Source organism: Pan troglodytes, chromosome 22 (assembly GCF_028858775.2).
Source record: "Pan troglodytes isolate AG18354 chromosome 22, NHGRI_mPanTro3-v2.0_pri, whole genome shotgun sequence".
In the NCBI taxonomy this organism is placed as follows: Eukaryota; Metazoa; Chordata; class Mammalia; order Primates; family Hominidae; genus Pan; species Pan troglodytes.
In genome coordinates, this window is record NC_072420.2 from 25,197,064 (window position 1) to 25,341,242 (window position 144,179).

General features: G+C 34.7%; 1 long non-coding RNA gene across 1 annotated transcript; it reads left to right on the forward strand.

Annotated features, from left to right (window-relative positions):
• The first annotated feature begins 40,428 nt into the window (after positions 1 to 40,428).
• Positions 40,429 to 101,912, forward strand: LOC104005773 (uncharacterized). The gene is made up of 6 exons (XR_679230.3): positions 40,429 to 40,593; positions 49,900 to 50,080; positions 52,812 to 52,996; positions 53,438 to 53,556; positions 97,217 to 97,279; positions 99,703 to 101,912. It is a non-coding gene; the product is annotated as an uncharacterized LOC104005773 (long non-coding RNA).
• Positions 101,913 to 144,179: the final 42,267 nt, after the last annotated feature.

A 144,179-nucleotide genomic window follows, 5' to 3' on the forward strand; every position in this document is an offset into this window, starting at 1 on the left:
ATAGTGGCTGGCACAATAACATAAAATTAGTTCTATGAAATAACATACTTTTATTTATTTTTCCTGATTTTTAAAAATGAACAAAACAAGTTGTTAGTCCATTTCTATAGAATTAGCTTCCCAAATGAAGAATTCATTCAAAATTGTTTGAAGGAGTTGAATAATTATTGATTCACTGAACACAATGACATATAATATCTATGCACAAATGCAAGTTTCACACATAGGCAATGGGAAAACCATTAGTTTTAAAAATGTTTCTGTATTTTCTCCACAGAGCTAGAGATTGTATTACTTTCATTCATTCTTCATTTTCTTTCAAATAAACATTATACCATGTGGTTAGCTGGAAATGTACTTAAAATATCTATAAAGCCTGAGACAAATTTCATTTCAGAAATAAAAGCATATATGGAGGAAATAGGATGGGATTATTTGGGAAGTAACTCATTGAATCACTAATTAACTCTACCATAGAAACACTGATGTTAGAAAAAGGAAGAAGAAGGAAAGAAACATGTTCGTAAGATCTATTGTAGAGTTTCCTTTGTAATTAAAGAATCAATTCACAAATATAAAATACATTATCTTTGAACTTATTAATAATGAACTTTCTGGCCCACAGATTTAATAGTTAAATTTTTCTAATAATGGCAGGTGGAAGATAAATGAATAACAATCTTAGTTCTTTGCTGGAGTTCAATACAATAGTCAGATATACCACACATGTATAAGTATAATCACATGCATATTTGCAAGTTTACCCAATAATATAAAATTATATATGTTTGACTCTATGTGTCAGTATTTATATAACTTCTAGCACCATAGAACTGTGCATTTTCATAAAGATACAGTTTTCTTCTGGAAACAAATCCTAGTATTTTAATTTTGGCTATCATATTAAAAATTAAACAATACAGAGGCAATAATTCTCAAGATGTTTTAGTTCCTGTATAAGCAATCATCTTCACTTTATATGTTTGGGATAGCAAAGATAAAATTTTCATGAATGCTATACATCTTACACTTCTTTCTACTTTATACCTGCTCTGCAAAAAGGCAAGCTTTTCTATAAAGGCACCCCTGTGACAGATATTTGAATTACTAAATAAATTACATACCCAATAAAATTAGTCTATATATACACCCTCAATAACTATGAAACAGAATTTGAAATAGACCTTCTTTTACCCTGATTTAATTTATTTATTCGTTTAATTTTTGGTCTTCCAGAATATTGGCTACATTCTTAAAACAGGTGGAATGGGGAATGGAGACAAGTGTCAGGAGGGCGGATCACAAAGTCAGAAGTTCAAGACCAGCCTGGCCAATATGGTGAAATCTCCATCTCTACTAAAAATACACACACACACACAAAAATTAGCCGGGTGTGGTGGTGGGTGCCTGTAATCCCAGCTACTTGGGAGGCTGAGGCAGGAGAATTGCTTGAACCTGGGAGGCGGAGGTTGCCCTGAGCCAAGATCACGCCACTGCACTCCAGCCTGGGCGATACAGTGAGCCTCTGTCTCAGAAAGAAAGGGTTAATATCTTATTAAGAAATAACTGCATGACTTTCTCATTTTAGCCTTTGTAAAAAGAAAGCTGAACATTCATTAGAATGAAGGACTGTAAAGAATGCTGTCAGTTTTAGCCCTCAAGACATATTTTGAAGATATTTGTAAGAAAATGGGAAAAGCATCTCTCTCCCTCTTTATCTGAATACTGCTGAGTTAAACATCATGTGGGTTGTATGTACTGTTACAAGAACCTAGACACTTGGTAGGGCACTCAAGAGCTTTGGGAAACCCTCACAAGTCCTCAGGAATTTGGGAAGAATAGAGACTTCCGTCTGCTTTTCACCTACTTCTCAAAAACGTACACAGCAGGAGATCCTAATTTTGATTATGTTCCCTGACGAAGCTGTGCTCAGAGAGCACAAAACCAGTGAAGTGATGTTTTCACTTTCCTCTCCTGCCTTCTCTCTCCTCCTCTGAGCCTGAAGTGTCCATAGCCAGCAGGATCGAAAGGTGACGGGGTGGAAGGTGAGTAATGAGAACATCTCATTGCCCAACTCCCCATCCAAATTGTGCACCAGGCCTGACCTGCAGGATGGGAGAACATATAATCGAGTGCAAATTAGTTTTGGTTTAGATTGGATTGGTCTTTCATACTGAACATGAAGCCAAACCTAAGCTAAAAGGTTACAGAAAACTATTTATTATGTAAGATATGTACACCAAGGATGGGAAATGGAATTCTGACAAAACATTTGTAAAGACCATGGTGGGATAAAAATGGTAAAAAGCATAATTATCAGATTGTTTATTAGTGATCCCCACACATTAAGTAAATTGCCTCTGCCTAAAAGTAGTTAGGTTTCAGGAAAACTCTTCTACTCAGAATACAGAGAGGCAAGAGCAGAGACTCAATGCTGTTCGTATGAAGAATATGGGACTTTTCCCCAACAGCAATCATTTACCTATCATTTTTTTCTTGTTGCCAAAAATCTAATAATTGAATATTGTTTGGGGGAAGTATTTCATAGAAAATCTTCATGAAGACACAAATGTAGATGTGTACACTACTATTACTATGTAGTCCTAAATTATTAACTATGACAGGTGCCTTAAAATTACTAGCTTTCTCCAAAAAATACTTTACACTGTCAAGGAAGGTTTTTGAATAACAAGTTCTATAAATCTGAAAACCAAAGACAATTATCATTACATCACGGAATGCCAGATGTAATAGGCTAATCAGAAGAAGGCTAATGCTCCTAAGAAATTTCCAGTTCCTCCCAATTAAGCCACACACCTAGATGAACATATGTGATGTAGAGTGGCTGAAGGAGGGGAGATTTTTAGAAGAGAAAAAACTGGGCAACAATATTTAAGGTTAATAAAGATTTGATTATATTCTATTATATTTTATATTTGTAGTGACTCATATGAGCATAAAAACACATGTAAAAAATTGATTGACTTGGCCGGGCACGGTAGCTCACACCTGTAATCTCTGCACTTTGGGAGGCCGAGGCGGGCTCAGATCATGAGGTCAAGAGATCGAAACCATCCTGGCTAACATGGTGAAACCCCGTCTCTACTAAAAATACAAAAAAAAATTAACCGGGCATGGTGGCAGGCGCCTGTGGTCCCAGCTACTCAGGAGACTGAGGCAGGAGAATGGCATGGACCCAGGAGGCGGAGCTTGCAGTGAGCCGAGTTCGTGCCACTGCACTCCAGCCTGGGTGACAGAGCAAGAATCCGTCTCAGAAAAAAAAAAAATTGATTGACTTAATAGACACATACAATTCAAATGCCTATGAAATAAGAGAAAGGAATTTCCTTAATCTATTGAACATTAAAACAAATGAACCAAAAGCATTAAAAACATCATACTCAGTGGTATGGTGCCAATTGCTATGAATTCAGTTCCACCCTGAACTAAATAGCAACCAGTACATAATTATCAGAAAATTTAAAATGACACATAATTTGCAGAAAAGACAAAAAGGTTGCCAATATTTTAAGATAATATACCAAAATATCTATATTTTTATTCATTTATTAAAGTAAAAATGTTTGTCAATGTGCAGAAATCAAAGGCACATTATAGATTAGCAATGTAGCTATGTACTTTTAAGAATATTCCATTTAAACTCTCATCAAAGTATGACATCTATAGGAATAAATACAACTAAAGTTGTCTAAAATCTTAACGGTAAAAATTTTAAGACTTCGAAGAAATTTATAAGATATATTTTTAATAACAATGATACCTATAAATTTAATTTAATGTTCAGAATACGTAAGAATTACAATGAGCCACCAAGAAAAAACAACATTTGCAAAAAAAGAGCAAAATATATCAACTAGAATCTCATTCGTGAAGAAGCATGTTATTATGTAGAAGAATACAAATTAAATTGCAGAGATACAATTTTATAATCATCACCAAAAGGACGGAGAAGTAGAAGAGAAGGAGGAAGAGGAAGAGGAAGAGGAGGGCAGGAAGATGAGGAAGAGAAGGAAGAGAAGGTAGAAAATAAAAGAAAAAAAGGATATTACCAGTATTTGTTATCATGAAGAAGTATTACTCAGTAGAACCACTTATAACTGGTTGGCATCACCTATTAAAGTATAACATGACTGAGTGCATCCTACAACCGAGAAAATGTCTTGCTAAGTATATATTCTAGAGAAACTCATCTTCATTTATAAAGAAGGGTTTTTTTAATTAAAAATATTCAAGTTTCAACCTTGCATCAGAAACTGATCAAGATATTAAAAATGCAACAGTGAGCAAAATGCAGTTCTCTGGTTTCTTGGAGTTTTAATTCCATTGGGAGAAATAAATATTAACATACCTATATAAAATACTTCAGACCAGGCACAGTGGTTCATGCCTGTAATCCCAGCACTTCGGGAGGCCGAGGCGGGCAGATCACGAGTTCAGGATTGAGACCAGCCTGACCAACATGGTGAAACCTCGTCTCTACTAAAAATACAAAAATTAGCTGGGCGTGGTGGTGGGTGCCTGTAATCCCAGCTACTCGAGAGGCTGAGGCAGGAGAATTGCTTAAACCCGGAGATGGAGGTTGCAGTGAGCGAAGATCGTGCCACTGCACTCCAGCCTGGGCGACAGAGCCAGACTGTGTTTCAAACAAACAAACCAAAAAACCCACAAAATACTTCAGATGTTGATAAGAAAAGGAAAGCAGTCAGGGCAGGCAATAAGTAGTGGAAATTGACCTGAGACATTTTCCCCAGAAATGACAATTTGGGAAAAAGGTTTAAATGAGGTAAAGGAGACAGCTCTGCATATTTAAGGATGAGGATTTCAGGCATAGGAAACAGCATGTGCAAAGAACAGGCGACATGAATGCCTGAAAATTTTGAGGAACAGCATGTCCGGAATTTTGACAGTAGCTGGTTTTTCTGAAAGAAAAATATGAAAACATCTCTCATTTACATTACTAGTGAAATGAATAAATTATGCTACATTTGTGAAAAATAATATTCTTTTTTTATCATACTTTAAGTTTTAGGGTACATGTGCACAACATGCAGGTTTGTTACATATGTATACATGTGCCATGTTGGTGTGCTGCACCCATTAACTCATCATTTAATGTTAGGTATATCTCCTAATGCTGTCCCTCCCCCCTCCCCCCACCCCACAACAGGCCCCGGTGTGTGATGTTCCCCTTCCTGTGTCCATGGGTTCTCATTGTTCAATTCCCACCTATCAGTGAGAACATACAGTGTTCAGGTTTTGTCCTTGCGATAGTTTGCTGAGAATGATGGTTTCCAGCTTCATCCATGTCCCTACAAAGGACATGAACTCATCATTTTTTATGGCTGCATAGTATTCCATGGTGTATATGTGCCACATTTTCTTAATCCAGTCTATCATTGTTGGACATTTGGCTAGGTTCCAAGTCTTTGCTATTGTGAGTAGTGCTGCAATAAACATATGTGTGCATGTGTCTTTATAGCAGCATGATTTATAATCCTTTGGGTATATACCCTGTAATGGGATGGCTGGGTCAAATGGTATTTCTAGTTCTAGATCCCTGAGGAATTGCCACACTGTCTTCCACAATGGTTGAACTAGTTTACAGTCCACCAACAGTGTAAAAGTGTTCCTATTTCTCCACATCCTCTCCAGCACCTGCTGTTTCCTGACTTTTTAATGATTGCCATTCTAACTGGTGTGAGATGGTATCTCATTGTGGTTTGGATTTGCATGATCAGGAATGTAATGTTCTGATTCCATTTTTAAAATCTGACAGCTGACAGCTTTTAATTCCCACTCTTTTCTCTTCTCTGCTTTCTATAACTGTGAAAACCAATAAGAAAACCTGATTACTTTCTTCTTTGGTGCCAATTAGAATCTCTGTCCTATGCAGACACCAGATCAGCCATGGGAACCCTCACTGTGCTCTCATCCTCCAACCACAACAACAGACAATGCCAATTCTTGTCTTTCAACCCAGTTTTAGACCTTGCTCTTTCAACCCAGTTTTAGACCTGCTTGTTAGCTCTCTTGCTCTTCTAGAAAGCCTTATTATGTGAGCGTAAACATTTACATACCCTGTTGGCATATGTGTGGCACCTCAGCAACTGCGGTGGATTTTATATGGGGAATCCCATCTTGCCTCCATATAGAGACCACAAGACAACTGCCACAAAGCAGTGTGTGCAGGTGATGATGATCAGTACTGATAGGGTGTTTGTCTTATCTTGCTTTGGCTTCCTAAATGGTGTGTAACCTTCTGTCTGCATACCTTTTTTTTTTTCTTTTTTAAGTTGGAGTCTCGCTCTGTCACCCATGCTGGAGTGCAATGGTGCAATCTTGGCTCACTGCAACCATCGCCTCCCGGGTTCAAGCGATTCTCATGTCTCAGCCTCCTGAGTAGCTGGGACTACAGCCATGTGCCAACACTCCCAGCTAATCTTTGTATTTTTAGTAGAGATGGGGTTTCACCATGTTGGCCAGGCTGGTGTTGAACTCCTAGCCTCAGGTGATCTGCCCACCTTGGCCACCCAAAGTGCTGGGATTACAGGCGTGAGCCACCGTGCCTGTCTCCTGCATAATCTTTGAGTTGTGTTGCTGCCTACAGGCAAAGTTGCACTTTGAGTTGAGCTTCTTTGTGCTGCATTTGCTGAGTTCTGCCATGCTTCTGTTATAGACTTAACTGACCAATATCAGAAGTATCCTTACTGGCATCTGAAGAAAGGATTAAGAAATTGAGACCTTCCTTAAAGGGGCCTTGGCTCATGCATCATAACCTGCATTTATCTGTATTTCAGATTAAGGCATGTGTCTTGATTCTGTCTAGTTTTTTCAGCCTTCTATAAAAAATACCAAAAACTGAGAAGGTTATAAACAAAAGAAATTTCCTTCTCATAGTTCTGAAGTCTGGGAAGTTCATGAACAAGTTGCTGGCAGATTCAATGCCTGGTGAGGGCCTGCTTTCTTGTTCACTGATGGTCATCTTCACCTTGTGTTCTCACATGATGGACAGGGCTAGCTAGCTCTCTGGGGCCTCTTTTATGTGGGCACTAGTACCATTCATGAGAGCTCTGCCCTCACAATCTAATCATCTCTCAAATGCCCTCATCTCCTAATATTATCACCTTGGGAATTAATATTTTAACAGATGAATTTTGGGGGAACACGTATATTCAGACCATAACATCACTATATGTAGTAAGCTTAGGATAAAGATTTGCCCGGGGACTGTCGGTTTTATGTCTTAATCAGGCTATGATTTCCATCCTATAGAGCACTTCTGGGAAAGACTGATGCCCTGTGTAATATATGGGTTCACCAGGTGGCCACTCCTGTGGAGAAAGAATAGTCACCATTTGCTATATTGGGCCCACATTCATAAAAGCAAAGGGCTCACTAGTACCTCACAAATGCCTTTGCTGCTGTTGTTGCCTGTGTCCCTTCATTAAAGAAGGTAGTGATTCTTGGAGCTACAGGAAAAACGTCCAAGACACCTCCCTGGCACAGGCAAGGTATTAATTTTAAACTGTGTTAAGCCCAAGTCCTTAATCTCAATAAAGCTACCATCACCACGGAAGAGGCCTCTAACTAACTCCTGTGAGGCTTATTTGAAATTCTAGGCAAAAGGTAGTGTATAAATATAAGAAAGGTAGAGGAAACTCAGTCAAACCCCTATTGCATATCCAGCAACCATCAAAAAACAAAAACAATGAAAAACTTGAATAAAGGAGAAGACAAACAAATAAACAAAAACTAAATCAGACATCTGCAATTTGGCACAATTAGAAATCCAGAATTTACTAAAATAATTTATGTAAGAAGAAAAATAAAAGGACTTTGATGATTTTTGTACTGCTACAAGAGAGGAAACTTGATTAACTTTAGCAGATGCTAAAATGTACCAATCAGAAAAATTTAATGACCTTTATCAACACTAGGTCTCAAATTACAGTTGCATCTGGGAATCAAAATAATTTTAAACAAGATATCCTGTTTAATCTAGGGGGAATTACCAATGAAAACAGAAGAAAACAAGTACACCTCACCGGAGCTACTGCACTGCCCAAGTTCCCCATAGTCACAGCACCCATTGCCCTAAAATATTCCATCAAAGACAGAAACTCTTACCATACAAGCCAAAACTTAAATATTCATAAACAGTAACTAAATAAAATTAGTTAGTAATGAAATTAAGTTAAATTAAATTGCATTTAAATCTCTAGTCCTTAAAATGCTATTGACATAATGAGACTTATTCCGTCCCCACCAGTTAAAATAGTTAATACCGCTTAGTAAAAATAAAAACATGACCTTTAAGAATAGAACCCAGCCTCTCTAGCATATCCCATATACAAGAAATGTTGGCCTCTTCCTCTCCCCATTCCTTTGCCAGATGCCATGGTGCTGGATGAAGTTATCCCTCTCCCAGACCCCTTGGCTACCTGGGCAGCTCCTTGTGATGAAGTGAGTAAATAGCACAGAGCATTTCTAAATTGTATAGGTGGAAGCACCACATTACATATGATGAAGTCCCCAGGAGCGTTCTTGCCATCTACCTTTCAATCATGATATCACAGATCAAAGACACACAAAAAGTCAGCACAAATGGCCTGGCTTTGGGCATTCATTCCTAGCACTGGATGCCCTGGCCAACAACAGCCCCATCTGCACATTTTTACAGATTATTGAGCTATTGCCACTATTCTGGTCATCTGATCCAGCCAATGGCCAAAGCAACAATTCTTTATCCAAGGTTTCTCTATTTGTGGTAAAGAACATATGGGGTAAACAATATAAACCACAGTTCTCTATGTCTCTGTACATAGTAAAGCCACAATACAAGTTCTTATCAAGGCATTTATACCCTTTGGATTTCAAGATAGCTTTCATAGTGGCCAAGGTACATCTCACTTCTCAAAAATGCGCAGTGCTGGGATCTTGGACAAAGCATTCAGTGAAACTAAACTTTCTTACTGGCCTAGGCTACAGCTCTCATAGAATGTCAGACATATAGCTTACAAAGACAAATTTTAATGTTTCAAGTCCCACTCCTCCTTCTTCACCTGTATCTAAGCAAGACCAAAATAGAGCCCAGCTGCCTCCTCCTTTGGTACCAGCAAGAAGTTTAAATAATGCAAGTCACTGGCCCAAACAGGAACTCTCACCCTGGTCCCACCTCTAATCATAATACTAATAATTAAAGCCAGTTTCTACTCTTTTCTCTCTCAAGTCATTTTCAGACCTTCAGGGAAGCCTCACTTGCTCTTTCCCAAAAAACTCATTTTAAGTGTAGTAAAACCTTCCATGCTATTTTGGGGAATGTGTATATATATAAATTATGAATTAATGCAATTAAAATTAATATAAACTCAAAAAAGTGGTCACATGGGCAGTGAGGACTGCATATTATCAGAAAATGGCATGCAGAAGGTATTGAGAACGTTGGAAATGTTGTATTTCTTAATCCATGGTGCTCACATTTGTAACCATCATTTTTTCCTTTAAGCTTTCTCATAGGTTTTAACATTTATATTCAATTGCAGAATACCAAATAGAGTAATATAATCAATAGTGTAGTTATTGAAAAATAGAAATGAAAAACTGAGTTTGAAGCAAAGGCAGGTATCAAACATTTGAAAAAAAGTTTTAAATATTTAAACCGGTAGCGATTTTTCATAAAAATTAAGTCTCTACTGTAATAAAAATAATAACTAATAGAAAATTGTTATCATGTGATCTAAAATTATTTCTCATCTTATTTTTATCTTATGGCAATATTAACTTAGGCACTGAAAAATTCAAAAACTAAAGCAAACCAAAATATGTTCATGTACTTGGGAGAACAATTTAAATCAAATACTAGTGGCCTGTTTTTTATTGTAATCAATTCAGATGATAATTTTTATATACTTCAAATTTATGGTTAAATGTCACTAACATATTATGGATTTAATATCTTTAAAAATTCGTTTTAAAGTCAGAGGTCATAGGTAATATTCCTGCTGTTAAATAATATCTATGACCCTCAGTTTTCCCACAGATAAAAGAAGGATAATAGAACTGTTGAAAGAGGGTTGCTATAAGGAATAAAAGAGGTAATAAAAGTGAAAATGACATTCGCAGGGTCTAACTTACATAAGATACTCAATAATTTTTGGCATAATTTAAGAATCCTCTGAGAATAAGAAAATATTTCACTTCTCAATGAAACATTAGAAGAATGGCTTTTGTCTCTTGAACACTGACATAAAATCATACTGCTAATTAATTGGCCATCGAAACTAATCAGAAGGAACAGTATGATAAGTTTGGTCAGTGAATGCTCAGGAAGCAATCACATCAGAATGATAAATGCATCTATAGTTCTCGGGAACATAAATTTATTTTCAGGAGTGGCTCAGTGACAAAGGATTGACTCCTAGTTCTGATAAAATTGTTAACTCAAGTTACCATACTATTTTTATTTAAGAAATACTGATTTCAGCCCTCTTGATACACTGATTTTTCCAATGTCATTGCTGATTCATGTTTGATTATACTACCCCTCCCTTTTTTTTTGCACCTTTCCATATCCATTTATATGATTTGCCTGATTTCTATAAAACAGATCAGGATATGAAGAAGAAAACAATAAAAAAATCATGTCTAGCAAGGACAGAGGTCACCTCCAATGGAGACACTTCAGGAATTGCTCGGGAAAGAACATCAAGTGGTCAAACAGGAGGAGATATGTGGTTCAAGCTACAGAAACAGCAACAGGCTGAGCAGCCAACATAAGGTAAGAACTGATTCCAGGATGGGTGACTCTGCTATGTGTTGCCTGATCCGGATACATTTTAAATTGAACTCCATCATTTTTTGAGGCCCTCTGGGAAATGTATCCATTGAAAACAGTCGACACCAGGGTCTACTTGAATGGGGCTGGGGGAGGTGGGATGAGGGAGAGGAGCAGAAAAGACAACTACTGGGTACTGCGCTTAATAACTGGGTGATGAAATAATATGTACAACAAATCTCATGACACATACTTTCCCATTTAACAAACCTGCACATGCACCTCCAAATCAAAAATAAAAATAAAAATAAATGAATAACAACACCACAAAGATCAGCAGGATCCCAGCCTGATACTGTAATGTATTTTGGATTCTCAACTCGATCCTAAAATAGGAAATTTGTGCATTGCTAGTGACAGAAAGAATATTATTTGCAAGATTTATTGGCAACTTTGCATTTATTCTCGAAGGCAGTGGTTCCCAACCTTTTTGGCACCAGGGACCAGTTTCATGGAAGACAATTTTTCACAGATGGGGGAAGGTGGGAGGATGGTTTTGGTATTATTCAAGCTATTACATTTATCATTAAATTCTCATAAGGACAACACAGCCTAGATCCCTCCCATGCACAGTTCACGGTGGGGTTGGCATTCCTATGAGAACCTAATGCTACGGCTGATCTGACAGGAGGCAGAGCTCAGGTGGCCATGCTTGCTTGCCCCTGGCTCACTTTCTGTTGTGCAGCCAGTGCCTCAAATGCCATGGGCCAGTATAAACACAGAAGATGGGAACCCCTGCTCTAAGGCCTAACTTAGAATATTTTTTGTAATTTCTATCCCTCTAGTATAGCCACAATTCCCAAATGGGCTTTCAAAAGCGTGTAAAAAAATATGATTTGGAAGTTTTAATGGGGAAAAATAACTGAATACAGATGAATCTGCAAAAGAAAAACTATGAATGTTATGGAACCTCCTTTATTAAATCTATCTATCTATGTATCTATCTATCAACTGTCTATCATCTGTCTATTTATCATCTATCTATCTCAGCTGTCTTTCACTTGGATGATGCTAATTATTGTTTATTTAGCTATTTTCCAGTTCTACTTGTGAAAAGAAATAGGAAGAGACAATACTAATCTAGAATGGTCTATGAAAGTTAACTTTGGATGAAAGTACACTTACAATAAATGCTTTAAGTCAAAAGGAACTAATAAATTGCCCATCTTTAAAAAGTGTCTAATATCACGGGACAATTCCATGAAAATTTCTCTGAAAATTTGTTAAGATCTTTACATTTGTTTCATTGCAATGCCCAGTGTTATGAGAGAGATTACTAATAAACTAGATATAAAGAGGGAAACAGCCTAATGCCTCTAAAAATGATAGTGCTACTATACATACATTTTAATGTCTTCTTTTTGTGTACGAAATGAGTGTTTTAGTGAGAAATAAAGTTATTAAATGCTGGAACTGGCCTCTGGAAAATTGGCTGCTGAAGTCTCTTATTGTTCATTTTCATCTAATCAGCGATTTTGAATTATTTTAACTATGAGTAGGATGATTAATTCACATATTTCAATGAAGTTATATAATGCAATGCATTTATATATGATATTGATTTAAATAGCTATAATTGATAATTGTAAAATAAACATTGGTGATAACTTCAGGTCTTGCTTTATATCAAAATATATAGTTTATTAGGTACATAGTATTTGTCTGAATCAAAATATAATTAATCGTACATTATTGAAAACTTTAAACTCTTTTTTCTAAAGGATATAACTTAACCAAAAATTCAGATTTTGAATGATGTTATTGGATAATACAAAAATTAAGGTTTCTGTAACTCATGAGTAGCAAAATTAGTGACTCTGGGCATGTCTAATTCTAGCAAATATCTTCTCTCTACACAATAAAGAACGATTAAAGCAACAAGAGAAAAGAAATGTACCAAAATGGTTCTAAAATTACTGATTATAATTAAATCAACTCTGTCATCATTTTCTGTGACAAAGAGCTTGAAGTTATGCACATTGCCTCACTTAGCATAGTGTTTCCATTCGTATTCAGTTTTATGTATGCTTAAGCATGATATCTGTGTTAGGTAATAAAATATGGTTATTTAGCCATGCCATGCAAATTACAAATGAATGCATATTTTAAATAAAGATTGGTGTTAGCTGCAATGCCTTAGCAAATTAATGTTTTCTCTTTAGTAATTAAACACACAAAGCATATTTCTTTTAGCCTCCAGGTTTTCTTATTATTGGCCATTTTATGACATTTTCAAAGTAGTCTACCAAATAGAAAAGATCCGTGCTGCCCTTTATAAAACAATACAGAGAAATGTTTATACTTTCAAGCCTGAAAAAGTGACTTGAAATTAATAAATTTTTTTCTAAAAGAAGTCAATAGATTATAAGTCATGGAAGTTAATATAATTTATTTTTGGAATTTGTTGTCAGTGAGACTACTAATGCACTACTCTGCCATCTCCCTAACCCTCCCCAATCAATAATACTTTTTAAAAGATATGTGGTTTAATATCCATATGCTTAAAATATATGCTTTAAATACAAATTTCTTAAGGAATTGGAGCTTTGTGTGACACTGATGCAAGATGTTATCTTTGCTTCAAAGAGTCAGACTTTATGGCAGTTCCCTGTAGTGTGCACAATTTGTGAGTGTGTGTGCGTGTGTGTGTGCGTGTGTGTGTGTTAAGAACACTTAATATGAGATCTACCCTCTTAGCAAATTTTCTAGGGACATAATACAATATTGTTAACTATAGCATAGTGTGATACAGCAGTTCTCTAGAATATACTAGTCTTGCATAACTAAAACTTTGTACCTGTTGATTAATAACTTCCCATTTTCCCTTCTTCCAGCTCCTGGCAAACACTATTCTGTTTCTGTTTCTAGGAGTTTCACTGTTTTAAATATCCAATATAAGAGAAAACCTGAAGTATTTTCCTTCTATGACTGGCTTAATTCACTTAGTACAATGTCGTCCAGGTTCATCTACATCATCACATATGGCAGGATTTCCTTCTTTTGTGACAAACAATATTATATTGTATACACATACGACATTTTCTTTATCCAATCATCCACTGATAGACATTTAGGTTGCTTCCACATCTTGTTTACTACGAATGATGCTGCAGTGAACCTAAGTGTGCAGAGAGCTCTTCCAGAACCCAATTTCATTTTTTTCGATATATACTTGGTAGTGGAATTGCTGGATCATATGGTAATTCTATTTTTAATTTTTTGAGAAACCTCTGTAGCATTTTTCATAGTGATTGCACCATTTTACCTTCCCACTGACAATGTATATAAGTATTACAATTTCTCAATATCCTCAGCAATAAATTGTTTTTTTAAATTGTTGTTTGTTGTTTTTAATATTGGTCATTCTAATAGGTGTGAGGTGACATCTCATTATGGTTTTGATTTGCATTTCTCTGATGATTAGTGATGTTGAGCACGTTTTCATACACCTGTTTGCCGTTGGTATGTCTTTTTTGGAAAAACATCTATTGAAATCCTTTGCCCATTTTTTGAGGGTTTTTCTTTGCCATTGATTTGAAGTTCTTTATATATTTTGGATATTAGCGCCTTATCATATGTGTGAATTGTAAGCATTTTCATTCATCCAGCAGGTTGTCTTTTCACTCTGTTGATTGTTTATTTTGCTGTGAAGAAGCATTTTAGTTTCATGTAGTCTCACTTTTTGCATTTGTTGCTTGTGCTTTTATTGTCATGTATAAGAAACCATTGCCAAGACCAGTGTCATGAAGCTTTCTCCCTCTTCTAGGAGTTTTACAGCTCAGGTTTTATGTTTAAGTCTTTAAATCATTGTGAGCTGATTTTTGTATACAATATACACCGAGTATATTTTTATTCTTTTTCATGTCAATAGCCAGTTTTCTGAACACCATTTGTTGAAGAACCTATTCTTTCTTCACTGTGTCTTTTCAGCATCCTTGTAGATCAGTTCACCATATATAAGCATGGGTTTATTACTGGGCTCTTTATTTTTTTTCCATTGGTCAATGTGTACACAGCTATGTGAGTACCATATTGTTTTGATTAATGTAGGTTTGTAATATATTTGAAATCAAGAAGTGTGATGCCTTCAAATGTGTTCTTTCTCAAGACTGACTTGACTATTCTGGCTCTATTGTGGTTTATACAAATTTTAGAATTTTTTTTTCTACTTATGTAAAACATTTCATTGGAATTTTGATAGAGATTGCATTGAATCTATAGATGACTTTGGGTAATTTAACAATATTAGCTCTCTCTTCTGACCCATGAACATGGAATTTTTTCAATTTATTTGTGTCTTCACTAATTTCCTTTGGCAGTGTTTTATAGTTTTCAGTGTACAAGTCTTTTACTTCCCTGGTTAAGTTTTTTCCTAAGTGTATTATTCTTTTTGATGCTATACAAAATGGGATTGTTTTCTCAATTTTCTGTTCAAAGAGTTTGCTGTTACTGTATAGAAATGCAACTGATTTTTGTATATTGATTTTGTATCTTACAACTTCATTGAATTTGTTTATTAATTCCAGCAGTTTTTTGTGGGTGCAGTCTTTAGGGTTTTCTACATATAAGTTCATGTTGCCTGCAAACAGAGATAATTTTACTTCTTCCTTTCTGATTTGGCTGCCGTTAATTTATTTTTCTTGTCTAATTGTTCTGGTTAGAACTTTCACTATTACTTTGAATAGAAAAAGATAGAGTAGGCACCCTTGCCTTGTTAGTGACTTTGGAAGAAAAGTTTTCAGTTTTTCACCGTGAGGTGGGATTGATGATAGCTGTAGGCTTTCCATAAATGAACTTTATTATATTGAGCTAAATTCTTTTTGTAACTAGCTTGTTGAGGGTTTTTGTCATTAAAAGGAGTTAATATTTTTCAAAAGCTTTTTTCTTTATTTCTTGAGATGACCATTTAATTTTTACCATTTATTCTGTAAATTAGATATCTTACATTATTTGATTTGCATATGTGGGACGACCTTTGCATCCAAGAAATAAATCCCATGTGGTCATGGCATGCAATCGTTTTAATATGCTGCTGAATTTGTTTGCCAATATTTTGTTAAGAATTTTGAAATCTACGTTCATTGAGGTTATTGGCCTGTAGTTGTTTTTTTTTCTTCTGATTGTATATTTATTTGTCTTTTGTATTTGGTTAATATTTGCCTCATAAAAGGCACTTGTAATTGCTCCCCCTTCTTCTATATATATTTTGTGTAACAGTTTGAAAAAGATTGTTATTAATTCTTTAAATGTTTGTTATAATTCATATAATTCATCAGTGAAGGCATATGGCCCTGGGGCTTTCTATTATGAGAGGTTTTTTATTTCTAATATGTAATTTCGCTAATAATTATAGGTCTGCTGATGGTTTTCATTTCTTCATGATATAGTCTTAGTAGTTTGTATCTCTCTAAGGATTTGTCTGTTAGTTTTCACTTATCCAATTTGTAGGCATATAGCTGTTCATAGAAGTCTCTCGTGATCCTTTTTATTTCGGTGGGATCAGTTGTAATGTCTCTTTTTTTCATTAGTAATTGTATTTATTTGTTCTTTTTTTCCTTGTTAGCCTAAGCTTTGTCAATTTCAAAGATCATTTCAAAAAATCAAATTTTTATTCTGTAGAGCTTTTCCTAAGGTTTTCTATTGTCTATTTTGTTTATTTTTACACTAATACTTTTTTTAAATTATACTAAATTTGCGTTTGGTTTGTTATTTTTTCTAGTTTCTTAAGGTGTAAACTTTTTTATTTGAGATTTTTCTCCTTATTTAATGTTGGTGTTTAGCATAATAAGCTTCCTTCTTAGTACTAAGGAATTAGAATACTTAGCACTCTGAGTACTAAGGGATTTATTGTTGTATCTCATAAACTTTTATATATTGTATTTTTAATTTTCTTCTCAAGAATCTTTTTTTTCTTCTCGCTCTGTCACCCAGGCTGGAGTGCTGTGGTGCGATCTCAGCTCACTGCAACCTCTGCCTCCCAGCTTCAAGCTATTCTCCTGCCTCAGCCTCCCAAGTAGCTGTAACTACATGGCATATGCCTGTAGTTATATGCCAGCACGCCCAGCTAATTTTGTGTATTTTCAATAGAGACAGGGTTTCACTGTGTTAGCCAGGATGGTCTCTATCTCCTGACCTCGTGATCCACCTGCTTCGGCCTCCTATAGATGACTTTAGATCTATAGATGACTATGATGCTGGGATTACAGGCCTGAGCCACCACGCCCAGCCTCTTCTCAATAATTTTTTAGGTGCATTTTAATTTCTTACTTGGCTCATTGGGTCAATATTGTGTTGTTTAATTTCTACATATTTGTGTAATTTCTAGTTTTCTTTTTGTTATTCATTTCTAGTTTTATTACATTGTGGTAAAAAGATATTTGGTATGATTTTAATCTTCTTAATATTGTTATATTTCATGCCCTAACATATGATCTATTCTAGACAATGTTCTGTGTATACTTGAGAAGAATGTATATTCTGTTGCTGTTGGGTGAAATGTTGTCTGCGTGTCTGTTAGGCCTATTTGGGCTCTAGTGTGTTAAAGTCCCCTGATTTCTTATCAGTTTTCTGCCTGGATGTTGTATCCATTAATGAAAGTAGTGATATTTGTTTCCTACTATTATTGCGTTGCTGTATATTTCTTTCTTAGGTTCTTCTATATAAAGCAATCTTTATATATTTAGGTGCTTTGAACTTTGACACATACATACTTCCTGATGAATGAATATCTTTATCATTATATAATGAACTTCTTTGCTTCTTGTGACACTTTTTGACCTAAGCCTATTTTTTCTGATGTAAGTCTGGCAATGCTAACTCTCTTTTGGTTGCCGTTGGCATAGAATATGAAATGTTATTTTCCATTGGTTTACTTTCAGCCTATGTGTGTCCTTAAATCTAAAGTGAGTCTATATGAACAGCATATACTTGTTTATCTAGTTACTCTATGTTTTTTGATTAGAGTGTAATCCATTTACACTTAACCATTTTCCCCTTTGCCCTGAGAATACTTGCCAGAGACATTTGTAACTACAGTATTTACCTTGAAATAACTATGCCACAAAATATCTCACTTTTATTACTATTTTTTCATCCTTCTAGTATATTAACTTTGGAAAAACATTATTCTATTTATACCATTCTGTTTTTAGTAGTGCTATTTCCATTTACAAAATATAGTAATTCCCGATTGTTGAAAATGCCAAATATTAGAAAATGTAGTGTTAAAAGCAAAATTTCAGCCAAATTAAATTTTAAAAAGTTTAATTGAGCAATGAACTATTCATGAATAGGGCAGCCTCCCTGAACCAGAATAGGCTCAGAGACTCCAGTGCAGCCATGTGGTGGGAGAAGATTTATGGAAAGAAAAAAGGAAATTGACATAGAGAAAATGGGAGTGAGGTACAGAAACAGCTGGGTTGGTTACAGCTGAACCTTTGCCTTATTTGAACATGGTTCAAACAGTTGGCCATATTTGATTGGCCAAAACTTGGTGATTGGCACAAGAGTAGACGATAGACTGTTTATACTTTCATTTAGTCTAGAGTTTGCGATGTACAGAGAAACGTTTAGGCCAAACTTAAAATATGTAAGGAGGGCAGGGCGCGGTGGCTCACACCTCTAATCCCAGCACTTTGGGAGCGCAAGTCGGGCGGATCACGAGGTCAGGAGATGGCAACCATCGTGGCTAACACAGTGAAACCCCATCTCTACTAAAAATATAAAAAAATAGCGTGGGCCTGTAGTCCCAGCTACTCAGGAAGCTGAGGCAGGAGAATCGCTTGAACCCGGGAGGCGGAATTTGCAGTGAGCAGAGATGGTGCCACTGCATTCCAGCCTGGGCGACAGAACGAGACTCTGTCTCAAAAAAAAAAAAAAAAAAAAAAAAAAAGGAAGGAGACAGCTTTAAACTAAACTTGATTTAACAGTAGCATTCCTAAACGTGAGGTTAACATCATTCTCAAAGAGTTGACCAAGGATTCATTTGATAAATTCGATTTTTCGGAAATAGATGATTCTGGTGATTCAGATATTTCTGATATTAGTTCTGTGTAGAAATAACTCCAAGAACAGTTTTTTATATTTTGTTCTTACATTTAAAACCAGTCAGGTTGTTTCAGCCTCAAACAGGATACTTATGTAAAATTAAATGAGCGCCGGCAGAAGCTGCATTTTTTTTTTCTAAACAGGAAAAGGGTTAAAAAATTAGGGAGGGATTTATTACTGCCATTTTGTTAATTGTTTTCTGTCTTTTTTGTAGTTCTTTATCCTTCTTTTCTCTTATGCTGTCTTTCTTTGTGATTTTTTATGGTGATTTGCTTTGATTCTTTTTTTCTCTTGTGTATCTTCCATACACACACACTGTCTTTGTGTGTACAAGAGTTTTAACTCTTATTTTCTTTAATAATTGAGAGATGTAATATACTACTATGTATGTGAGAGTTTTAAAAAATCATATATATTCGTGGGGATTTATTAGACTTGCAGTAACCACGAACTGATGAACTGATTTGTTTCTTTACACAACATAGATTTAGTGGTTACTAAGTGATATAACTGAAGTTTAGACAAATTAAGTAACTTACCTAACATGACTTAAGTTACATGTGGCATTGAAGAGTTCTCTGTAGACTCTTGACCCTGAGAGCCAGATTGCTGGCATACAGGATCTTCACAACAATTGCCAACATTGAAACCTAACACAATAGCCTCCCCTTTGTCTACAGAGGGTATCTTCCAAGGCCCCCATTGGATATCTGAAATTGCAGAGAATACCGAACCCAACATATACTCTACTTTTTATACATACATACCTAAAATACGATTTAATTTATAAATTAGTCACAGTAAGAGATTAAAAACAATAATAATAAAGTGAGTTATTATAACAGTATGTAAGCCTTACCATTCTTGGGGCCACTATTAAGTAAAATAATGGTTACTTGAGTAAAAGCACTGCAATATCTCAATCGCCATCCAATAATTGAGATGGCTACTAAGTAACTAATGGGCAGGTAGCATATGAAACAAGGATACTTTGAACAAAGGGCTACTTTATGTTCCAGGATGGACGGAGAGGGATGTTGAGAGATGTCATCATGCTACTCAGAAGGGCAGGCAATTTAAAACATATGAACTATTATTTCTAGAATTTTTTGTTTAATATTTTCATACTGTAATTGACTGTGGGTAACCAAGGAAGGTAAAACTGTGGATGAGGAGGCACTACTCTAATAAGGATAAAACTCACATTTGTCCTTTGAAATGTAAATACTCTTCAAGAGACATTCAACATTGAAACTTATATGACTTTAGAACTCAATGAAGAAATGTAGAGATTTCTAGTATAAAAAGACTAAGCTTTAAAGAAAAACAACTCTTTTAGATTTAGCTGAAAACAGCTTATAATGAATATAAAATTGAAATAATTATCGTTGTAAAAGTAAATATGCTTAAATATGTCTTTCTGTTTGGGATATTTTTATCATGTTAAAGTACCACATCAACACACTACCTTTTTAAAGAAAGAAATAGAGAACTTTTAGATTGCAAAAGTGTACGTAGAAAATAAGTAAGTAGTGAAATTTTGAAATATTTACCATCAACAAACACTATCAAAGCTAGAAGTGTGCAGTTGTTTTCAATTCTGAATAAATTTCATAAAATAAATAATACTAAACATTACTCACTTTTTCAACTTAAAAAAAAAATCTTTTCAGTGATTTTCTGGTTTTCAAGCATCAGTAAAAGAAAGAGCATCAGGCTGAATCCTGATGTGAAACTGACTCAGTGGGTAGAACATCTGTCTTCTCTGAGAGCTTGTCAGTTTGGGTAAATGATTGATTATGCTACTCAGGGTCAAGGATAGACAACACCACAGCACTAACTGACAACAGCCATGAGTCCGTAGCAAGATTTGCTCATCATATTCACTCAAATTTCTGGTCTCGGGCTAAAATACGCATGACATTTATTAATTGATAAGTTTGAACTATTTTATCTAAAATTAAATGATGTTTTTATTTTTGAATAAATGAATATTCATGCTCTTTGTTGAAATGAACACATTGAGATGTTCATTACTGTATTAGTCTGTTCTCACACTGCTATGAAGAAATACCAGAGACTGGTTAATTTATAAAAGAAAGAGGGTTAGTTGGCTCACAATTTTGTTTGGCTGGGCCAGCCTCAGGAAACATAATCATGGTGGAAGACAAAGGATAAGCAGGCACCTTCTTCACAGGGCAGCAGGACAGAGTGAGTGCAACCAGGGGAAATTCCAGAGAACCATCAGAATTCATAAGACTCACTCATTATCATGAGAACAACATAGAGGAAACCGCCCCTGTGATTTTATTACCTCCACTTGGTCCCGCCATGACACGTGTAGATTATGGGGATTACATTTCAAGAGGAGATTTTAGTGGGAACAAATGATACGGATTGGGGAGCGAATCCATATCAGTTACTAATAGATGCAAAGTGATCCAATATTACAACCTCAATAAAGTAGGTTTAAAATTTTTTAATCCTTATAATAAAATTATTTAAAAAGAATTCTGGAGAATTCTTGATGGAAATCATCAATATTCCTAGAGAAAAATTCTACAAACTTCAGATGAATCTGAATGGTCATCCTTAAAGGTCATCCATCTTTCTGTTTGTTTTCATCTAAAAGACATCATACTTTCAATACTGCAAAACTACTTGTTTAAGTAGCTTTATTTTGGATAAGTATTCACTTCATATATTTTATGAAGTTGTGACAAAGCTAATCTAATAAAATATGGGTATTTGTTTTTGTATCTTTGAAAATTTCACTCGTTGTCTTCTTGGTCTGACCACTGGGGCAAATAATATTTTAAATATAAAACATATAAATAAATATAAATACATATTTATACTGTAGATAGTATACAACATGACTATTTTATTACATATAAAATATATATTTATATTATATTGCCAATATATAATATTTAACATATATAAAATATAAAATATACAATAAACAACATACAGTAAGTTCCCACATATTGTTGTAGAGAGGTTCTTGGAAACTGTGATGCTAAGCAAAATGACATAAAAGGAAACCCATTTTACCATAGGTTAATTGATATAAATAAGAGTTGAATTCCTACAACATATTTCTGGTCACAAAAACATCACCAAACTTCTAAATGAAAACCAAAACATTTTAATATTTAATATTTATTGCAATATTAAACATTGAGATAAATGTAAGCTATACATACATTTAAGAAAGATTAATAAAAACAAGATCACTACTTAGCCAATGATTCCAGTTCAGTGTCATGGGTGGCAGGAACCTACCTCAGCAGCTCAGTGCCAAGGCTGGAATCAACCTTGGACAGGATGGCATTCCCTCTCGGCATGCACTCAAACACACACCCACACTCACTCAGATGGGACCAAAGAGACACACCAGTTCACTCATGTGCACATCTTTGGGACGTGGGAGGAAACTGGAGTACCCAGAGAATATCCACGTAGACATGGGGAGAACATGTGAACTCCACACAAAGACCAGGGAATTGTTTTTTTTCTCATCAACATGATAACAAAGTGACATCGAATGAAATGAAGTTATTCAATGACATACTGTGTATAAATAAAGTGATCTATGTGGTCCTTAATGAGTTAATTTTAAAATTATTTTATTGAAGTTACAATAATTTATGTAAAAGGGTGGGGAAAATAACAATTTAATCCCTCAAATTTGACATTACTCTTGGATTTGTTTTTTATGTGTAACACTTTCTCACATCTACTCCATTCAGATCACTTCCAACTCAGATGATTGAATTTAAAAAAATAAGCCTTAACTTTCCAGAGGCACTTATTGAATGTCTGCTCTTTATTCATGTATACTTGGCTCACAGAACATTGCCTATTACATGGCAGGTGCTCAATGTATATTTGTTGAATAGATTGAATGAAATAAGTTTCTTGTATGCTGAAGAGTCTTATCAAAGATACTTGAGGTCTTTCATCTAAGATGGAGTAGTTGAATTCCCAGGTAGATATTGCATAGTAATTGGAAACGTGACACATAAAATGGAGTAACTGAACTGAAACTAAAATATGTCTTATCAGGGCAATTCCGTGAGACTTTGAAAGCATTTTTAAGGCTGCAGTTTTGGTGAAAATATACATAAAGATAAATCAAAAGGAAAGCTACCTTGGACAGTATTTTTAAGGCATTAAAAGTCAGTTTGTGGATGGGCCCAGTGGCTCACGCCTGTAATACTAGCATTTTGGGAGGCCGAGGCGAGTGGATGGCTTGAGCTCAGGAGTTAGAGACCAGCCTGGACAGCATGGTGAAACCACGTCTCTACAAAACATACAAAAATTAGCCTGGCATGGTGGTGCATGCCTGCAGTCCCAGCTACTTGCAGGGCTGAGGTGGGAGGATCCCTTGAGCCCAGGAGGCTGAGGCTGCGGTGAGGCGTGATTGCACCACTGCACTCCAGCCTGGGCTGCAAAGCATGACCCTGTCTCAGTAAAAACAAAAACAAACAAAAGAAAACAAAACAACAACAACAACAAAAATTTGTTTGCAATGTACTGCAGTTAAAATATACATATAGCTAGAATTGAAGGTTCTCACTTTTAGCTTCTGTGTTTGATCTATTTATTTCATAGTGCTGCTGGCACAGCATTTTACTGTGTCACATAAATTAACTTTAAGCAATCTGTAAAACTTTTATTAATGATTCCAACAAGACTATACAAATCCTTTTGCTAATGAGGTTAAGGTATGCTTCAAACTCCAGGCAAAACAGCTGTCTTCTAACAGAGACAGTCTCATGCCTTTGCAGTGTATATCAATTTATCAACTGGCTGTTTGACAAATACATTGCTTTGGTTACAAACATCAGAGCAAGATAGAGAATTGGGAAGATAATAGGTTAAAAACTGGATAAAAATTTCAGTTTCTTTCCCTGAAGTATCAGCTTTATGGGGAGACAAGAAAATATCTACTATACTTTCATATTCTATTAGATTTTCTAGTCACTCTATTCAGTTGTGTCCAGATTAATTTATGTCTTGAAATATTCTATTAATTGACAAATATTTATGATTCAGATTTAGCAAGACATTATCCTATCAGCAGGTAGAAGGATGTGTAGGAAAATATAGAGGTTATCTAAAAAAGTCAGGTTTGATTATAAACAGATTTGTCATTTAACTTTCTCCATTCACTTTTTCACTCGGCTAGGTTTAATATTTTGCTTAGGCATAATGAAGTATTATCTATCATCTAGGCCTACATGAAAACATTCTTTAAATTTAATTTAACTAATTTTCCTATCTGGCTTTAGAGTTTCTTCTTCAAATTCCTCTGCCTACTTCATGAGAAATTTGTATCCAAAAGTGAAATTATTTTTAATATATTTTAAATAATTTATGCTTCAATCTTGTGTAAATAAAAATATTGACCCCAAGCTTAACTGCATACTTATTGGGATCATGGTTACCAATTATAGACCGAAGTATTTATTTAACCTTCTAGAAGGAACTGTAAATCTGCCATTAATAGAGAATGTTTCATGAGCTAGCAAATTAGAAAGCACCTATATTTGAAAGATTGTAGGAAGTGGAAATTGCCTTTAATGTTTAATTTTTGAATTACTTAGGAAGGCTGATCATTAACACAAACTAAATTATTTGAAGTGACTATTTAATTGGGAATATGTCAATAAAGATTTAATATATCTAGCAAACATTACATAATTTCAAACAAAATGCTCCATTACTTAATTTGACATGTATACAGTAGGTACCAGACATAGTGCCAAGTACTAAACACAACAGAGAATTAGGTGAATTGGATTCTTACATGCAAAAATACTCCAAGGACTTTCATTCTATTTACTGGTTGATTTGTCTTTGCAAAATAACAAAACCATTTAAAACCTAAACAGAAACAAAATGTCTTAATATTAAAGCTTTCTTCAGAAACATTATTAAATTTCAACTGAGAACTATTAAATATTAATGGTGTTTTGTTATTTTCATTGTCTAGAAAAAGGAAGTAAAATGTTACAAATAATTCTGGTAATAAACAGTCATCAGTGGCTACTGCAATATTGATAATTTTTTGCTATATAATTTTTCTTTTTTAAAAAATAGACCTGAAAACTGACCAAGTAAGAATTTTTTTTAAATTCTTCTGTAGGAGTCTATATCATTTACTACATAAGGAAATTCTTAAGATGTCAAGTTGTCTTTTCCAATCAATGTACCTGTAAGTCTATGATCACCTAGTAATTGTTTTCACATATGTTTGATACACAATGAATTACCCACATAATTTCCCAGATATTATCACTCAGCCCTAACTTTTCTCTTGGGTTCGGGGATATTATAACAGTGGAGTGGAGAGTGGGATAAAATTCAATGAAAGAACCCAATGGTGGTGACTAAGTAAAATCAGGTGGAGAGAAAATTGATGGGGATGAAAGACAGTGTGACAAACGCTCTTCTCCCATTTCAGTGCTATCTCAACATTTCTTTGGTTTCTTTGCTAACACTATGTTCTTTTCAAGACTCTAAATTTTTATGTGTAGATGTTTTTAAAACTATGTTTTATGTTAACTTTCATGTTAGCTTTGGAGGTACATGTGAAGATTTGTTACACAGGTAAACTCCTATCACGACGGTTTGTTGCACTGATTATTTCATCACCAGGTATTAAGCATGGTACCCAATAGTTATTTTTTCTGCTCCTCTCCCTCCTACCAACCTCCAATCTCAACTAGACCCTAGTGTCTGTTGTTCCCCTTTTTGTGTTCCTGAATTCTCATCATTCAGCTCCCACTTATAAGTGAGAACATGTGATATTTGGTTTTCTGTTTCTGCGTTAGTTTGCTAAGGATAACATCCTTCAGATCCATCCATGTTCCCACAAAAGACATGATCTCATTCTTTTTTATAGTTGCATAGTATTCCATGGTGTATATGTACTATGTTTTCTTTATCCGATCTGTCATTGATGGGCATTTAGGTTGATTCTATGTGTTTGCTATAGTCAATAGTGCTGCAATGAACATATGCATGCATGTGTCTTTAGAGTAAAACAATTTATATTCCTTTGGGTATGTAACCAGTAGTGGGATTTCTGGGTCAAATGGCAGTTCCGCTTTTAGCTCTCTGAGGAATCACCATACTGCTTTCTGCAATGGTTAAACTAATTTACACTCCCCCGACAGTGTGTAATTGTTCCCTTTTCTCCACAACCTCACCAGCATCTGTTATTTTTTGACATTTTAATAATTGCCATTCTGAGTGGTGCGAGATGGTATCTTGTTGTGGTTTTAATTTACATTTCTCTAATGCTCATGATATTGAGCTTTTTTATATGCTTGCTAGCTGCATGTATGTCTTCTTTTGAAAGCATCTGTGCATGTCCTTTGCCCATTTTTTAATGAAGTTGTTTGTTCCTCTCTTGTAAATTTCTTTAACTTCCTTATAGATGCTGAATATTGGACCTTTGTCAGATGCATAGTTTGCAAAAATTTTCCCACGTTCAGTAGATTGTCTGTTTACTTTGTGATTAGTTTCTTTTGCGGTGCAGAAGCTCTTTAGTTTAATTAGGTCACATTTGTCAATTTTTGCTTTTGTTGGGATTACTTCTGGTGTCTTTGTCATGAACTGTTGGCCCGTTCTTATGTCCAGGATGGTATTGCCTAGGTTGTCTTCCAGGATTTTTATAGTTTTGACTTTTACATTTAAGTCTTTGATCCATCTTGAGTTGATTTTTGCATGTGATATAAAGAAGGGGTTCAGTTTCAATCTTCTGCATATGGCTAGCCAGCACCATTTATTGAACAGGGAGTCTATTTTTATTTTTATTTTTGCTTGTTTTCATCAGCTTTGTCAGAGATCAGATGGTCTTACATGTGCAGCCTTATTTGTGGGCTCTCTATTCTGTTCCATTCATCTATGTGCCTTTTATTGTACTAGTATCATACTGTTTTGGTTGTGGTAGCCCTGTAGTATTGTTTTTAAGTCTGGTAATGTGGTCCCTTCAACTCTGTTCTTTTTGCCTAGGATTGCATTGGCTATTTGGGCTCTTTTTTGGTTCCTATGAACCTTAAAATAATTTTTTCTAGTTCTATGAGGAATGTAATTTGTAGTATAATAGGAATAGCATTGAATTAGTAAATTGCTTTGGGCAGTAAGGCCATTTTAATATTAATTCTTCCTGCCCATGAGCATGAGATGTTTTTCCATTTTAACCTATGCAAAACATAGCAGCTTTAGACTATGCAAAACATAGCAGCTTTAGACTATGTAAAACACAGCAGCTTTAGATTCACAGCAAAATAGAAAGGAAGGCACAGAGATTTCCCATATACCCTCCACCCCACACATGACTAGCCCCCCTTATCAACATCCCTTACTAGAGAGTACGCGTGTTGCAATAGATGAACCTAGATTGACAAGTCGCGTTCACCCAAAGTCCGTGTTTTACCTTAAAATTCAGTTTTGGTGATATATTTGTGTATGCATATATATATGTGCATGTGTATATATATATATATATATATATATATATGTTTGTGTGTGTATATATATGGATTTTAAGACCCCTACTAACCTTTAAATCACAATAAAATATTTTATCAAAATGTTAAAAGTATTTGCTTTTTAGAAATAGAGTTGAATTTCATTATTTATAGTATTAATGTAGTATTAGAGATGGGAGCATTAATAAATAATAACAGTAGTAGTAATATTATGTATGATGTATTAAGTGTTCATTCTGGCCAAAAAAATGTGCTAAATTCTGCATTTATTATTACTTTACATCTAATCACAATGCTAGGTGACAATTATTACTAAGATGAAAGCCAATATATATTTAAAGACATGGATGTACAGTGACCACTAAGGAGACAGGTTTAACCAGAGAGAGATTCTGCATTGAGTAGAAATATGAGGCTCTGGATGGGCATGAATTTCAGAATATGCTTGAGATTCAAAAGGCCAGTTGACTGACTAAAGTCTTATAGATAACTTTTAATGGGAGACTTACTATTGGAATTTTGACCTGTTATTAACTATTGACATTTCCAAAATTTTTGATAGTGAAATGGCTATTTTTGGTTTGAAGCCTGTCATTACAACTTATTGTTCACTAATCTGACTCTGGAACTTATTTTAAGCCCCCTTGTCTCAGTTTTTTCATCTGTAACATTTTCCTAATAATAATATATTGCTCATGGGATAATTTTAAGAATAAAATCAGTGAAGATTTTTTGTATATGAATTTATTTGTAATTGTGTCTCATAGAATCCCTCAGAATATTAACCACTTACTGTTCCGAGACTAAAGGATCCAAAGTAAAAATTGCTTTAATTAAGTCTATGGCTAATCAATATGCAGGATTATTTAGCAGTTATTTGCCCATAATGGTCAAATAACTGCACTTGTTTATATAGATTTCTTAGAGCTTATTGTACACATTCTTGAAAGTAGTAGGAATAGAAATACAATCAATTCATTTGAATTTTCAGTTTTCGTGGTAAATTGAAGTGACATGCAAGTAAAAATAACAAACAATGTAAGTAGAATTTTTTATCCACTCTTCTAACTAGATGTAGATTCATTATTTCGGCGGCAAATATATTACCCAGGAAAGGTGATGCTACAAAAAAGCAGTTGTTACTCTTGTCAAATTATCATTTGTTGATGTGTGAACTAAAATACCCAGAAGAAAGAGGATGAGAAGCATATGGTTTAACCTCAGGCAACAGACCTGTATGACTTGCTGTGAATTTTTACCACTTTATTCCAGATAATTCCCCCAAATGATACATATGATATTTCACATGAGTAAGGGAAACTGCAGTGTTAGGAGAGGGTGATAGCTGCTTTGTCTTCCTTATACAGCTTTTTCCATTTAGCATTTATTCTATATTAAGACAGGCAACTTTTATGGAAAGAAATTACAGGCTCTTTTCAGAATCCCCCAAAATAAAATGGCATATTTTTCCCTCAGAGTAAAGAGTTCTCCAGCAATTGTCTCAATAATTTAACCAAAAATCAGTCTACCATTCTAGGTAGTCAGGGTACTAAATTAAAAATATAAGATATTCAATAACACTTAAATGGTAATTATACATCTTCTAATCATATATGGCTTTTCTATGACAAGAAAATTATATAATTTTAATTTTCAGTGTTTCAGTAGATTGACGGTACTTTTGAAGTTTCAGTTGAGGATAAAATCACACAACATCTACATGAGGATTTGGGATTGGAGCATAATTTTTTGCTGAGTATGTGCAGAGTTCCCAGGAAGGGAAATGCCTATGATATAAGTAAAATTCAAATTTAATATGCCTTTCATAAAAGGTGATTGGGACAAGCTGTTAAATAATAGATTTGTAACTCTTTCACTTCAACTCAAGAAATATTAAGTTTGAGTTTCAAACTTGGCTAATTAAGTGAGTCTTTGGGAAGGGAAAATGGGATTACTCATCGGGGACCTCTGCTTGGGAAGGGAGGCCAACTGGTTCTGAACTTTACTCTGTTTTATGAACATTATTGAAATGTAAGTTCACAGTTTCAACCTTAATTATATCCAGAGGGTCCAGAACCACATTTTTTTCAAGTTCATTTATCTTGAGCAACCAGCACTATTTGACTTTTTGCAGTTGCCAACTCTCTCCTGCGGATGGCTCAGATGCAATGTATGTGGTAAATCAATACAGAATAGGTTACCTTTTCTCAAAGAATTTGCCATTGAATTGTGAAACTAAAACTATGAGAAAGTAAATAAAAATGTAAATGCAAAGTACAATATGAATCTGTATTAAGTGGTATTGTATAGCACAGAGGAAGAATAGGTCAAGGCTAATGAGGAATGATTTCTTTGAAGGAGGAGGTGGGTGAAAACTGGGCGAGCATTCCAGATAGATACATCATGGACAGCTGGCAATATGTGAATCACCAGAGCCTTTTGGTACTCATTTTTTCAAATAATCCTACATCCCAGTTTCACTATTCAAATAATTGATGTCAAAGTGTTATGTCATTTCATTAAAACTCATTTTATTATTTAATTGATTAATCTCTCCTTTCTATTGTATTAAAAATAGCACATATTTAATAAAATACATTTAGACTAATGCATATTTTATAAAATTTTTATTTTTTATAGATTTTATGATGAAAACATTGAATATAAATTTTGGTTTATGTGTTACAATATTGAATATCTAAGCATGATGTAATTTAATACATGTTTTAGTTATTTCATTTGTATCATACATGCCTTTTAGTCATGTCATCTTTGACACATTGTAGAAAATTTTCATCTCCCTTGTTAGCTATATTTCTAGGTATTTTATTATTATTATTTTTGTGGCCATTATGAATGGAATTGTGTTTTTGATTTGGCTCTAAGTTTGATGTATAGAAATGCTGCAGATTTTTGTATATTGATTTTGTATTCTGAAACTTTGCTGAGGTTGTTTTTCAGATCCAGGAGTCTTGGGCAAAGACTATGAAGTTTTCTAGGTATACAATTATATTATCTGTGAAGGGAGATAGTTTGACTTCCTCTTTTCCTTTGGATGCCTTTTATTTCTTTCTTTTGCCTGATTGCTCCGAATAGGATTTCCAGTACTATGTTGAATGAGAATGTTGAAAGTGGACATCGTTGTCTTGTTCTGGTTCTCAAAGGGAATGTTTCTGGCTTTTGCCTGTTGAGTATGATGTTAGCTACAGGTTTGTCATAGATGGCCCTTATAATTTTGAGACATGTTCCTTCAATGCCTAGTTTTTTGAGGGTTTCTAACATGAACAGATGTTGAAATCTATCAAAAGCCATTTCTGTGTGTATCGAGATGATCATGGGGTTTTTGTTTTTAGTTCTGTTTATGTGGTGAATCACATTTATAGATTCACATATATTGAACCAACCTTGCATTCTGAGGATAAAGATCATCATCATCATCCCTACATGATTACGGTGAATTATCTTTATGATGTGTGCTGCTGGATTTGGTCTGTTAGTATTTAGTTGAGGATTTTTGCATCTATGTTCATCGGGTATATTGGCCTGAAGTTTTCTTTTTTTATGGTCTCTCTGCCAAGTTTTGGTATAAAAATGATGCTGACCTCATAGGATGAATTAAAAGGAGTCCCTTCTCTCAGTTTTTTGGAAAAGTTTCAGTAGGATTGTTACCAACTCTGCTTTATATGTCTGGTAGAATTGGACTATAAATCTCTCTGACCTAGGGCTTTTTCTGGTTGTAGGCTTTTTATTACTAATTCAATTAGAAACTAATTGGTCTGTTCAGGCTTCCAATTTCTTCCTGGTACAACCTTGGGACATTGTGTATTTCCAGGAAAGTATCTGTTTCCTCTAGGTTTTCTAGTTTGTGTGCATAGAGGTGTTCCTAGTTTTGTTTATTCAATTTATACCTTGAGGCAACAATGTATTTGAATTTTTAATCAATAATTAGCATTTTGGTCAAACCCATTCAACAAATCTCTAGGGTGTTCCAAACTTTCCCACATTTTCCTGTCTTCTGAACCCTTCAAATTGTTCCAACTTCTGCCTGTTACCTAGTTCCAAAGTTGCTTCCACATTTTTGGGTATCTTTTCAGCAGTACCCCACTCCTGGTACCAATTTACCATATTAGTCTGTTTTCATGCTGCTTATAAAGACATACCTGAGACTGGGTAATTTATACAGGAAAAAGGTTTATTGGACTTATTGTTCCACATGGCTGGGGAAGTCTCACAATCATGGTGAAAGGCAAGGAGGAGCAAGTCATGTCCTACATTGATAGCAGCAGGCAAAGAGAGAGCTTTTCCAGGGAAACTCTGCCTTATAAAGCCATCAGATCTTGTGAGACTTATTTGCTATCATGAGAACAGCATGGGAAAGACCTGACCCCATGATTCAATTACCTCCCTCCAGGTCCCTCCCACAACATGTGGGAATTCAAGATGAGATTTTGGTGGGAACACAGCCAAGCCATATCACATGGCAATGTCAGAAAGTTACTCTACATGGTCTAAAAAGGGGAATCATGAATCCAGCCCTTGTTTAGCATATCATCAAGAAAATAACTATAAAAATGGGCAACCAGCAGTTCTCGGGGCTTCTCTACCTATGGAGTAGCCATTCTTTTATTCCTTTACTTTCCTAATAAACTTGCTTTCACTTTATGGACTCTCCCTGAATCAGCTTTGAATAAAAATCAGTGTGTTATTTAGAACAGAATGGATTATTTTATAAGAGAGACCTCTCTGAAAGAACTCTTCTTTTTCCTACAGTCTCTTAATATACAAGAACAACATTCTCAAGGGTTTTCTGAGTTGTTTTATACTTACTTGCCACCAAGATTAAGATTATTCTGTTTATATGAATCTTATGAAACTCTCTTGTTTTGATGAGTTTTTTCTGGCTGCTTTAACTAATTACCATAAATTTAGTGTCTAAAAAATACAAATGGATTATCTCACAGTTCTGTAGTGTCTCCATGGGCTTAAATCAAGGTCTTGGGAAGACTTATTACATTTTGTAGAATTTAGTGGGGCATGCATTATCTTGTATTTTACAGTTTCTAGAGGTCTCACACATTGTTTGACTCATGACCCCATTATTTTATCTTCAAAGTCTGCAACACTGCATTTCTGTGACTATTCTTGTGCAGTCACAACTCCTCTAACTTTCACTTCCACTTTTCAGGACTTCTGAGTTTACATTGCACCCAATTAAATAAGAAAGGATGATCTCTCTATTTAAGGTCAACTGGTTAACAACCTTAATTTTATCTGCAACCTTAATTTCTCTTCACCATGTAAGCTAATATATTCATGAATTTGGGGATTAGAACTTGCACTCCTTGCAAATTGATGAAATCCTTATTTGCATTTGTAGTTAAGAACAGCTTTCAAGGTAATTAGAATACGCAGTCAGGCTATTTTTTTTTTCCTGGCAAATCCTAGCAGTGAAAGAAAGAAAAGGGAGGAGATAAAGGGAAAACAGTGGATGATTCTTATACAATGTCACAATTCACGGAAAATTGAAAAGCCTGTCAAGTCATTGACCTTAACTATTCATTATGTTTCTCCCATCTCTTTTTGATATAATTAAATATAACTTCTTTTGCTGTATTTGATGGTTTTAACTTTATTAATGTTGATTTTCATGTGTATGGTAAGGCAAATTTCACCAAATTTATTTATGTTTAATTATCGAATACTTCTTTCAATGCTGTATTTCTTATTTGGTTGTTGAGTTCTTTGAAATAATGGCTATAACTTATCCATCTCCACGTTCGTCAGGGCTGACACATTAATGATTATGTTGAGAATTACAGACGTTCCTTGAATAGTTGAGTGGAGGGATGTATGAATGATTGCCGATCAATAAAGTTATTGCCATGTCATTTTGTCTACTAACAAGCCTTTAAAGCTTTGGTCAATATTTCACACCGGTTACAATTGCATTTTTCTTTTTATTTTACAAGCAACATTTCAAATTGCATTTATTTTAGAATAACTTAGAAAATGTTAAGCCAGCCAAATTTATTTTGTATTCCAAGTTTATAATCTAAATGGAAAAGAAGAAACTAAAAAAATATTGCTTACTTTGAGGACAGTTGCCATATGAATTTTTATACATTTGTTTTATTTTAACTTACTGGGTAATCATCTTTTGTTTCCAATCATTTAGTACATAATTTTAATATCAAAAGACCACAGTCACCTGTAGGAATGGAGAAGAGTGATAGCTGCCAAATTCTAATGTAAAACCGAGATGCTTATGGGGTCAGGCAGTGACATTATTTATCATAGCATATCCAATTGAATAGGAAGACTCTGCTGAGACCATTCCACCATGTCAATTACATAGTCAAAAGGGGATATCTCAGGCTGGAGAATAATTAAGCCTGGATGAGTTAGGCATTGGATTTCAACAAAGGCTCATTATGAACCCAATAGCTGTTCTTTGAAAAAGAATATGTCTCTCAATTAGCCAGACCTCAAGTTTAGAACTCCAAAAGGGGGTATCTATAGCTGCTTCCATTTTTCTTGGTTAGGAGCAAAAGAGATAGAATTTGAATTGCAAGACTGCCAGACTTTAGAGACTAGAGGCATTTGTATTGAATCCAAACTACCTGCTGGTTGTAAAGGGCAGAGGAGTGTGTCTCACTTGTGTAATTACAACTTTCTCCTATTGCTTTATTGGGATAGTCTACTCTGGAGCTTATGAGATAGAAAATAACAAGCAAATAACATAACACATCAATTCCTAAAATACACTCAAAGACAGAAGCAATGAAACACTACAATAAAACATTTAATTATTTTTTTCTCCACAACAAGTTTTGCTCAAAGCCATTATTTTATTGTTTTAGAGATAAACTCACAGCTGCCACAAGATCCTGAGATCCTGTTATTTCCTGGCTGGAAAATTTGTAATGCAAAGGTGGAACTGAAGTGCCAAAAGCTCTCTAAGAGATCACTTAAGCAACAGGAGAGTGAGCATGCTTGTACACTCTCTTGGGCACACATGTTCTCTCTCTCTCCTTTTTGACTACTTGACAACAGAGTTTTTATCACTGTGCATGTGGAGTAACCATGGCCCAAGGGATCATTTACTGTGTCCCCTCAGATCCTACCTTGGTTCCATCCTGCATTTCTTGGTGCCTTTAGCCACCTCTGTACCCACTATCCATAAGAGAATGGGCATTCACGTGCCAGTATCCAAAAGAGCCATAAGAATTAGAATCCTTCTCTGCTTGAAATTTCCAAATATGGGCTATAACATCTACAGTGAGACCTTGGACTCATCCCTAATTTTTAAAGTAGTAAAGTCCTTTGTAGAAGGGCACAAGAGATCAGGTGAACATGGAAAAACTTGTATCTGTGTCAGTGAATGAGACACAGTTCCTTTCAGGTTCAAGAATAGCAGCTGAGCTTCCCAAAACCATGTTCCAGCTATAGAAATTAAATAATCTTTCACTTCTCTTTGGAGGAGAAAGTGAAAAACAGCAGCAACAATTAAGCTCCTTGTATTAATCCTACTTCCTACATAACAAACATCTTCTTAATTCCTCATTAAAGAAAAAGGAGGAGAACCACATATTACTAATTGGCTAAATGATTTAGTCAGTATGCTTGCTACCAATATCTACTAGCTAATGGGTGCTTGTTTTTTTTGTTGTTGTTGTTGTTGTTTTTTTCTTTTTTCCAGCTAATCGTGTTTATGAGAAGATTCCACCTTCTTTACCTAAATTGATATTTTTTATATTTATATTTATATTTTAAAATCTGACAGTAAAAACAAAGTTTATGAATCAGAGGTTAAAAATATCATTTGCTTATAGAATATCTTAACACAGGTTCTGCATGTTTCATTTCTACAGAAGTAACCTGCACATATAGAAGAGGCATCTGCAGTACAGGATTGGAGCTCCACCCTTGCAAAATCTCCAAACTTATATAGGACAATTTGTACATATTTTTTCTTCCCTTCTTGAGAAAGAAGAGAAAGCTTTTTCTCTAATGTAAACAAATCCCCTCTGGGACATGTACAAAAAGGTCCCTAAGTTGCTTCAACTCTTTAAAATTTAAATGAATGGGTCAGAAATTGATTACCTGTTGTTATGTAAATGAATGGCTCTAGAGATGATGAATTTGTAAATTTCCCTAGGGTTTTTATCTTTAATTTCCAGGACTTGTTTGCCTCTTCCTCATTTTCTTTTAAGTTGGATTGCTAGTACATTTTGCCCAGAAAGTCATGACCATGCAAAAATGTAAAAATAGTCACATTTTGTTCTAACACAAATTGATCTCTATACTGATGGTGTTATATTTATGGCAAATAATGATTTTCTCAGTACATAATTATTAAACATGTAGTAATGTTAATGTGGAGGATAAGGCAGTAAACAAGGGGGGAAAATATCTTTGCCCTCTAGACATGGGGAAAACAAATAAGCAAAACAAATGGTAACTTAATAATAAAAGCCAAGGGAACAAATAATCAGAGAAACAGATTGAAATCATGGGGACTTTGGGATTTTCGAGCGGATGTTCAGAGAAGTTCACATTAATGAGAAGATAGTATCTGAATGAAGAATCTAAAAATGAGGGTGTGAACCTTGACAATGACAGAGAGAATTTGATTAAGGAGCAGGACCAGTGAAAGCAAAAGCCTTAAGCCGGAGTCATGTTTGGCTATTCAAGAAACAACAAGGATAATAGCATAGCGAGGACAGAGAAAGTGGAAGAGAGACTGGCTATGATAGATAATATTCACAGTCAGGTCACTAAGTAAATTAATTTAATATATAATTGAATGCTAATATATTGCATATGTTACACAGTAAAATTAGGAAAGGTGTCATGGAAGGATTGGAAATTGGATTCCTTCTATAAAGAAAAATATATTTTATATATACAGAGTAGGGATTGCAAAGGAATTTAGGCAAAGTGTTTGTGGCTAAAATCCCTATGATATTACCAAATTTTACCCCTTTTATCTTCAGCAGAGATAATTAGCAGAGATAATTAACATGACTGCCCAACTAAAATACATGTCTCTCCCTCTTTTATAATTAGGTGTGGACATAGCTAAATTATCACAAAAGACAAATATGTGGAATTAAGTAAGCTTGAGAAAAATGGAATGGCCTGTTCCTCAATATTGTCCACCACGCTGAATCTAAAACACAAAACTGCAAGTTCTTCTGCTTTCTCTTTTCTGCCCTTCCTCCTTTTCACCTTTCTTTTTTAATCATCTCCCCCTTCCTTTCTCTTTTCTTTCTTCCTTTACTCCTTCCTCATTTTCTCCCACAAATGATTCATCCACTTCTACATGTCAGGCACTGTACAGGGTGTCTGAGATTCAGCTGTAAGTCAAACCAGAATCTGTCTTACCCCAGTGGATCTTATACTCACGTATATGAAGAGATGATGATAAAAAAAAGTTGCCCTGTTGATTTGGGGAGGTCGAGTCCAGGCCCCCACTTGGCTTGAAGGGACATTTTCAGACTTTTCTTTCTGTCACTTGGAGTGTCTATGCCTCTCATATTTCCCTAATAAACGGCTCAACTTTTTAAAAAAAAAGTTTCAGATATGAATGTTACATTCCAACTTGTATAACTGGTAATGAAGAAGTGTCATAAATTAAAATAATAATAAGTGAAATATGGCAGTATAATATAGTGCTCAAAAAAGTTCCATCATTTTCTGAAATTTCAAAGCCATATAACATTAGGTAAGTTACACAAACTTTGAAAGTTTTAGTTTCTGTTTTAAAAGAATATAAAGGGAATGCTTCATGTAGTGAGCAATTGTATTCATAAAAAATTTTAGCCAGTGTAAGGATGCTAACGATGATGCATGTGAAGTTTATGTAAAATGCTCTGAAACAACATTCTCTGAAGCATAGTGAGAGCTTAATGAATTTGAGCTATGGATATTGTGAATTACTAACTATTTGACCTTGGCAGAATCATGATAGAGGATGTCCTGAGGATGCAGTGATGTGCCGAGAATTGGAGAGTAGGAGTTTAAAGCAATGTTATATTCACAAAGAAATAATAAAATATACAAGGCCAGATGTCTAGAGATCACAGACTTTTTAAAATAATTCATGCTTTTAAATTCATACTTTGTTTTTAACAAATTCAAATGCCTTCACAGGAGGGGTAACAACCATAACTGTGTGAAAAACTGAGCCATCACTTAAGTAATAATAATTTTTAAAAATTAATAAGAATCATAAATAATCAAAAGCCTGGAGTCAACTTCCACATCCCAATTTAAACGTGAAGCTATAATGAGACTTCAAAACTTCATGGAAAAATTGAATTAAAATATAAAAATAAAAAATATAAACTTTATTTCTCAACAGACACTCCATTAAGTTCAAAACACTTTTATAAGTGACTCCAAACATTTAGTCCCTCCATAAAGGAATGAGAGTCCTTGGAATTTAACCATGTCAATGCAGTCTGTTTTTATATTATTACATAAATAAATGGCTGTTCTTTACATAATTTTAAAAGTTAGGAAACCCAGAAATTGCCAGAAGGCACCAAATCAGGACTGGAAAGTGGATGGCTAATAATTTCTCATTGAAATTCTCACAATATTGTTTTTATTTTAGGAGAAGAATGAACGGGAACATTGTCATGGTAGTGAAGCTTTGTTGAGTGTTTCTCTGCTAACGCTTTAGCTAACTTTCTCAAAACACTCTTATAATAAGCAGATGTTATTATCCTTGGCCCTCCAGAAACTCAGAAAATAAAATGCCTTGAGCATTCTAAAAACCTGTTGCAATGACCTTCGCTCTTGACCGGTCTGTTTTTGCTTTGACTGGACCACTTCTACCTCTTGGTAGCCATTGTTTTGATTGTGCTTTGTCTTTAGGATTGTACTGGTGAAGCTTTGTTTCATCTCTTGTTATATGTTTAAAATAATTGCTTCAAGATCTTGATCCCATTTGGTTTAAAATTTCCACTGAAAGCTCTTCTCTGGTCTGCTGCTGATCTCGGTGCAATTATTTTGGCACCTATCAAGTAGAAAATGTTCTCAACTTCAATTTTTCAGTCAGAATTATGGAAGCTGAACAAGTTGAGATATGTATGTTGTTGGCTATTGTTTCTGTTATTGGTCTTCTGTCTGCTTCAATTAGGGCAGAAACAGGATTAATTTTTTTCCTTGCAAATTGGTGTGGATGTTCTGCCACTGCAAGCTTCATCTTCAACATCATCTCATCCCTTCTTAAAGTTAGCTATCTGTTGTAAACTGCTGATTTATTGGGGGCATTGTTTCTATATAGTTTTCTCTTTTTTTCTTCCACAGAATAGAAAATATGGGAAAATTTCCCACTCACTTTATGAGACTTTTATAACTTTGGAATTAACTTTATGGGGGCATTACAATTCAGAATTACAAGCCAATTTTATTAATGAATGCATGTAAAATCCTACATAAAATATGAAGACATCAAATGTACCAATTTATGAAAGGGAAACTGTGATGGACATTACCCATAAACTTTTTATAAGGTATTAATCATGTGATCATTCTTCCACTTAATGATTACCATAAATTTGATGTTTGTTCTTTCTTCAATTTTCACAGATTTCATGTTGCTCTGATAGGGCTTTTGTCAAACCAGTGTCCTCTCCTTGGTGCCTCAAACTAGATCATATTTAGACAAGTTAGGAAAAGTTGCAACAGGCTGGGTGCGGTGGCTCACGCCTGTAATCCCAGCACTTTGGGAGGCCGAGGCGGGCAGATGGTCAGAGCTCAGGAGTTTGAGACCAGCTTGGGCAACACGCTGAAACTCCGTCTCTACTAAAATACAAAAAATTAGCTGGGCGTGGTGGCAGGGGCCTGTAATCCTAGCTACTTGGGAGGCTGAGGCAGGACAGTTCCTTGAACCTGGGAGGCGGAGGTTGCAGTGAGCCGAGATCACCCCACTGCACTCCATTCAGGGCGACAGAGTGAGACTCCGCTCCGTCTCAAAAAAAAGAAAAGAAAGAAAAGAAAAGTTGCAACAAGTTAGTGTAAGTTTATTTTGGTACAAAAAATGTTTAAAATTGATACATAGTTTTTTATAATAACAATTTTTTATGAACATCTTGAAGACCCTTAGTTTGAGAAGAAAAAAAGAAGTACTACATGGAAACATTCACTCAGTTCAAAAATAATGACTATTAAGCAACGGTTTTATGAGAAAGGTACTATTAATTTGTAATGAGAAAGAGCCTATGGATCATCTTATATTTTTAAAATTGAGGGGACAACAAGAATGTTTACTATAGGGCTATTATAGCACATTCGTGAAAAAGGGAGTCAGAATTTAAAAGAACAACATTGGCAAAGATTACTTATTACACTTCATGTTTGTGACCAAGATTTATCAATAGAAAAGTACTCTTATTTTACCTAAAACGTTTAATCCTTAAAGATCTTTACTATGTTATATTGCAATTTTCATAAAGATGGCCAAGTAAAAAAATTATAGGGAAACAATGCACTCTGGTTTCAATTAAAGTCAGAAATACTATACTTCAGTAAAGCACACTTTAATTAAAATTTAAAGAATTATTTAACTCTCCCAATATTTGATCGATTAAAGTTGGCAAAAGTCAGAAAGTATTTGGCATGTAAAATTTCCCTGTAACGGTCAGATGTAATGAGGCATTTTTTTAAGTGTTTTAGAATAACCCCTGGGAATACCATCACTAGAATTACTAACTGGAATATTTAGTGAGTAAAGCAAATGCCACATTCTTGGGTACCTACAAAAAAATCTCACTTTCAGAGAGGCACAAATTATGCATCTTATTAATGTGCAGAACTAGATCTACAAATGGGCAATCAGAAAAAACTGAAAACTCTCAAAAAGCTAAGTTCTTAGGAGAAATGTGTTTATTTGGGGCAATAGTAAATAACCCCTTAAAAGAAGTAAATCCAGTCCTCAAAGCAAAAGGGCGAGTCTGAGAGCAAGAGCCCCAGAGAAAGACGCCCGAAGGAAGTCGTAGATGTAGGAAGTGACTGTAGGTTTAGACGAATGGAAAATGAACTTGCCAGTTCACAGCTATGTCCTTCCCAATTTAGGAGGTTAAGGGCGGGAAAAACATGAGAAACTCTTTTGAGAAGCTGCAAAAGCTGACGTGGAGGATCAAGGATTTCAAAAGCTTTGAATATAAAGAGGTGAGAATTTTTATTTTATTTTTTTACTATTATTCTGGTCTGTTGGTTGAGCTCTGAGGTTAACATCTTACAACACTTTAAAGTGCAACTAAAACAAACACATCATTTTTAAAATTGGCCATATCCGTAGCCCAGAAAAATATTAAAAATAGTAACGTGTCCTTTCGGACACCTCATAAAAATTTAGGGAGGAGATATATGGAAATACCTTTTAAACACTTGGCAAATAGAATAGGTTTCAATTACATCAGATTATAGTTTTTAGTCTGACAGTTTGTGTCTGGATGTACAACGGATTAATTTTATTAAGTTTGTTGGAAGAGTTATTGAAACAACAGGTTTCAATTATTTTGTTCTCACTGAAATCTGTTTCACAAAATGGACCACTGAAATAAGAAAAATGGTTTCAGTTTATTTTAATGTGATTTCCTGAGTTGAGAGAATTTTCTACATATATATGTAGAAAGTCAAGTTATTGCTTATGAATACAGCATTACTTTTCAACTATTCTATTAAAATAATATTCTCTTAGATTTCAATAACATGTAATGTGCACGTATTACACACATGAAAAGTCAATTCTCATGGTCACTCACACTAAGGTGAGTGAATATATGATTGTCCTCTGCATGTGAGGCTCAGGATATCTCATGAAAATGTACAAATTGTCATAAATGGAATTTCCTAGCACTGCTATCTTACCATAAAAATGACGTAGTGATAATAGTGGTAAACATAATAAAATTGTCAGAGATCAAATGTGACATATCACTATTCATTTAAGGTATAAAATGGCTGTTCATCAGATATTTGGAAATGGATATAGCATGATCATAATACAGAAATTACAAATATTGCTACAAATTACAATTTTTAGAATTTGTTTTAAGATATTTCATTATCACTAAACAGGCTTCAAATGCCTAGTGAACTGATAAATCCCACTGCCAACTGATTTGTTTCAATATGATGTGTTCATTGCTTGTATTTGGACCTATTAATAACTTGCAGAGCTAAGAAGTATGTGCTTTCCTTGCATCTTTATTGTACTCCAACTCTATTCCCTGGAAGATAGCCAATGTAAAACAATATTAATTTAATACCAACTTAAATTTTGCTTCATACAATTTTCAGTGTATATGAGAAGGTAATTTCTTTATGGATTCTGAGTTAAAATGAAATTTTAAGATTTCAAAGTTTATTATTGTTATTTCAAAAATTGCGGTTAAAATTATGTCATAAAAATCATACTTAAGAATCATAATCTTTTAATATTAAAAGAAGGAATACAAGGGAACAGGTGATTGAGCTGACCATAGAATATCGTATGAGTGGAAAGTAAAAGCTCTTGGCAGTGTAGAGATAGAACTTGTTAAAGCAGTTGCAGTTCCGTATGTTGTCTTCTTAAATAGATATGAGATTGGAATTCACTTGTTAGTGATATTCATTTCTAAGAATATCATAGAACGCCAAAATTGGAAGATTAATTTGGTTGTGATCCCAAGTTCATTGAATAGTATTTTATCTTACTGTGTGTATAAGTAATATGATAATGGTGATGGTCAAAATAGAAACCTTGCTTGATGCCATGCATGGTACTAATAAGATATGAGCATTATGTTATGTAATTCTAACAATCTTATGATGTAGTTATAACTATTACCTCATGCTTTTATTTATTAATTTAAATGATATTTATTAAGTACATTTGGTCTTCAATTTTATAGATGGTATAGCTGTCATAAATTAAACAAATAAGCTCCTTGGAGTTATGAGTTTATTCAGGTTTAAAAGTGAGCAAAAACACACAAAAAATAGTAAATGAGGAAATGGAGAAAATAGAGTTATGGCGAGATTGGGTAAGTCAACAGATGTAATAGGGAGACATTTTTCTAAAGCACTGATATTTGAACTGATTTCTGAACTTTTGAATCAGTCATCTGCACAAAATGCTTGTGGGGATAATTTCAGGCAATTGGAACAGACTGCAGCTATCATGTTGTGAAAAATAAGTGTATATTTTTGACAAATCAAAGATACAGGGGATAGTAAGAGAAATCTAATGTCTGGATTACCAGAAGAAGAATACAGAATGTAGAAAAAATTATAGTTAATGAACAGATAGAGGTTAAGAATGTTTCTATACTAATGAAATAAATGAAAACAATAAAAATATAAGAAATCCACAAAACTCTAAGCAGCATGAAACATGTAAATCTACCACTGCTATTTCTGCAGAAAGCAAAAGCAAATAGGAGATATTTTTAAAGCCAGAAACAAAAAGATAAATAATTCTAATGCTGCAAATGCTGTATACTGAATGCAGTCTGCCATGTACTAAAAAAAATTACTACCTATAATAATACCCTTTTGTAATTAAGGTAATATGTATACATTTGAAAGCCAAAAGAGAAAGAGAAGAGAGAGAGGATAAGAAGGAGAAGGAGAGAGAGAAAATTTGTAACCAGCATAATTATACTGAAGGAAATACTAGAATGTATTGTTCATGCAGGTGAAAAGTTAAAGATAAATATTCTATGTTCAAATAAATTTTGACTATATAAAACCAAAAGAGCAATATTATTTAAAATTTATAATATAGACTTAATTAAGGCGCAGCAAAATAATAGGATATTCTTGTGGAGGGGGAAATAAAAGGGCAGTTCATTGTTTAGAGAAGAATAAAAAGTAGTCAGCAATGTAAGACTCTTATAAGTCTGAGATACTTTGATGTGAAGTTCCTTATGGAACAATTACTATTAAATGGTAATAAAATATTGTGTATAACATCGAAACAGAATAGAAGCAGAAAAAACAAAAAAGATACAGAATAAGGAAATCAAAGAGAGAAAAAATATATCATTAGAGGAACAAATAGAAAGCACTTATTATATTTATATATAATTATGTTATATACATATATACACACATCTATATGTATATATATACACACATACATATATATAATTACATTAATTAGCCAATGAAAAATACTTTCAAAATGGAAAAAAAACCCTAAGTTATTTAGAAGAGAAACACTGAATCATCATAACCACAGCAAATTTACAAATAAAAACAATGAAAAAGAATATTCCAATCAAACATTAACCTATATTAATGCCAGATGAACTAATTTTAAGACAAAAATACATTGCTAGAGATGAATGGAATGTTTAATATTGATAATAAAATCAATTCCTAAAAGGTTGTAAGAAATATATAAGAACTTAATGATACTATTTTAAAATTCAGACTCACTAATTTACAGAAAACCAAGGGGAAATAGACAAATTTCAGCAAAATATTTCTTAGTAATTAATAAAATAATAAAATAGTAAAAAATTTCACAATGTTAATTGATAAATCAGTAATAAAAGATAACTAGATTGTCCTTACAAAATTGGAAATCAACAAATAAAAGACTAAACAATCCATTACCTGTAAATTCACAATAGAATTAAAAAATATCTTTAACTGAATTATACCAAAGTAATACAGGTGATGACTTGAAGAATGCACAAAAGCAGTATAAAGACAAAAATACATAGCAGTAATGACCAGTAATAGGTATGCAACATAAATGAGAAAATTAATCTATCCCATCTATCTCAGAAAGTTAGGATTGAAAAAATTGACCTATAGAATGCAGAAAGAAAGGAATGATAATGATGAAATCAAAGTAAAGAAAAAGGAAAAAACAAAGCACACAATGGAGAGAATGAACAAAATAAAAAATAGTTATTTGGAAAGGTTTTAAAATATATAATAATCTGGTGTGGTTAAACATAACCACATTTTTACCTCCCTTTTTTTTTCCTTCAGAAAGAACACATCTAAGGTTTTTCTTTAATGGGATTAAATTAGTGACAAGATTCTCTTTCTCCCTCCCTCTGTCTCTTTCTATCTCTCCAATATCTACGTTTTCTAACCCTGTCTTTTCCAATCTCACCAATACCTAAGTTTTCTAAATGGAACTAGCACTGTTTTGTGTCTGAAACCTTCTCATTTTAAAAATGCACTGGTGATGTATCCTATCTGAGCCACTAATGCCTGGTAGCCAGATAGGAGAATGAAAAAAGGTTATGAATTGATTGGTGGAGAGTGAGTATGGAAGAAGGAGACAGATGGGAATGCTAGTTAATAAACATGAATTCTGGAAACAATGACAAATGGAGAATGCTTTGTCCTGACTTTGTTTCATGTAAGGGTTAGGCCTGGTTTTTCCTTTGGTACTTGCTGAGCAACCGCAATTCATAATTATTTCTCCTCCTTACAGAGAAAGGTTTAAATTAGATTTTTCATGAAGTGATTTCTAGGCCTAAAGCTCCATGAAATAAGCTAAACCCATTTTTAAGTGTGTACAGCATGGGCATGTTGAATGTCCTCAAATTACTAGTTATATTACTATGGTCAATTATACTTGGCAATTGTGCTTAATTGAAGGTGAAAACACATTAGGTTTTTAATTTAAAAGCCATAGGTAAAACCACTCTAAAAGTCCTATTTGGATCTCAGACCTGGTGATGCTTTTCTCTATAGACTGGAATTTTACGGTACATTAACCTGTTCATTCACATAATTAGAACAATAACCAAATGAGCTGTTGTATCAGGTAATACATGATAGCAATTCCATTCATCTCTACTGAAATTTAGATTATGAACATGAAACCACATTTGAAGAAACTCAGAGAAAAATATATGCATAAAACATATGTGGTGGCTCATGCCTGTAATCCCAGAACATCAAGAGGCCAGAATGGTAGGATTGCTTGAGGCCAAGAGTTCGAGATCAGCCTGAGCAATATAGTGAGATACTGTCCCTACCAAAAATAAATAAATAAATAAATACATACATAAACAATAAAATTAGCTCGGCATGGTGGCGCACCTGTTATCCTTGCTACTCAAGAAGCTGAGGTGAGAGACTTGCTTAAGCCCAGGAGTTCCAGGTTACTGTGAGCTATTATGTCACTGCACTATAGCTTGGATGACAGAGCAAGGCCCCATCTACAAAAATAAAACTTTAAAAAAATGCATAGGGCATATTTTTTCCTCTTGAACACTTTCAATCACATTATGGTTATACAAATCATCAAAACATCAATGACAGAAACTGTTAGTTTCTGTAGACTCCCCTTTCCTCATTTCCTTCAACACTCCATACTTCTACAAGTTGCCACATGCTGTTTCTGAAATAGTTCTCACATCTGTCTCCTTCTCTCCAGCACTGCTGGCTCACTATGGTCAGTTTCTACCTCCAGTGTCGGGACTCTCACATTCATCTTTCACACTGTTAATAAAATCATCTTCACTAGGTCATACCCTCGTTCAAAGGACCTCTAGTAACCTTCCAATTTTAGGCTAACTCCACATGCTTAGTGCCATCTCCAAGCCTTGATCCCTTTGTTTTCTGTCCTCAGATGTATTTCTTACCATCTGAGAAACCAGATGTGTTTCTTTTTTTTTTTTAACTTATTTTAGGTTTTGGGGTACATGTGAATGTTTGTTACATAGGTAAACATGTGTCACAGGGGTTTGCTGTACATATTATTTCATCACCCAGGTAGTAAGCCCAGTACCCAATAGGTATCTTTTCTGTTCCTCTCCCTCCTCCCACCCTCCACTCTCAAATAGACCCCAGTTTCTGTCGTTTCCTTCTCTGTGTTCTTCAGTTCTTATCATTTAGCTCCAACTTAAACGTGGGAACATGTGGTATTTGGTTTTATGTTCCTGTGTTAGTTTGCTAAGGATAATAGCCTCCAGCTCCATCCATGTTCCCTCAAAAGACATGATCTCACTTTTTTATGGCTGCATAGTATTCCAACCATAATAGTGTTAATATTGCTGAGGTCATGGCCATTATCAACCCGAGTTCTGCATATCAAGGAGAATACATGGAAAGGCAAAGATGTTGCACTAGCATATTTAATTTTATACCTGATGAGACTGTAGGATCCAGGAAAAACTCATATTAATACTTGATATGGGCTGGGCGTGGTGGCTTATGCCTGTAATCTCAGCACTTTTGGAGCCCAAGGGGGTCAGATCACCTGAGGTCAGGAGTTTGAGACCAGCCTGGCCAACATGGTGAAACCCCATCTCTACTAAAAATACAAAAATTAGCCAAGCATGGTGGTGCACGCCTGTAATCCCAGCTATTAGAGAGGCTGAGGCAGGAGAATTGCTTGAACCTGGGAGGTGGAGGTTGCAGTGAGCTGAGATTGTACCACTGTACTCCAGCCTGGCTGACAGAGCAAGACTCCATCTCAAAAAACAAACAAACAAACAGAAATACTTGATATGGTTTGACTGTGTCCCCACCCAAATCTCATCTTGTATTTTAGCTCCCATAATTCCCACATGTTGTGGGAGGGACCTGGTGGGAAATAATTGAATCACGGGGGCAGTTTCCCTGAAACTGTTCTCATGGTAGTGAGTAAGTCTCATGAGATCTGATGGTTTTATAAGGAGTTTCCCCTTTCACTTGGCTCTCATTGTATCTTGGCTGCCACCATGTAAGATGTGCCTTTGCCTTCTGCCATGATTGTGAGGCCTCCTCAGCCACGTGGAACTGTGAGTCCATTAAACCTCTTTCTCTTTATAAATTACCCAGTCTCATGTGTGCCTTTATGAGCAGCATGAAAATGGACTAATATAATACTTAATATCAACACTGAAAAAAACAATGATACGTGCTTCTTGTTATCTCATATATATTTCCATCATCTGAGAATAAGTCAAAATTACTGTAAGTCAAAACTTTCTTTGCATACTCTTTTCATCAAATGCATTCACTGAGCCCCTTAGGAGGGATGAAGTACCAACCAACATCTCAGAAGCAGAATAATGAAACATTTTGCTTATATGATTTTCTCTACATCCATCCCACACACATACACAAGAGAACAATAACATCTCAGTGGTTTAACACTATATGTTTTACTTCTAGGTCGTGGCACACTTCAATGAAGATTGTCTATTTCACATGAGTGGCAATCCTTCAAGTAACAACCTGTTTTTACAGTCTCCTTACCTCTTGATGCCACTGTTTCCAGCATGTGACCCCCATGGTCACCACACAAAGGGCAGAAAGAATATAAAATATCTTTGAAGCCCAGTGGAAACTTCAGACTGAATCTGGGTATTGTGTTAGGTTGGTGCAAAAGTAATTGTGATTTTCGCTATTACTTTGCATTGCAAAAACCGTAATTACCTTTCCACCAATCTGATATTATAAAGGCTTGGTATTCATATTATATGCAAATTTACAATATAAAATCTAAGAAAAAATCCTCTATCAGTTTGTAAGTTTCCTCTTTCTCTTATAACAGGTTGCCACAAATGTAATAACTTTAAAGAACACAGATTTATTATCTCTCAGTTCTGTAGGCCAAACATCCAAGCTGGCTCAGCTGGTTTCTTTGTTTTCAGTTTCACAAGGGCAAAATCAAGCTGTTGGCTGGCTTGGCTCTTTGTCAGGAGACTCTTGGAAGAACTGGCTCTTATGCCCATTCAAGTTGTTGCTCAAATCTGGTGCCCAGTGGTTGTAAAACTGCAGTCCCTGTTTCCTTAATGGCCAGCAGTCAATCTAGCCTACAGAGGCCTCCTACCTCCTCACACTTCAAGACTCTCACCTTCCTTTCTTCCTCTTGTGTTCTGACTTCATCTTCTGACACATCTCTCAGCCCCAAACCAAAGAAAAATTATCTGTCTTTATGGCTTCTGTGATTATGTTGAACACATCTGAATAATTAAGAGTAATGTCGTTGTTTTAAGGGGAGCTGATTCACTTTAGTTACATCTGCAAAGTCCCCTGACAGCAGTACTGAGATTTGTGTTTGGATTAATTCCCTGAAAATGGGAATCTTTAGAACTCTGCTTACCATAATCAGTAACACTAACTTGAACTACAACCACACAATTTATTTATTTATAGTCACCCTAATCTTTCATAACAAAAACGTACAAATAATTCTATGGTTAGGCACAATGGTTCATGCCTGTAACTCCAGCACTTTGGGAGGCCGATGCTGGAGGATTGCTTGAGCCTAGAAGTTCGTGATCAGCCTGGACAACAATACGAGACCTCACCCCTTAAAAAAAATGAAAAAATACATACAGATGTTTTAAAACAAATACAGAAGCTTAAAGTCATTCATGTAAATACATAGATTTAAGAAGTAAATTTAAACTTTAAAGTGATAGTCCTTATTGAGATATATATTATTATGAAACTTGCGGATGAGTAAATAATCATAATATATGAGCGATTAGCAGGAGGCAAAAAAATCCTCTGTAGTAATATATAACAGAATTTGGGATATAATGGAAAGTCCCCTTTAATACTTATACTTTAAGGTATCAGCATCTAAAAGATAAATTGACAGACAAAGATGAGACAGAAAGGAAGATACCAGTAAAAATACCCAAGAATGGATCATTGAGAATCCAAGCAGAAAGGATGTTACAGTAAATAGCACACTTGAAAAATAAAAAGTTTAGTTAACTGTTGTATTGTTACTACCCTTTTCCCTTGGGTAAGGGTAGTATTATTAAGGTATTTATTTACATACCCTATGATGATATTTTAAGAACAAATTTAAAGTCCATAATAGAGAGGACTTTATTTACAAGACTCACTTTTGCAATTGGTTAAATTCTTTCATATATAATGTTAAGAGGTAAAAGAAGAAAATGGTCCAAATAATTGAAATAAAACAATTTGTATGCATCCACTAGCAAAAAAGGCAAAACAAAGCAACAACAACAATAAAAAACTGTTTAAAGTTTCAGTCAGCTATAATTATGTTTTACACTCATCAAATTAATGGGGTAATTGTTCCACCTATATATTTAAAAGTGTACATTTGCAGATAATGATTTATTGACTTTTTGGATATATGTAATTATGAGTAGTTAATGCTGGGATTGAGTGAGGTGTCCAAGAGGCTTATTAGGGGTTAATACCTGTGAAAGATAAAAATGAGGACAAATTGGAGTTGGAGAAAGAAATTCTTCGACTGCAATGCGTATATGATACATGTAAGAAAAGGAAGAAAAGCAGAAAACAGACTCTGTCCCCCTCCCCACCCCCCCCAAAAAAAGAACGTGTTCTTAGTGGAAATGCCATTAACCAATGCCTCAGCATAGCAAGATTGACGGAATTAAAATATTTTTGTCAAAAGTGGGATTCCTTTAATGGGTATTTTCTTCTCTTAACCTCTTTGGAGACCTGGCAAAACCTCTCAGAGCTGCCCTGCTCTTCTTACTCCAATCTTTCTTCCTTTTCTGTCTCCCTTCACAGGTGTCAGACTTACATCAGAGCCTGAGACTTGACATGCCTATTTTTGCACTCGCTCCTCTTTCAAATTTCATAGGCATTGCTCCCTCCAAATCACCGCTCTTCTAATTTTATCTTGGAGTGTGCATCCCAGAAGACATAAGCTGACACAATTTGGAACTGAAGTTGCTTGAAAAAGCTGGTGGTAAGATTAGGTAAAATAATTGTGTTACCACCTTCTGAATGGCAATCAATATTGCATCCTAAGTAGCATGTTTGGTTGGGTGCAGATAGTTTTTGAAACTAGGTGGTGACCCAACTTACAAATATGTCACCAGTGGTGACCTAGGAAAACAGTCTGATATAAGGGAAAGCTCTTCTCAGTGAGATGATTTAGACATTTGAAAGGGCAAGGGCAATGAATGGGGTATGCATGTTAGGATAATGAAATTAACTTCTAAAGCCTAAGGTGTATTGAGATACCACAAAGAAATGATTAAAAAAAAAAAAACTGGTGCCATTGCACAAATAATATTTAACAGTGAAAGTTGGCCTCTTATACAGCTTATAAGGACTGTAAGAAAGGATACAGCTGAGATGCAAGTACAGGACTTAGTAGAGTCACAGAGCTCCAAATATGTTGAAATGATTAGCTAAATTAGATCTGTCATGCTGTAATCAGGTCCTAATTGAGAAAATCTGAAACTCCAAAATATGGCATGCTATATCTATGCCAGCTTGCAACAGTGACTCACCCTTTTAAAAAAAATTGTTGGCTGGGCGTGGTGGCTCATGTCTGAAATCCCAGCACTTTGGGAGGCTAAGGCGGGCGGATCACTTGAGGTCAGGAGTTCGAGACCAGCCTGGCCAACATGGTGAAACCTTGTCTCTATTAACATTTCAAAAATTAGCCAGGTGTGTTGGCGGGTGCCTGTAATCCCAGCTACTCAGGAGGCTGAGGCAGGAGAATCACTTGAACCTGAAAGGCAGAGGTTGCAGTGAGCCGAGATTGCGCCAATGCACTCCAGCCTGAGTGACAGAGCAAGACTTTGTCTCAAAAAAAATTGTTTATATTTAATATGTGCAACATGTTTTTGGCCCACCCTTCTTAAGTAAGAGTTTACGTTTCTACCATGTTGCATTAGTCTGTTTTCACACTGCTATAAAGATACTACCTAAGACTGGGTAGTTTATAATCAAAAGAGGTTTATTTTTCTCAAAGTTCTGCAAGGGGAGGCCTCAGGAAACTTACAATCATGGTGGAAGGCAAAGGGGAGGCAGACACCGTCTTCATACAGTATCAGGAGAGAGACAGAGATAGAGAACTCAGGGGAAACTGCCATTTTTAAACCATCAGACCTTGTGAGAACTCCCTCACTATCACGAGAAGAGCATGGGGAAACCTCCCCCATGATCCAATCACCTCCCACGAGGTTCTTCTGTAGACACGTAGGGATTACAATTCCAAATGAAATTTGGGTGCGGACACAGAGCCAAACCATATCACATGTGAAAAGACCCTTTACAATTCACTTCCTCATAAGGCAATAGATGTTTCCTATAGGAATGTGGCCTACCTTGTGTCCTAGATGTTAACCAATAATTACCATTAATTTCCAGTATAAGCCATCTGGCAATATGCTGGGCCTCAAAGAGAAATATGACTAAAGTATATTTTGAGACTTCTTCATCAAGGGACCTAGAATGTAAAATGGATAAGTAATAAATCACTAACTAGAGGCCCTTTATGAAACCCAAGATTTAACATTTGGTTTAGAACCTTAGGGTGTAGGGCAAATTCACTGCACAGTTAAGTAGAAGCCTAGAAAATGTAATCGTCTATGCTACATGAAGTTTAAATATATGTTTCTATGCCAGATGGTAGAGGAAGGAATTTTTAAAAAGCTCAGAAAAGTAGCTGTGATAAAATGAGGTTGTGTGAGGCCATGAAACTTACCAGATGATTGTCATATATGAGAGGTCCCAGAAGACCCACTATTCACTAAGATCATCAGAAATATGCTGTTAATTAGGGCACCAACATCATAAAAGATTAGCTATCTTTTGCAGATCAGGACTGATGGTAGAAGAGGTAGTCACAGGGTTTAGTTTGTTAATAGTGATGGAGAATATGAGATCCTGGTTCAACAGAGACCAGATGGTGGCACATAACCACATAATTCATAAGAATTGGCAAAGTCAGAAAGTCAGACACTGGGAGTTGTAGTGACAGTGGAAGCTGCCTTCTTTAGAAGTAAAAAATAAGGTTCTATTTAATATCTACACTCAGAAGAGGGTAAGAGGGTGATGAGAGTCATCCCAATAAAAATCGTGGTTCTTTGCTCTATTCCTGGACCAGTTACAATTTGGATACCCAAAGTCTCATTGTGGATCCCTTTTTACAGTCTGGAATTACAGGGACCATATAATAAATGAGGTCCAGTAGGTGCGCTGCTGGGATTGATGTTCTTAGCAGTTGGAGTAACCAATAGTAAGAGCTATAGCAGCAGGAAGGACTGGGAATATATTAGCATCTTAATGGGGATGACAGGGCCTGTAAGTACAAGTACTGGAACTTCAAGGGCAAGGAGTACTGTGTTAGAGGAATATGGAGGCAGCATACATAACAAAGTGGACAACAGATTGTCCATATACTGACAGTATTTTGTTTGTTTGTTTGTTTTGAGACTGAGTCCCACTCTGTCAGCCAGACTGGAGTGCAGTGGCTCACTGCCACCTCCGCCTCCCAGGTTCAAGCGATTCTCCTGCCTCAGTCTCTGACTGTATTTGTTTTTGGACACCCCAGGACACACCAATATAAACGGAGTCATAACAGTGGCAGAGATGGGGTTAAGCATGGTTCCAAGAACAGAGACTTTTATACTTTCCAAGACCAATTTATTTACTAATGTTTACAATCCTTGCATATTTAACAGGGATCAGTGTCATATATCACTATTTCTCAAAGATTATCTGGTCTCTTGATGGCAAATCTACAATATTGAAACCCTTGAAAGAGAAATTGTGTTTTGTGAGTTACATGACTACCGTTTGCCTCCAAGGTCTCCTCTGTAGTCAAGAAAAGAATGCAGAAACTACATGTCCAAGAATCTCTTTCCAGGTTAGAGTTTACCAGTGGGATTAAATCATTTGAATATTGGAAGGAAGAGAAAAACAAATTCCAATATTCTCAGGCAAGCATTGTGACCAGAGGTAGAAACTCATGGCAGCCAGATGAGGTGGCTGCATAGACTTCTTTGCAAACTCTCATTTCATGGTTGTATTGTCAAGAGTTCTGCATCTCAAACCTTTTTACAGAGGATACACAGCTCAATTAAAAATTTTAAGGGATAGTATACTGAACACATTTTCCAATAAAACTTATTTTATTTTAGCTTGAATTTCTCCACATATAAAATTTATAGAAAATGGATATATTCTATTGATGATTATAATTTAACCTTTAGATGAATGATTTGTTAACATCTTGCATCTTGATACAAACATTATTCTTCATATAATCACTTTATTTTTGTGTTTAACTGAGGCCCTGTTGTTACAGACTCTAGACAGCTTATACGTATTTGGACAAGGCAACGTGAAGAAGAAATAATATAATTGTAGGATCACCTCTGTCCAGTAGCTGTTATCCAACATCTGCATACTTAGATTTCTGGAGAGGTAGGTAAACTACTGTGTTAGAAAACACTAGAAGTGCATGATTGTATTTTTCATGTCCAAAGTCTAACACATTAAAAAGAGAAAAGGATTCGAAAATTATCTACTTTGAAAGTTTTAAACAAAAGTGAATTTTCTTGGTTAAATATCCTATTTAATTGCCTTTCTAAAAATAGCCTAAATGTCCATTGTTTGATATATGTGGTGAGATATTTTTTAAAGTACTTAATTATAATGTTTTATTTGATGAGACTAGCTATTTGGTATTTTTTTTAAATAAAAGGGGGCAAACATACTTAATAAAATGCAAAAATAATACTGGAAAAATATTTTAAATGATTGCTAAGTATTTTAGTGAATACCTAATTGCATTAATTTGCTGAGACAGCCATAACAAAATAAGACACATTAAATGGCTTGAACAACATAAATTATTTTCACACAATTCTGGAGGCCAGAAGTTTAAGAACATGGTGTCTGCAGTTTTGACTCCTCCTGAGGCTTTTCCACTCTGCTTGCAGTTGTGTGCTTTCTCACTGTATCCTCACACTGTCTCCCTCTGTCTGTGTGTTCTACAATCTAATCTCCTCTTCTTACAAGGATACCAGTCATATTAAATTAAATCTGCACCCTAACGACCTAATTTAATTTAATTAGCTCCTTAAATATTTTATCTCCAAATACAGTTACATTCTGAAGTACTACAGATTAGGACTTCAACATATTAATTCTGGGGGGAGGGACAAAATTCAACTCATAGCACTTGTGTTGTTCATCTCATAGAAATATAACTTTCTATGGGTCTTTCACAACAATGAATGTTAGATGAATGCTATGGTTTGAATGTGTTCCTTCCAAAATTCAGGTGTTGCCAATGTGATGATTTGCTTTGTTTTGTTTTGTTCCTTTGAGACAGAGTCTTTCTCTGTCACCCAGGTTGGAGTGCAGTGGCACCATCTCGGTTCACTGCAACCTCCACCTTCGAGGTTCAAGCAATTCTCCTGCCTCAGCCTCCTGAGTAGCTGGGACTACATGCACGTGCCACCAAACCCAGCTAATTTTTGTAGTTTTTAGTAGAGTTGGGGTTCACCATATTGGACAGGCTGGTCTTCAACTCATGACCTCAAGTAGTCTGCCTGACTTGGCTTCCCAAAGTGTTGGGATTACAGACATAAGCCACCATGCCTGGTCCAATACAATGATATTAAGAGGTTGATGCTTGTATACATGTGTAACTAACCTGCACATTGTGGACATGTACCCTAAAACTTAAAGTATAATAATAATAAAATAAATAAATAAATAAATAAATAAAAATAAAATAAATAAAAAATAAAGAGGTGATGCTTTAAAGAGGTGATTAGGTCATGAGGACTTCTTCCCTCATTAGTTGGACTAAGGTCCTTATACAAGAGGCTTCACACACCATTTGGTTCTAGCTGTGCTTCTGCCTCCCACCATGTGAGGACACAGCATTTCCCCCTCTGGAGGATTTAGCAACAAGCAACCATCTTGGAAGCAGAGAGCAACCATTTCCTAGACAACCAAACCTGCTAGAGCCTGGATCTTGAACTTCTCAGCCTTCAAAACTATGAGAAATACTTTTCTGATTATTATTAGCTACCCAGTTTCAAGTATTTTGTTATAGAAGCACAAAATGGACCAAGATGATGAATTTCTGAGACTGCTGACACCATCATAGGAGCAACATGTTTATTGTGTAATCTCTTGAGACTTATCCGAAGTTAGAAAGAAGGAGGAATACATTCTACTGCCCACAGACAAAGATTCTTTGAACTTTGGATTTTGATGGATCTAAGCACAATATTTAATTGTGAGTACATGTTATTAAACTGAAGAACAAAAGAAAGTTATATGTATTTATAGATGTTTGTGGAGAAAGATGAAAAAATATTGACAATACTCGACCTGTACAATGCAGAGTTGATGAAATTCAGAAAGTATGATTGCAGGAAAACAAAGCTAGTTGGCTTCCAACTGGTAAAAGTTCACACTATGAAGAATTAACTCCCCCACACTTCCTGTCTGTATAGCCCTATGCCTTCACAAGAACAAGTTCCCACACCAGGGTCAAGAAGGAAACCGTAAGTCAAGACAAAAGTGCACAGTGAAGGCAGAAGATGAGGGGTCTCAGGTTGCATCTTCGGAGGCACGAGGATTCAAAGGTGAACAAAGCACACAGTACATCATTTGATGTGGTAAGTTTCATGGACATAGAAGTAAGGGGGATGGAATGTCGAGGTGTGTGTGGCGGAGGAGGAGGGGAATTCAAATGAGATTCTGATCATTAAATAAACTTGAAACAAACTTGGAAAGGTGAAGTAAAACAGCAGCCATTTTCCTGACACTCAAGGATTGCTTCTGCAGGTGGAGAAAACGACAGCTTCAGATATTCTATGATGTACAGATGCCATTTATCAAATTCTTTGATTTCAAGTAATAATGGTGTTGGTGCAGCCAGAGTTGCAAAAGAGGACTGTTGATTCCAACACAGTCTCAAAGATGGTTGAATTATGTGCTTCTACTAATGTGTCTGTTATTCTGGATCCCATATTTGGAAACCCAGTCTAAAAAATGCATCTTAATCCCTATCTATGATTTTGAAACCATTTAATTATTTACTTCTCCGTATGTCTGAAGGCAGTACTACACATTGGAAGTTTGAGGAAATAGGATACTTAAATATTTATTTAAGATAATTGAAGAGTAATTAGTCCAGGGAAAGATTATAGGATTCCCTAGAGGTATAGGGCCTACTGGAGGTGACCAAATTAAAATGAAATCATTCATAATGATTTTTTTTCACTAGTCCTCTCATGCCTGCATGATGAGAAGATATGAACAAGTAAATAATTGGATTTAACCTGTGCTTTTCCTACTTGCATAAAATGAGGATGTTAATGGGAATTGTGGATATGTGAAAGATGAAGATTATGATGATAGGCCACAGAATTTAAGTGTAGTAAAATGGAAAGTGAGAGCATTTGGTGGTTAGAGAGTAAAAAGGTAGTAGAAACCATGGTTTGGACAAGGCAATTAAATAGGAGTGAAGTAGAGCAAATAAAAGGAAACACTATTAAGGCAGAAGGTTGATACTATAGAATTCTGAGATAATAATAAACTATTGTTTGGAAATAAAATTTATTTGTTTATATTTATACTTGCTTATTTTACCATCTCATTTTTTGGTTAAAGTTACAAGAAGTAGAGTTATGTCCTAGTTTTCTGTAACCAGTGACAATAGTAAAAACAAGAATTAATTGACCACATACTATTTTTGAGACTATTTTATGTGATTTTATTGATTAAATAATTGATATTTCAAACAACTCTGTGAAAAAGGAAATATCACTAAGCCTATTACATAGACAAAAAAGAAGAGCAGAGAAGCAAAGCATCACAGGGCTGGTAAATTGCAGAGCTGAGATTAGAACGAACTAGTTTGACTTTAGAGCCTGCGTGCTTACCTGGACTTTTTCACTTTCTTGACCAGTATTTAGATCTGATTTCTAGCTATCTTTCTTTTTTCCCACATAGCCATTTTATCTGACTGAAAGATTATAGAAATATGTGCACAACTGGACTGAATACTTGATTGTATAGTTAATTCATAGTGATGCCAGCCTCTAAAATGGCTTACATGATGAAATGAAGAAGTATCTCTGCTATAAAGGCTTTGGAGTAATGTATTTATGACCATATTTGTTCATGTTTATAACAACATTGGACTAAAATGGAGAGTTCTGATCGGCTGCACAATAACCACTGTGCAAACATTCAGCACAGTCATCAAAATATCAAAAACAGAAAAAAAAAATCCAGGTAATGTAAGGCTATAATCATTTCAGAATATTTATTAAATTTAAATTCATTGTAAATAATTCTGAATCTCATACCTCATTATCACAGACTTAATCTAGATAATAAATATAAAAATTACATTAAAAATTCTGTAAACTATAAAAAAATTAAAAAGGATTTGATACAGACTTGAGTTTTGGTTTGTTTATAATCTTGACTGTTGCTATATTGACCCTTAATTTCAACAGTCACTGAAAATCATAAGGTAAAATTACTTCCCAGTTTTTTTTAAGTTTCTTAATTAGAATTTGCTTTCTGAGAACACTCAAAACAGCTTTATGTGCCATGCAAAGTAATTAGGGGAATTCTTATTACTCTTGCAACTAGGAGATGGAAGCATCAAAAAATTAATTGAATAATAAATATCACCATAGGGAAACAACATTATTTGAATATCACCATCCTTCTGGCTTGAATCCCAGAACGAAGAAAACTGATGGATTTTCAGAAAGGTAGGAAACAATGCACAGGTTTTGTTTTCAATAATTTTTTATTCAATTCTATACATGGAGCAAATATTTTACTTCTAAAATATCGGTCATCATTTTTCCATTATCTGAAATTCTATAGGAAACTCCAAGAATGCAAAAGTGGTCATATGTGTGTTTGTGTTTGTGTGTGTGTGTCCATATATTCATTTTCTCAAATGTACTATATAAGAGCCTCATTAATACTGAAGACTGCAAAATAAATCATAAAAATATTTCAGCACTGGTTCCAATTCAGGCAGAATAAGTGGAACATACATCTGCATGTTTTATTTTATTATTTAAAATATCCAACAATAAAATGGAAGATGAAATGGTTTGCTCATTTAATTTCCAGATATCACCTCATTTTGAAGAGATAAATGTGGTATCACCTGGAGATTATTACAAAAGATTTCAAATGGAAAGGCAAGTGTAAAACCCAGAATAACATTGTGAAGCCAATATTGATCAATAGGTGGAGCATATTACCGGAAACAGGAAATTGTTACGTTGAATGATTTCTCCATTTAGGTGCTACAGGGGCATGAGAGGCCATTGGAATTCTACCTTATGGGTCTCTTCCCCACTGCTAACTATGTAAACTTGTGTTCTTGCACCTCTGAGGTGTGATCTGATATCATTTCTACAATCCTGCATGTATTAGTCTGTGTTCACACTGCTTTAAATACCCGGGACTTGGTAATTTATAAAGGAAAGAGGTTTAATTAAGTCACCATTCGGCATGACTGAGGAAGCCTCAGGAAACTTACAATTATGGTGGAACAGGAAGCAGACACTTTCTTCACAAGTTGGCGAGAAAAAGAATAGCAAAGGAGAAACTTTCAAACACATAAAAACCCATCAGATCTGATGAGAACTCACTCATTGTCACAAGAACCGCATGGGGGAAGCTGCCCCCATAATCCATTACCACCTCCCTTCCACAACACCTGGGGATTGCAGGTCCCTCCCTTGATACATGGGGATTAAATTCAAGATGAGATTTGGGTTGGAACACAGAGCCGAACCATATCATTCTGCCCCTTGCCCCTAGCAAATCTCTTGTCTTTTCACATTTGAAAACCAATCATCCCTTCCCAACAGTCCCCCATAGTCTTAACTCATTCCAGCATTAACTCAAAAGTCCACAGTCTGAAGTCTCATCTGAGACAAGGCAAGTGCCTTCCACCTATGAGCCCATAAAATCAAAATCAAATTAGTAACTTTTATGCCATGGGGATTTAGGCATTGCACAAATGCTCCCATTCCAAATGGGAGAAATAGGCCAAAACAAAGGGGCTACAGACCCCATGCAAGTCCAAAATCCAGTGGGACAGTCATTAAATCTTAAAGCTCCAAAATGATCTCCTTTGACTCCATATCTCACATCCATGGAACGAGAGTGAGCAATGTATTAAAGAAAGAGGTTTAATTGACTCACAGTTCATCATGGCTGGGGAGGCCTCAGGAAACTTACAATTATGGTGGAAGGGGAAGCAGGCAACTTCTTCACAAGTGGGCAGGAAAGAGAAGACTGGAGGAGAAACTTCCAAACACTTATAAATTCATTAGATCTCATGATAACTCACTCACTATCATGAGAACACCATGGAGAAAACCATCCCCATGATCCAATCACCTCCCTCCCTTGATACTTGGAGATTACAGGTCTCTCCCTTGACATGTGGGAAATACAATTCCAGATAAAACTCGAGTGGGGACACAGAATCAAAGCATATCACTCTACCACCACAATTACTCTGTTATTTGCCAACAGGAAATATTTTTCTTCTTCAAAAAAGGCATTTCCACCTGTTTTCTTTATTGCTATGTGATGTTCCTTCAATCTCACTTACCCAGTGCAGTTTCCCCAGGCCCAGAGATTTCTGGTTAACACCTATTCTTGGCATCTTAGTTGGTTATCAGTTTTTTCCAGAATATATTTATTGACCACTACCCCACTCCATTCATTTTGATTAAATGTGTTAAACATAGCCCATGAAACCAGCACTTTCGTGTCAATCTATAGTTTTCATAATCTTAGAATTCTTCAGATTTTATTGAACTTAGTTTTGTTCATTTAACCCTCAAACTTGTAAGCTTGGTGGAATTTTGGTTTGGGGTTCTTTATATCTCTAGTACTTAGCACTAAGCATGGCATAAGTTCTCAAGAAACATTGACATTAATTGGTGATTTGTTAAATTTTCATTTTATTCCCAAGGAGGTTCTTACTTCACAGGTTATTCATATAACATTTTGCAAAGTAAAAATGTTAAAAACTAATCATATTTTTAACTGTATGTGCTTTCCATTTGTATATGTTCCATGTGGGTATTTTAAATTTATAAGCATAACGTATACATTTAAAGCAATATACAAAACCTAGAATAAATGAGTATTTTCTACAAATTTAAAAAACTATACAAATAAATTAAAAATATAGATTTTAGCAATTCTGATTTCTTCAGGATCTGCAGGACAACAGCCGCTTGTTTGTGATTTAAAAGCAACAATAAAATTAAATATGAATCACATGAATAAGCAGACTCCCACTCAAGATTCAGGTACTGCAAGGTGTCTGCATTTCGAGACAACACAGGGTTTCAATTACAGCAATTAATCAAGATGTTAACAAGGGATACTACTGTAAGATTTTTATGATGGTCAAAGGATAAAATACAGCAGTAGAAAGAAAATACAGACAAACATCTAAGATGATTGAGACATTGAGGCATATCTTCCAGGGTTAGCTGTCAATCACATAGGATGTAATTTGTCTCCAGACCATGAACTGCCAAAAATGTATAATATCTTGGCTTGGGGAAGACTCATTCATACTCAAGGTGGTGTTTTTTATATTTTATACCCCTCTGGAAGCATGGCCATATTCAATAGCAGAAATAGGTCAAAACAGTCACCAGATGCAAACATGCATTCTGGATATATTCTGTACAGAATGGATTGGAAAGGTTGCATTCCTTCTGGAAGAGGTAGGGAAGAACAATTTCCTTGACTTTTCCAGGTTCTAGAGGCCACCAGCATGTCTCAGCTTGTGTCTCCACATCCCTCCAAATTTTACTTCTTCTCATTACATCTCTTTCTTTGACTCTGATCCTCTGGCTCCATCCTATAAGGACCTTGTGATCACATGCAGGGTAACCTCTCCATCTAAAGATCCTCAACTCATCACACCCACAAAGTTCCATATACAATGTAAAGTAATATCAGTATCAGATATTAACAGGTAGAAATCGTTTTGGAGGAGATCCCACAGCCAGTTTTTAATTTGGGCATTGGGTGTTGGCAGAGGAACCAAGTGTAAATTATACTCTGCCTGTTTAAATTCTCATAGATTGGTGGGATAATAATTATCCTGTACATCGATTTACTGTACTTCTACTAACAAGATGCTTCACCTGTCTGTTTGAATATCTGTAGGAATATGTCTCGTTTTTCATCTTGAATCAGTGTCCATGATCTTTCCCAAATTTGACCTCCTTTAACATGTTGTCCAACTGTTTGCTGAGTTTGTGTAATCTATTTTTTAATCTATATTATGTGTTCAAATTTCTTGACACTTTTTAAATATCATCCCTTCTAATTAGCCAATAATATCAACATTTTTTCCCTCAATATGACTGTTTTTTAGGTTCGTTTATCCTTTTCTAGGAATCCTATTTTTATGTCAATTATATTTAAGTCTCTTTTTCACAGCAACATTTAAAGGTATGATCATGATGTCATGTTTAGTGACCAAGCTTTTCTTAGGATTTCATAAATTTAATCCATTTCCTGCCACTGCAATTTTAGGCAGAGAAAAAAAAAAAGAAGAAGTGAAAATGTATGTAAATTCCTATGCCATTCCCCATTATCGCTTTCCTATATTCCTTACCTTATCTCAACCATTGATTAGATGGTGACCTCTTCACTTCTACATACATTTGTTCAATCATGTGACTCATCTCTTCGGTCTTTTCTGAAACCTCAGTTTTTCAAACAGGTGTTTCAGTTGTCCTTTTTTTTTAAATCAGTCCACTATCTTGTGACTCGTAAGGAAAATGATACTTTCATCGTACATGTTTCTTAACCTTAAACAAGTGTTATGGTGCACCTGCAGAAAAATGATCTCTTCATCATTTGACAAAGCAGTGGATCCAAACTGAAATAATGTTTCTAGCCAAAGACCCCTAGTATCTTTATGGCATCTTGTTCAGGTACCAGATATCAGATATGCAAGTCCAAATCCAGAATCAATATAATTTAAGTCAGTATCCCCTAATTATTCAGTTAGAATCCTGGAAGGTGAGTAAATGTAACAGATATGTCATTTATGGGTCAGCCTGATCCTCTTGCTAACATGAAACATAACTGTCTTTAGGCTTATATGTCTTTTGACAAAAGGCCAAGTGTTATTCAAAGTTAAATTTTTGAAGAAGAAAGTGGAGTATTCTCCTTTTATTCTGCTAATTGTTGCATTGCTCAAATGACTTAATTACCTCTCATTATGTCTACCTAAGAGGCCACTTCCAATAAAAGATTGAGGTCATCAGTTTCTTTATTTTATTCCCCTGCTGAAGTAAGAAATGCTTTTTTTTTCCTTCTCTAACTGCATGATAATTTTTCATAATAAGCACTCGACACTGTGATTCCTTTTAGTTTCCAGTCATTTAAGGCCCATTTTTTGACCACATAGCCAGTTTATTGGCTACTGTCCAAAACTGATATAAATCCATACACTATTATTATTATCACTCCCCAGTTTCTCTGATAGCATGGGCAACACCATTTTCTTCCCATTGAGTGGATTTATCTTCACCCCTTATGAAGTACGTGCAATTATCCACCAGTTGTAGTACAGCTGCTTCCAGATTGAAGGCCAGCTCTCCACCGTTGAAAAGTAAACCCTGCTGTGTTTTTTTTTGTTTTTTGTTTTTTGTGTTTTTTTGGTTGGTTGGTTTGTTTTTACTGAGATGGAGTCTCAATTTGTCACCCAGGCTGGAGTGCAGTGGCGCGATCTTGGCTCACTGCAACCTTCGCCTCCTGGGTTCTCCTGCCTCAGCCTCCCTGTAGCTGGGATTACAGGTGGGCGCCATGATGCCCAGCTAATTTTTTGTATTTTTTAGTAGAGACGGGGTTTTGCCATGTTGGCCAGCTGGTCTCAAACTCCTGACCTCAGGTGATCTGCCTGCCTCAGCTTCCCAAAGTGCTGGGGTTACAGGTGTGAGCCACCGTTCCTGGCCAATCTGCTGCTTGTTTAGCAACCTCCAGTAACTGATCATATGTAGGAACTCATTTGGCAGTGAAGTGAGGGCAACTCCTCAAGAGGAACCAAAATAACAAGACTCAAAGACATGGAAGAAACTCTTCATGTAGGCAATATGTGACTCCAGGGGTCCTCTGACACAGGTGCTTGAGCATTTGATGTGGAAACATGTTTGTACATTTCCCTCCCTACTGGAATGTTGTTCTGACATAGTCCATTTCATGATGGGTATAAGATATCAAATAATAATTTATGCATTCTTATAATGAAGAATTTTAAAAATAATAATAATAAAAGCAGTTTTAAATAAAGCCCAGAATAACAGTTGCCTTTCAAAGAAATGTATTTAGTAGCAGCCTCAAGTCACTTTATAGTAAAATCTTAACAGTTATGGGTGGCAGTTAAGAACTTATTCCAAAATTCCTAGTAATGTGAGTACAGTGGCTGACATTTCAAATACCGTTGAACCTGTTTGGCATTCTCAGAGGAATTATCTGGGTTATTACTCTTTGAAGCTCCAAGAGAGATGGCTTTTGCTCAGAGTCCCATGCAAATTAACATTCAGAAAAATAAATTGGTAAACACAAAACAAAGAAAAAAATAGTTTGAATAATAGGTTAGTATGTTCCTCAATATAGTATGAAATTTCTCTAGAAACCAAAAATCCTATTAGTCTTGTGCACCTTTTTGGATTTGGAGCTTGCAGAGAATAACTTGTTCATGTGTGTGTGTGTGTGTGTGTGTGTGTGTGTGTGTGTGTGTGTAAGAGCTTTAGTATCTCTGACCCAGGTAATTCCTAATAATTTCACCATTTTGCTGTCCCAGTATTTTAACCAGCTATTTATTAGTTAACCCCCAGTTGTCAAACGATGAGTCCAGGGAGAAATGAACATTATATCATAAACATAATGAATTACCATATTTTAAATAAAAATCTAAACCTCAGGTTGTCGTGATAAGAAATATAATTTTAATGTTTCTGGGGGTGAAAATAAACATGTATTGGAATCAACCCCACAGGAATACAAATAATGTTTTTTTTCTCCTGAAAAGAAAGCATTAATCAAATAGGTTACAGAATAAAATGACCCTTAGCTTGTTGGTTAGTGCTAGGATAACCTATTATCTGTATTTTTAAAAACTAAAATAACAATAATACCAAAATACCTTGATCACAATCTCACTTTATACAAAAATTAACTTGCAAATCAATCATAGAAAGAAATATTTTAAAAGTACAAAATATTTGCAAACCTAGGGGAGGTAAATGTTTCTTGGCCAGGACATGAAAGCGCTACATATGAAATAGAGGACAAATGGGTTACATCAAAGTTAAAAATATCTATTCATTACAATATTTTTTTTGTAGAAAAAGAGATGGCACCAATACATAAATTAACCAAAAAAAGAAACATATTCATAACTAAAAAGCTTTAAATAGAGTACAAAAAACACTCCAACAACTCAATAATGAGAAGATATTAAAATTAAATAATACACAAAAAGTCTGGAACAAGCAATTCACAACAAAAGTTATGTAAATGGAAAACCAGTGGGTAAAACAATACTCAATATATCATTAGTCATGAAGGGAATGCAAATTAAGAACAACAAGATACTACTATTATTCAGTGCACTAGCATGGCTTAAATTTGAAAGAACGACAATACCAAATGTTGCTGAGGACATGAAACAACAGGAATCCATTATACTGAAAAGACCATATAATGGTATATCCATTTTACAGTCTATATGACAATTTCTTATCAAGCTAAACACACATTCATTCTTTCACAAAGAAGTTTAACTTACAGTTATTCACCAAAGATAAATGAGAATATGTAAGCACAGGAAGAATTTATACTAATGTTCATAGAGCTCTGATTTTTAAAAAATCTAATACTGTAAACAGCCCAAGTGATAGTATAGCCATGCAATGGAATATTACTCAACAACAACAAAAATAAATGTTGCAAATAGTCATTGCCAATAATGCAACAATATGGAAGAATCTCAGTTTATGTCGAATGAAAGAAGTCAAACAGAAAATATTGTACAATTTCACTTATAAGAAGCTCTAGAACAGGCACAATTATGATAGTGAAGATCAGATCAATGTTTGCTTTAGATAGGACATGAAAGAGATTTCCTAAAAGGAAAAACAGGATCTTCTTAAGGTGATGATAATGGTCTGTATCTTTGCTGAAATGGTGAGTACAGAAACAAACATATTTGTCATTGAGCTTGCACTACAAATTATTGAGCTGTACACTAACCTATGCATTTTATTGCATGATATATTCTATATAGGATATTTCATAATATATTCTACAAACACCCTAGTGGGACATCAACAGGAAGCTGTATACAAATATGCTTCCTCCAACTAGAATAATGTAGCATAGTACATGAAATTAATTACAGTCTTAAATTATAAATAGATAATAGAGGTCATTCAGCACAATCCTATACCAAAATTAGAAGTAATAGCTGCTGCTTGAAAGGTCATAGGGTCATCAACACTTTAATTTAGCATTCACCATTATGGGAACTCATTTTATCACAGTGTGATAAAAGCTTTCATCATTGCAAAAGTGCTGATATGATCAAGAAACTTCCATGACATCTTTCCTTTAGTCCTGGTTTTGATCTTTGAACTGTATGATGTGGGATGCATTCCTCCTCAGGAGACAATTTTTTAAATGAAAATATGTATTTAACTTATTATGGTTTGCAGTTTCCCACACTGAAGGATAATTAATTCCACTATACAACACATTAATTTTCAAATGTGTAATCCTTTTGGTTATCCTACAGTTTGTCAATATCCCTCACTGAAAATTGATCTTAAAAATAAACAGACTAGGTAAGGTGTGATCTGAGGAGTAGAGCTCTATTGTTTCTGAACACTACACTTCTAATCACAGTGTGTCTGCTGATTTGTAAATTTGAGTCAATTAAATCCCTGCCTACCCCACTATTGTTACAGTTCATTAGCTTTGACCTAAATATTAGAATTACGCTTATTCTCTTACATTCTATTACATTTTCAAAACCAATTTTTTCTACATTATGATTCCAATTTCAAATAAGCTAAATTGTGACAAATATATCTAATATGTCTAAATTCAGATATTAAGAAAAAGCATGTTGAATCAGACAGAACTATTTTATCCAGGAGACTTACATAAGACAATAGTTTGGCAGTTGTCCATAAGAAACTTTCTAGATCTATTTTCACTCAGTAAAAATAGCATGCATGATTTATTCTCCTCAAACATTCACTTTTGTTTTTCATAGAACACATTTAAAGCAAATTCTGATTTTAAGCTTTCCATTGCTGTTACCCCATTTTTTAAATTTGCTAGACATTTTTAGCACTCTTAAAGCACTTGCGTAATAAATTGTTATAGCTCTTTACCTTTAGGAAACATTTGATTGAAAACTGGCAAACAAGTAATTACAAAACTCCGGGATGCAACAAAAAATTACTCCACTATTCTAGGTAGTTTGTCTGTAATAGATGCCCTCTAAATGCAATTTTATTGATTGCTTCCATTTTGTATTTAAAAATAAATTCTAGTAATAATTATAAAAAATTAAATTTCTGCTTGGTAAATTTAATGAATACATCAGATGTTAAATTACTTTGCCTATGAGCACATGACCTCTCATAATTAATTAAATGGCTCAAACTCATTCTTTTTATATTAACTCCAGAGAAGCCTGCAGAGGAGTTATTCTATATTTGGAAAAGGGTTTAAGAGTATTGCTTGTTTTATTACAAAATTGACGTAACATTAGTGTGGTATTAAAAAACTTGATACAAATGAAGTCAGAACTAGAGCATACTGACAGATCTTTTATCTGACTTATTTTCTAGATCATTTGAATTAATTAGGGTAAAACATAAGATTTGGATACATTTATTTATATTTGACTTAATTTTGAACTAATACAAAGACAGTCAATCCTGGAATTTTTATTTATACTCAGGCTGTAAAATGGATTGTCTCATTTTTAGGTTACTAAATGCCCTTGTGTTGTGAATATGTGGAATTATAACCATCAGGAATGTTTCTTACCTCATTCTTCAAACAGATGACTAGAATTCCAGTTTTACACTAGATCATTATTTTAAATGAAACTCACTTGGGCTAACTGTCATGTAATCAGAAGAGTCACACCATGGTGAATTTAATTAAAGACATAATTATATGTTTTCACTTAATCAGAATAGCAACCTTAATCTTTACCTACAGAAAAGACTCATTTGCCAATTTTACATGACATATTTTATACAGTTAGTGACTTAAAATATTATTTTATCACATACTGTCATTAATAATGTTTATTGATAAGAGGAATTCAAAAGTCACTAGAGCAATTTAGTGCACATTTTTTTAAAAGCAAGTGTAGACTCTTCCTATGGTAAGTTTACTTAAAAATTATGCTACTGTGTAATGTTTGGTTGTTGCAAAATATGTCAGTTACTCCAATGCAACAGTCACCTTTTGGAAGACAGTATCTGGTCATAAGTAGCATTTGCTCATGAGTTAACAAGTAGAATAAATACGATGCATACATAATTGTGAGTTTACCACTAAACCTGATTAAGGTGACAAATTCAACATAAAATATCTCACTACTAAATCGTATAATGTTGTAAACCTGTGTGAAGTATGGTCTGGATCTTTATTATTCTAAATATTCCTGATATTCTGATTAATATAATTGGGAGCCTCTTGCTTTAATCCCTCAGGTTAGAATGGTTACATTCTCTTTATACACAAATGCTGGCCTCTCCTTAATTTTTTCTTCTATTGTTGACTGCATTTTAGAATAGCCACAATTACCAGTAACTGCATTCCTGAATTTTCTGGAATGGCATTTTAACAAAACATTCATGTCTGTGTCACAGGAATCTTGGGGTATTGCTTCACCAGCCAGAAACCTCTGTGGTCAGTGGCACCGTTGCTTGAGTTTTGCTCGGCTGTTGGGCTTGTTCTGCCCACTCAGCATGGCACGCTGTGCTCAGCTTGTGCTACTGGCCTGGATCCCATGCCTGCCAAAGGCAAGCCAAGTGCAAAGTGGCAAGGGGTGTGTAAGCAAGCATGGATTCTGATCACTGCACACAGCCAGGCATGCTGGGTGTGGCAGGGTGGGTAGCATCGGACTCTGGCATGGGCACTGGCTAACTGTGAAGTTGCAGCTGGACCAGGTGTCCCACAAGCAGCTTCCATGACTGGCACTGGGAAATGTAGTGAAGCTTGGAGAAGCCAGGGACCACAAAGTCCCAAAGAGGGTATAGCCCTGGCTTGGGGAGCCAATGTATATAATATATTTATATATGGTTATATAATACATTAATATATATTATACATAATATATTTATATTATATATAATACATTTATATATAATATAAATAATACATTTATATACACGTACACACAAACACACCCACATATGCATTTAAACAAGGTTTTACAAAGCAATACTAAATACAGTGATATCTGATGTTTTCAATCCCATTCAATTTTCTTATAATATACATTAATTAAAAATTAAGCAACATTGCAAGCTATATGGTTGATTTACTTACCCACAGATAGGTCACACTCTGAAACCTAAGGACTTACTCTTTGAGGACTAACTTATTTGCAGAGGACTTTAAAGGAGGAGATGCTAGCAGAAGAAAACATAATTTCAGCAAAGATAGTGTTTATTATTTTAAAAACCTATATTGTATAAAGTTGGGCCATTCACAAATATTTTACTTTATCTCTCCTTTAAAAAAATGTTAAAATGTTAATAATGCTCTTCTGAATCTACTCTCAAAGTAGACATTGTTATTAATCTTGGTTGGGCCAAACAAAGGTTAATAAAAGTAATATTACACTTCTAGAGAGAATTAAGAAACAGCACACATTGCCACCTTCTCCCTTTACTGTCGTGATGAATTGTGTTCCAGACAGAGCAAGGTCTGCCATATTTAATTCCAGAATGAGAAGACACTGCACAGTTCCAGCCAATTCCCAATGAACCAGTAGAATCAATGAGAAATAAAACCTTTTTGTTACTATAGCATAGTCTGAAATAAAACATTTCTTTGTTCTGTACCATAGTCCAGTTGATTTGACACTCAAAAGTGAGTCATGAACTAACATAAAATAAAAATAGTTGGTATTGGCTTGGTAGTTTGCTGAATAGCAGCAATGATGCTGTTTCAGAGTTTGGAAGAACCATGGTAAGTGCCAATGAAATATTAGGGGATATTTTGACCTGCAGTAACTTGGAAAACAGCATAACCAACGTACATAGCCTTACTGGAAGTAGTTAGAAAAGAAAAAGATAGCTCTATTTGGCAAAGTACAATAAGTATATGAACATAGGAAAGAACTGACTATTTTTTGAACAACAGTGAAAAGAAATAAAGGGAGTCCAGGAATTTAAGAACTTTCAGGATTGTAAAGGAAACCCGCTTCTCAACCCTAAAGGTGATGTAGAAACTGAGGTCTTTGAGCAATAAAGAGTAATTATTATTATAATTTGAGGCAAGGGTTAAAAGAAAATATTCTGCCTCTCAAACCCATTGTTAAAGAATTCTGAGTGGAATGAGATATCTCCCAATAAAGATCCAAATAAACACAAGATACCCAATAAAAAATTGACATAAGCACTCACTGTCTAGGCTCAAGATTCTTTAAATTAAGTGAGAAACGCACATTGAGAAACAGACAGAAACAAAGACAAAAAAAAATAAAGAAAACATTCCCCTGAAAAAATTAAAAGAATAGACATGAAGCAGAATCAACCTTTCAAGTGAGATATTGGTCTGGTGTTATGACCCCCTCCCATGTGATAGCTTATCAGTGTCTCCTGATGCAGAAAATTACTGGACATGAGGATCAAAAAAGTGATAGATTTTATTAATCACTATAAAAGTTTTGAGTAATGAGAAATTTTATTGCACAAGTATCTTGAAGACAGTTTGTAATATCAGTAAGTTTTGGATGATAAGGTTCCAAAGAACAACTAAGGTATATTAACACATAAAACAATCAGCTCTTGAATTACAATATTAATTATTAAAATAAGGCTGTTTAAAAGATATAGGGGGAACAACTTATGTATGATCATGTCAAATTTTATAAATGAAAATTTTAATACTTATGTTCTTCACCTACAATGTTGTGACAATAGTGGCATTTCAGAAATAAGTGTTCAGATTTTAAGTAATAAAATATGAAATATAATTAATATTGAGTACTGAAAGTTTATTCTCTGTAAATCAGTCTTCTCTGTAAATCAATCAATACCTGCAGCTGTCCAGTAGAGGAATTTTTATTTAGGCATTCAGGTTGACTTAAAATATACCTGCTGGGTTGATAACTAAATCTATTCCATGTTATAAATGGTACCACATAACAACAAACTGAGTATGATAGCTTTATATTAGCGAGGCATTGGCATAAACCAGCTTTGCAAAAAGAATGTCATCATTAATGGACAGAATAATTAGGCATCTATAAAATATATTATTAGTGTCAAAGTTTACTAATATCCATAAAATTAAACTTTATTTGACTCAATATATTTCACTTTAGTTATTAAAAGTGTATTCTAAAATACGTTTAATTAAATTTATTAAAATTATGCTTTTAAAATTAATTCGAACTTTGAATTAAGATGTAATGGATGTCTTCAGGAAACCTGATCAAGTTTTGAGGTATTATGGCACTGTGTAAAATTATTTTTGCTTTTCAAAAAACTGTGATAATAAATAGCTGTTGCAGTGTCATTTTAAAACTCTTTATCTCTTTTAGTTAACTTCGGCCTGGCTTTAGTTCCAGCGTCACAATAAGCCATTAATTATTCTCGGTAACAATAAATCTATGAGTAATAAAAAGGAACACATATTATTTTTTCCTGAATAATTAAATAAGATTTTTAGTTGACAGTACAAATTGCAATAGCTTTTTGTATCCTATTAAGATAATAGTTCAATAAATATCTAAAATGAAATAATTTAATATTGGATACATTTGAAAACTTGGATGTCAGTGAAAACGATCAGTAATCTTATTTGATATTTTAGTATCATGTAAGGGACATATTATCTGAAATAAATTAGATGGTTTAATCAGGAGCAAATGTCATATAGAAAGTCTTACTTATTACTTCTTAAGAAAAAATGGTCTACACAGAGGAGGTAAAAGCTACTAAGGCTAATCCTGCGAAACATTGCACAATTAGACAATACTTGTCATGTCAGCCTATGATATAAATATAAAACCCTTACAAAATTTTCTTGCTATGTATGCTAAATGTATTTTCAAATTAATCTGGTTGCATGATGTTAGTAATCACTAAAAAATGATTTTGGGAAACTAAAAGCAGAAGAACATAATATGGGATACAAACAATTGTTCTAACAAAGGTAGCTTACAGAAACACATTCAAGACTACCTTCAATAATGACAGTTTGGGAAACTAATTAATTTCAGTCCAGAAAAACACATATAAAGTAAAAACAATTATTTATAAAAATAAAATAAAATTTAAAAATAACAATTTCAACAAATTTGAAAACTCCCAAAGTGATTCATAAAAAACAGCTCCTTTTCGAGGTAAGAATGGTAGGTATATGAACTTTTTGACTGAGAATATGGAAGAGGAAATTAAAACTAACTGGGAAATACTTAAAATGAGAGAACTGTAGAAGGACTAAGAAAATAAGCATTCTACAAATTCTGGGATGACTGATAAACTACTTTAACTACATAAACATGAAGAAGCCAGAATCCTCGTGAAGATTTAAAGCCTGGGAGACTTGAAAACTTGCTGTGCCTGTGAGAGCATTCTTTAATCCACATACATCTGAAATGGCAGAAAGCCTAACTGGCTTGAAGAGTCTAAGCACAGCCTTTGGAAATCATTTTCTGGCCTTTAAACCACACAAGTGCAGGATATATCTCTATGGAGACATTGACCAACAATTGTACACAGTAGGGGATGCAGGTTTGAAAATTTGAGTCTGGGCATTTTAACTGCATTGAAAAATTAAAATCCATTTACCTTCTAAGAACAACACAAAATGTATAGTCACTAAAATGTATTTTCAAAACGTCCAGTCTTCAAAAAAAGAATTACTAACTATGCAAAACAATAAGAAAATGTGATTCTTGTTCTGAAAAAAGCATTCAACATAAAATGACTTCAATTAGACTGAGATATCAGACTTAGCAAACAAATGCTTCATCAATTTCCTAAATATATTAATTAACAGAATTAAAATAATATAGGCTTAAAATAAGTGAACAGGTAGAAAATCTCAATGAAATCAAATAAAATTAATCTTAAAGAAAATTTGAAGTAAAAAATATGATAATGTTATATTTATTAGAGAGATCTAATTCAAATTCAAGATGCAGATGAAGGAATATGTATATGAGAAATATAATACCACTAGATGCACAATAGGGTCTTAATAAATGTATTTATTGCAAGCATGAATGTATAAATAAAGGCCTAAGGAATTTTATGGAAGTAGTTATAGACTGAGTAAGCACACTATTTTACTTAGATTCTATATCATCGTATGTATATTCATGGAGTTGAGACTGTAACTAATGGTACTCAAGCCACCACCAAGCCCTACTTACTTCATCAGTTGCATAGAGAAGAAACCAGCCCTAATGTCTATCCATTTCTCTCCTCAAGGCAACTCTATCATCAATTTCATAGTTATGTTTCAACATAATTCAATGTATATGTCTTCATCTAAGGTTATTTTCTTTAGCTTTGCTGTAGTATAATTTACATACAAGAAAATCCACTCATGTTATGTATCCAGTTGGATGAGTTTTGGTAAAACTATAAGAAATGTAACCACTACCACTATATAGCTTTAGAAAACTTTCTGTCTCCCCCAGATGTTCTTTCATGTTGTTTTGCTTTCAATTTGTCCTCTGATCCTTGGCCACTGGCAATGACTAGATTTCTGACACTATAGTTATGCCTCTTAAACAATTTCATATAAATGGAATCATACCGTATGTCCTTTTTGAGGCTTGTTTCTTTTACTTATCATTAGTTTATTTTTAGAGGTTTCAAGGTTGCTGTATCAGTATCTTGCTTATTTTTTATTTGCCGGGCAGTATTTCATTGCATGCAAACACCAAGGTTGGCCTATCCATTTATCATTTTGACATGTTAGCTTATTCCTTTTGGGACTTTCATGAATAAAGTTTCTATGAATATTAATTTACAAGTGTGTGTGGACATACAATTTTATTTCTCTTGAGTGTACACATAGAGTAGAAATACTTAGTCATTTGGTAATTGAAGTTTTAAATTAAAATCAAAACAAAACAAAAATGACTGTACCACTTTGCATGTGAAAAAAATAACATTTGCATTTTGACAAGTGGAATATGGAAGCTTAAAAGAAAGACACCCAACATTCTAAGGTAGGTTCTGACAGTTTATTGGATTAGTTAAGCTGGGCAACTGGAGCTGATGAGGTCTGGGCATGACTAAGTTATCACTGAAGGTTTGCATCATTCTGCTATTTGCAGTACGTTGATAGTGGCCTCAGTTAAACAATGCATGATCAAAGTTAACAAAGTTGTCCCATTACACATCAGTCAAATTAGCTGATGAAATGGTGTATTCATGAGAAAACTTTCCAGAAGCCAAAACAGTGGGGAAATAAGGGAAAAATTTTAGAGAGGGAGTGGAAATTTTCCACGGGTCTCTCGCACTACTGCCTGTTTTCTGAGCAAGGGACATTAACAACTTTATTCCAGATTGTCTTTTTAAGAATATTTTGTATATCAAACACTTTTGAGAGATGTAAGTAAAATTTTCCTTACTCGTGTCTTTCAGGAGGGCAGATTTGTTTCCTGACCAGGATTATAAAGATGATACTCCTGTTCAGGGAAAAATTTGAGCCGGTTTTCAGCAACACACTTATAAGGCTATGGGCTTCCGAAGCTAAGGTTCCTCAGCTGTGACATAAATTCATTGTGTTTTCAGTATCGTCCTGTACTACTTCACATCAGCCTCATGGTCCTCAGGGAAAGGGGAGTAGTTGCAAATGTATGCTACCTACTGTTCTGTGAGGGAAAAAAAAAATGGAAAAAAAAAAGCCTTTGGCTCTAAACCAGGAGGCTGTGTCTTCTGCCAGCATCTATAAAGCTGTGACACACTAACTCACAAGCTTACAGATAAAGTAAGTTTTCAGACCCTTCACTGATCTTGACATATTGATATCCCTAAACATACCTTCCAATGTAGAGAGATAGATGCTAACATGCAGTCAATACTGGTATTTAAAGTAAGAGATGCACTTATGAAAAAGAATAATGCAATATAAAGAGGACAGAGAAACGGTGGTGGATGCTGTTTTATCTAAGGTGTTTCAACACTGAAATAGACTTAAAGGAAGTGAGAACATGAGCTATGAGAATGATACAAACAGATGGCTGCATTTTTTTGTGTAAACCCTCAAATTACTTCAGTTGTAAATATTTTATAGTTCGCGTTTTTAAATCATTTCCATGTATTAGCATTCTCAAAGAGAAATCCTAAAATTAAACTTAGTGAAATAAAATAAAACAGGAAATGTGATAAAAGTGAAAATGAACGAACGTAAATCTCCTGCAAAGACTCTCTGATCCTTGGAGCTCACAAACTTTAGCTCTCAGTGTACTTTCCTCTTTAGTCCATATACCCAGCAATGGCCGAGCACCTTCTGTATCCTTGAGGTATCTTAATACTTTTATGAGAGTCTGGGGTCTGTCAACTTCTCCTTTTTCTTTTTTGTAATTCCTATATTAAATTCAGTAAGGGAGTCAGAAACTCATGATATATGCCATCATATTTCTGTTTCTCTTTTGATATTGAGAATGATTTCTATTTTTTTATATTTATTCTCTGTAAATACCCTCAAATTATTTGAGGACGATCACAGAATGGTGACATGAAACAATGACCTGTCAAATATCTATGTTAAAATTAGACTTCTTAAGTATTTTGATTTAATGTGGCTTTACATTTTCTTTATTATGAAAAGTTTATTTATCATTTAACAAATGAAACATATGAGGTTATGCATACAGCCAACATCACATTTACATATATGCACCCACACACATAAACTTTCCTCATTCAGAAGCAAGATCAGGTCAAACTGAAATATTTGTAATATTATTGTAAACTAGGAAAGTAACACTTGGTTCATTCCGATAAGATAATGAATAAACATAATGCTATAGTTTTCCAACTTGTCACCAATCCTATAATATTCATCCACCTTGTGATGCAACTGTTGGGAAGTGTTACCATGTTCAAAGGTTGTCATATATATTTTAAATATATATATTCAAATATAAAAATATGTATAAGTATGCATATATATTTAAAAATAAATACACATATAAATATTACTATAAATACATACTTGGAGTACCATATTTGTAATTGTAAAAGCATGTTGCTGTCAACAACAAATAAAGATAGATACCTAATTCTAAGTCAGCTATTGGGTAGCTATTAAATCCCTAAGAGAGGGTCTGATTCCAGATAGCTCTGTAACTGGGTCCTCTTTGTGGCCATTCACTGAAAGAGAATAGTAAATGGCATAGAATTCTACAGAAACACAAAGATAAAGTAAAATGCATGAGCCATAATACATAGGAAAGAATAGCTTTAGTTTGTTGGAGGCTAAGAAGAAATAGCTACAAAGGAGAAATACTGGAAGGGAGAAAATTGAATTTGTGTCTTTTGTGAAGAGAGCAAGATGCAGTTTGTGTTATATCCTGAAGGTTATTCTAGTTTCTGCATGATAACTTATTCTGTGTGATATAAGGATGCAGGGTTTTTGTTGATGTTTTATGGTCTTTTTATTGCTCTTCCTGTGTGGTATAAGGATGCAGGGTTTTTGTTGATGTTTTATAGTCTTTTTATTGCTCTTCCTGTGTGGTTTAAATAAAGTCATAATTACTGAAGTAAAGCTGAACATTTTAGAATTTTGTCTGACAATCGGAAAAGCCTAGCAAACGTTGCCTAGCAAGGATAAGGTTGTATGAGTTTGGAAAAACAGGGAAATTTCAGATTATATTTCAAAAGTAAACATGTATCTATGAGCATGTAGTAAACCATACTGAAACAAATACTTTTTATTCAAAATCCCAAGCCTGTAGTTCATTAAACATTGCCTAATTCTACAAAGACACAGATAGTCGTATATTGGAAATAAAGAAACAACAATGGAGGTGTATAACTTATTAATCAAATATAAAATCTGAGGAAGTAACCAAACTCTGTGTATATGTTTGTATGTATACATCTATTCCAGAAGCAGGGTGCTTTCATGACCTTAGCACAGTGCTGGGTGTAAGATGACAAGGTGACAGTGAGAGAGGAAAGTAATGTATTCTTTAATAATTTTTAGCAATGCTAATTTTTGTGATAGAGAATAAATGAAGATTCTTTTTTGAGACAGAATCTCGCTCTGCCACCCAGGCTGGAGTGCAGTGGCGTGATCTTGGCTCACTGCAACCTCTGCCTCCTGGGTTCAAGCGATTCTGCTGCCTCAGCCTCCAGAGTAGCTGGGATTACAGGTGCCCGCCACCATGCTCAGCTAATTTTTGTGTTTTTAGTAGAGACGGGGTTTCGCCATCTCAGGCTGGCTGATCTCGAACTCCTGGCCTCAGGTGATCCGCCCACCTTGGCCTCCCAAGGTGCTGGGATTACAGGCATAAGCCATCGAGCCCCGCCAAATGAAGAGTCTTATGACTACAGATGATATGGTTTGTCTCTGTGTTCTCACAGAAATCTCATCTTGAATTGTAATCCCCATGTGTTGAGGGAGGGAGGTGAGTGGAATATGGGGCAATTTCTCCCATGCTGTTCTCATGATAGTGAGTGAGTTCTCACAAGATCTGATGGTTTTATAAGGGGCTCTTCCTCCTTCGCTCTTCACACACAGTCTCACACCTCCTGCTAGGTAAGATGTGCCTACTTCCTCTTCTGCCATGATTGTAAGTTTCCTGAGGCCTCCCAGCCATATGGAACTGAGTCAATTAAACCTCTATTATTTATAGTTACCCAGTCTCAGATAGTATGTTTATAGCAGTATGAGAATAAACTAATATAGTCAATTGGCACTGCAGAGAGTGGGGTGCTGCTATAAAGATACCAAAAAATGTGGAAGTGACTTTGGAACTGGGTAACAGGGAGAGATTGAACCGTTTGGAAGGCACAGAGGACATAGGGAGATGTGGGAAAGTTTGAAACTTCCTAGCGATGTCTTGAATGGTTTTGACCAAAATGCTGATATTAATATGGACAATGAAGTCCAGGCTGAGGTGATCTCAGATGGAGAAGACGAACTTGTTGGTAACTGGAGTAAAGGTCACTTTTGCTGTGCTTTAGCAAAGAGACTCTTGGCATTTTGCCCCTGCCCTAGAGATCTGTGTAACACTGAACTTGAGAGAGATGATTTGAAATTGGAACTTATGTTTAAAAGGGAAGCAAACTTCAAAAGTTTGGAAAATTTGCAGCCTGATGATGTGAAAGAATAAGAGCTCCAACCTTCCCTGCAGTAGGATGTCCCAAGGTGTTCCAGGATTAAAGCATCAGCAAAGTGTTTTTGTCTCTTAATCAAGCTATACCTTTTACCTTAGTGTTTGACAATACTAAACAGATACTTTTGTTCTACCTGTATAGGTTTTTTTGTCTTCATTTTTAAACTGATTTAGAATTCTTGTAAGGTGAAAGAATGCTGGTTATGCCCCCCAGATTTCTTGTAATTATCTACTCTTCCACTAGCCCTGAAATTAGAAAGTACATACTTGTATGTATATCACATATAAGTTGAGTGTGCTTACTGATCAAATAGCTCCCACATCAGTGTGATTCTAAATGTTAAAATCTTTTTAAATCAACTCATAGCCCTACAGCTTTCCATATGTATTGTTATTAAGCTTTACCACTCTTTTGATGTAATTATTTGTACACATACTTGTCACCCAGTTGTCTTCCCCTTTAAGATAGATAACTAATAAAAATACTGGTTCTCTCACTCATGTTTTCATTAGTAAAGTAACTGACACATAACCATGACATAAAAAAAACCACCACCACCACCAAACATTTGATGAACCAATTACCAGGATACACGAAAAAGTAGAAACTGAGTTATGTTTATGAAGAAAAGTGGTCATAGGCACCATCAAATGCATACGGGAGCATGACCATAAATCTGATGTAATACTAATGGCACAGGCATAGCTACAAATATTCCTGAAAGAGACTGGCCTTTGGGTGAAGTAGGAAGAGCATGCCAAGCTAAACAGTAAAACTCAGGGAGCAATAACACTTAAAAGTGGAGTCAATTTGGCATTCCAAATATTAAGATGCTAATTTTGTAGGCATCCTTTACCCTAATGAAATCTCCCACCTAAATTTTCTTTTTCATTTATTATTGTTGTCGTTGAGAGTTTGAATATGAGGTTCAGACTTATTTATTGTTTGCATGTGGACGTCTTTTTATAGGTTTTTATTCTATCTAGCATAACTTTATCTCAAGTGCAATATTATAAAACGCACTACCGTTTACAACCTATAACCTTGGTCTTCTCTAATTGATAGAGGCACAAGGACCTTCAGAGCCCATTTTGCCTTCACTCAGAGGCCCTTACAGATCTATTAAGAATTCTAAGGCACAATATGAGAAAAAGAACCCCCTGGTGTATTTCAGGGAATGTCGAAAAAAAATCTCTTATATTCAACCCACAGCCTGTTTTATGTTTTATTTATTGCTGAGAAGTCTCTTTCCATATGTCTAGACGTTGAATATTTTTTAAAGTTCCACATCAACACTGCATCTTTATCTAAGATTAGTATACCATGTTCTGATTGCTGAGGCATTAAACTGTTTTCAATTCTAGAAAAGTGGAGGTATACTGTTATTTTCATTAGCTTTCTCCATGGTACTATTTGGATTATATTTAAATTTTTCTCAGTTGGCTCGATGACAGCAGAAATGCCAAGATTTTGAACAAAAATAACTAGTCTGACAGTTTCATATTCAACTTACGAAGCAATTGATGATTTGGCCGGACGCGATGGCTCACGCCTATAATCCCAGCACTTTGGGAGGCTGAGCCAGGCAGATCACGAGGTCAGGAGATCGAGACCATCCTGGCTAACACGGTGAAACCCTGTCTCTACTTAAAATACAAAAAGTTAGCCGGGCGTGGTGGTGGGCACCTGTAGTCCCAGCTACTCGGGAGGCTGAGGTAGGAGAATGGTGCAAACCTGGGACGTGGAGCTTGCAGAGAGCCGAGATCGCACCACTGCACTCCAGCCCAGGCGACAGAGCGAGACTCCATCTCAAAAAATAAATAAATAATATTTTTCATCCAACAATACGTATTTACAAGATTTTTATGTTTGTACTTGGATAATGTATCTTCTAATCCAGAAGGCCTATTGAATGTGTGAGTATTGTGTTTTATATGCAGATCACAAAGTATAAACCAATAGCTGATTTCCACTTAGGCTGATATTAATATTACCATTATGCCATTTAAAATCAAAGCTAGCATAATTCATGAGAAATCATACATTAAGTTAACAACAGTCTGGAAACAATGGATTCACCTTTTAACAAGGTACACATTTAAATATAGTTTTAAAAATTTGATTGGTACACTGTAAAAACACAGTAACATATAAAGAAATAGAGAAATGGGTAAAAAGCTCATAAACTACAAAAGTGCTGATGATAAAAAACTTATTTAAAAATTCAAAATGTAGATGAAAATATAAAATTAAATTAAAAGCTCTTCTCAGCCCTCACTCCAAATTTTTCTTCCCCAAATTAATCATAGTTACTAGTGGGCTTTTTATTCTAGGAGAAAATATTTTATCTGTCTACCAACATGTATACATGTCTGAAGGATATTTAATTTTTGATTACAAAAATGGATTATATTTATCAGGCTCTGTTAAAAAAGAAAAATATCATCAAGTGTTGCTTAGTCAGTACCCAGTAAGAGTCTTCATATGAGCTTTCACATGTATGTGCTTCCACAGTATATTTGGGGTTTTTCAACCCTGTAATTAAGAAAAAAGGGCCAGGCTCGGTCGCTTACACCTGTAATCCCAGCACTTTGGGAGGCTGAGGCAGGAGGATCATTTGAGGTCAGGAGTTTGAGACCGGCCTGCGCAACATGGTGAAACCCCATCTCTACTAAAAATACAAAAAATTAGCCATGTGTGGTGGTGGGCACTTCTAATCCCAGGAGAATCGCTTGAACCTGGGAGATGAAGGTTGCAGTGAGTCGAGATCATGCCACTGCACCCCAGCCTGGGTGACAGAAAAAGACTCCATCTCAAAAAAAAAACAAAAAACAACAAAAAAAATGCAGAAACGAAGGAACTTGAGTAACATGCTCACAGTCACAAAATCAGGGTATGTTAGCATTCATATTGTCAATTTCAACAAATGGTGCTGGGACATTTGATTATCTGCACGCAGAAAGATGAACTTAAACCCTTACTTGTCTCATACAACACACAGAAACTAACCCAAAATGGGTGATATATTTAAATGTGAGAGCTTATATTAAAAATTTTAGGAGAAAATGTGGAAAGACATCTTTCAGATTTGGGTTAGGTAATAGTTTCTTAAATTTGATACTGAGAACATGATCTGTTAAACAAACAAAACATAATTTGGACTTTATCAAAATTCAAAACTTTTCCATCTCAAAAGACAGTATTAAGAAAATAAAACTATAAGCAAGAGGCTAGGAGACTATGTTTGTGAAGTACAAAGATACATATATCTGACAAAGGATTGTTATCTAGGATATACAATAAACTCTTGAAACTCCATGAGAAAATAACCAACCTAATTTTAGAATGGACAAATATAAAAGTAGACATTTATTAACTAAGGTATATAAATTACTAATAAGAGATTTATATTACCAGTAAAAGCATCTTTAGTCATCAAGGAAATGTAAATTTCAAACATAGATACCATTTCATACATACTATTAGGTTGGGGCAAAAGTGATTGCACTTTTTGCCATTACTTCCAATGGTAAAAACTGCAATCACTTTTGCACCAAACTAATAGTATGTCTAGTTAAAAAAAAAAAAGACAGAAATCAGAAATAACAAATATTGGTGAGGATGTGAAAAATAAGGACCTTTAATATGTTGCTGGTGGAAATGAAAACTGTGGAAATTTTGGGAAAAAGTCTCTTGAATGACAAACTAGTAGGTGGGGGCTGAAACTACATTTTATGGACAACGTGTGGAAAAAAAATGCGACCATCAAAAAATGTGACTTACATGTAAATTCATGGTGCATTTTGCTAAAAATGATGGTATAAATATTTGAAACATTGTTTATTTTATTGATCTAACAAATGTTCATAGACAAATTTTAGAACAAAATGTAATTTGTAAATGAGAACTCTGAGAACTAACAGATTTACTACTTCAAAGAACAATGTTTTCTGTGATTCAGATCCATTCTCCCAAAAAGTCCAAAGTTGAAAACCAATATAAATGAAAATATATAATTTACTAAACAATAATTTAGCCAAATATTTACATTTATTATAATGAATAGAAGGAAAATAAAGTATCATTAGAAAACAATCAGAAATAACTCTATGAGAACTGTCTTGAAACTTTTGTTGTGCAATGGATATAGAAATAGTGTAACATAACCCTCAAAATGAGGATATCAATTTCAGACAGCCCTTCTTTAGAGGCTTCACATATACTTTCTTTGAATTTTGCTTTAATTACCTTAAAATATGCATTGGGGAACTTTCCATGTATCACATGCCGGTGTATTTCATTCATTTTTAATGGCTACAAATTGTTTCATCTTGTGCATGAATCACCACATATTAAAATAGTTTCCTACTAATGAATATAAATGTCATTTCCTACTATTTTATTTCAAATGTAACCAATAGTAAATACATTATACCTATAGCCTAACATTTTCTTAGGTCCTCCTGAAGAGTAAAGTCCTAAAGTTGGAATTTGTGAAAGAAATGTAACATGTGCATAACCTTTTAAATTAACACTTTCACATTTTCCTCCAAAAATTTTTAACAATTATGTTATCAGCTATGTCTTTTATTAGTTATTTCATATTCCTGTAAATAGCATAGGATTTATACTTACCCACTGTGTTGTCAATGGGAGAGCTAGTCTCTCTTGTGGGGTCTTTAAGATAATCACTTCAGTGTAACTGCAGAAATTACACTCCGAGAGGCATATGAAATTGAAGGATTTATTATACTCACAGGTCCTAGGGAGGGAGGCACGGCAAGTCCAGAGGGCCACACAAAGTCACGGCAAGCAGAGAGAAAATGGAGTAAGGACCCCTGGGCTAGTTCCTTTATTGAGGCTTATAGCAGGGGTAGTTTGTGGCACATGGGGGGCACTCTATCTGAGTAATTTGAATGTAGCTGGGTCAACATGAAAGGAGGAACTGATAAAATGGGGAAGTCATCATGAGGCTTGGCACTTGAAGACACATGTTGGAGACGGGTACCCAGAAATGGGCAATAAGTGTGTAATAGTTCAAAGCAAGAATGGCAGGTGCTGGCACTCAGGAAACCATCGAGGCAACAAATAACAACTTCACATTACACCTACCTCTCCACCAATATTGCAAAAAGCTTGTAATGCAAACTGTGAACATTGTTTTCCAAGCTGTTGCTTGAAAAATGTCATTTTTTAAATTTTACTGTTCTATAATTTTGAATATGATATCTCTTCTTATTTATTTCTTTTCATGTCTTTTCTGCAATTTTCTAGTGTTAATCATTTTCAGTTTATCAACTTTTCCAGTCTTGTGTATTTAATGCACAGGACCAATTTTTAAATATTTGATGAATTCAAGTGTGACTAATGAATACTAAAATATACTATTGTATTGGCATCATTACTTGGTCTAATAGGCTAGTATTTGAATCTACTGGTGAATTATAACCTCACAATCTAAGACTGTGTGGTAAATTTTTGCTGAATCCTATTTATTGTTAAATGAAACTTTTGGACAAACTCTAAGCTCTGTGTTCTTGTAAACCTGTTGTCACGATAAATAAAAAATATTAATCTCAACATTATTTGCTGATATAACAGCTAGCTTGCATTCTGAGTGAGATAAGAGAATCAGTAAGTAAAAGAATTTGAAAAAACTGTATGTGCCATGTGAAGTCATGGATGGATTTAGGGCAAAGAGTAGCAACTAAGACAGAAATAACTGGGCTTCAAGGGATCTCAAATTAAGTCAAAGAGAATATTAAGAGGCTTTTTGAGAAAGACATCAGATGTTTGTAGTACAAGGGAGGAAGCCAGCAATCTTTGATTTTCCTCCAGTTTTGCTGTTGATTCATTTATTATTTAAAATCTATTCCTCTTAACATTCTGTCTTCAGGTTCCTCTGACCAGGAAAAGAGAAGGAAGTGTGGTTTGGGGGCCTAGAAAATCAACCTTTGTTCTCCCCTTTACCTATCAAGGTGACTTATAGAAGCTTAGGACAATGTAAAATGAGTTTAAATCCAAATTATTCAACTACATAATATTAAAATCAGAGGTTTTGATTTTAACCATCTGTAGTTTGTTAGATCCAATGACAGTTTAGCTATCTCTAAAAATTGGATATTTTTTAGCTTTCATTTTAAGTTTAGAGGGTTACATGTGCAGATTGATTACTTGGATAAATTGTCTGTCCCTGGAGGTTGATGTACAAATGATCCCATCACCCAGGTAGTGAGCATAGTACCTGATAGGTAGTTTTTCTACCCTCCCACTTCTCCAACCCTCCTCCTTCAAGTAGACCCCATGTCTATTGTTCCTATCTTCATATCCATGTGTACTCAGTATTTAGCTCCAACTTACAAGTGAGAACACACAGTATTTTGTTTTCTGTTTGTGTATTCATTTGCTTAGGATAGTGGCCTCCAGTTCTATTCATGTTGCTGCAAAAGACATGATTTCTTTTCTTTTAAATGGATGCATAGTATTCCATGGTGAATATGTACCACATTTTCTTCATCCGGTCCACCATTGATGGGCATCTAGTTTGATTCCAGTCTTCGTTGTTGCAAATAGTGCTGCTATGAACATAGAAGTGCATGTGTCTTTTTGGTGGAATAACTTATATTCCTCTGGGTAGATACTTAGTAATGAGATTGCTGGGTCAATTCTGTTTTAAGTTCTTTGAGGAATCTCCAAACTACTTTCCAAAGTTGCTGAACTAATATACATTCCCGTCAGTTAACAACTGTTTTTTTGTTTTTTACTTTTTAATAATAGTCATTCCGATTGGTGTGAGATGGATTTAAAAATCAGCTTGTTAAGCAATCATGCATAACCCATTAAAGGAACATTTTATCTTTTAAATTCAAATGTGAAATTATTATTTTATTCAATATCTGGATTAACCAGAAAATCTAAACATCAACTAATGTCAGCTTTCACAATAACATTTCTGTCATGATATTTTGGGAAATGTTTGGTTTCATTTGTTTCAGGCAAATGATGATTTTATAAGGTAGTTATATGAGGTAGCTATACTAAATGATAACTCACAGAAATCACCCTGAAAGTTAACACTTCCGATTATATCACTGCCTTTGAATATATCATTTAATAACTGTTTTATGCATTATTAGTATTTATGCTTTTAGGTGGCATCAAATTCTATTTATATAATGACAGATGATTAAGAAAATGAATGTAAAGATTGCATGTGTCAGGTGTAATTATTTCAAATATATATTTTTTCTTATAAAATGCAAACATTAAATTTCATCTTAAAGAAGCTTATTTGCTTTGGACATTTATATAAAATACTCCTTTAAAAGGAATGGAATAAATATTTTCAAATAAGTGTGTTGCTCCCGGATTGTTTCTAGATAACCTGCTGTAACCTAATGTAAGTAGCTGAAGAATGCTTAATTTCTAAGTTTCAGAACTTACAATAAGTTTCAAGACTAAATATTTTTGCAGCACTCAAATGAAAGAACAAAAATTAAATATGCACCCTCTAACTATAGGAAGTGATATCTTATAATGATGTTGTACTTTTTTAGTTATATATTTTTAATAAATGACTGTTCTTCATTAACTTGGAAACATAATTTATGACATTACAGAAGGCTGAAAACAGTGACTATCTTTGCAAAGTATGAAGGATAGTGCTAATTGTATAATCAACAGATGAATTAATAATAAGTCTAATGATGCATTTCTATCGTTAAATAGAAATTAACTGCTTATAATTGACAATGCTTTTGAAAAATGCTATGTTGCGTAGCTTTGTTTTTACCTGATTTTAGAATCTAAACTTGTAATAAAAACAAAAGCTATAAAGATTCAGGGTCCTGGAGCTAAGTCTCCACCATGTTTTCATTCTTTTTCTAAATGAGTTAGCTATTTATCCAGTCAGGCTTGTTCTTAAACCTGCCTTGGCTAAACCACACAGGGTTGGACTAATACCTGGCAAGGTGTAAAGGTTTGGATTATGCCAAATGTGGAGACAGAGATACCAGGTCTTAAGTTTACAGGCAAATTGGGCCTTCCATAGACCACTGTCTAGAAAAACACACCACGCAACCTCCCACCACACTTAAAACGTACTTTACTTAATTTAACGTACTTTACCACCTCATCAGTCTGAGTGGCCCCTTGGAATTTAAAGATGTGCCACCTGTTATCCAGACTTTGCATTTACTTAGGTTATTTGCATTTCTGATCACTCTGTTCAATTTATTTTAAAATTATCTTTCTCTTGAGCAGAATAGGTACTTATGCCCATGCTAACCCTGGCTGTACATTCTTAATGTAGGACTTCAAGGAATATTTTTTTCAGTGCATATGCATGTGTATATTTGGATATAATAATATGTATGCATGAACAGTTTATTTAAAATACGAATATACTATAGAAACGACCTTTAACATATGAGTATGTATGTGTGTGCATATGGATGTGTATGTTTCTTATATAAATTATTAGAGGTGTGCTTTATTGTTGACTTTGCACTTTCATAACTAATAAAGAATAAATGCTGTAAAATGCGTGCAAGAAAAATGATATAAATATGCACCATTTCATAGCTTAGAACAATATTAAGAAACATTACATTTGGATGCTAATATATATTGTTAAATCAAACTAGTTCGCGCCGTAATCTCTTTCATCTTACTTAAATGGCTCCATTTACTTTAAATAAGGAACGAAGAAGCCTGCTATTTATGCAGACTGTTCAATCTATGAAGTATTGGGAAAAATTATCCTCAATAGTCTAAATAAGATCACAAAATGAGATGCACTATATGCCTTATTTTTTATAATGATCTTAAATGGAACAGATGGCAGTTTATTTCTACTGAATTATGTTTGACACATAAAACCATTTAATTTTTATACCAATCATCTTCTTTAAGGTAGAAAATGTTAAATTATTGATATAATTTTTCTAGTTTTATTTCTTTCCGTTGTCCCTTTACAATTATCATAAATTCGACATTTGAAATATAAAGCATTATATTTTGTAATAAGAAAAGTCTGCTATGCTCAAGTATTTTGTATTAAATTTTTATATGCAAAACTCAATTACATTAGCCATTATTTTACTTAGAATAAACATTAGAACATGTTGGATTCCTTCAGCTAATCACAGTGACTGATAATAGAAGATTGCCCATGTTAATTTACTTATACAAACATTAGACTGAGAATACACTCTATAAAATGTCTTCTTTAAAATATGTAATCCACTTTCCCAAAGCTATACTTTATATTACTTATGCATACAGTCTACTATTACTTTACATATTTAAAAACACAATTGCCAAGAAAAAGTGCTGTCAAACGTTATCAATATGTCAATTTAAATGCATTGAAGTGTTGAGTAAGTTGAGTTAAAGTATTCTGAAAGAAGGATCCAAGCAGGGTCAGTGATCTATAGAAAATATGCAAACTGCAAGCATTTCCTTTGAAAACTGGCACAAGACAAAGATGCCCTCTCTTACCACTCCTATTCAACATAGTGTTGGGAGTTCTGGCCAGGGCAATCAGGCAAGAGAAAGAAATACAGGTATTCAATTAGGAAAAGAGGAAGTCAAATTGTCCCTATTTGCAGAGGACGTGATTGTATATTTAGAAAACCCCATTGTCTCAGCTCAAAATCTCCTTAAGCTGATAAGCAACTTCAGCGAAGTCTCAGGATACAAAATCAATGTGCAAAAATCACAAGCATTCTTATGCACCAATAACAGGCAAACAGAGAGCCCAATCATGAGTGAACTCCCATTCACAATTGCTACAAAGAGAATAAAATACCTAGGAATCCAACTTACAAGGGATGTGAAGGACTTCTTCAAGGAGAACTACAAGCCACTGCTAAACGAAATAAAAGAGGACACAACCAAATGGAAGAACATTCCATGCTCATGGATAGGAAGAATCAATATCGTGAAAATGGCCATACTGCCCAAGGTAATTTATAGATTCAATGCCATCCCCATCAAGTTACCAATGACTTTCTTCACAGAATTGGAGAAAACTACTTTAAAATTCATATGGAAACAAAAAACAGCCCACATTGCCAAGATAATCCTAAGCAAAAAGAACAAAGCTGGAGGTATCACGCCACCTGACTTCAAACTATACTACAAAGCTACAGTAACCAAAACAGCATGGTACTGGTACCAAAACAGAGCTATAGACCAATGGAACAGAACAGAGGCCTCAGAAACAACACCACACATCTACAACCATCTGATCTTTGACAAACCTGATGAAAACAAGAAATCAGGAAAGGATTCCCTATTTAATAAATGGTGCTGGAAAAAACTGGCTAGCCATATGTAGAAAGCTGAAACTGGATCCCTTCCTTACACCTTATACAAAAATTAATTCAAGATGGATTAAAGACTTAAATATTAGACCTAAAACCATAAAAACCCTAGAAGAAAACCTAGGCAATACCATTCAGGACATAGGCATAGGCAAGGACTTCATGACTAAAACACCAAAAGCAGTGGCAACAAAAGCCAAAATTGACAAATGGGATCTAAGTAAACTAAAGAGCTTCTGCACAGCAAAAGAAACTACCTTCAGAGTGAACAAGCAACCTACAGAATGGGAGAAAATTTTTGCAATCTACCCATCTGACAAAGAGCTAATATCCAGAATCTACAAAGATCTTAAACAAATTTACAAGAAAAAATCAAACAACCCCATCAAAAAGTGGGCAAAGGATATGAACAGACCCTTTTCAAAAGAGGACATTTATGCAGCCAACAGACACGTGAAAATATGCTCATCGTCACTGGCCATCAGAGAAATGCAAATCAAAGCCACAATGAGATACTATCTCACACCAGTTAGACTGGCGATCATTAAAAAGTCAGGAAACAACAAAGTGCTGGAGAGGATGTGGAGAAATAGGAACACTTTTACACTGTTGGTGGGACTGTAAACTAGTGCAACCATTGTGGAAGGCTGTGTGGTGATTCCTCAAGGATCTAGAACTAGAAATACCATTTGACCCAGCAATCCCATTACTGGGTATATACCCAAAGGATTATAAATCATGCTACTATAAAGACATATGCACATGTATGCTTATTGTGGCACTATTCACAATAGCAAAGACTTGGAACCAACTCAAATGTCCATCAATGATAGACTGGATTAAGAAAATGTGGCACATATACACCATGGAATACTATGCAGCCATAAAAAAGGATGAGTTCATGTCCTTTGTAGGGACATGGATGAAGCTGGAAACCATCATTCTGAGCAAACCATCACAAGGACAAAAAACCAAACACCACATATTCTCACTCATAGGTGGGAATCGAACAATGAGAACACTTGGACACAGGGTGGGGAACATCACAGTCCAGGGCCTGTCATGGGATGAGGAGATGGGGGAGGGATAGCATTAGGAGAAATATGTAATGTAAATGACAAGTTAATGGGTGCAGCAAACCAACACGGCACATGTATACATACATAATAAACCCACACGTTGTGCACATGTACCCTAGGACTTAAAGTGTAATTAAAAAAAAAAAGAAAATATGCAAAATGAGAGTCACTCTTCTTATCCTCGGACCTTGTTTTTGTTATACTCATCAGATCAAAGTTGGATACATCTTTAAAATTAGGAGGAACTCCAGGTCTTTACTACCTTGACTGAAGAATGGAATGTTCTCTTTCTGATTTCATGAAAATATATTCAACATTCATTTGCTTTAGATTACATCCATTGCTACCATCTCTATTTCAGCCTCTTTCACCACCTTCACTGGTCTTACTGCAAAAGCCTCCTAAGTTTCTCCATGTCTTCATGTGCTCTCTGATACAGAAAGATCCTTTCAAAGTGAAGATATGATCATGTCAATACCCAGCTCATCATCCAAAAGTAGTCCTGCATTTTACTCAGAGATAAGACAAAGTCCTTATAGTTTCACTCTGTGATTTGTCCTCCGCTCACTTTCTCAGTGAGCTCATCTCTGTATTGCTTTTCCCTTCGCACCACAGTACAGCCACATGAGTCCTTTCCAGATATCAGTGAACCAAGCACCATCTGGCATTGTAGCATTTGCACTGGTTCTTCCCAGTACTCACTCGCATCTTGAAATCTGCTCAAATGTCACCTTCACAATGAGGTCTCTTTCTTGGATGTCCAATGATAATCATTAAGTTTCTCTTTCTAATTAGCGCTCCCATTTCCTTGAGCCATCTCCATGTTTTCATTGTATGAATAACATTTAATACCTGATATATTAGATAACATACTTCTCATATTTATTGTTTATTTTGTGCTGCTATAATTTAAGCACTATCATTGAAAAGACCCTTCTCTTTCTTATTTGTTGATGTTTTAATCTCCTAAGGGCATCAAATAATTTCTGGAACATACGAGGTCTATATCTCAAAATTATTTTATATGGAAGAAATATTATAGAAAATGCTCTAAAATATGTTTTAAGAAAATATATTCTCATTTTGCTTTTGTAAAAACTAGAATACAGAAATAATTTTTTTTCAAATAGAGGCAATTTAATGTAGAGTAATCTTACAAATCAATTAGTTAAAAGAGAAACAGGGAATCGTTTAAATGGAAAGAAATGGAAGAACAAAAGGAAAAATTTTTAATCTCAGAGATTTGAAGCAGCTAAAGCCCCCAGTTTGGAAGTCATAAGCCTACGCCAGCTGCTGCATTTTGTATAGAGATGAAGAAGAGGTACTTTTTCAACCAAAGCTAGAACTGTCAAAATGATGTTACATTTGCTGGGCTGCTGGATTCCAGAATCACCTAACTGCAACTGCTTCTTCAACCTTCAGCAACTACCAGTAACCGCCTTGTTGTTCAAGCCAGAATTACAAAGTAATTATTAAGTAATTACAAAGATATTATCTTCTATATGCCTACCTACATCCTACTGACAGAATAAAACAGAAATTATGTGTGTTATAAAAAGAGCCTGAAAAGTGTAATCTGCAAATGTTGTGATTGAACAGAGAAAGGTTAGTATGGAACTGAGAGATAATGGAAAATAGCCAACCCAATCAGTACCTACTAACAATTAAAACCAGATTTTTCTTTTGGCATATATCAAGCCAATGAATTACAGGAAAATTTGAATGATAGTTATATTTTTTCTTATTTTATTATATAAATAAAATATTATTAATGCGTAACATTTAAAAACACGGACTATTTTTGCCTTGTAAAATCATCATCATTTAACTGATGGAAAACAACAAATTTCACTTGAGTTTTCTTAGTTGAAAATGTGGTAGCTTTTAATTAAGCTCTTCATTACTATTTTTCTGTTTTGTAATCTTCAGTTAACATTAAATAACATGCTCTAAGCCATCAGCATTTATGATTGTTTAAAGAATTTAAATTATCTGCCATAGCTAAGATATGGAACTAACATAAATACCCACCCATGAAAAAAATAGATTTAAAAATGCAGTATATACATATGATGGAATATTATTCAGCCTCAAAAAAGAAGAAAATCCTGCCATATGGGACAACATGATGAACCTGGAGGACGTTATGTAGGTGAAATAAGTCAGTCACAGGACAAATATTACATGATACTACTTATCAAAGTATCTAAAATAGTTAAGCTCATAAAAGCAGAAAGAGGAATGGTGGCTGCCAGGAATTGGGGAGAGGGGAAAATGGGAAGCTGTTTAATGAGTATAAAGTGTCAGTTATGTGAGATGAATAAGTTCCTGAGATCTGCCCTGCAACATAGTGTCTACAGTTAACAACGCTATACTGTGTATTTAAAAATTTATTATAGGGTAAATCTCATATTAAGTGCTTTTACCACAAAACACAAACACACACATGCACACATGCACATGCACACACAGATGCAAACACACACATGCACACAAACACACACATGCACACAAACACACACATGCACACACACACATGAAGCATGCAATTTTGGAGGTGCTGAATATGTTATGTTTTGGATATGCCTATTATCTTGATTTTAATGATAGTTTCATGGGTATATGTCAAAACTCACCAAATAGTATATATTAAGTGTGTGGAGTTTTTTGTTTATCAATCATACAACACTTTTAGCTTCACCAATCACATTTCCTGAGATGTGTAAAAACAAAAGCCTATTTCCCCCCCCCCCAAAAAAAACAGAGCAATTTTCACATGGAAACAAAAGCATAAGCATGCACTACAGAAACAGATTTTTGCATGCTAATTTTTTTTTTTTTTTTTTTTAGACGGAGTCTCGCTCTGCTGCCTAGGCTGGAGTATACTAGCATGATCTCGCCTCACTGCAAGCTCTGCCTCCCGGGTTCATGTCATTCTCCTGCCTCAGCCTCCCGAGTAGCTGGGACTACAGGAGCGTGTCACCACGCCCGGCTAATTTTTTTTTGTATTTTTAGTGGAGACTGGGTTTCACCATGTTAGCCAGGAAGATTTTTGCATGCTGAATATTTATAAACTTTATTGTATGCAGTTTTCTTGCCAATCCTCTATTCCTCCCTACACAAATCAAAAATGTCCAATATATTTTACATAAAAGAAATCTAAAATCAAAACTGAGAGATAAAGATCTCGTGAAGAAATCTGTCACCTTAAAAATAAACATGATTATTGGTGGCAATAGTAATTCAGAATCACTTGCAAAGTTAAAATTCGGAGCTAAACCGTGTACATTTTGTAAGCAAATATAACAGTAAACTCTTTAATTTGAACATTGAACTAGAAATCTATCTCCCAAAAAATTACAATTTTGTGAAACAGGAACCAAAACTAGATACTAAGATAACAGTAATTCATCAGGTACTTTTTGGGATATTATTTACTATACACATTTTTGTTCTACCTTACAAAAGTTAATAATCTTTCATTAACATTAAATAGAATTATTCAATTCAACAATGGTATAATATTTAATTTTAATTTTGTAGGTCATTGATCTGATTTCATTTGTAATCAGTTTTAGCATAAGTCTGCATTAAGAGACCAGAGGAGAAAAAAAAAATGAAAGAAAAATAAAATCTAAAAGTGCAGAAAAATAATATCTTAGTAAGAAAAGAACATTTTCCTGGCACTGTTTGAAACAAGGCCATGTAATAGGCTTTTAACAGAGTTACCCTAAACCCTGCCTGCCCCTCCTTCCCCAGCCATTTATCAGCTCAATCAAAATTCTTGTGGCAACGTAGCATCAACTAACCCCATCAATACAACCATATCTTTGGTCATCGTCGTATTTGCTTCCCATCTGGGTAGCCATCCTCTGTACTCCACCCCCGACTGTTCATTAGTTTTCTCTTCCTACCAGCTTGATACCTATTTCTCTTGCTGGAACACTTGTTTGTTTTTACTTTGTTTGTTTAAAGGTCAACAAAAAAACATTTTTAAAGGCTTTTAAATAACTAAAAACTAACTGTATTTCCATTGTATCATCTCTCTTGCATCCTATACTATGTCCATTATCTTTTAAGTTGCATTACTACCTTGCTAACCTCCAGAAAATATGCTTACTCTAGAAAATCTTGGCTTTACCATGTTTCACCTGTTTCTCCTCTGGTTTTCAACCAACATTTTAATGCCCCATTTATTATACTTAGTGCCCACCCGAATGGAGGCTTTTGTTTGTTTTTGTTTTTGTTTTCTTTCTATTCCAAATTATCTCCAGCATCCTAATTAGTCTGATTCTTCATGTTGATATCCCAACTGTTTAGTATTACTGAAAGTATGATTTCCGTCAAAAAACTATAATTCGTCCACTATGAGATAAGCACAGAAATTGAAAGTAAGACATTAGAAACCTTAAAACCACAGGATCCCTGCATATAATAATTTGCCAAATTCATTGGTTTATTTTTAGATGAAAACACTGCTGTGAAAAAAATTTGAAATTAAGGAAAAATCTCCTTTTCCTCTTTCTAGAGAAACACTGCTCTAGACGAGTTCTTTACCTCACATTTTCAGATACTTTAATTCACCTCTACTTCAAACTGAAGTTTCTCCATACCTCATGAATTTACTAGTAGTTTTAACCTTCAGCATGTGCAATATTACATTGAGATATCCTATTATTTGACCATAATCTTCTACATTTTTAAATAATTATATGACTATACCTGTATTTTATGTAAAGATATCTATTCCCCGAACCTTTATTTTTTTTCATAAGGACTTTTTCCGGTTTGACCTGAACCTTTTTATTTAAACTAAGTGGCCACCCTTACTTCCTCAATTGTTTGAGATTTTCCTTTTTTAATCCCAACAATTTTTTTTTTTTTTTTTTTTTTTTTTTTTTGGAGATCTTCTCTACTTCCTCGTCTCCTTGGAAATTTTTTTCTTACAGTGAATCTACAAGTGAAAACTTGAACAGTATTGAGAGAATAAGAAAATTTACTAAATGATGCTGTTCATGATTTTATGGTTTCTAATCTGACTAGACGCTGAACTACCCAAGGAAATTATTTCTCTGTTTTTTTTTTTTTTTTTGGAGACAGAGTTGCTCTGTCACCCAGGCTGAAGTGCAGTGATGCAATCTCAGCTCACTGCAGCCTCCACCTCCTGGGCTCAAGCAATTCTCTTGTCTCAGCCTCCCAGGTAGCTGGGATTACAGCCGTGCGTCACCACGCCCAGCTAATTTTTTGTATTTTTAGTAGAGACAGGGTTTCACCATGTTGACCAGGCTGGTCTTGAACTCCTGACCTGGTGATCTGCTTGCCTTGGCGTACCAAAGTGCTGAGATTACAGGCGTGAGCCACCAAGCCCGGTCTATTTCTCCCTTTTCTATCATTGCTCTCCTTACTCTTCTTAAACTTGCTACCCTTCTTCCATCTAAGTCAAAGTTTATATTGTCACTTTGACTTTACAAACAAAATATAGAAAATTCATCTTATCTTTGAAAAATGAACTGCTAACGTAGCTGGATTAACACATACTCTTTCCTTTTATCCCTTATTTGCAATGGATATGTTGGTACAAATTATTTCTAAGCCCAATACTTATATTCCTGTTCTTAATTTTATCTACTTATCTCCAGAAATTCATCTGATAGCTTTCTCTTCATTTTTGAAACACAGTCTATTCTTGACTTTTAAAAATAATGCAACAGGCAGGGCGCAGTGGCTCACACCTATAATCCCAACACTTTGGGAGGCCAAGGTGGGTGGATCACGTGAAGTCGGGAGTTCGAGACCAGCCTGGCCAACATGGTGAAAGCCTATCTCTACTAAAAACACAAAAATTAGCCAGGCGTGGTGGCACGTGCCTGAAATCCCAGCTACTTGGGAGGCTGAGGCAGGAGTATTGCTTGAATCTGGGAGGCTGAGGTTGCAGTGAGCAGAGACTGTGCCATTGCACTCCAGCCTGGGCAACAAGAGCAAAACTCTGTCTCAAAAATAAAATAAAATAAAATAGTAAAAATAATGAAACAAAGGAACAAAAACAAAAAGCATCAATGTCATCATACACATGGTTATTCCTTTGGCAACTAAATAGCTACCATTTTCTATTAAATCCATAAATTAATGTAGGAGAAAATGTATGATGCTAAATAGTTCTTTCTTACTAAGATTTACCTACTTTGTCTATATATATAGATAAGTAGATGAATGTTATCAATAAAATTACATAGAAACTTGTATGCATCTAATAAATTTGTATGTATCTAATAATCTAGGTTAAAATAGATAAAGAAAAACTGATACAATTTTAAAAAAGGAAAATTCACTATCATTTTAAGAGATATAGTATAAATTGCTTCTGTTCAAAACTGGTAAATCAACCAGACTCTATAATAAGAATGTAGAAGACTAGCTAGGTGATTAAACAGAAATAAATGGAATACCATATTCAACAATACTTTATAGTGATTTTGTTGCTAATTACTTTTATTTTAAAAGTTTATGGAAACTGCCAAAAAAGTGATCAGAAATTGAATCTCAAATTTTAAACATTGATGTAATGTAGGTCATATATTCTAAAACTCCAATAAAATTAAGTTAGATGTTAGTTTAAACAGTGAGGGAAAAAACCCTTATATGTAGAAATTATGAAAAAAAACCCAACACTTCTAAACATCTTATGGGCCAAAGTTACTGTAACAATAATCAGAAAACACATAAAACTGAATAAAATATAAATATTACATATCAAAACTAACACCTAAATAAAACATATTTAACTTTAATTGATTATACTATAAAAAAGAAAGACTGAAAATGAATGAGCCAATAACCAAACTTAAGACTCAAGAACTTGAAAAATTAACATAATACAGAATACAAACAAAACTGTATATTATCATGAGAAATTATTTATATATAATACATCTGAAATAGAAGAAAAAGCAAAAGATAATTTTTGAAGAGATAAAACTGACAAATCTTTAGTGAGAATAATACGGGGAAAAAAACACATAAATACACATTGTTAAGAATACAGGCTTCGTGTGGTTGCTCACACCTATACTCCCAGCATTTTGGGAAGCCAAGGCGGGAGGATCACTTGAAGCATGGACTTCTAGACTAGCCTCTGAAACACAGAGAGACCCTGTCTCTACAATAATAATTATAAAAAATTAGCTAGGCATGGTGGCACATGCCTATAGTCCCAGCTACTCAGGAGGCTTATATGAGCCCAGAGTTCAAGGCTGCAACTAGCCATGATTGTGGCATTGCACTGCAGACTGCGTGACAGAGCAAGAGTCCATCTCTACAAAAAAAAAATAATAATAATAACATAAATGCAGGAAGAAAGTGCAGAGACTAGAAACATGAGTATCAAAGTTGGACACATAAAAATATGTATACATTTAATTATATAAATATAAAAATTACAATATATATCATACAACACATCTCTATTTGCATCTCTATCTCTATGTCCTTATATTTATAGCTAAAATATAACTACACATACCTATAGTTTATTCTTATTATTTACAGTATTTCTGTTTTATAAGTCCCCACAAACACTGAGTTAGCCAATACTGAACTCAGACAAAAATACAGTTTGATTTGTGACCCTTTGTTCACATTATTTTGTTAATCCATCAACACACACCTTTGTTTTATATGTCTCCATTTAAAGACAACTTATTTAATGTATTTTGTTGATTCATTAACATTGAACTCACAGCCAACAGCACTGCAACTCATGCCTAGACACAGCTTATCTAACACATAATTTTACCTTAAGTGTCATTACCACCTTTTGCACTTAGGAACATTACATAGCACTTTAAGCACTACATTTGGGGGCCATTTTAAACACTGAAATTTTCAACAAAAAGCACAAGAATGTGAAAAACACAGCTCTAAATAAAGCATAGAAAGGACATTTGCTTGCAGTAAGTGAACTGAAACAGAAAGGCAAAGTGTCACTGTGTTTGATCTCACTTGGGAATGTATGCATTGTGCAACTTGTATTTTTGGCTCTCTGCAGATATCTATAAATGACCATGAAAGTACAGCAAGTGATTTTCAAGCTGCAAACAAATTTTAGCAAGTAAGTGCATTTGCCAATAAGCAATACGTGAAAATGAGAATCAAAAGCATATATACCATAATATACCGTAAGTTTATACACCATAAAATATATCTACATATTTATATCTATATCTATATCAATCTATATGTATATCATAAAAACAATTATCAACAATGCAATGAATTTAAGAATACATTGGAAATGGGAATAGAATAGATCAATTCATAGAATAGTCCTATTGATAAACAACTCTAATATAGTACAAATTATTCTACCGTATGAATAAAAGAATACTAGTTCAATCATTTTCTGAAGCTAGAGTAACTTAAATACAAAAATGTGACAAGGATAGTCTTAGAATGTAGAACATACTTATAAACATAGATTTTTGTGCAGTATTAAACAGAAAATAGTTGGTCAATACAAACAAAAAGGCCAAGTGTGGTGGCTTACACTTGTAATCCCAAAATGTTGAGAGGCCAAGGCAAGAAGATCACTTGAAGCCAGGAGTGGGAGACCAGCCGGGGCAACATAGTGAGACCCCCATCTCTAACATATATATATATAAAAGCTGGGCATGGTGGCACATGCCTATAGTCCCAGCTACTCTGGAGACTAAGAGAGGAAGATCCCTTTAGCCCAGGAGTTCATGGCTTCAGTGAGCTATGATTGTGTTACTGCACTCCACCCTGGCCCACAGAGTGAAACCTTGTCTCTAAAACAAAATCCAAACACCAAAACCCAAAATAAAGACATTTATTTATTAAATTTTATGTAGCATCAGAATCTTCAGCTAAGCTAGGCATGCTTCACAATGTAACACCCTTTAAAGCAAGAAGAATCTTGAATCTACTTCTCAACTATTTTGCATATATCTTCTCCAATTCTTTTCACATTCCCCATTATGTCAGTTCCTATTCACCTCTTTTTTAGTCATCTCCATTTATTTTTAGCAGCTCATATTATCACCTAGACAAAAGGTCAAAGACTTTATCAGCCCCTGTTGTGTTCTGTTTGGGTTTTAGTTTGTAATGTCCTGTCTATTTTCCTTTTAAAATGGCAAAATGATAATTCTATATTATAAGGCATAATAACCTTGAGATTGCCAATTGTTTTTGAGTGGATAATTTAAAAATAATTGTGGAGTTTTCGTCAAGAAAGTGAAAATAAACGCAAGCCAGCATCAGTTCCATTTAAAGCAATACTACATAGATAAGCCACTTCACCTTTTTAATATAGCATTGACATTGGCAACAAATGTTAAGGATGTCCTATACACCATGAATTTGAATAAATTAAATGCAGAAACTAATTGACAGGTCTATTTTTTCATAAAATTAATGTTAAAAATTGAGTTTAAGCTTGAGTGTCCTACTGTATTATTATTATTACATAACAAATGAGTTAGTTATATTGAAAATGTAGGAAAAGCAAACTTTTCCCAACCCCCCTCGCATCAAACATGGTGTCTCTCAACTGCATTAGAAAATGCTGATTCAGGTAATCCCACCCTAACCCCAGATGCTGTCTAATAGTGTATTGGGAAACCCCTAGTAGCTTGGAAAGTATTAACCTAGTATTTCTGTTTATATTGCCTTGATTATTAGTGTAATTGAACATTTGATTTCATCTTTTGTAATACATAGGTGTATGTCTCTTAAAAATATTTTACCAATTGCTTATTTGATTATTAGTGTAATTGAACATTTGATTTCATCTTTTGTGATACATAGGTGTATGTCTCTTAAAAATATTTTACCAATTGCTTATTTTTTCTTGTAGATTTTTCTTTTCTGAATCTTTTTTATTGAAAATTTTATTCCTGAGTGAATCTCATAAGTTGCAAACATTGAATGAAGTAGAAGTTTTAACTTTATTTTGTTCACATGTGTTGTCAAGTGTTTAAATGCCATCAGTAAATTTGTATATATTAAATTCCTTATAAGATTTGTTACCACAGTCCTTATTATAGCTAGTTTTTCAGTTTGTTCTATTATATCACCATTTAATTTCTTTATAATTAATAGCATTTTTGAAAGAGTCTTCATAAGTCTTCAGTGATTTTCTTAAATTATTTTTATTGTGCAGTTAAATAATTTTCCAAACAAATGAACTAATTTAAAGTGATAATTTTTACTGTTATTACTTTAATTTACATAATAATTTGGCAAGAAATGAATTCCAGTAGATATAGCAATGCATTGTATTCCCTCTGCTGTAGTGGAAAGCGCCAGTGTTACAACTAGAAATACAAATCTCAGGTATGGTAGTGTAGAAAAATTGAAGGTCTGCTAGCTGTCTCATATGAATCCAAGTAGTTCTGTTCAGTGCTAGAAATAGCTTACAATGTCATGGTTCCAGGTTCTCTCTTGTTACTCTGTCATGTTCAGCAAACCATCCTTGCGGCTGTTTTTGCCTTCATCATCCCATTCTCATTGCAGGCAAATGGAAGAAGAAAGAGGAGAGTGGTGGTGTGTGCTTTCCCTTTAATGGCAGAACCCAACAGTTGTACACACCACTTCTACCCTCTTAAGATGGGTCAGAATCCAGGCCCAATTCCATGTATACGTGGAAGAGAGGCTTATTAAAGTAGTCTTCAATTGCTGGACAGAGTTCCATCCAAAACTACAGTTAATAGGTAAGTTGAGAACTTACATTATAAATGATGTAAGTTAGTGATAAATGGCAGTCTCTGCCAAGGAAAATATTCTTATATTCCATGCTCATGGAAAAGAAGGATCAATATCATGAAAATGGCCATACTGCCAAAAGTAATTTATAGATTCAATGCTATTCCCATCAAGCTACCATTGACTTTCTTCACAGAATTAGAAAAAACTACTTTAAATTTCATATGGAACCAAAAAAGAGCCTGCATAGCCAAGACAATCCTAAGCAAAAAGAACAAAGCTGGAGGCATCATGCTACCTGACTTCAAACTATACTACAAGGCTACAGTAACCAAAACAGCTTGGTACTGGTACCGAAACAGATACGTAGACAAAGGGAACAGAACAGAGGCCTAAGAAATAACACCACACATCTACACCCATCGAAATTTTGACTAACCAGACAAAAATAAGCCATGGGGAAAGGATTCCCTATTTAATACATGCTGATGGAAAAACTAGCTAGCCGTCTGCAGAAAACTGAAACTGGACTTTATACAAAAATTAACTTAAACCTTATTCAAAAATTAACTCAAGATAGATTAAATATTTAAGTGTAAGACCTAAAACCAAAAAACCCTAGAAGAAAACCTAGGCAATACCATTCAGGACATAGGCATTGGCAAAAACCTTATGACAAAAATACCAAAAGCAATGGCAACAAAAGCCAAAATTGACAAATGGGATCTAATTAAACTAAAAAGCTTCTGCACAGCAAAAGAAACTATCATCAGAGTGAACAGGCAAACTACAGAATGGGAGAAAATTTTTGAAATCTATCCTTCTGACAAAGGGCTAATATCCAGAATCTATAAGGAACTTAAACAAATTTACAAGAAAAAAACAAACAACCCCATCAGAAATTGGGCGAAGGATATGAACAGACACGTCTCAAAAGAAGACATTTATGCAGCCAAGAAACACATGAGAAAAAGCTCATCATCACTGGTCATTAGAGAAATGCAAATCAAAACCACAATGAGACCATCTCACATCAGTTAGAATGGTGATCATTAAAAAGTCAGGAAACAACAGATTCCGGAGAGAATGTGGAGAAATAGAAACGGTTTTACACTGTTGGTGGGAGTGTAAATTAGTTCAACCATTGTGGAAGACAGTGTGGTGATTCCTCAAAAATCTAGAACTAGAAATAACATTTGACCCTGAAATCCCATTACTGGGTATATACCCAAAGATTATAAATCATTCTACTATAAAGACACATGCACACGTATCTTTATTGCAGCTCTATTCACAATAGCAAAGATTTAGAACCAACCCAAGCGCCCATCAATGATAGACTGGATTAAGAAAATGTGGCACATATACCCCATGGGATACTACGCAGCCATAAAAAGAATGAGTTTATGTCCTTTGCAGGGACATGGATGATGCTGGGAACCATCATTCTCAGCAAACTAACACAGGAACAGAAAACCAAACACCACATGTTGTCACTCATAAGTAGGAGTTGAACAATGAGAACATATGGGCACAGGGAGGGGAACATCACACACTGGGGCCTGTCTGGGGGTTGGGGGCAATGGAAAGGATAGCATTAGGTGAAATACGTAATGTAGATGGTGGGTTGATGGGTGCAGAAAACCACCATGGCACATGTACACCTATGTAACAAATCTGCACGTTCTGCACATGTATCTTAGAACTTAAGCATAAAAAAATATATATTTCTGGGCAGAGGAAAAATACTTTGAAATTTACATTTAATCCAGTAAAACTTCAGTGCATTAAATTAAAGCTTGTAATATAATAATGATAATAACAGACAGCATTTAAAGAGCACCTCATGTGGATAATCAAGTTATTGAGAAATTATGTGTGTTATCTCTGGGATAAATATTGCTGCATCCTTATATTCTTGTGTATAAACAGACCCTGTATATGTAAAAAAAGGAAAGAGAAAAGTATTTTTAAATGCACTAATTTGTAATTACCACATACACGATTACTCATGGAAGATTAGTTATTTGTTGTCAGTACTTCTTTTTCCCTTTCAAAAATGTATTCAGATTTTACTATGGCCTAATATGTAATAAATGTATATTTCCTGTGTGTCCTATTGGGGCTTTCAAAGAAAACATATCTCTTTTAGAAAACATTTTTCACATAGAGCTATTATGCATCATATTCAAAACCTTTGTAGATATCTTTCTTGAATTATTTTATGAGTCAAAGTTTACATTTCAGAAATATTTCTTTATTTTTTCCAGTAAAGGAGAAATCATTAATAAAGAGGCAAATTTATTAACACTATTACCTGAATTTTTTAGAATGATAATAAATAAATTTAGTAAATATTGCTGATTTATTAGCAGATAAAGTCATTCTGCTCCAAGAGCACGACAGCTAAACTTCCACTAGCTCATTTATACTCTGTGGAAATATGATTTTCTGCCATATGAGAGAAATTAAATTCTATTATTTTAATTCTGTATTTTGTATCATAAAAGAGAAACCAGATATGGAATACAGAATATGCATATATGGAATAAAACAATGGGGAATAAATAAGATTTAGTTCAAGACATAAAGAGATCATGTATTCAAACACACCAGTGAGTTCTTTAAAAAGGAAATCTTTTATGTTCTAATTAAAGTAGCAAACTTCACAACTTGAGTTTTTCAGCTCATTTGTTTCCTGACTTCTTTATTCCAAGTTAAATACTCCTAAGGTGGGTCATATAATTCAGTGACCTTTAAAGTAAAATTGAAATATTTAATTTTACTGCTTTTCTTTATCTCTTTTTCTCTCACCACATGCAGCTTATAAATGCCAATAGAATTAATTGCCTAATTATAAGGAATAAAAACATTGCCTTTTGAAGGATTTCAAATTTATGTATCCTGCTGTGGAGATTTTGCTTGACTACCTGACCTATACAGTCTGTGCTTCTTAAGGAAAGAAAATAAGTGGACTACTTTCAAACACATTTTGAACTTGATAATGAATGCTACAATACTGCTCTGCTCTATAATCTTAGGTTATTTTATATTTTAAGGGCTTCATCTGGAGCCATTTTACTGCTAACCATAACTATTATATATACTCTTTAATAAGCTCCATTATAAGTTTTTTTTGCTTTTTTCTTTATACAATTTAGTAATATGGCAGAAAAGCAGGCAATAAGGAAAATACTAATCATCATTAGTTTACAACACATTGACACACATTTTCCAGCAAGAAAATTCGGTTAACAGGTAGCACCAAAAAAAGCTGCCTACCTGGATAACTCATATAACACTTTACACTATATCTCTCAGAAAAAAATTACCATATTCAATATGCTTCATATTTATTTTCTTAATAATCACATTTTTAATAACCTCATTTTCTCTGGGAATTTTGGGTTTCAGGTACATATAGCATCTTCATGCCAATTTTATAAGGTCATACCTTAATCACTAGTTGCAAAGGTAGGGATATAAAGGCAAGAATTCTAGATTAGAAAGTGATATATGTGATTTTACAGGAAGACAGAAGAAAGGGAGAATTTGTGAGTACTATGTGATAGAAGAATAAACCCGTGAGCCAAACTTAATTTGGATATTAAAAGCTGATTATATCACACATACACCAAGAGAGTATGAAAAGATTTATTTCTCACATAATGAGACTTTCTGGACAGATCATGGCAAGCTCAAAAACAGGTCTGAAAATGGCCTAAGATAATATGGAGGCATGAGTAGCTTGCCCGTTATTTTACTGGGGGTTGGGAGTTGTGCATTTGGGATGAAGTTTACATGGTTTGAACTTTCCACTGGCACTGAGGTAGAGATCTAAGATATATAACTGGCTTGCCAAGATGTAGAACAAAACAGAAGGGCGGGTGGTAAAGCATAAAAATTATTAACAATAAGGCAATAAAAATCAATCCAGACTCTTTATTATAACTCACTCCAATGTTTGACTGAGGAGTAAAATGTGCTATGATTTATTTAATTGCATTTGAAGTTGTTATAGTAAGCCATTATGGTTACCTATGAGGCTCACAGCATGAGAACGGTAAGGAAATAAAACTTCCATTGAATACCTTGGTCAGCAGATGTGATGGTTAATTTTATTTGTCAATCTAACTGGTTGATAGGATGTTCCAGTGTTTGCTTAAACACTATTCTGGGTGTTTCCTTGAGGGTATTTGGGATGCAATTAACATTCATGACAGTAGACCGAGTAGAGCAGATTTTCTGCCGTATTGTAGTTGGACCTTACCTAATCAGTTGGAAATCTAAATAAAACAAAAAGTCTGAATCGCCCTAAAGTAAGAAAGAATCCTGCTACCTGAAACTTTTTGAACTGTGACATTGGCTTCTTTTCCTGACTTCAGACTCAGACTGAAAGATCAGCTTTTTCTGATTTTTAAGCCTGCCAGCCTTTGGACTGGAACTACTTCATTTATTCTCATGAGTCTCCAGTTTTGTGACTTGCCCTGTAAACCTTGGGACCTGCTAGCCTCCATGAACTTCCATGATATTACTAATTTCATTAATAAATCTCATTCATTCTCTCTCTCTCTCTCCCTCTCTGAGTTCTGTTTTTTTGTTTTGTTTTGTTTTGATTTGTTTTGTTTTGTTTTTTCCTGGAAAACTCTAACTAGTACATGAGCCCAGCATTGTGTATTTTGTGAAGTAAAATGTGTTCCTTACTCACAATTGCTCACAATCAATTGCTCACTATTATTAATGTGTAGAACCGTGAAGGGGTAAGGAATAATTTGATAAAGATTTGTATTGTGACATCATTATGTAAAAAGACATGCAACCCTGGTTATATAGTGGGTACTTGTAATTCACAAGATTTCAGAGTTATTTTTTCCAAACAGGAGGATGTTGGACATGAAAATTTTGTTGCTACCATTGGCCTGCCCAAATGGCCAGACCATTTTCCACAGATAAATATTCCGTAAAATTATGCAGATGTGGCTGATTCTTGGACAGAGCATTTATTGTTAAGATTACTGCATGATGTTTGGCCAGTTGCACTGAGCCTTGGGTCTCATTCTTGATCAGGGACATTCTGTTGAAGCAACAGAAAGTGGCTGTTATGCAGTGGGCTCTATTATGTGTAATGGCAGTGCTTCCATCCATCATGGTATATTAATGGACTCACAGTTCCACATGGCTGGGGAGGTCTCACAATCATGGTGGAAATCAAAGGAGGAGCAAAGGCACGTCTTACATGGTGGCAGGCAAGAGAGAGTGTGCAGGGGAGCTGCACTTTATAAAATGATCAGATCTAGTGAGACTTATTCACTATCACAAGAACACCATGGGAAAAACCCACCTCCATGATTCAATTATCTCCCACCAGTCCCCCCATGAAACGTGGGGATTATGGGAACTACAATTCAAGAAAAGAAGTGGATGGGGACACAGCCTAACCATATCACATGGGTAGTCTGGAACCTCTAAAAGACATAAGAAGAGGTTGCCAAAGCTTCTACAGTGAACAATCTTTGAGGGGCACTAACTTAAGTCTCTGTTGTATTGCAATACTGATAGATTCTAGAGTCTTTTGTTGTAGGGTGACCCATTCGGGGTAAGTCAATTTGTGAGCAACAACATAAATGAGCTTAAATAAATGTAAATAAGGAATATGTTTCTTTCAGAATCCAAAAGGTCGAAAAGATGTTGAATTTGTTTTAACATTGTGGGTGATGACAGAATGAACAACTGTTTCTTTATAATGTCAGGAACGGAGCACCCTCTAGTTAAATGATATTGAGAAATTTTACTGAGGTGGTGAGGCCTTTTGCTTTGTGTGAGTAAGTAGTCCACTAATTTTGATGAGCTCTGTTGTGACTGTTTGGTTGTCCTGAATGAATGTGTAAATAGAGTCTCCTAGGAGGATGACATCAATATAATGTCATACATATGTTCCTAGAAAAATTTTAATGTGATTAAGTTCTTACCTACAAAGGCTGTGTGCAACAGTAAATCTGTTGTGATGCCCCTGGGTTGCTGCATAAGGATGTATTGTCTTCTTGAAGGTGAAGAAAAACTGCAGCTAAGAAGCTGTTGAAATAGGCAATGAAAGGAATTTATTAGCTAAATCTGTGACTACAAAGTACTTACCGGTTTCTGATTGGATTGAATGGAGTCAGTAATTTAAGTAATATCAGGTATAGAAGACTTCATGGGTGAGATTAGGACATTAAGGTTGCAATAATCCATCATTAAGTGTTATTCATTATTTCCAGTTTTAAGAATAGACCAAATACAGTTATTAAATAAAGAGAAACCGTGGGGATAATTACCCCTTCTCCAAATAGTTCTTGTATAATGTGTTTTCATCTTCGAAGGCTCTGTTTAACTTTGTATGTGGCCACATTAAGTATTTTGACCAGAGGGGAAAACCCATGAGGTCCAATTCTGTGAAGCTGATTGTAAGTGCCAAACATTTGATTTTATTTTAATGTATTATTTATGGGGTCACATCATCCATGCACACTATGGAATATTTTAGTGCAAAGTGGGAGCTTATAAGTAGGTCTGTCTCATTCTCTTGATATTGGTTGTTGGCAAATGCAGATCCAAATTCAGGCCTGCATGTGCGAACCCTCACTCTGATTCCTCTCGCTAACTATAAGAAAAGTCAAGCCGCTGGCTGCACCCCCATCCCAACCTGTGCTATCTCAAACTGTTTTCTTCCTGCTTAAGAACTAGCCATGTTCATCCCACAAAGCCTTATTATGGGAGTAATAAACTGCTTCATACCCTCTTGATGTCTGTGTATGGTATTATCAGCTTCGACAACTTGACTAAATGTTTGGTTGGGTGTACATTCTTATTGCACGGATCAACCACAAAAAGAAACCATTTTCGTCTGATGTCATGAAAATTTTTACAGAATAATTTAAATTTGAAGGAGACTGATAGGTAAAAGGATTTGCATAAGCTCAAATGAGAAATGGGAAAATTCAGTGCAGGTTATGTGGACCATCATATATACTGGTTTGTCAAGTTGAAAAATATTTAATGTGCACTAGATTCTGGTACATTAATTGATGTTGGAGTATATTTTTACTTATTCATTGTTTTCTCATGTATTTCTTTTCTTTGTGTTTCTCTCCTTTCCCATAGACAAATAGGGTTATTCTATGTTCGTTACTTCAAGGATGATCACAGAAATATTTTTTCCCCTGGAGCTCTAAGAGTAGATATCCTTAAGGAAATAAACAAGTTTAAACAAATGGTTTGCTAACATATGGTTTGATTAGGTTTGGCCTTCCCTTCCCCAAATAAAAAAAAAGAAACATAATATACAGATACAGATATAGAAGTATAGATATTTCTAGGGCAGGAGAAGAGAACAGAAGGAATGACAATGAAGTTTAAATTTATCAAGTCATATATGGAGGAAAAAATATATGCTGCTTCTAGTCTCGGCTTGAGTGAAATGGTAGTACTCAAAAGAAATTTGCAAAATTGGAGAAAGAAGAACAGAACAGTTCAGGAAGTCTAATAAAGAAAGGCTGTATACTCGATCGAAGCAGACACATATTTAAACAAACTTCAGTGACTCTCATGCTTTAGTGAGACATTGGACCTGCAGTTCACACACTAAAATGAGGCACGGAGATTGCCACTGGACCAGAAGGGTACATCTTCTTGGAAATCAGGGTTATCTTAGCAGCAATATACATGGACTAATAACTGAGACTCAAGAAGACAAATCGAAATATCTTTGTTGAAAAATGCAATCAGATATCTGAGGCTGTGGGCTTGTCCACATTGATGCCTTGGCAGTAAATACACCACCTAGAACTAATTCCAACTCAAGGACAGATGCTGGCAACATGGAATTTCAAACCTACTCCGAGTGTTCTGACACTCACATAGAATAAAAACTTGAGTTAGGAAAAAATAGAGAAAATTATACTGTTTCACTTTTTAAAAATTACTATGTCAATTAAAATTTATATACTATATTTAGATAAAATAAGGTTGACAGTAATGTGGAACCCTAGCTATGAAGGACTCATATCAGATTACAGCAATTAGTCTTTATTTTCTACGGAATATTTTGAGTTTGGGATTTTGTTATAAAATCAGTCCTTAAGGAAAATTAATCTAGTTTTTTGCACTTTGCAATGAGAGGACATTTAGAAAATATAAATTACAGTTAATTTCTCTAATGCAGTTATGAGATAAAAATTGCCCCAGATTATGTTGTTGGATACACATGATAGACAGGAACATATAAACAAAATGACAAAATATTAAAACTTGATTATAAATTTACTATAAAGGCCAATAAGAAGAAAGGAAGTACTTGAAGTTGTACTTCTGGTGACTGGAAAGACAGAACCAATGGATTACAGAATCAAATCAAGAGGTTTGACTGAGAAAACAAGACAATGCCAATTTGGATTATACAAGTTTCTATGTTATCTAGAAGGCAAACTGAAAAGTAGTTGAAAATATACAAATAGAATGCACAAGTTATCTTGAGATGGATTTAGGCTTTTCTAATAGAGATTAAGAAAGGCCCAATAAGCAGTGCATCAAAATGCTTCAAACATAAAAAGATGCCAATTTGGAAAGGTTTTACCTGCTCATTTGTAGGCAGCATATTAATGGCAAATAAATAGAAAGTAAGGGGGAGAAAAATGGGAGCAAAATGCTTCGAAGGAAAAGGGATTAAATTATATGAACAGAATGCTCTTTGAAAACCAAGCAGGAATCCAGGCATGAGGAAACCATTTATCACATACATTAATATTGGTATTGTATGATTTTTCATTGCTAAATTTATAATACTTTAGTTCATGATACTCTAATTTGTAGTAGAATGTGGTAAATACACTGAATAAGAGAACACCTTAGTAGTGTTCTAAGGGGTCAGAACACGCACAATCAGACATTAGTATACATTCGAACTTCTTCATATTTTCTATTCATCTTGTTTTTCCTATTTGGGGCCTTAAATTCTGCTTTCCAGACTGTCTTTTCTTGATCAATTTCTTCATCGCACTGTAAGAAAATACTATTAAAAGCTAAGCATTAATAGGCCTTAACTTTTGAAAACACTTAGTATTTAGAGACCCAAGCACGTCATTCAAAAAAAAAGAAAACAATTTACAAATGCAAAGCATTGCAGGAATATCTAGTTTTCTGAGTAACTCATGTACCTCTATACCTTGTTTATAAATTAAAATAATGTTTCACTGAACTGTACTTTGCTGTTTTAGAAATATTTTCTCGAAGAAATTGAAAAATAACTCTGACCTTTACTGCATAGCCCTGTGGGAATTGGGGCTCACAGAATCAGCACAACATATTGTTGTGGTTGCTGGCTTTTATCATGGCTAATGAACAGTCTTTGTCTTTTAAGGAAGGGTCCTGTGTTTTCTGTCAGTGTATGTTGTATACGAAACGGTGGTAGGTGAGCTTGCTAGCTTGAAAGTCTTGTCAAATCACTGACTTCACGCTTCTAACTTAACCGCTACATTAAAGGTCTTACTTTTGACGCGAGAATGTTGGTATGACATAACGATTAATTAATATATATTTAGTATAATATATAGTATACAAATATTAAATATGTATATATTTAATATATATTTAGTATACTATATATAATATATAATATATATATTTAGTATATACGTATATGTGTATATTTAATATATATACAATTAAAGGCAGGGTCTTGCTTTGTCATCCAGGCTGGAATGCAGTGGTGTCAACATATCTCCTTTTAGCCTTGAACTCCTGTGTTCCAGCAATACTCCCAACTCAGCCTGCTGAACATGTGCATACCACCACATCCAGCTACTTTCTAAAAGTTTTGATTAATAAAAATATTTTAACATTAGGACATCCAACTTTCGAAGTAGTTCAATAAGCATTTTATTTTGATACCCACTCCAAATTAAATTCTATATGATGGTTTAGATTATGCATTAATGAGCAGATCACTCTTTATCCATAAAATCATCAATATAATTGAAATCAGTTTTATCGCATATAGCCCATAGAAAAATTGAATATCAATATTTTAATAAAAGCAGAATGTAACCAATGACTTCAGCCACTTTCTATTTTCCGGTAAGTGCTAAAAAGAAAATTGTATGAATTTTAAGAACCGTATAACTTTTTAAAAAACATTTGTAATGTTATTCAAATGCCCACCAAGGCTTCCTGCATGGTTAATCTACTGACTTCTAAAGAGGTTTTCCAGAATTATTAAGTACAATGATCTGAATAAAAATTTAGAAGATAAAATGTATAACCAAATATAATCTCTTTGTCATATTTATTTTAGAAACATAATAAATGTGGGGTTTTCTGCAAAAAATGTACCTTATTAGATTGTGATAAATGGAAATCAGATGTAAATTATTTTTTTCTGTTGTGTTAGTTGTACCTGAATCCAGTTGTACACATCTGCTCATTGACATAATCTCTGAGGAAGTTTTGGTCAATCAGGTTAGTTCCTAAGATTAACACAACAGGAAACGGCCATCACGTCTTAATTAAAAGTTTGCACTGGGCCCGGCGCGGTGGCTCACGCCTGTAATCCCAGCACTTCAGGAGGCCCAGGTGGGCGGATCCCGAGGTCAGGAGATGGAGACCATCCTGGCTAACACGGTGAAACCCTGTCTCTACTAAAAATACAAAAAATTAGCCGGGCATGGTGGTGGGCGCCTGTAGTCCCAGCTACTCGGGAGGCTGAGGCAGGAGCATAGCGTGAACCCAGGAGGCGGAGCTTGCAGTGAGCCGAGATTGTACCACTGCACTCCAGCCTGGGCAACAGAGCAAGACTCCATCTCCAAAAAAAAAAAGTTTGCGATTAGTTGAATTTACAAATTCTATAAAACTAAGATGTAGGGAAGATATCTTCTCATGTATATGACTAAAATTATCATGTTCCTGTTTCAGTTTCTCATAGATGCTGAATATTAGATCTTTGTTAGATGCATAGTTTGCAAAAAATTTCTCCCATTCTGTAGGTTGCTTCTTCTTTTGATAGTTTGTTTTGCTGTGCAGAAGCTCTTTAGCTTAATTCGATCCAAATTGTCAATTTTTGCTTTTGCTGCGATTGCTTTCAGCATTTGTGTCATAATATTTTTGTCTGTGGCTATGTCCTGAATGGTATTGCCTAGGTTGTCTTCAAGGGTTTTTATACTTTGGGTTTTACATTTAAGTCTTTAATCCATCTTGAGTTAATTTTTGTATATGGTGTAAGGAAGAGGTCCAGTTTCAATTTCTTTCATATGGATAGACAGTTATTCCAACACCATTTATTAAATAGTGAATCCTTGCCCCATTGCTTGTTTTTTGTCAAGGTTGTCAAAGATCAGATAGTTGTTGGTGTGTGGCCTTGTTTCTGGGTTCTCTATTCTGCTGCACTGGTCTATGTGTCTGTTCTTATACCAGTATCATGCTGTTTTGATTATTGTATCCCTGTAGTATAGTTTGAAGTCAGGTGGCATGATACCTCCAGCTTTGTTCTTTTTGCTTAGGATTGCCTCATGTATTCAGGCTCTTTTTCTTTCCATATGAGTTTTAAAATAGTTTTTTCTAGGGCCGTGAAGAATCTCAAAAGTAGTTTAATAGGAATAGCATTGAATCCATAAGTTGCATTGGGCAGTATGGCCATTTTAATTATATTGATTCTTCCTATCTGTGAGCATGGAATGGTTTTCCATTTGTTTGTGTCATCTCTGATTTCTTTGAGTATTATTTTGTGGTTCTTTTTGTAGAGATCTTTCACCCCCCTAATTAGCTGCATTCCTAAATATTTTATTCTTTTTGTGGCAATTGTGAATGGGAGTTGTTTCCTGACGTGGCTCTTGGCTAAGTCCTCTTAAAAGCACTCTTTTGATCACATCGGGCCTATACAAAAAATCCAGAAGAGTCTACTGAATCACATATTTATAGTCCTTTTGCCATATAGGGTAATATATTCACAAGTTCTGAGGATTTGGATGTGAACATCATTGGAGTGCCATTATTCTGCTAGTAGAGTTGAGTTTTTAAAGTTTATATTGAGCTTCTACCTAATCCTTTCAACTCTATCACCTAATTAGGATAGAGATTAAATTTGTCTACTTAATACATCATTTTATTCCGAATTATTTTTTGTTCTTCATCCTGGAAGTGCTGCTTTCTCATTGATACATAAATTGTATTTTATTTTATTTTATTTATTTATGTTTTCTGAGACAGAGTCTCACTCTGTTGCCCAGGCTAGAGTGCAGTGGCATGATCTCAGCTCACTGCAAGCTCTGCCCCCCGGGTTCACGCCGTTCTCCTGCCTCAGCCTCCCAAGTAGCTGGGATTACAGGCGCCCGCCACCACACCTGGGTATTTTTTTTATTTTTTAGTAGAGATGGGGTTTCACCATGTTAGCCAGGATGGTCTTGATCTCCTGACCTCGTGATCTACCCACCTCGGCCTCCAAATGTGCTGAGATTACAGGTGTGAACCACTGCTCCTGGCCATAAATTTTATTCTGCATGCCTCTGACATATTATTTTTTTCTATAGTCACAGACTTGAAGTATTTTTAGTAAAACCTTCAAGTTAGGACCAAAAGAAAAGTCGTTATACTGAATATTGTTCCATTCACCTATGCCCTCTCCCTATTACCACAGTTTAATTTAATTTTATAAGTAAAATACGGCTTGGTATCTAAAGAGATAGCTGTAAACATTTCCTCAACTACTTGGAGACTAGATTCCTATTCCTATGAAAATTTCTTCCCTTATTTCCAAACAGTTATTAGGTATATTTTTCACTGATCTCATCCTACTTCCTACTTCTATTTCACTTCAAAGAAAATCAGACAATTTATTTTCTGTGACCAAAAAAAAAAAAAAAAGCCCTGCTCATTATGCTCATGAATATCCATTCCCCTCCCTACCTCAGTAACATAACATAGTATAAGAAATTTATATCCAGCAACTCTACCTTCAGATATCACTTCAAATTGTATTACTTGTACTACCTCATGGTTACTCTGGAAATGCAACAACTTCAGGAATGACATGTGAACTGTAATGTGGTTCAGAATACCTTCAAAGTGTTTCAGCAGTGTTACAAGTTCTAGACCCCAGCCTCTAGCAGGATATTGTAGAAGAAAACTTGCGTATTTTACCTATGTATGTTTATAGATATTTTCTCAGTTCTTTGCTCACTCTAATTTCTTAAGGTTCTTGTCATCTCTCACGTGGTATTATCATCTTTTTGCCTCTACTTAAACACATGGAAAGAAAGGATTTTGTATACCTTATTTTTAAGGCACTTGTACCACAGTGCATTGTAAAGAAAAACTATTTATGCCATACTCTAATACTGACTGGTTGTTAAATAAATTGTAAGCAAGTAAGTTTTTTTTCCAAGCAGTAAGGTCATCAAAATATTTTACATATTAGCACACATCTTTGAATTTTAACAAACATATATATTTAGATTTCTTGTCAGAACACTCTGAAAACTCCACCAACCCATTATACATGTAAAATTTAGGGCATGTGAAGAACTGAGTAGAATTCAACCAAAATAAATGGTTCACAAAGCAGTCACCAGCTTGCTTCAGCTGATTTAACAAATAGAGCAATCTGATTTATGGCTCAGTTATTTGTTGGCTGTTATTTTGAGAGAAGAAGAGAAAGAAAGAGAATCGCTTGCAGTAGTTTTGACAGCACTGTCTCCAGATATGTAGAAATTATCCCCATGGGATAGCCTGCTCTTCAGTAGAAACTATTGTGAGTACTCTAATTTTACAGGTAGAAATCTTTCTACTGACAAAAGTTAAATATTGTTCTGTAAACTCTTGCAAAATCATCACATGGTCAATAACTAGATTTTTAAGTCTATAACTTCCATTTTAAACATATATAATTATTTAGATTTCAGTGTTCGATAAATCCTAATGAGAGATGAAGCCAGCTGGACTTCTGGGTTGAGTGGGGACTTGGAGAACTTTTCTATGTCTAGCTAAAGGATTGTAAATGCACCAATCAGCACTCTGTAAAATGGACCAATCAGTAGGATGTGGGTGGGGACAAATAAAGGAATAAAAGCTGGCCACCCCAGGCAGCAGCAGCAACCCAATCAGGTCCCCTTACACGCTGTGGAAGCTTTATTATTTCACAGTAAGAGGGGTCAAAATACAACAGGTTCTTAATACTAAAACACAACATGTTATTATCTTTTTTCCCTGGATATGTGATCATGAATCACTAAGGGGCCTTAACAACTCTAGAAATATGAACATATAGAGAAGTAATGCATTGTTCGAAGGACAATCCAGTAGCTTTGAAAACACCAACTACATAGCTTGAGGAAGATTTAAAACAAGCTTGTCCAACCCACAACCCGCAGAACACATGTGGGCTCATGAGGGCTTTGAATGCAGCCCAACACAAATTAGTAAACTTTCTTAAAACATTATGAAAATAGTTTGCATTTTTCTTTTGCTCATCAGCTATTATTAGTGTTAGTGTATTTTATGTGTAGCCCAAGACAATTCTTCTTCTTCCAGTGTGGCCCAGGGAAGCCAAAAGATTGGACACCCCTGAAAAGAATGAAGGCTGTAAGAAGACTGCCATTGATGGAAGGCAGACTATCTTACTTAGATAGTAAGAATTGAGGATGTTTGGAAGTGAGGACTGGTAAGGCTACAGGTGACATTTATTTCTTCGTGGTGACTGTACCACCAAGTCCTAATTGAAATGTGGCCATCAGACTGCCCTGCCAAGGAGAACCTGGTAAATCATTATCAGAAAATTATTTCTTTTACTTATGAATGTCTTCAGGCATAGTTGTCTTGGGAGAAAATTAACCTACTGTGAATGGTTTTCTAGAAAAGCTTAGAATGTTTCTCATTTAATAAAAAACTGAAATTCAAACATGTGTCTTTGCTACATGCATCAACTACGTGCTATGTTTCTGGAAGAAGCAGTATGGTGACACCTCCTGCACTATTATTCTCTACAGTTTAGCATTTGAGCTAATACTGGACAGTTGAACCTACAGGTTAATCATTCATAGATTTAACAGATCCTTTGTAATTTAAAGTGAAAACTTTGAGTATCTCATAAAGCATACATTAATAACATAATAATTAAACACTATTCACCTCTCTTTTAAATATATAACAATAGCTATTAAATTGCCGTATGCATCATAGTCACCTGGGAGAAGTATTAAAATATGGATTGCTGAGCTCCATTGCCAATGCTTCTGATTAATTCAGTAAAAGGGGGGCCCGATAATGTTTTATTTTTAGAAACTTCCCAGGTTATGCTGGTGCTACTGGTTGGGGCACAACAAACACTTTGAGAAGGAACCGCTGCTTCATGGCAAACGATTGTATTGGGAGACATTAGAAATTCTGGTTTCTAGAGACATGTTGTTATAAAAATAATGGAGAATACATTGCATTGTATATAAGAAGTGTATTTTATTATCCAAAGCTCTTTAAAATGTCACTATTGTCAGGATGTAATAACAACATTGAGCTAATGGCTCATAAATAATTACAAACAACAACTGACAAATTCATTAGCGAAGATCCTGAAATGAAATGGTGTCATCTGAAGAGCATTTATTTTGTAAAAATATTGTTTAGAAATGGATACCTGTTAACTATGTGAGATTTGAATAAGACATAGGTGCTTGAGCTATGCAAAGTGTATTTTTATTTAAACAGAAACTCCTGTCTCAAAAATAAAAATTCAATATAATTTGAACCAGAATTTGGTTCAAAATGTGGCAACTATATCATTTAGTCATATTCTGAGTGAATAGACAGTAATTCAATCAAGTATAATTGCTTAGTTGAAATATAAGGATAACAAATGAGTTACAGCTTTTGCTATTTAATATTTTCTGTTCACTCAGAGCCTGTGCTCCCTAGAGTAATTTGTCAACTAAAATGTGATTTAAAGAGGTTACAAAATTTTATGAAAAAAAAATCATCCTATGCCTTTAAAATAGGCAACAACATTCTAATTACTTTAATAAAAAAGAAATAGATAATGTGTAGATTATGAGATAATGTAAAGTCTTTAATATCATGACTGACTTCTAAATGTTGAAATTGTGTGTCATAAAAGTGGATGCTTATGGTCTGGGCGCGGTGGCTCATGCCTGCAATCCCAGCACTTTGGGAGGCCAAGGCGGGCAGGTCATGGGGTCAGGAGATTGAGACCATCCTGGCCAACATGGTGAAACACTGTCTCTACTAAAAATACAAAAATTAGCCGGGCGTGGTGGTGCACGCCTGTAGTCCCAGCTACTTGGGAGGCTGAGGCAAGAGAATCGCTGGAACCCAGGAGGCAAAGATTGCAGTGAGCCAAGATTGAGCCACTGCACTCCAGCCTGGCGACAGAGTGAGATTATGTCTCAAAAAAAAAAAAAAAAAAAAAAAAAAAAAAGTGGTTGCTATGAGGATTAATGGTACCAAATTAAAAAAAAAAAGAAATTTGAAAACTGAAACTAAGACTGTTGTTGTGAAATGAAGTAGAAATCACCTAACAAATTTACGAAAAGAACATGAATATAAAAAGGGTGGTATGATATATTCTGTTTTTCAAGTGAGCCCTCATAAGTGTAGATTAAATAAGTTATCAAAAAATAATTAACAACGAAAAAAACATGAAACTGGCCTTATACTCAAGAGTTTTCTTTGGTAAACATTAGTTTGTGTACACACTTCATATGTAACTAGAAATAAGAATTGATAAGAAGAGACAACATGCTTGTGGAAGTTGCAAGAATAATTATTTTCCTTTAGCCTTGACATTTCGTTTCCTTCCTACTCTGAAAATTGTCAAATGAAGTTCGGCACCTGCTTGCAGCCCCTTCCGTGTCTACTAGGGATGCTGAAGTAAACTTTATTATTTGAGATTCTTGTACTGCAAAATGCATAATAGATTTTCATCACGTCCAGTGTTCTCTACCTAAGAGGAGCTTAGGAAGAGTTTGCTAGTCATAGTACCAAAAGAAAGACAAATGGACTTATATGCATCTGAAAATCAACTTTTAGATTGAGATTCCCTAATTTATTGTATGTCGGATTTGCACTTCGCCGTTACTATGTTAACTATCCACTCTAAGTTTTTAATCAGATATGATATAATATGCTATGAGATATGATATATGATATAATATGATATGAGATATGATATGAGATATGATATGATATATGATATAATATGATATGAGATATGATATAATATGGATGATATGATATAATCTGTGCTTTCTCATTCCACATCCGAACTATATCATTGATTAGAGTATTCTGAAAATCTAATTGATGTTGATTTTCTAAAAATAAATTTCTGAAATACTTGTATTTAGTTAAGTATTTTATTATTGTAGCTAATCTGAAGGCCAATGTTGTTTTCCAGATATGCCAACCCAAAAAAATATTTGGAGGCCTGATGTTATACATATGGGTTTGGATACACACATAGGTATAAACACATCAGTATATTTTACAAAATTCATTTTCTTAATGTTTTAAAAAATTTACTTTGATTTTTAACCATAAATTTTTCATGTTGATAAATATTCTTATCTAATAGTATTTTCATATTTATTTCCCATTGTATGACGTATCATGAAAAATTGACAAGTTCTTATTACTGAATATTGAGATTGTATCAAATGTTTTACTGCTGTAAATAGTACTATACTAGACATCTTTATGGCCGATTTGTACTCTTTCTGAATATTTCTTTGGAAATATATGTTCAGTACTCATTTATCTTTTCAAAATACAAACATATTGCCTAATTGTCCTCCAGTTTGTTTATCTTGGTTTACGTATATATCATTTGTATTTGAGAAGCATAACTCTCTAAAAATTTACCAATATTTCATATTAAGAATGTTTAATTTTTCATAATAAGTAAATCTGTAGAAATAGATCACATTTCCAAAAACATTGCATAAAATGTGTGGTGGTAACTATTGAAAATAACAATGTCATAGGTATTCTCAGGACTTCTTTAGAACCAATATAAACACCGATTAAAAGAAAAGAGCAGGGAAGAGAAATAGCTCACTAATATCCCCGTAAAATCTTTTGTTATACCTAACTAAAAAATAAATTATATTACATTGTGTTTTCTGCTGTTTTGAAAATACTGAAATGTTGATCCTTCTCACCAAGTAGAACATTTATAGAAGAGCAATTATTTTTGTAGGAGTGGTGAGATAGAAAGTCTGTAAATTATAACCTAAGTATCAAAATAATCCAGCTGTACAGAGTGATGTTATTTCAATCTGGGGCAATACATATTGTCTAGACCACTCTCAAGATATTAAGAAACTCAATGACATTCCTATTCTTTTAATAATAACAAACCTCAACAATAACCATTGTAAATACATTTAGCTCATACATCTTTACCAGACTCCTGGAAACATGAAATAAAGCTGAAGTCTTACAGAATATCGAGGGTTAAGAAGCAAAATTTCACTGCAAATAATGCGTTTTCTTTGATTCATCACTATTTAAATCTATAAACAGAAATTGTGATCTTCAGATGCTGAATGCCATTTCAATGAAGAATAAAGGAGATACTACCACCCAGTGGTAAAACATGCTGCTGAAAACAAAGTATTTTCATATTCAAATATTTTTAGAAAAGACCAGGCTGATGTGTGATTGTGTTATGGTTAAATGAAGTGTGCAATAATTATCAAAATTATGCATCTGTTAGGTTCTTAACTGCTGTGCACTTTATTCTGTTTACTTTTACAGTTTAAGCACTTTCACAAGGAAATAGACATTATTGTGATGTGACTAGGGAAAAACTAATAAACTAGTGTCTTTACAGAATGATTGAAGATAACTTTCCTGGCTAAAGTAGTCGTTAATATTTTCCACTGCTTAAGACCGTTTAAAAGAGAACATTTTATTTAAAACATGCATTTATCTTACATTTATTTTAATAAATGTATATTTAGGTTTGCTCACATAATACTAAATATGGTGAAGTTTTGTAGATTTGGAAAACCGTTAGCTTAAATTAGCAACCATAGATTAGAGACATTAAATACCTTAAAGAAACTTATCTCTTGAAAATAAAATGTCCATAGATTATTAAAATGTTGAATTTTTAAATAAGAATCAATAAGAAAATATTCTTATTTGTAAAATACTATATATTCCTTGAATAGTATATTTTCAAAGAAGTAGCATGAATTCTTGTGATTCTGCACAGGTGTATTGTACAAGAAATAGCATTTTTTTTTTGCTAGACATATCCATAATGTGATCCCCATAACAGGCAAGTACAAGTGAAACATTACATAAAAGTAAAATTAAATTTTAAAATACACCTGAATGCTTTTGTGGCTTGCTAGAAGTTTGGATAGATGTTCTATAGGCAGTGTTCACTCTTCTCATGTAGCGTATACTTAAGACCAGCCTTCATTTTGCTCTGCGTGTTCTCTACAATTGCATAATACATTGTGCTAGGAAAAATTTAACAAAATGATGTTTCATTATGTCAAAAACTATGGAGAGTATTTTGTTTAATCACAAAATATTTTGCCACAACACCACACCTGGGAACACAGAATGCTTTCTATCTAATGTCTCATGCTATTTAATCAGGAAAAAAAGGATGCTCTTATAAGAATATATTCAATGAAATATTAATTTATTCACCGACTACTTATTGAGTTCCTCCCGTGGGCCATACATTATTCCAAAAGTGTCTGCAAGTAACTCCCTGAGACAGTCAGGATCTTGTTTGCATTGAAGCTCCTTCTCTTTTCCCTTCTTCCTCTTCTCCTCTTTCATATCCTAAGTGGTAGATAAGCAGATAAATTTGATTGTTTGATTTCCTTGGTTTTCTCTTCTATTTTTTCCTTGTTTTGATTTTATTAAACTGCTGTTTTTATTATTCTATCTACTCAATCTACTTTGAGATTCATTTGATTTTATTTTTCTAGATTCTTAATTTGTAAACTGAGCTCAACAATGTAAGAGCTTTCTTCTTTTTCTCCCAAGTGCTTAGTGCTACAATATTTCCTGAGTGCTGTGTCCTCTACTTCCCGCAAATTTTGATATGTTGAATTTTAATTTTCTTTCAATTCAAAATACATTTTAATTTCCCATTTGATTTTTACTTGAACTCTTGAATTGTTCAGAAGCATTATTTACTATCTAAATATTTGATGATTTTCCAGATATTGTTCTGTTATTGATTTAAATGGAATTTCATTGTAGTTGGAGAACATACTGTGTATGACTTGAATACTTTTAAATTTACTGAGATTTGTTTTAGGTAATAAAATCTGGTCTACATTTTAAACAGTGCTTTTCTACTGTACCTATGTGAAGTGTTTCATAAATATCAATTAGGTCAAATTGATAGTATTGTTTAAATTTTCTACATATTTAGTAACCTTTTTCATAATTTTTCTATTGAGAAAGGATGTTTAAAATCTGATTATAATTTTAGATTTTGTATTTCTCTTTACATTTTTATCATTTTCCTTGATTAATTTTAAAACTCTGTTTTAGATTGATAAGTATTAATAAATGTTATGTCATATTTTTAATTGACCCTGTTATTTTCAAATGACTCTCTTTTGTCTGGCAATCTTCCTTGTTCTAAAAATGGTTTTCTCTTATATCGATAGTTATCCCAGCTTGCTTTTCCTTAGTGTTATCAGGTGATATATTTTGTTTTGTTTTGTTTTAACCAATTTGTTTCATACATTAAAGTGGGAGCAAGCATATGCTAAGTCTTGCTTTTTCATCCAATTTGAAAACTTATGCCCTTTAATTGAGATGTTCAGACCATTTGCATTATTGTGATTATTGACATGGGTATTAATTTTCTATTACTATTATAACAAATCACCACAAATTTGGCACCTTAAAGCAACCCAAATTTATTATCTTATATTCAGAAAGTCAGAAGTCATGGGAACAACATGCTGACAGGGCTGCATTCCTTCTGGATGTTCTAGTAAAATGTTTCTTTGGCTTTTCCAACTTCTAGGGACTGCATGTACTTCTTATCTCATGACTCTGTCTTCCATTTTCAAATCCATCACTTAAATATCTTAAGAAAAGCTGGTACCATTTCTACTGAAACTATTTCAAAAAATTGCAAAGGAGGAACTCCTTCCTAACTCATTTTATGAGGCCAGTATCATCATGATACCAAAACCTGGCAGAGATACAACATAAAAAGGAAACTTCAGGATAATATCCCTGATGAACATTGATGCAAAAATCTTCAATAAAATACTAAGAAACAGAATACAGTGGCTCATCAAAAAGCTTATCCACCATGATCAAGTTGGCTTCATCCCAGGGATGCAAGATTGGGTCAACATGCACAAATCAATAAATGTGATTCATCACATAAATGGAACTAAAGATAAAAACCATATGATTATCTCAATAGATGCAGAAAACGCCTTCAATAAAATCCAACATCCATTCATGTTAAAGTCTCTCAATAAACTAGGTATTGAAGGAACATAGCTAAAAATAGTAAGAGCCATTCATGACAAACCTGTAGCCAGTAACATACTGAATGGGCAAAAGCCAGAAGCATTCCCCTTGAACACTGGCATAAGAAAAGAATGCCCTCTCTCACCACTCCTATTCAAGATAGTATTGGAAGTTCTGGCCACGGCAATCAGGCAAAAGAAAAAAATAAAGGAAAAAAGTAGGAAAAGAGGAAGTAAAGTTATCTTTGTTTGCAGATGACATATATAGAAACCCGCATCGCCTCAGCACAAAAGCTTCTTAAGCTAATAAGCAACTTCAGCAAAGTCTCAGGATATAAAATGAGTGTGCAAAAATCACTAGCATTCCTATACACCAACAACAGGCAAGCAGAGAACCAAATCATGAATGAACTCCCATTCACAATTGCTAGAAAAAGAATAAGACACCTAGAAATACAGCTAGCAAGGAAAATGAAGGACCTCTTCAAGAATTACAAACCACTTCTCAAAGAAATCAGAGAGGACACAAACAAATAGAAAAATATTCCATGCTCATGGATAGAAAGAATCAGTATTGTTAAAATGGCCCTACTGCCCAAAGCAATTTATAGATTCCATACAATTCCCATTAAACTAACATTGACATTCGTCACAGAATTAGAAAAAAATATTTTAAAATTCATATAGAACCAAAAAAGAGTCTGAATAGCCAAGACAATCCTAGGCAAAAAGAACAAAGCTGGAGGTTATCACGCTACCCAACCTCAAACTATACTACAAGGCTACAGTAATTAAAAGAGCATGGTACTGGTACAAAAACAGACACATAGACCAAAGCAACAGAATAGAAAACTCAGATATAAGACCACACACCTTCAAACATCTGATTTTTGACAAACCTGACAAAAACAAGCAATGGGGAAAGGATTCCCTATTCAATAAATGGTGTTGGGAGAACTGGCTAGCCATACGCAAAAAAAAAAAAAAAAAAAGAAACTAGACTTCTTCCTTACACCTTATACTAAAATTAACTCGAGACTGATTAAAGACTTAAATGCAAAACTCCAAACTATAAAAACCCTGGAAAACAACCTAAGCAATACCATTCAGGACAAAAACACCAAAAGCAATTGGAGCAAGAGCAAAAATTGACAAATGGGATCTAATTAAAAAGAGCTTCTGCCCAGCAAAATAAACTATCATCAGAGTGAACAGACAATCTACAAAACGGGAGACAATTTTTGCAACCTATCCATCTGACAAAAGCCTAATACCTAGAGTCTGTAAGAAACTTTAACAAGTTTACAAGAAAAGTGGGCAAAGGACACTAAAAGACACGTCTGAAAAGAAGACATATATGCAACCAACCAATATATGAAAAGAAGCTCAACATCACCGATCATTAGAGAAATGCAAATCAAAACCACAATGACACAGTATCTCACACCAATCAGAATGGTGATTATTAAAAAGTCAAAAAAACTGATGCTGGCTCAGTTGTGGAGGAAAAGGAACACTTTTATGCTATTGGTGGGAGTGTAAATTTGTTCGATCATCATAGAAGACTGTGGCGATTCCTCAAAAATCTAGAGGCAGAAATTCCATTTGACCCAGGAGTCCCATTACTGAGTATATATCCAAAGGAATGTAAATCATTCTATTATAAAGATACATGCATGTGTATGTTTATTGCAGCACTATTCACAATAGCAAAGACATGGAATCAACCCAAATGCCCATAAATAATAGACTGAATAAAGAAAATGTGGTACCTATACACATGGAATACCATGCGGCCATAAAAAGGAATGAGATCATGTCCTTTGCAGGAACATGGATGGAGCTGGAAGCCGTTATCCTCAGCAAACTAATGCAGGATCAGAAAACCAACATCACATGTTCTCACTTATAAGTGGGAGCTGAACAATGAGAACACAGAGAGAGGAACAACACACACTGGGCCCTATCACGGGGATGGAGTAGGGGCAAGGGAGAGCATTAGGAAGAATAGCTAATGAATGCTGGGCTTAATACCTAGGTGATGGGTTGATCTGTGCAGCAAACCACCAAGGCACATGTTTACCCATGTAACAAACCTGCACATCCTGCATGTGTACCCCTGAACTGAAAAGCTGAAGATTAAAAAAATGAAATCAAATGAACAAAAGTAAAGAATCTTTAAATCTCTCTCTCCCTTTCTCTGTCTCTCTCTCACACACACACACACACACACAAACACATACCTATGCTTCTGTTGTCATATTGCTTCTCTGACATTGAAACTTCTCTCTCTCTCTTACAAACTTGTGATTACACTGAGCTCAACTTAATAATTCAGGATAATCTCCCTCTCTTAAAATAATTAACTTAGACATATATGCAATGTTCTTATTGCCATGTAAAATAACATATTTACTGGTTATGGGAATTAGGACATCACATCTTTGTAAAGCAAATATTCTGTCTACCATTTTGCTATTTTTTTCTTTTTGTCTCTTCATTCCTTTTTTTTCTTTCCTCTTTTTGTAACGTTCTTTGGGTTTAAACATTATTCTATTCACTTTATCTAGTTCATCACCTTTTCCAGGTTATTAGCTATAGCACTTTGCATTATTTCTGTGGTTACTCTAAGGTTTATAGTATGCAGCTTTAAGTTGTCACAATATACCTTCAAGTTTTGCATGAAGTCTCTTACAAAAGTGTATTTCCATTTCTCCCTACCAAGTTTTGTGATGTTCCTGGTACATATGTTTTAGACTCTAAAAATACCATTAGTATTTTTACTTTAAACGATCAATTAAGGATAAGAGGTAAAAGTTCTTATAGCAATCCATGTAGCTACCATTGACAGTACTCTTTATATATCCAGGTTTCTATCTGCTACCATTTTCTTCTGTTTTAAGGACTCCTTAAAATATACTATAGTGCATATCCACTGGTGATGAAGTCTTTAAGTTTTTATATATTAAGCAAAGTTTTTCACTTTCTTTTTGAAATATATGTTCACTGGGTAAATAAATACAGGGAAACAGGTTTTATTTTGGCTTTTCAATGATACAGATATAATTGGATGAAATAATAATTTTGCTATGTTTCATTTTGTTTAGACTCTTTCAAAATTCTTATTTTTAAAGTATTTTAAGATTTTTCTACTAATTTATTATGACTGTCATTTTGTTTTGGTTATTTTTGGTTAATTTTATATTTTTCTTAACTATGAGTTGTATTTCTCTGCCTTTTTGAATGTCTGGTAATTTTGAGTGCGTACTAGATAATGTGAATTTACCCTGTTGGGTGCTAAATATTTGCTTTGCTAAATAAGTGTTCTTGAGATTATTGGGGGATTCAGTTAAGTTACTTAAAACCAATTCGATTCTCTTGAGTATTTATGCTTTGCTTATGCAGTGTTCACTTTGTCTCTGGCTAATTTTTTCTGGGTACCAAAGTAAGGCCCTTCTTACTTGTCACGTGTGTGTTTTGGCACAGTTACTTCTAAGCATTTCAGGCATTTTTTCCCTGGCCTCAGGTGAATTTCTCTTACATGTATCTGAATCTATACTCAGATCTGTAAGGTATGATGAGAAATTTGCACATCAGCAATGTCTTTTCTCTGCACAGCTTTTTGTTCGTTGGCATGTTGGTTTTGTGACCTACAAACTCGAGACACATTGGCTTCCCTGGATTACTATCTCAGTCTCCTCAATTCAGGGAGTACTTCCTGGGTTCCTCCTCTGTATGTCATAGCCTGGATTCTTTCTGGCTAGTAAGCTGGGAAATTTTTAGGTCTCGGTTGGTTTGCTCATTGACGCTTCGCGATTATTAGATTTACTTATTATTTATCCAATATCTTTGAACAATTTTTTTCATATATTTATGTTGATTTTCAGTTGTTTCAGATGGGAATTTGGTCCCTGTTATTGCATAAGAACTTACTTTTATCTTTAAAATATTTTGAACAATATAAAATTATAGTAAATTTTCAAGACTATAATCAATACCTAATTACCCTTTGCTTAGATTCATTAATTTTTAAAATTCTGCCTTCTTTATTTCTATATATATTAAGAAAATAGGGCCAGGTGTGGTGGCTCACACCTGTAATTCCAGCAGTTTGGGAGGCCGAGGTGGGGCGGATCTCCTGAGGTCTGGAGTTCGAGACCAGCATGACCAACATGGTGAAACCCCATATCTATTAAAAATACAAAATTATCTGGGGGTGGTGGCACCTGCCTCTAATCCCAACTACTTGGGAGGCTGAGGTAGGAGAATTGCTTGAACCTGGGAGGCAGAGGTTGCAGTGAGCTGAGATTGCACCATTATACTCCAGCCTGGGCAACAAGAGTGAAACTTCATCTCAAAAAAAAGAAAAAGAAAAAGAAAAGAGTTATTTCCTGAACCATTTGAAAGACATTGTAGACAACATGATCTATATCCTGAATACTTCCACATACAGCACATCTCTTGAGAAGGAAAAATTACTACTTAGAATGACTAGCAAAAGTATTCTCTTGTCTCAGTGATGTAAAATAAAATATATTCATGTGTTTTTGTTTATAAAAATTGAAGAAATGAATTCATTAAGTCAAGAGGTGAGAATCCAGAACCAAGCACTAAATTAATAGTTCCACACTAGGAGCTAATACCTAGAAGATACATTCCATATAGAGCACCATCTGATTAAGCTCATGAAGCAAAAGGTAGAGAAGATAATGATGAAAGAGGAAGCAGAACCATAAACACGGACAACTATATAAATTATGTGATGAAATCTACATGTTCAAGACCCTAAGGTGTTAAATATAACAGTGTTTATAAGTGAAGCATTTTTAAATTCATAAATATTCCTATTTGCTGTGTTGCAGAGAATGTATTTAAGGTTTTTGAAGAAACCAAGTGAGACTCAGCACATAAATTATAATCTAGGGTGACTTAACATAGGTTGCTTTTTAAGAGGTCCAGTATATTAAAAAATTTGATTAAAAATTACAAGAAACAACATGAATGAATTGATGACTGATTATATACATACAGTAGAAGAACAAAAGGAAGTCTCAGGTACATTTGAGGGACATCACTGGTGACTCTACTTATGGAGATGAGAAAGGTAGATTGGTTTTTCCTTTATGAAAGTTAGGGGTATTGAATTTGGGCTTTGAAGAAGGACAATTAGTGACACCCCTGTGTAGATAGATACCCATTGCTATATAACAAATTATCCTGAATATTTGTATCTCAAAAATAAATATTCATTTTAATTAATAACACACCTGTATTAGGTATCTATTGTATGTAAAATATTAACCACAAAAATAGTGTCTTTAAATAACAATAAACATATTTTTCTCACACAATTTATCAGAGCCAAGAATTTCAGTGTCTTAACTAGGTAGTTCTGCCTCTTAAGTTTTTTATGATATTGCAGTTAAGATGTTGTCTGGGACTTCACTCAATCCTTGAACAGGTGTGGATTGTACACTTTTAAGGTAACTCATTCAAATGATTGCAAGTTAATGCTGGTTGATGGGAGAAGCCTCAGTTCCTCACCATGATTACATCACTACCGAACTTATGTGTAACTAACCAAAAAATATGGTATGGTATGGTAGGGATATATTGGCTGTTGATACTGACTACAAAATATGTCTGTAAATCAGTGTTTACTAGGACAGTCAATATTTTATCCCTGAGTTTGAAAAAATCATTTTCAAATGTTCACTGGCAAATCTGGGTAACAGCAGGCTCCTCCCACACATGCAGACCCTGACCACAAAGGAGGGAATTGACCTTGGCAGGGACACCAGAGTCAGCTGAAGTTGCTGACTCTCCAGAACAGAATTTAATATTGTCTTCAAGAAACCAAAGGGAAGCATGCAAATCCTGTCTTTTCTCCCCAGGAAAGAGTGAAAGGAGGGCGAAAGGAAAGAATATTTCCTAGTATTTCTTTTTTTTAATTCAATTTAATTTAATTTTAAGTTCCAGGATACATGTGCAGGACGTGCAGATTTGTTATATAGGTAACTGTGTGCTATGGTGGTTTGCTGCACCTGTCAACCCATCACCTGGGTATTAAACCCCACGTGCATTAGTTATTTATTCTGCTGCTTTCCCTCCCACCACACTCCCTAAAGGCCCCAGGTACCTAGTATTTCTAAAATAATTACATTCAAATAAAAGAATAAGAATAGAAAATGCGGGTTTTCCACTAACAACAATTTCAGGTATAGCAATCTTTACATAACTTGTGATTATGTCTTGAATCAACACATCCTATCTCAAGCAAGGAACTAGATTGGAGATTAAAACACAATTATGTTTAAAAAACATAAGCCCTATGCACTATTGAAATTTACCTAGGAGAAGAGATAGGAGAAGCAAAGTAAAAAGAGAAGAGGATTTGTTAAGCAGTTTGTGATATATATTAATTAATATTTATTTTTTGTGTTCTTTAATAGGGTAAAATCACACGAAACATTTGACACAACATTAATATGAGTTTTCAACCATCTTTGCTACTTTATAAAAGTAAAATGAAATATACTTTACATAAATTATTAAAAATAAGTGTATATATTTTGTACACAGATACTGTGTCATTATAATACTTAAAATAAAATAAATAATATTATCTGACCAAAAAGATTTGTGAAATTCTGGACAAAGTTATATATTGCATGGGTGGGTAATCTGTAAAATGATTCTAAAATGGGTCCAACTATGGGTAGTCTTGATGCCAGGTAAAAAGAACCAACAAAACTTTTAAACAGGGGAGGTGCACAAACAGATTTTGTCTGAATACTAAATCCACTGGAATCATACAGAATTGATTATAAGAGAAGTTTTGTGTCAACAATACCCAGAACTACTGTGCATTTAACCTAATCCAGCACAAAATTCTCAAATTTGTATTTTTTCAGTGCATTTTTATTATTTATTTATTTTTTACTTCTGCACATGTATCCCAAATTTCTATTTTCTAGAGTTTAATGTAATATCAATATTTTAACATAAAATAGAGAAAACTAATTTAAATGACTTGTATATTTATATAGTCTTTGATCCAGTTTTCTCTTTTGTTGTTTCTTGGTTCTATAGGAAAGATTAAGACTCATTGATTGAGTTAGTCATGGCAGTCACCCCAAAATGATAACAAGACTGTTAATACTGCATGATAATTAATTTAAGAAAGTAAAATCTTCTAGAAAGTTTTCTTCATTACTTACTGTCTTTTTCTTTATTTTTAAAAATGTTTGCCAGCTTTGAGATATAATCCCTATACCATAAAATTCCCTCATTTAAAGTGTACAATTCAATGGCTTTTAGTATATTCTGAGTTGTGCATGCATCACCACAATTGATTTTGGAGCATTTAATTATTTCCCTCCAAAAAACCCTCTAAAACCTTCCATACAACCCAGCTTAAAGCAAACACTGATCTGCTTTCTGTCTTTATAGATTTGACTATCCTGAACATTTCTTATGAATCATACAATATATGGTCCTTTGTAATTGGCATTTTGAATTAGTATGTTTTCATCCTTTTTGTACCATATATCAGTACATTTATTTTTTAATTTTTAAATGTCAATTGAAAATATACAGAAGGCTAAAAAATGGACCCTTATCTCACATCATACAGAAAAATCAACTCAAAATGAAATACAGACTTAAACATTAGACCTCAAACTGTAAAACTACTATAAGAAAACACAAGGGAAAAAATTACATGACATTAATCTGTACAATGGTATTTTAGATTTGACCCCAAACGTGCAAACAACAGAAGCAAAAACAGACAAATGGAATTACATAGAAATAAAAAGCTTCTGTACAACAAAGGAAACAACAGAATAAAGAGAAAACTTACAGATCGGGAGAAAATATTTGCAAGACATACATCTGATAAGGGATTAGTATCTGAAATATATAAGGAACTCAAACAATTCTATAGAAAGAAAACAAATTCTATAAAACTCAAACAATTCTACAGAAGGAAAACAATTTTTTTTCTAAACAAAGAAAACAAACTTGTTTCTTTCTATAGAAAGAAACAAATCATAGAAAGAAAACATACAAATAATGGTCTGTTTTGATCCAAACAAATTTTGGATTAAAAAGTGGGCAAGGTACCCAAATAGATATTTCTTAAAAGAAGACATACAAATGACAAACCAGAAATATGAAAAATGTTCAACACACTAATTCTTTCTTTAAATCTAGAACAGTTTAAAACCAGTCACATCATTTTCAGTGGCATAATCAACATAAGTAATGTAAGTATTCAAAGAACATATCTGTTCTTTTAAATCAATTATGACCTTTCACATTTCAATGAAAATGTATGATTTTAACAAGTATCTGCAGGTTGATTGATCCTTAGGCTTCATAACAACCTCAGGCATCAGGGTCTTTTCTCATCCACAATATCAGTTGCATCATAAATCTCATATCTTATTAATTATAGGATTGGTGCCAACAGCACCAATTATATGTACTTCCTTATTTGAGTCATTTGGGAGCCATATGCCAATTTCTATTCCCTCCTGTCATAGTATTTTGAGTTATGGTGGTAGATACAAACATGAAGTAGATAAAAGACAAATTTATCTCCTATATTCTTAATAATCTCTATGACTAGTTGTTTTTTTTTCTATTTTACCTTATACAGAAGAGGCCTGATCACTTTTCATTAAACATTTGAAAGATTTAGAAATAGATACATTGCTTCTCTAATTGGTATTTTTTAATTTTGTATTTTGTTATTGAAAAATACATAGTTTTCACTATCATCAGTATCAAAAGTTTATATTTTGCTAGAGGAATCCTTTGGAAATGCATATCAATTATTCGAAAATGTTTCGAATAAAGCAACTTCTTGCGATAGTCTGTTGAAACACAGCCTCATACAAAACACTGTGGGAAAAATTAGTTCACCATTTTCATGTTTAGACAATTAAAAATAATTTGATGTATTAAAAGGATACTCAGGAAATTAGAAATTGTTATTCTATTTGGGAGCATCTATAGAGGTCTTTATGTTGTAGACCTATATAAATTTGTTTCTTATAAATTATGTTTATAATTTATATATTTTTACTTTATCTTTTTTTTTTTTTTTTTTTTTAGACAAATTCTCCTGTTTCCCAGGCTGGAGTGCAGTGGTGCGATCTGGGCTCACTTCATCCTATGCCTCCCGGGCTCAAGCGATCCTCCTGCCTCCACCACTGGAATAACTGGGACCGCAAACTCACACCACCATGCCTGGTTAATTTCTGTATCTTTTTGAGTAGAGATAGTGTTTTTCCATGTTATCCAGGGTGGCCTCCAACCCGGGAGCTCAAGCCATCCACCCTCCTCGGCCTCCCAAAGTGCTGGGATTGCAAGCATGAGCCACTGCACTGGCTAATTCTTTATTTTAATGTTCATGTTTTCATTAGGCAATTTCAGTACACCCAAGTGTATTTTGAGAGGTGATTCACTTTTAATCTCTCCTAGTTTCTTTCAATTATGGCCGCAAAATTCATTAACGCTGTATGACTGATTTAAGGAAATGCTGTTGCATTAGTGAGTATCTACTTTTATAAACCTAAAATAGTTTCTTACCTCATGTCTCCTTACAATCATCTGATTATAGACAGTATCAATTCTATGAACCTGCATACTTCCAAAAAGAAAATACATATCCTGGGACTTTTGTATATTTTACATTTCTCTTGATTTTTTAAATTCAGTATTTAAATTATTTTGGCAGTAGGAGCATGGAAACAAAATGACTTCTAAGAAAGTTTGAATCTATGGAAACACCAATTTTCTTTTTTTTTTTTTTTTTTTGAGAAGGAATCTCGCGCTGTCGCCCAGGCTGGAGTGCAGTGGAGCGATCTCGGCTCACTGCAAGCTCCGCCTCCAGGTTTCACGCCATTCTCCTGCCTCAGCCTCCCGAGGAGCTGGAACTACAGGTGCCCGCCACCACGCCCGGATAATTTTTTGTATTTTTAGTAGAGATGGGGTTTCACCGTATTAGCCAGGATGATCTCCATCTCCTGACCTCGTGATCCGCCCGCCTAGGCCTCCCAGAGTGCTGGGATTACAGGAGTGAGCCCACCGCGTCCAGCCCTATTTTCTTTTTTTCTTTTTCTTTTCTTTTTTTTTTTTTTTTTTTTTTTTTTTGAGATGGAGTCTCGCTCTGTCGCCCAGGCTGGAGTGCAGTGGCGCAATTTCGGCTCACTGCAACCTCCACCTCCCGGCTTCAAGCGATTCTCCTGCCTTAGCCATCTGAGTAGCTGAGATTACAGGTGCCTGCCACCACACCTGGCTAAGAAAGACCTATTTTCATTCTTAAAGAAGAACAGTGAGAAGTATTTAAGATACTTACTCATGTTGTTTCACATTCTAATGCCTCCCTAATCATCCACCAACACATTACCAAAAAAACAGCAATGTACAGCAATGAATTGAGACAAAGTTTCCATTATATGTCTCAGACATGTTATTTCCAACAGAGCCTATTGGAGTCTTTATTAAATTAAATGCTTTTTACTTACAACAAGATTCACATGGCTTCTTCAGAAATCCTAGGGCTTCTAAAGTAAATAAAATTTTACTAAAGTTTTCAAAATAAATTTTGTAATTAAAATTTTAATCACACTGATTTACTGAAGGGATAGAATACATTCAAGTGTAACAAATATCCAAAACACTTTTAAAACCCAAGAAGTTATAATAATAGCTCTTTCTCACTGTGATTATACTTGTAATATTTTCCATAAAATTATTTAAAAAGATTTTTTCAGTATTTAATTACTCATAGACATTGTGCAATATTATCAAATTATATTTAAATAGTTGTTTAAATAGTCAAATGTATGCATATATAAAATATTAGAAAATCATAAATATATGCTCTTAGAGGAATGCTCACATTTTAGATTAGTTAAAAAAACACAGCTTCAATTACTGATAAACATGCAGTTGAATATAGTTTTCTAAACTATATTCAAAAGTATAGCCAAGCTTTAGTATCTTATGAGTAAACACCTCGAATTTTGTCAAACCACATCTTTATGTATAGTGTAGTGTTATAGGCTTCACTATCATTATGAAGGTTTACGTGTTAAGCTGTCAAAGGTGTAGTGTGGTAATGAACAGATAATTTCAGATCAATTGCAATCAATCAACTTACCCCATAACTTCTCCGACTTATCCTCAGCAGATTATTATGTTAGACGTTATGGTGTTGTTAATTAATGTATTCAGATTTGATGGGTATTTTTCTAACATGATTTTAGATCATGATAGGAATTTAAAGTGAAGTTAATTACTTCTTATTTCCAAGAAAGTAATGCATTGGTGCTCCACATGAAAATAAAATGAACTTACATTAAAACTATTTAACATTACATTTTTTAAAATTATTTAATGATAATATTTAAAGAGAAAACTTGTTTACCAATATATGTTGCATCACTATATGAATAAGAACATACCTATTCTATTAGTCTTTTTTCACACTGTTGATAAAGACATACCCAAGACTGGAGAATTTAGAAAGAAAATAAGTTTAATTGGCCCACCGTTCCACATGGCTAGGGAGGCCTCAAAATCATGGCAGAAGGCAAAGAGGAGCAAAGTCACATCTTACATGGATGGCCACAGGCAAAAACAGGGAACTTGTGCAGGGGATCTCCTCTTTATAAAACCATCAGACCTGTGAGACTTATTCACTATCATGAGGACAGCAGGAGAAAGACCCACCCCCATGATTCAATTACCTCCCACTGGGTCCCTCTCATGACACATGGGAATTGTGGGAGTTACAATTCATGGTGAGATTTGGGTGGGAACACAGCCAAACCATATCACCTACAAAAATAGAAAATAGTTGTTATGTGAAAATTGTATGTGTAAATATTTCCAAGACTTTTGTGTAACTAATATTTACCATATTGGGCTATTTTGAGGTAAAAATGAAATAATGCATGTAAAATACTTCAGCCATTAAATGAATTCGCTAAATGGTGCATGCTGATAGACACATTTCAAGAACTCTCATGACTGGAAAAGAGCTTTAGTTTTGATCACCAGGCAAAGAACGGCAGCTAGCTCTTGAGTACAAACTAGGGCAACATGGAAAGTCAGTATTAAAAGGTAGGGATGAAGAGCAGCCATGCCCCATAAACATTTTCAGAAATAAAAACTTGTTTCCACTTGTATTTAAATTTTTTTTGCTTCTCTAAATTTGGATATTCAATTTGATGAATTATTTACCCTATCACTCTTGGCTTTTCTAATTCTTTAAAAATATACTATTTTTGCCAGCTTGTTTACATATTTTTAAGAGGTTGTCTTTGGATTGAACTAAACATTTATTAAGTAATTTGCAAAATTTAAGAAAGGAGATTTTGATGCGATTGACCTATAATTTAAAGGATAAATGGATATCACTAGAAATTTTAAGATGCAATTTTGAAGAATTTCAAAGTAATCCTGGAAACTTCTAAATATGATTGCAGGAGACTCTGCTTGAATAGAGGTGATGACTATTAAATAGGCTTATCAAATGATTTGCCTTGAGACAGGAACCAAAGTATGGTGACAGGATTGATTAGACGGCGAAACAATAAAAGCACCAGGAGCTAAGCTACATTGATGGGGTATGTCCTGTTTGATAACAGGGTTTTGTTCCTAACTAGCATTCTGGTTCAAAATCCATAAGGTTTAGCTATTTTCCTATCTCTTTCACTCCATCCCCATCCACTCACTGATTTCTTTTGTTTCTATGGACGTTATTATGTGACCCAGTTTATTACATTTGACTGATATGGTTTTGAATAAATGTATAAATATACACAGACATGTGTTTGTGTGTGTGTGTGTAATCAAACAAGTATATTACTCAAAAGTAGAAAACAATGAACAGTAGAAGTCAAACTCTTGTTTGTTTTTCTATTTTTTTTTTTTTTGAGAGGAAGCAATTGAAGAAATGAGACATCAAATTAATCTTTTAATTGGGACACCCCCCCATTGGCACTTGTTTTATGTTCATAAAATTCTTTAAATTTTGTATTGGAAATAAAATTTTATATTTGTATCTCACTGTTCATACATAGTATAATGTTCTTCACAATTAGGAAATAATAAAATAGTGATAAAAATTTAAAATATTTAGAAAATAAATGGCGATTATATTCCAAATATAACTCCCATGAGCAAGTAGGTAAATAGAAGAGAGGAGAGAAATTTTCCAAGTGAATATTAAGGAAGATGCATGTTTGGGAATGAGAGAGAGAGAATGGAGTCTGAGTGAATTACAGACAGATTATGCAAGCATAATTATTTTGCACATTACTATTGTTGCTTGCAATTTCAGCAGCCTCCCTTTCTATCACAGTTGAAGATGAAGGGGAAAGGTGCTTTATTATTTCCATTTTTGAAAACCCTTATTTTTCTTCATGTTGCCAGGTCTACCTTAAATCAGTAAGGTCTGTGGCTGTCCAGATGCACATCATAATCGACACAGAACTCTACCATTTGGTCAAAACCAAAAACTAACTGGGACGCCTAAGGTATTTGTTTCTTTCTGGACTTTAACTGCTATACTCATTCACTTTCTGATTGTGCTTTTAGCACTTAACACCAATGCCAGAGAGTGGTCATTTCCTCTTTAGTAAATAGGATAATGGTATACAAATGCTGAAAAAATAAACATCAAAATGAGACACTCTATATCAAAAGACCTCTAATTCCCAGATTACTCTCATTGTCTCATAGATAAACAGCTACTAGATTAACAGTATAATTTTTAATCCATTTTCAGAGTATAAAACTTGTCAGTGAACATTCGCCAGGTTAACTTTGTCAAGATTCCCTATGGACACCATTGCAGAAAACACAGACAAAGGCACCCCCATGCTCTGTTGTGTCAAGATAGGTGGGTACTACAGGACTATCAGAGTTTTCTGAACACACTTGTTTTTCTGACTTTTGATTTCTAAACCCTGAGGTCCTAGAGGAGATTATAATATGGGGTAAAGGGAACCTGGCAAGAAGTTGAGAGATCAGGTTGCCATTTTCTATAAATTGAGCCAAGCCTGCTCCATGGTAGTTGGAGAGGTGGCAGAACCAAAACAGGAGGATGCACAGCTGGGCCCAAGTATGCCTTGGAACTAATCAATATTGGTGGTTAACAAGGGTGAATATTAGGGAATTACACAAGTCAGTTTTCAAACAAACTGTCTCAGTCCATTTAAGCAGCTACAACAGAACAGCATACACTAGGTGGTTTTTAGCCCATTCTTGAGTTTTTGTTTTTGTTTTTTGTTTGTTTTGTTTGTTGTTTCTTATTGAGATAGGGTCTTGCTCTGTCACCCTTGCTGGAGTGCAGTGGCACAATCATGGCTTATTGTAGCCTTGATCTCCTAGGCTTGGGTGATCCTCTCTCTTCAGCCTCCCAAGTAGCTGGAATTACAGGCCTGCACCACCATGCCCAGCTACTTTTAAAATTTTCTGTGGCAATGTGGTCTCTATGACCCCAGGAGTGATCACTTGATTTTAACTGGTTTTCCCTTTCTATCACTGGAAGAAGCACTGAGAAGGGTAGAAATAACAGTCTTGAATAGCTGATGCCACCCCTCTCTGATCTCCCAGCAGTGACCCCATTACATGGAGACAAATTCTGTGTGCTTGGGGAAGAGACAACACAGTAATTGTGGGAATTTCCATTAAACCTCAGTGCTGCCCTGTCAAAGCAGAAAGCAACATCAGGCAGAAGTCAGTCAGTGCCCACAGAAGGGGCATTTATACCAGCCCTAGCCAGAGGGGAATCGCCCATCCCAGTGGTCAGAACCTGAGTTCTAGCAAGTCTTGCCACTATGAGCTAAAGGACTCTGGGGTCCTAAATAAACTTGAAAGACAATCTAGGCCACAAGGACTACAATTCCTGGTCAAGTCCTGGTGCTGTGCTGGGCTTGGAGCCAGTAGATTTGTGGGGCCTGTGACCTGGGGCAGCCAAGGGAATGCTTATGTCATCCCTCCCCAACCCCAGGCAATGCAGCTCACAGCTCTGGGAGACACCACTTCTTTTGGCTTGAGACAGGAGAGGGAAAAGTAAAGAGGACTTTGTCTTGCAACTTGGATACTAGCTCAGCCACAGTAAAACAGGCCATCAAGCAGGCCTCCATTCTAGACCCTAGCTCATGGACATTTCTAGAAACGGCCTGGGCCACATGCAAAACCACTGCCTTAAAGAGGACCCAGTCCTCACAGGATTCAGCCGCTGCTGCCTAAAGAGGCCCTTGGGCCCTAAAATATTCATCAGTGATAGCCAGGCAATACTTGCCATGGACCTTGGGTGAGACTCAGAGATGTGCTGGTTTCAGGTGAGACCTAATACATTCTTACCTGTGGTGGCTAAAGGGAGAGACTCTGTTGGCTTGAGAAAAGCAGAGAGAAGACTAAAGTGGACTTTGTCAGGTACCTTATATAGCAGCTCAGCCATAGCGCAGTAGAGCACTAAAGCAGACTCTTGGGGCCCTGATTCCAGGCCTTGGCTCTCTAGCAGCATTTCTGGACCTGCCCTGGGCCAGAAGGGAGCCCACTGACCTGTAGTGAGAGTCTCATGCCTGGTGGCATTCACCACATGCTAACTGAGGAGTCTTTGGTCCTTGATTGAACATTGGGGATACCCTGGCAATACACACAACAGACCTGGCATGCACCATCTTTGACCTCAGGAATAGCAGACCAAACTGTCTAAGATATATATATTGACATTTTGCATATGTATTAGGTATTGAGATATTAATCCTTTTTCATTATCTTAAAATCATATATCTATTTAAAGGAACATAAGATATGGAATGTAGTATTCAACCCATATATTATCTGATATTATCTGTTAATTATCTTAAATATCCTCTTTTCTATTTCAAATCTTTCTCAATACTTTCATAATATTGATATTTCACAGAGTAAGTCCAACATTGTTAAAGTGTGTTAATTTACTCTCGAAATTTTTAGATTTAGGTATAAATGTCTTTAACATTTTATATAATACTTTTAAAACTTTGTTATTTTCACATAGTTTAAATGTATGTGTAATGTTTTCAATGATATACAACATTTTAATACAAGCAATCACACATGAAAATAAATATGAAAATCAGTCACATAATGGGAAAAAGAGAACTGTGTGTGTGTGTGTGTGTGTGTGTGTATTTGACTTTTGAGCAATGCAAGGGGATTGTGGCACAGCCCCCCTGCACAGTCAAAAATCCATGTATAACTTTTGGTTCTCCAAAAATTTAACTACTAAAGACCTACTGTTGACTGAAATCCTTACTGATAACATAAACAATCAATTAACACATATTTTGTATGTTATATTATCATATGCTATATTTTTACAATAAAGTAAGCTAGAGGAAAAAATGTTATTAAGAAAACATAAGAAAGAGAAAATATATTTACTGATCATTAAGTCAAAGTGGATCAAAATAAAGGTCTTCATCCTCCTCATCTTCCTGTTGAGTAGGCTGAGGAAGAAGAGGAAGAGGAGGAATAGGTCTGGATTTCTCAGAGCAGAGAGAAGAGGTGGAGGAGATTGAAGGAGAGGCAGAGTAGGCAGGCACACTTGGTGTAACTTTATGGAAATACATTGTGATTTTTGCTTGACTTTTTGCTTTTTTATTTTTCTGAAAATATTTTTATATGACACTAATCCTTCTATCATTTTCTCTAGTTTCAGTGCCCACCATTTCATAGGAATCAAAAGCAGTCTTGAGTAATTGGAACCCTACTGCCAAATTGCCTAAGATCCATTTATTTTCTGGCTGTTTCTATGTCTTCTTTTTCATTGTCTGGCAGTGGTTCAGAAGCACTCATCTCCATCAAGTCAACTTCGTTTAATTCCTCTGGTGTAGTAACTATTAGATCTTCTATTTCTCCATGACCCATATCATGAAATTCTTCACCAAACCCCATTGTTTTTGTTATATTCACATCTTTCATGATTTCCTCGATTGGCTTTTTATAAATTCTGTGAAGTCATGCACAACATGTGAACGCAGTTTTCTCTAGCAGGAATTTATTGTTTAAGGCTTGATTACTTTCAAGGCTGTTTCTATACCAGTAATGGCATCTTCAAAAGTGTAATCCTTCCAGACTTTTTTTTTATTATTATACTTTAAGTTTTAGGGTACATGTGCACAATGTGCAGGTTTGTTACATATGTATACATGTGCCATGTTGGTGTGCTGCATCCATTAACTCTTCATTTAACATTAGGTATATCTCCTAATGCTATCCCTCCCCGCTCCCTCGACCCCACAACAGGCCCCAGTGTGTGATGTTCCCCTTCCTGTGTCCATGTGTTCTCATTGTTCAATTTCCACCTATGAGTGAGAACATGCAGTGTTTGGGTTTTTGTCCTTGTGATAGTTTGCTGAGAATGATGGTTTCCAGCTTCATCTATGTCGCTACAAATGACAGGAACTTTTCCTTTTTTATGGCTACATAGTATTCCATGGTGTGTATGTGCCACATTTTCTTAATCCAGTCTACCATTGTTGAACATTTGGGCTGGTTCCAAGTCTTTGCTATTGTGAATAGTGCCGCAATAAACATACATGTGCCTGTGTCTTTATAGCAGCATGTTTTATAATCCTTTGGGTATATACCCAGTGATGGGATGGCTGGGTCAAATGGTGTTTCTAGTTCTAGATCCCTGAGGAATCACCACACTGACTTCCACAATGGTTGAACTAGTTTACGGTCCCACCAACAGTGTAAAAGTGTTCCTATTTCTCCACATCCTCTCCAGCACCAGTTGTTTCCTGACTTTTTAGTGATTGCCATTCCAACTGGTGTGAGATGGTATCTCATTGTGGTTTTGATTTGCATTTCTCTGATGGCCAGTGGTGATGAGCATTTTTTCATGTGTCTTTTGGCTGCATACATGTCTTCTTTTGAGAAGTGTCTGTTCGTATCCTTTGCCCACTTTTTGATGGGATTGTTTGTTTTTTTCTTGTAAATTTGTTTGAGTTCTTTGTAGATTCTGGATATTAGCCCTTTGTCAGATGAGTCGATTGCAAAAATTTTCTCCCATTCTGTAGGTTGCCTGTTCACTACAGGCAGTTTCTTTTGCTGTGCTGATGGTAGTGTCTTTTGCTGTGCAGAAGCTCTTTAATTAGATCCCACTTGTCAATTTTGGCTTTTGTTGCCATTGCTTTTGGTGTTTTAGACATGAAGTCCTTGCCCATGCCTATGTCCTGAATGGTATTGCCTAGGTTTTCTTCTAGGGTTTTTATGGTTTTAGGTCTAACATGTAAGTCTTTAATCCATCTTGAATTAATTTTTGTATAAGGTGTAAGGAAGGGATTCAGTTTCAGCTTTCTACATATGGCTAGCCAGTTTTCCCAGCACCACTTATTAAATAGGGAATCCTTTCTCCATTTCTTGTTTTTGTCAGATTTGTCAAAGATCAGATGGTTGTAGATATGCAGCATTATTTCTGAGGGCTCTGTTCTGTTCCATTGGTCTATATCTCTGTTTTGGTAGCAGCACCATGCTGTTTTGGTTACTGCAGCCTTGTAGTATACTTTGAAGTCAGGTAGCGTGATGCCTCCAGCTTTGTTCTTTTGGCTTAGGATTGACTTGGCAATGCGGGCTTTTTTTTGGTTCCATATGAACTTTAGTTTTTTCCAGACTTTTATGATGTTCTTCCTATTGGGGTTTTCAACAATAGAAATTTTTTTTTATTTTATAGATGTAGGGGTGTACATTTGCAGTTTGGTTACATGGATGTATTGCCTACTGGTATATAAGTTTGTTCTCACACTGCTAATGAAGACATACCCAAGACTGGCTAATTTATAAAGGAAAGAGGTATAATTGACTCACAGTTTCACATGGCTCAGGAGGCCTCATAATCATGGTGAAAGGCGAATGAGGAGCTAAGTCATGTCTTACATGGCAGCAGGCAAAGAGAGCACACTCCCCTTTATAATGCCATCACATCTTGTGATACTTATTCACTATCATGAGAAGAGCATGGGGAAAAACCCACCCCCCATGATTCAATTACCTCCCATCAGGTCCCTTCCCCAAAACAAGTGAGAATTATGGGAGCTACAATTTAAGATATGATTTGGGTGGGGACACAGCCAAACCATATCAATACTCATATTTATAGTTGACAAAACTGAGATATAAATTGGCTAAATAACAAGTCTTAAGACTTGTAAATGGCAGAGGTTAGATACAAATCCTCACTGTCTTACTCTACATTAACCACTACCCTATATTCCTTTTCATTTAGTGATTCATCTGCCAAACATTCATTTACTGTGATGCATCATTTTATAAGTACCATAGAGCATATTTTAATAAGGCAATGGAAAGCTTCTAAGCTCTAGAAAAAAATAGAATTGTGACATTTTGTAATAGGTTCAAGGAAATCCTCAAGATAGTTAAAGTATGGAGAAAAATGGACTGAGAGTGTTTTTTAGGACTATTACAATTATTTATTTAAAAAGAATCAAATTCTGAAATTTGATTTAAATATAAAATATGATTATGCTCAAAACGGTAAGCAGTTCTCTCAAAAAGAAAACAAAGAAAATAAAAGACTTTGAGGAGAATATCATCATTTGAAAATGCAAAACCAGTTTACCATATTTTAGGTAATTTTTGTGTTTAAGATCCTCTCTAAAGATATTTTTGACACTATAGAAAGTTGTAAGACATTTTTTTAAGTGTATCAGGCCCTCAGGAAACAATTTAACTAAACCATGCTTCAGAAAAAACTAAAACTAAGTGGTTCAACTGAGCCTGATAATTGAAACCTAGGTTCCAAAAATTCCTGAACAGCTCTCTGGGACTATCTTAAGTGGTGAAAGAACCTGCCTCATTAGGGTATTCATATAATATTTCAATTATGCTAAATACATAAACACTCAAATGCAGTCAACTTATAGAATTTTAATTTAAAGATTATTCTCTATCTTCCATGTTATCTATTTACCTAATTAGGAAAGAGCAAATACAAATATTATTTTTCTAACAAAGTGGCTGATAATAAATTTGTGAATTTCCGGTTGTTAATTAGAGAAAGAAATAAAAGAAAAATTACATTTAAATTACATTTCACAATAAGTGGTGGCTCACACCTGTAATCCCAGTACTTTGAGAGGCCGAGGCGTGCAGATCACGAGGTCAGGAGATCAAGACCATCCTGGGTAACATGATGAAACCCCATCTCTACTAAAAATACAAAAAATTAGCTGGGCATGGTGGCAGGCACCTATAGTCCCAGCTACTTGGGAGGCTGAGGAAGGAGAATGGCGTGAACCCAGGAGGCACAGCTTGCAGTGAGCCGAGATTGTGCCACTGCACTCCAGCCTGAGCGACAGAGTGAGACTCCGTCTAAGAAAAAAAGAAAGAATTGTGTCATCCATTTCCCTGCTCATTTTATTGCCTCCTATAAAATTAAAGATAAGGCTAAGTATAGTGGCTCGTGCCTGTAATCCCAACACTTTCAGAGGCCCAAGCAGGAAGATTGCTTGAGCCCAGGGGTTTAAGACCAGCCTGTTCAACACAGCAAGATCATCTCCACAAAAAATACAAAAATTAGCTGGGTATGATGGCATGTACCTTTAGTCTTAGCTACTCGGGAGGCTGAGGTTGGAGAATTGTTTGAACCTGGGAGGTCAAGGCTGCAGTGAGCCATGATGACACCACTGCACTCCAGATTGGGCAACAAAATGAGATCCTGTCTAAGAAAAAAAAAGAAAATCTAAAAGAAAAATTAAAGATAGCCAGAAATAATCACATATTAAGATGATTAAAATAATGTGCCTAAATTGTTCATCATTACAACGAAATTTATTAGAATCGTAAGAGTTAAAAGATGAATTGTTTTCAATAAATAAACTTGTATGTAAATTAAAACATTAGAGTTCACTAGACCTTATTGTCTCAAAAAACATTTCTCTCACATTAGACTTTCTTCTTACTTTAAAAATAAAACTTTTAAACCAACAATGTCAATTAGGCTTTATCTGAGCCCCAAATTCTTTAAAAATAATCAGTAATTTTAAATTTAAAGATTTTTTTCTGTCCCTTTTTTTTCCTTAGAGGGTGATTTGTATTTAATGTAATATATTTAAAACATGTACAATTATGATATTTCCCTAATTCCAATGTTTACAATAGCAAAATAATATTTTTGTGACAATTGCAAATGACTTTTTGTGAATTCTGCCTGTACCTTATATCTGGGAACTATCTACTAACATGGAAATGTAGAGAAAGCCAACAATTTTCCTAGAAAGATAGACTTATTCCTGTCACAGTGAAGGTCACACGTATTCCCAGGCCTGTTGAACATCTGAAAACAGAGATTTTGAAGACAGATTGCTTTTTTCCCTCTGTGTAGTATTTTGAAATATTTCTAAGTGAGGATAAAATATGACAGGCACAGAAGTGATTTAAAAAAAAAAATGGTGGAGTAGGCAGCTCTAAGCTCCTTTTCTCACAACTAAAACATTAAAGAACAATGAACAACCGTCAGAACCAATTTTGTCAGAACTCTGAAAAACAGCCAAAGATTTATAGCAAGCAGGTGAACACTGAATCAAGAAAAAGGCAACTTTACAATGAGAGAGATCTGTTGCATTGTTACTTGCTCTTGTCACACCTCTTCCCCAGTTTGGTGGCAGTCCTAGTCCTGAAGACAACTGTCCGTGTTGCTAGGGTGCCATCCTGGTCCTTGGATTCAGAAAAAAAAAAAAAAAAGCATGCCTTATTCATAAATTATCATGTAAATCTGTTCTTAGCTACCTGGAGACAAGCTGAAGGACTAATAAAAATGTACTCATCTCTGTTTCACTGAACTCACCTAAGGCCAGAAAAGCAGTAGGCATTTTTTGAAAACATTGGTGAATAACAAACCACAGATGTCTGGGGCTAATATTCATGGCTGAGACAGACATAAAATAGAATTCCTAAAACCAGGGAGGAAAATCTGCTAGACAGTTCTCTGGGAAATTAGGGTGTTCAAAGTCACCTGTGTAGATGGGGAAACTTAGAAAGCTATACACATGATGAGGATAAGATGCATGATCAAAAAGTTTTGGAAGATCAGGGGCTCTCACCTTTGGCCAATCTCTAGACTCAGTGCAAATCTGGCTAAAAGTTTTGAAAGAGAGCTGCAGCATGAAATCCACTGGCAAAAAGTAAGAAACACAAGTTTTGATAGTTCGTTTGTTTTCTAGCTCCTAGTGTTCAAAGAAATATATATTGAAACACTATATGCATATAGCTACCAAACAAAGTCTTCGGCAACCAACACACAGCAATGAATACAATCTCTGCAAAATAGTTGGGAAAAGTTACTAGACAAATAGATTATGAAAGCCTTCAAATTAAAAAACAAACAAACAAACAAAAAACACACCCTGGGAAAAGCAAAGAATCTGATTTCTAGAGTTACCACTTTTTAATATTCAAATATGCTGTTTTCAACAAATAACCACAGGGAATACAAAGAAACACACAATTATGTGTCATTTAATGGAACAAAGTAAATCAACGGAACATTAGATTAAATAGACAGAAATTAAATAGACATTAGATTAAATAGACAGAGATTGTCTTGGTTCCTTTTGTGCTGCTATAACAGAATACCTGAGACTGGGTAATTTATAAACTATAGAAATGTATTTTTCAAAGTTACGGAGGCTAGGAAGTCTAAGACCAAGTCACCAGCTGGTTGATTGCCTGATGAGGGTC